We start from the raw sequence: 132,032 nt of genomic DNA, 5'->3' as shown, positions 1-132,032 counted from the left end.
GAATGCCAAGAGACATCAACAGGACTGTTAAAAAATATACAGTTTCATTTAAAAAAACAACGTTTCTTTTTATAAATCCTTCGCGCTTCTACTTATAAAAAAGCAAATGGTATCAGGATATTCCTCCCACGAAACCACGTAACTTTTATTCGAAACATTTTTTAATATCTCCACAAACAAGCGAGATACATCGAATTTTTGGCGAAAAGTTTCGATCGACCTCCTATCGTATCATGTTCTCCTAATACAAAGTCGCATTTTTGGACAAAAATTTTTCTTCGTTCCCAGCAATTTCGATATTCGTCTTTTTTGTTAAATATCTTCCTTACTATTAACAATATCGAAAAAAGTTTCGAATAAAAGTTATATGATTTCGAAAGGGCTATATACTGGTGCTCTCATTTTTTTCGTAGGTGGGCCCATAAAAAACTTCTCGAACAAAACGTAATTTTTTTAAATGGCACCATATACTTTCTAAGATATCAGTCGATGCAGGGTAGTATTTTCTATAAAAAAGTACTGGACCATTTATAGCAAAAAACCATTTTTTAAAAAGATATTCACATTTGTCTATTTTTTATCCTTTAACTTTGTTTATTTTTTAAACTGTTAGTTTTTTGCTATATATAGCTTAATACTTTTTTATAGAGAATGCCAAGAGACATCAACAGGACTGTTAAAAAATATACAGTTTCATTTAAAAAAACAACGTTTCTTTTTATAAATCCTTCGCGCTTCTACTTATAAAAAAGCAAATGGTATCAGGATATTCCTCCCACGAAACCACGTAACTTTTATTCGAAACATTTTTTAATATCTCCACAAACAAGCGAGATACATCGAATTTTTGGCGAAAAGTTTCGATCGACCTCCTATCGTATCATGTTCTCCTAATACAAAGTCGCATTTTTGGACAAAAATTTTTCTTCGTTCCCAGCAATTTCGATATTCGTCTTTTTTGTTAAATATCTTCCTTACTCTTAACAATATCGAAAAAAGTTTCGAATAAAAGTTATAAGGTTTCGAAAGGGCTATATACTGGTTCTCTCATTTTTTTCGTAGGTGGGCCCATAAAAAACTTCTCGAACAAAACGTAATTTTTTTAAATGGCACCATATACTTTCTAAGATATCAGTCGATGCAGGGTAGTATTTTCTATAAAAAAGTACTGGACCATTTATAGCAAAAAACCATTTTTTAAAAAGATATTCACATTTGTTTATTTTTTATCCTTTAACTTTGTTTATTTTTTAAACTGTTAGTTTTTTGCTATATATAGCTTAATACTTTTTTATAGAGAATGCCAAGAGACATCAACAGGACTGTTAAAAAATATACAGTTTCATTTAAAAAAACAACGTTTCTTTTTATAAATCCTTCGCGCTTCTACTTATAAAAAAGCAAATGGTATCAGGATATTCCTCCCACGAAACCACGTAACTTTTATTCGAAACATTTTTTAATATCTCCACAAACAAGCGAGATACATCGAATTTTTGGCGAAAAGTTTCGATCGACCTCCTATCGTATCATGTTCTCCTAATACAAAGTCGCATTTTCGGCCAAAAATTTCGTTCGACCGAGATTTTCGATAATTCCAGGAATTTGACGTCATTTCTTAGAATTTTAAAAATTCCAGGAATTTGACGTCATTTCCAAGAAATTTAGAAATTCCGTGAATTCGACGTCATTTCTTGGAAAAAGTTTTCGATCGACCTCCTATCGTATCATGTTCTCCTAATACAAAGTCCAATTTTCGGCCAAAAATTTCGTTCGACAGAGATTTTCGATAATTCCAGGAATTTGACGTCATTTCTTAGAATTTTAAAAATTCCAGGAATTTGACGTCATTTCCAAGAAATTTAGAAATTCCGAGAATTCGACGTCATTTCTTGGAAAAATTTTTCGATCGACCTCCTATCGTATCATGTTCTCCTAATACAAAGTCGCATTTTTGGACAAAAATTTTTCTTCGTTCCCAGCAATTTCGATATTCGTCTTTTTTGTTAAATATCTTCCTTACTATTAACAATATCGAAAAAAGTTTCGAATAAAAGTTATATGATTTCGAAAGGGCTATATACTGGTGCTCTCATTTTTTTCGTAGGTGGGCCCATAAAAAACTTCTCGAACAAAACGTAATTTTTTTAAATGGCACCATATACTTTCTAAGATATCAGTCGATGCAGGGTAGTATTTTCTATAAAAAAGTACTGGACCATTTATAGCAAAAAACCATTTTTTAAAAAGATATTCACATTTGTCTATTTTTTATCCTTTAACTTTGTTTATTTTTTAAACTGTTAGTTTTTTGCTATATATAGCTTAATACTTTTTTATAGAGAATGCCAAGAGACATCAACAGGACTGTTAAAAAATATACAGTTTCATTTAAAAAAACAACGTTTCTTTTTATAAATCCTTCGCGCTTCTACTTATAAAAAAGCAAATGGTATCAGGATATTCCTCCCACGAAACCACGTAACTTTTATTCGAAACATTTTTTAATATCTCCACAAACAAGCGAGATACATCGAATTTTTGGCGAAAAGTTTCGATCGACCTCCTATCGTATCATGTTCTCCTAATACAAAGTCGCATTTTTGGACAAAAATTTTTCTTCGTTCCCAGCAATTTCGATATTCGTCTTTTTTGTTAAATATCTTCCTTACTATTAACAATATCGAAAAAAGTTTCGAATAAAAGTTATATGGTTTCGAAAGGGCTATACACTGGTGCTCTCATTTTTTTCGTAGGTGGGCCCATAAAAAACTTCTCGAACAAAACGTAATTTTTTTAAATGGCACCATATACTTTCTAAGATATCAGTCGATGCAGGGTAGTATTTTCTATAAAAAAGTACTGGACCATTTATAGCAAAAAACCATTTTTTAAAAAGATATTCACATTTGTTTATTTTTTATCTTTTAACTTTGTTTATTTTTTAAACTGTTAGTTTTTTGCTATATATAGCTTAATACTTTTTTATAGAGAATGCCAAGAGACATCAACAGGACTGTTAAAAAATATACAGTTTCATTTAAAAAAACAACGTTTCTTTATATAAATCCTTCACGCTTCTACTTATAAAAAAGCAAATGGTATCAGGATATTCCTCCCACGAAACCACGTAACTTTTATTCGAAACATTTTTTAATATCTCCACAAACAAGCGAGATACATCGAATTTTTGGCGAAAAGTTTCGATCGACCTCCTATCGTATCATGTTCTCCTAATACAAAGTCGCATTTTCGGCCAAAAATTTCGTTCGACCGAGATTTTCGATAATTCCAGGAATTTGACGTCATTTCTTAGAATTTTAAAAATTCCAGGAATTTGACGTCATTTCCAAGAAATTTAGAAATTCCGTGAATTCGACGTCATTTCTTGGAAAAATTTTTCGATCGACCTCCTATCGTATCATGTTCTCCTAATACAAAGTCCAATTTTCGGCCAAAAATTTCGTTCGACAGAGATTTTCGATAATTCCAGGAATTTGACGTCATTTCTTAGAATTTTAAAAATTCCAGGAATTTGACGTCATTTCCAAGAAATTTAGAAATTCCGAGAATTCGACGTCATTTCTTGGAAAAATTTTTCGATCGACCTCCTATCGTATCATGTTCTCCTAATACAAAGTCGCATTTTTGGACAAAAATTTTTCTTCGTTCCCAGCAATTTCGATATTCGTCTTTTTTGTTAAATATCTTCCTTACTATTAACAATATCGAAAAAAGTTTCGAATAAAAGTTATATGATTTCGAAAGGGCTATATACTGGTGCTCTCATTTTTTTCGTAGGTGGGCCCATAAAAAACTTCTCGAACAAAACGTAATTTTTTTAAATGGCACCATATACTTTCTAAGATATCAGTCGATGCAGGGTAGTATTTTCTATAAAAAAGTACTGGACCATTTATAGCAAAAAACCATTTTTTAAAAAGATATTCACATTTGTCTATTTTTTATCCTTTAACTTTGTTTATTTTTTAAACTGTTAGTTTTTTGCTATATATAGCTTAATACTTTTTTATAGAGAATGCCAAGAGACATCAACAGGACTGTTAAAAAATATACAGTTTCATTTAAAAAAACAACGTTTCTTTTTATAAATCCTTCGCGCTTCTACTTATAAAAAAGCAAATGGTATCAGGATATTCCTCCCACGAAACCACGTAACTTTTATTCGAAACATTTTTTAATATCTCCACAAACAAGCGAGATACATCGAATTTTTGGCGAAAAGTTTCGATCGACCTCCTATCGTATCATGTTCTCCTAATACAAAGTCGCATTTTTGGACAAAAATTTTTCTTCGTTCCCAGCAATTTCGATATTCGTCTTTTTTGTTAAATATCTTCCTTACTCTTAACAATATCGAAAAAAGTTTCGAATAAAAGTTATATGATTTCGAAAGGGCTATATACTGGTGCTCTCATTTTTTTCGTAGGTGGGCCCATAAAAAACTTCTCGAACAAAACGTAATTTTTTTAAATGGCACCATATACTTTCTAAGATATCAGTCGATGCAGGGTAGTATTTTCTATAAAAAAGTACTGGACCATTTATAGCAAAAAACCATTTTTTAAAAAGATATTCACATTTGTCTATTTTTTATCCTTTAACTTTGTTTATTTTTTAAACTGTTAGTTTTTTGCTATATATAGCTTAATACTTTTTTATAGAGAATGCCAAGAGACATCAACAGGACTGTTAAAAAATATACAGTTTCATTTAAAAAAACAACGTTTCTTTTTATAAATCCTTCGCGCTTCTACTTATAAAAAAGCAAATGGTATCAGGATATTCCTCCCACGAAACCACGTAACTTTTATTCGAAACATTTTTTAATATCTCCACAAACAAGCGAGATACATCGAATTTTTGGCGAAAAGTTTCGATCGACCTCCTATCGTATCATGTTCTCCTAATACAAAGTCGCATTTTTGGACAAAAATTTTTCTTCGTTCCCAGCAATTTCGATATTCGTCTTTTTTGTTAAATATCTTCCTTACTCTTAACAATATCGAAAAAAGTTTCGAATAAAAGTTATATGATTTCGAAAGGGCTATATACTGGTGCTCTCATTTTTTTCGTAGGTGGGCCCATAAAAAACTTCTCGAACAAAACGTAATTTTTTTAAATGGCACCATATACTTTCTAAGATATCAGTCGATGCAGGGTAGTATTTTCTATAAAAAAGTACTGGACCATTTATAGCAAAAAACCATTTTTTAAAAAGATATTCACATTTGTCTATTTTTTATCCTTTAACTTTGTTTATTTTTTAAACTGTTAGTTTTTTGCTATATATAGCTTAATACTTTTTTATAGAGAATGCCAAGAGACATCAACAGGACTGTTAAAAAATATACAGTTTCATTTAAAAAAACAACGTTTCTTTTTATAAATCCTTCGCGCTTCTACTTATAAAAAAGCAAATGGTATCAGGATATTCCTCCCACGAAACCACGTAACTTTTATTCGAAACATTTTTTAATATCTCCACAAACAAGCGAGATACATCGAATTTTTGGCGAAAAGTTTCGATCGACCTCCTATCGTATCATGTTCTCCTAATACAAAGTCGCATTTTTGGACAAAAATTTTTCTTCGTTCCCAGCAATTTCGATATTCGTCTTTTTTGTTAAATATCTTCCTTACTCTTAACAATATCGAAAAAAGTTTCGAATAAAAGTTATATGATTTCGAAAGGGCTATATACTGGTGCTCTCATTTTTTTCGTAGGTGGGCCCATAAAAAACTTCTCGAACAAAACGTAATTTTTTTAAATGGCACCATATACTTTCTAAGATATCAGTCGATGCAGGGTAGTATTTTCTATAAAAAAGTACTGGACCATTTATAGCAAAAAACCATTTTTTAAAAAGATATTCACATTTGTCTATTTTTTATCCTTTAACTTTGTTTATTTTTTAAACTGTTAGTTTTTTGCTATATATAGCTTAATACTTTTTTATAGAGAATGCCAAGAGACATCAACAGGACTGTTAAAAAATACACAGTTTCATTTAAAAAAACAACGTTTCTTTTTATAAATCCTTCGCGCTTCTACTTATAAAAAAGCAAATGGTATCAGGATATTCCTCCCACGAAACCACGTAACTTTTATTCGAAACATTTTTTAATATCTCCACAAACAAGCGAGATACATCGAATTTTTGGCGAAAAGTTTCGATCGACCTCCTATCGTATCATGTTCTCCTAATACAAAGTCGCATTTTTGGACAAAAATTTTTCTTCGTTCCCAGCAATTTCGATATTCGTCTTTTTTGTTAAATATCTTCCTTACTCTTAACAATATCGAAAAAAGTTTCGAATAAAAGTTATATGATTTCGAAAGGGCTATATACTGGTGCTCTCATTTTTTTCGTAGGTGGGCCCATAAAAAACTTCTCGAACAAAACGTAATTTTTTTAAATGGCACCATATACTTTCTAAGATATCAGTCGATGCAGGGTAGTATTTTCTATAAAAAAGTACTGGACCATTTATAGCAAAAAACCATTTTTTAAAAAGATATTCACATTTGTCTATTTTTTATCCTTTAACTTTGTTTATTTTTTAAACTGTTAGTTTTTTGCTATATATAGCTTAATACTTTTTTATAGAGAATGCCAAGAGACATCAACAGGACTGTTAAAAAATATACAGTTTCATTTAAAAAAACAACGTTTCTTTTTATAAATCCTTCGCGCTTCTACTTATAAAAAAGCAAATGGTATCAGGATATTCCTCCCACGAAACCACGTAACTTTTATTCGAAACATTTTTTAATATCTCCACAAACAAGCGAGATACATCGAATTTTTGGCGAAAAGTTTCGATCGACCTCCTATCGTATCATGTTCTCCTAATACAAAGTCGCATTTTCGGCCAAAAATTTCGTTCGACCGAGATTTTCGATAATTCCAGGAATTTGACGTCATTTCTTAGAATTTTAAAAATTCCAGGAATTTGACGTCATTTCCAAGAAATTTAGAAATTCCGTGAATTCGACGTCATTTCTTGGAAAAATTTTTCGATCGACCTCCTATCGTATCATGTTCTCCTAATACAAAGTCCAATTTTCGGCCAAAAATTTCGTTCGACAGAGATTTTCGATAATTCCAGGAATTTGACGTCATTTCTTAGAATTTTAAAAATTCCAGGAATTTGACGTCATTTCCAAGAAATTTAGAAATTCCGAGAATTCGACGTCATTTCTTGGAAAAATTTTTCGATCGACCTCCTATCGTATCATGTTCTCCTAATACAAAGTCGCATTTTTGGACAAAAATTTTTCTTCGTTCCCAGCAATTTCGATATTCGTCTTTTTTGTTAAATATCTTCCTTACTATTAACAATATCGAAAAAAGTTTCGAATAAAAGTTATATGATTTCGAAAGGGCTATATACTGGTGCTCTCATTTTTTTCGTAGGTGGGCCCATAAAAAACTTCTCGAACAAAACGTAATTTTTTTAAATGGCACCATATACTTTCTAAGATATCAGTCGATGCAGGGTAGTATTTTCTATAAAAAAGTACTGGACCATTTATAGCAAAAAACCATTTTTTAAAAAGATATTCACATTTGTCTATTTTTTATCCTTTAACTTTGTTTATTTTTTAAACTGTTAGTTTTTTGCTATATATAGCTTAATACTTTTTTATAGAGAATGCCAAGAGACATCAACAGGACTGTTAAAAAATATACAGTTTCATTTAAAAAAACAACGTTTCTTTTTATAAATCCTTCGCGCTTCTACTTATAAAAAAGCAAATGGTATCAGGATATTCCTCCCACGAAACCACGTAACTTTTATTCGAAACATTTTTTAATATCTCCACAAACAAGCGAGATACATCGAATTTTTGGCGAAAAGTTTCGATCGACCTCCTATCGTATCATGTTCTCCTAATACAAAGTCGCATTTTTGGACAAAAATTTTTCTTCGTTCCCAGCAATTTCGATATTCGTCTTTTTTGTTAAATATCTTCCTTACTCTTAACAATATCGAAAAAAGTTTCGAATAAAAGTTATATGGTTTCGAAAGGGCTATACACTGGTGCTCTCATTTTTTTCGTAGGTGGGCCCATAAAAAACTTCTCGAACAAAACGTAATTTTTTTAAATGGCACCATATACTTTCTAAGATATCAGTCGATGCAGGGTAGTATTTTCTATAAAAAAGTACTGGACCATTTATAGCAAAAAACCATTTTTTAAAAAGATATTCACATTTGTCTATTTTTTATCCTTTAACTTTGTTTATTTTTTAAACTGTTAGTTTTTTGCTATATATAGCTTAATACTTTTTTATAGAGAATGCCAAGAGACATCAACAGGACTGTTAAAAAATATACAGTTTCATTTAAAAAAACAACGTTTCTTTTTATAAATCCTTCGCGCTTCTACTTATAAAAAAGCAAATGGTATCAGGATATTCCTCCCACGAAACCACGTAACTTTTATTCGAAACATTTTTTAATATCTCCACAAACAAGCGAGATACATCGAATTTTTGGCGAAAAGTTTCGATCGACCTCCTATCGTATCATGTTCTCCTAATACAAAGTCGCATTTTCGGCCAAAAATTTCGTTCGACCGAGATTTTCGATAATTCCAGGAATTTGACGTCATTTCTTAGAATTTTAAAAATTCCAGGAATTTGACGTCATTTCCAAGAAATTTAGAAATTCCGAGAATTCGACGTCATTTCTTGGAAAAATTTTTCGATCGACCTCCTATCGTATCATGTTCTCCTAATACAAAGTCCAATTTTCGGCCAAAAATTTCGTTCGACAGAGATTTTCGATAATTCCAGGAATTTGACGTCATTTCTTAGAATTTTAAAAATTCCAGGAATTTGACGTCATTTCCAAGAAATTTAGAAATTCCGAGAATTCGACGTCATTTCTTGGAAAAATTTTTCGATCGACCTCCTATCGTATCATGTTCTCCTAATACAAAGTCGCATTTTTGGACAAAAATTTTTCTTCGTTCCCAGCAATTTCGATATTCGTCTTTTTTGTTAAATATCTTCCTTACTATTAACAATATCGAAAAAAGTTTCGAATAAAAGTTATATGATTTCGAAAGGGCTATATACTGGTGCTCTCATTTTTTTCGTAGGTGGGCCCATAAAAAACTTCTCGAACAAAACGTAATTTTTTTAAATGGCACCATATACTTTCTAAGATATCAGTCGATGCAGGGTAGTATTTTCTATAAAAAAGTACTGGACCATTTATAGCAAAAAACCATTTTTTAAAAAGATATTCACATTTGTCTATTTTTTATCCTTTAACTTTGTTTATTTTTTAAACTGTTAGTTTTTTGCTATATATAGCTTAATACTTTTTTATAGAGAATGCCAAGAGACATCAACAGGACTGTTAAAAAATATACAGTTTCATTTAAAAAAACAACGTTTCTTTTTATAAATCCTTCGCGCTTCTACTTATAAAAAAGCAAATGGTATCAGGATATTCCTCCCACGAAACCACGTAACTTTTATTCGAAACATTTTTTAATATCTCCACAAACAAGCGAGATACATCGAATTTTTGGCGAAAAGTTTCGATCGACCTCCTATCGTATCATGTTCTCCTAATACAAAGTCGCATTTTTGGACAAAAATTTTTCTTCGTTCCCAGCAATTTCGATATTCGTCTTTTTTGTTAAATATCTTCCTTACTCTTAATAATATCGAAAAAAGTTTCGAATAAAAGTTATATGGTTTCGAAAGGGCTATATACTGGTGCTCTCATTTTTTTCGTAGGTGGCCCCATAAAAAACTTCTCGAACACAACGTAATTTTTTTAAATGGCACCATATACTTTCTAAGATATCAGTCGATGCAGGGTAGTATTTTCTATAAAAAAGTACTGGACCATTTATAGCAAAAAACCATTTTTTAAAAAGATATTCACATTTGTTTATTTTTTATCCTTTAACTTTGTTTATTTTTTAAACTGTTAGTTTTTTGCTATATATAGCTTAATACTTTTTTATAGAGAATGCCAAGAGACATCAACAGGACTGTTAAAAAATATACAGTTTCATTTAAAAAAACAACGTTTCTTTATATAAATCCTTCACGCTTCTACTTATAAAAAAGCAAATGGTATCAGGATATTCCTCCCACGAAACCACGTAACTTTTATTCGAAACATTTTTTAATATCTCCACAAACAAGCGAGATACATCGAATTTTTGGCGAAAAGTTTCGATCGACCTCCTATCGTATCATGTTCTCCTAATACAAAGTCCAATTTTCGGCCAAAAATTTCGTTCGACCGAGATTTTCGATAATTCCAGGAATTTGACGTCATTTCTTAGAATTTTAAAAATTCCAGGAATTTGACGTCATTTCTTAGAATTTTAAAAATTCCAGGATTTTGACGTCATTTCCAAGAAATTTAAAAATTCCGAGAATTCGACGTCATTTCTTGGAAAAATTTCTCGAACGACCTCCTATCAAGTTATATTCTCCTAATACAATGTCCAATTTTCGGCCAAAATTTCGTTTTCTCGATTCATTTGGAAATTTCCAAGAATTTGACGTCATTTCCAGGAATTTTAGAAATTCTAGGAATTTGACGTCACTTCCAAGAACTGTCGAAATTCCGGGAAAAATTTCTCGAGCGACCTTCTATCAACTTATGTTCCCCTAATACAAAGTCCAATTTTCGACCAAAAATTTTTGCTGATCGAAATTTTCACTTTGTATCAGGAGAATATAAGTTGAAAAGAGGTCGTTCGAGAAATTTTTCCAGGAATTCCAGTTCCGAGAATTTTTGACTTATTCCAAGAATTTTTTTCGAAATTTTAAAATTTTAAAATTTTCGATGCAATTTTTATAACTTTTAGGAGAATATAATGTAAGAGGACGTTAAATTTTTCTTGATTTCAACATACTTACCTTATTTTACTTACCTTTATACTTACCTCTATACTTACCTTTTTAATCTGCCACTTTTTCCGGAAATAAACATTTTTTCAACATTTTACTTAATTCTAACTTAATGCTAATATACTTACCTATTTTATACTTACCTTTTACATTCTTGCTCCTTTATATTCTTATATTTCAAAGAATTGTAGGATGGACGAGCTAAAAAATACAAAAATATACGTAAGAATATACATAAAACGTACAAAAAAATCTATAAAAAATGTATAGAATAAAAATGTAACATTACTCTATTAATAATGAATAAAATATACAATAAGAATAATATACCAAAGGTAGAACTGTCTTCTTATTGCTGCAAATCCCCTTCGATTCTGTGTCCAACGAGAGGATACATGGAACATTCTAAAAGAAAAAAAAAAAAAACTAATTAACGCTTATTGTAGATTCTAAAAGAGCTCGAAAAGAGCTCCTTATTTCAATCCACTATAGTATACTTGACCACATTTAACCGATTAATCTTAATCCATTTCTGCAACCCCTTTTTCTGTAAACTTTTACCGAAATACCATAACCGTGCATGGAAAATGCGCGCTCTCATAATTAATGAACTCGCCTCCCTGGCGTTTACCTGTTGTTGGGACACGATAAGAAATTATTAATCGGATCGATTGTGCGAGGGAGCAGTAAAAATGTTGCGACAGCTGCGGCTGCGACCTGCTCCGATCCGAGGAATAGCGAAATAAAAACGGGAAATAAATTCGCCTACCTTTAACAATATATACATATATATTTATCGGTCAGTCGATAACCGATGGACAGGCCAAAAACGTGAACAGCGCCAGCGACGCCATAGCCATTGATACGTCGACCTCTTTCACTGCAGAGTCTCCCCTACCAGAGGTCAGCAAGTTGCATCTCGCCCACTCGAGCTGAAACGATCCATCCGTGCCGATATTAATACACTTCTTCGATACGATAGAAACGCCGGACGAACGAATTCTTTCCTTTCCTTCCCCCCTCCTCCCTCCCGACGTTCCCTTTAAAAATCGTATCGCGCGAATTCGTTGACTCGTACTACTGGAAATCGCCAAAGGGGACGGCCCGCCTTTTTATAATCGGATCGAATCAATCCCGGGGCGTGAATTCTCGGCCCGAAATGGCAAGATGGCATGTGACGCGGTATAACGTTGATCCCAGAGGGGGTAGTACGACGAGGAGAACCGCGAGGGGGAGGGAAGGAAGGAAGGAAGGAAGGAAGGAAGGATTCCGTACGCGACGATCCTGTTCCAAAGGAATAGGTAGTAGCTGGCACGGTAGAGTTTCGAGTAACACGACGACGACGACGACGACGACGACGACATTGATGGAAACGTATTAAATGCCCGGAGGCGTTCTCACCGCGACGCGGAACGTCGTGGATAATTCGAGCGTCGCGTTTCTGCTCCCGAGGTTGGGGAGGGAATGGTGTAATTACGCAGCAAGCACGCTAGTCAAAACACGAGGCGCCGCGGTGGGGCGGGAAACGACGAAACGTGAAAAATGACGAAACGGCGGCGAAAGAGAAAAGCGGGCGCGATCAGATCGTGCATTACAGACGGCAATTTCCAATCATCCACGACATGCGTGGTATTAAACGATCGAACCTGTCGCGGATCTTGGCGAGTTCTCTGCTCCCAAGATTCGGACGTTCGAAGAAAAAACGATGGAAACGTTGTGAACGCTCTGTTCCGCGAATTATCGCTATAATATCGCGCGAGATAACAACGGGGGCAAAGTCTGGAAAACTGGCACGATGCGACGCGACGACAAAGGAATCGAACAAGAAAGGGAGGAGGCAAAGCGCGCGATCTACTTCTACTCTTTATATAACACCGTACAATAGGATTCTAAAATTAGAATCATCCACGGACGACCCACTTCGCCCCACGACGACTTTGATTCGGACCTAATTTGAAAGCAGTGCGAATAACGGGGAAAAGCGATCCCCAAGCGAGACGGAAACCTTGGAATTCGGGCAACGAAGGCGTCCGTCCTCCTTCGAGGGAGGACACGCGCTCGGCCATTCCAATCCTCCAATCCTCGATAACGAGGGGCGGGCGCGCGCGGCTACAAGTCGCGGCGAAAGAAGGCAAAGAACCGACCGACACTCGCCCCCTTATTATTATTATTCTGCGCGTATTTCGACATTCTCCCCTTTGGAAATAATGCACAAAAGTCGCGGCGAAAGGAGCCTCATCTCGGTGGGAAGCCGTTGGCATGGGAAGCTTCTTCTCCCGAACTCGGCCCATTCGCGTTATATTCTCTCGTTTGATCTCGATCCGAATGGAAGAATGGCGGGGGAGGGAAGAGGAGGGGTTCCGTAATGAGGATACATTGTGCGTGGCGAGATTCATCGGATTAAACGGATTGGACGAATCGAATAGCCGCCGTTCAATGGACACCGGATTCGAAAGTGTCCCCCGTTCACGAGCTCGTTTACCTCTCCCCTTCCCTCCCCCTCCCCCCTGTTCGGTAAATGAACGAATTGCTCGTAAACGATGGCGGTCGCGTGCTCTCTCTCGCTCCAACAAAAAGAATATTCCACTTGCTCTTGCCGTATTTTTACCGAGTACGAGAACAATCGAACTTTGACGCGTTTCCCCGATTGAACCGTGCTTTATATATATATATATATATATATAAGTTGTTTTTCGGTATTTGCTCGATAATCATGGACGTCGATTCTCGAATAGCTTTCCGATTGTGGAAATACAACAGCGCTTTGACTCGGAATCAATAGTTGCGGGCTATTCTCCGTCTCTTAAAAAGGAGCTCCTCCACTACCCCCTTACATACAATTCCTTAAAGCGACTACTACTATCCCCGAGGAGAAAGAAGGAGCCTTTTCTACCTTCTCTCCCCTGCCTGCCCCTCTAACGATTCCGCTTTTTCCTCGGACGCGGCCGGAATATTACTCGACGATGCGATCGAAAAAAGACGCTCGTTGAAAAAAGACGCGATGAAATAAATATATATATATTTTTGAAGGGAGAAATTATTAGCCGAGAATATCGTTGCGTCGAAGATCGCGCAATTTAAAACACGTATATTGCCCCCTTCTCTCCCCCCGTTCAGAGTGGCGAGAAGTACGGCTCTCTCTCGAAAAGTTTATTAAAACTACGGGTAGGATTTTCGACGGGAAGTTTCGACGGAAGTTCGAGACACGTAGTTGGATGGAAAGTTGGAAAGTGGCCGCTTTAAGAATTCTCTTTCAACGTGCGCCGCGCAGATTTACCCGTCGCGAAATTCATTACGCGTCAAAATTTCCCACGGACCCCTTGCCGCCGCACGTCGCTCGCAACTTTTTCGCCTTAATCGCCTTTCAAATATTCCGTCCACCTTCTTTTCTCACCGCGATTCTCGCTGCTCGGGCGAATGTTAAACAATGGAAGATCCTCTCCTCCCTATTTTCCGTAACCCTGTTTTATTCGCCTCGCCGATATTCCCTTCGAAACGACGTATTTTCCCCCCTCCCCCCTCCTCTTTTTTCCTTTTTTTTCTTTTCCGTATGCTAACGAGTTTCGATCGATCGAGTGGAAATTTCAACGAGTGCAAACGTCTGATTTCAGTGAGGGAGGTTACGTTGTCCGAGCTCAGGGACTCGATAGCGAGGTTACGGGAAAGAGTGAAGCTAGTATGCCGAACGAGGGGCTCTCCGCCCCCCAGGGTGCACTGGCTCAAAGACGGTATACCGCTGCACCCTCGCAGAGGCCTCAGGATTCAACACAAACGGTGAGTCTACTCTTACTTTGATTTTCCAATCCAGCCTGCGAAACCAGCCATCGTGTACGCCACGCGCCGTTCTTCTTCTTCTTTTTCTATCAGAGTTAAAAAGAAAGGAAAAAAGTAAAACAAAAATTCGAAAGAGCGAAAGAGACGGGTGATTTCGCGCGCATCCGAGAACAACGCCCGAACCCGGGAGGATAACCGTGGCGAAAACGAAACCCGCAAAGTTTCGCGAATTTTCGCGAATCGTTTATAAACCGTGTGCACGACAAACTTCCCCCTCGTTCTCGGGGCTTATAATTCGCGATTAACGAAATTGTGTTTCGTGTTTGGCACCGATTTAGACCTATGCACCTCCCCTCCCCCGATCCGAGCTCAACTTTCGCCGCTCGTTTTCTCGTCGTTCTTCATTCCAGGGGGCTGCCACACCTCCCCTCCTACTAAATATCCCTGCCAAGAATATTACCCGCCGTGTGACATCGATTTCTCCCGCGCCGCTCGCGTGCCTCTCCGCCCGCCGATCGATCGTAACGACATAATAATCGCCATTATTACGCTCGATTTCTTTTATTACCACTGTCGTGGCCCGGAATCCCGGCGAGGAAATAAAAGAAGAAGCCTTGCCCTTCTAATCGTTTCGCTTGAACCGGGTCCAAAATTTTTATTCGCCTCCACTCTCTTTCTTTCTTCGTTTCTTTTTTCAACGAACAGAAGGAAGGAAAGAACGGAAGAGAGGAATTCGTCGAATCGAAGGGAGGAATCTTTCTTCGAGAGATCGGTCAGTTTGTAAATATTATCGGTGGCACCGCGAGCCGTTACCACGTCCCTGGGGGCCGTAATAATTTCAGACGGCCTTTCGGCCGGATTTACTATCCACGGAGGAACGATTATAGCGAGAGAGCAGGCCGGCGGCCCTCTTCTCCTCTGATGACTCAACTGTTGGCAACACTCTCTCGTTTCGCCGTTCCTACTCTTTAAAGATGATGTATTCATGCGGGATGCGCACGCGTGCGCCTAAGACGTGGCCATATTGTAATCCAGACTTTCCTCCCTTTCTCCTTCTCGAAAGCCAAACGTCCACGGTTTCAAACTTTCCTCCATCCCTCTCTCTCTCTATATATATATAACATACATACACACATTTCTCTGCTTGTTTTTCAAAAGCTTTCTCTCGATAAATAACAATCGTAAACAACCATCCTCTTTCCACGACGATTACGCTTCTCGCCTCCCGGGGAGATTGTTAAACCCCGTTTGCCTTTGAGCTTTCGAAAAACGGCGGAGGCCCGCTTTTGAACGGCGTTCCTCGAAACGGGAAGAAAGCGAATCGCGACACACTTTTGCTTTCGCTCTCGAAAAACTGCTCTCGCCGCGAGTGGCGTTTAATGGCCGTTTGCAATTAGTCGCTTTCCCCGACGGATGGATGGATGGTGTGCAAGTGGCACTTGAACGTACGCCAGGATCGTCGTCCTTTCCGCGATTTTTAATGGATATCCCTGGGTGATTAGGCGTCGAAGGGTTGGATTTTTCACACGTCGACAGGAAGGAAGGAAGGAGGAGGCGTTCGACGAGTGAAACAGATAAAAAGAGGAGGAGGAAACTCTTGTTGCAGAATTTTTCATGTCCATTGTTTTCGTTCGTAATTAATTAATCGACGGCAACACGCGTGGAAGGGAGTAATCGGATTTCCGGCCCGAAAATTTGCGATGCGTCGGTTAACTCTTTCGCGAGTAATAGGATAATAGGTCCGAGGTAACTTTTGCGAGGATCGTAAATTAATTATCAGGATGGGATATCCAAACCGTTCGAAAGTCGAAAAAAAAAAATTTGGCTTCTTTTTTTCTCTCTTCTTCTTTTTGCCGTTCGACCGAAAAAAAAAAACCGGGCGAAGAATAATTGATCGCGTTGGCTCGAAAGAAGAATCTCGATCGTACGAAATTCACGAAGGAAACTCGTTTCCCCGGATGGAATTATTAGCAGCCGATCCATCCAATTTTATATCCCCGTCCATCGATATTTCGAGAGTTTTATTACCTGCCGCGAATTAATCAACAACAAACTCGTCGTCGTCGTCAAAGTTCTCTCGCTCCGATAGGGGAAGGAAGGGAGGGAGGGGAAAATGAGATTTCTATTCCACGATCATATAGAATTTCATTATCCGCGTATCGATAAATATCAAATGGACGGGTATAAACAAAATCATCCCGGTTGTATAAATAAACGATATGGTAAACGAATGAAGAGATGAAGATAAACATAAAAAAAAATAAAAAAAAAAAAAAAAAAGATAAAAGCAAACACGCCGGCTGAGTAGACAACAAACGTGATGGGAGAGAAGGGAAGGGAGAGAAAGGAAACAAAAAGAAAAGCGCGATGTAAAAACGCTTTTTAATCGCTTCGAAACTTTTCGTTCCTTCCTACACGCGCGATCGGTTATCGTTGTAAAATCACGAAAGAAAAATCTCACGACGACCCCTCCTCCTCCTTCTCTCGCGTCGAAACCGAGACACGTGTCCCATCGTAATTTTCAATTACTGTGATCCACGTGATATCGTGGTCGGAAGCCGCAGATACATTCCGTAGTCGTAAAATCGAACGTGTCCCCGCGCGTACGTGGGGCGAAATCGCCTCTAAAACCCACGTGAGATTTTTCGATCTCTGAGACTAGCTCCAAGATGCGAGCAATGTATACTCTAATACTCGATATTCTATAGAATCGAACGTAAGAGAGACGCGTACAGGTTGAGCTAAGAAGAATATCTCTATCGCCGATAATAGAATCTCTCTCATGCTGGAAGAGAAGAAATTTCGTACGAGATAGGTAAAGGAAGACATCTGGCTCGAAGGACCACAATCGTTTCGCCGAATTTAGTCGCGTGTCGGTGGGCGATGTCTCATTTGAGAGCTGTGTCCCAACTAGTTTTGTGCCAGGTCCGTGTCCGAGTTTGTTCGATTACAAAATGACAAGAGGTTATCGGTACTAAAGGAGACATTAATTTTTCCAGGCGTTCAATTAACTCGAAAGCGGTTCAAAATTCGATCGAATTCGCGTGAATCGATAAACAAGATTCCACGGTGTGCGTTCACCATCGAAAGACAGACGACCACCTATTTTCTTCTAATCTTTCCTCTCGACGAGGAAAAAGACGAAAAGGTTCGATTTCTCTTTCGAGGGAGGAAAGAGGCGCGACGACGGATCAATTCGGGATCGAGCCGCGGGATCGGCATCCGAGGAAACGGGATGCTGGCAGTTGTTCCTCCTGTTCAAGTTTGATCAATGGCGACGTTCGCTGCAATTATTCCGAAATTATCACGTTCGTGCGTTACCGTGTTCCCAGGCCGTTTATTATCCGGCCGCCACTAGTTATCTCGCTAATTTGTCATCATAAGTAGCGGAGGGTGAGCTGACAAAAGTGCACCGTCGCGCAAGGGCCCTTATCGAGAGTGCTTCCGCGCGACGTTCTTTGCGCTCCCTCGGCCCGTAAATTAAACGGGTAAATGTTATAATTACGGCGCGGCTTGCGTCCAACGCTCGAACAACTAAAATCGCGGAATCCCGGCAAACACCGCTCAACCCCGTGAATCTTCATTTATCTTCTTACCACCACCACCACCATCATCACCAGTACCACTGTCTGTCTTCGTGGGAGAGATTTTTCGTCGAAAGGTTTTTTCACGCGGTTAAAGAAAATTTTTACCGATTTAATTCATGTTTGACGGGGGGAGGAGAACACGGGTGGAAGAGTTTCGAGACTGTGCACCGGCCTCGGTGAAACTCGGAGGTCTTTCATTTGCCTCATCGTCGACAGGTGCATTGCTATCGAATTTCTATCGATCCGCTGGACTAGCGAGCGTTATCCGAACCCGGAGTGCGAGCTATTAGGTGATTGCAGGTTTGCAAAACGTGTCTCGAGACCCTTCGTGTATCGATCTAGGGCATCTATCCTTCGAGTGACGGCTTGCTTTGAAACGCACCCTATCCAAGCGTCCATGTCAAATTAATGGAATGGAAAAATTGATAAAAAGATCTCTCTCTTTCTCTTTCCCTGTGTATATATATATATATATTTCTTTCTCCTTTTGTCACGTACATTTTATATCCCTAGAAAGGAATCGAATATGAGGAACGAATCGTTACGAAGAATCGCTGAGAATCATGGAAAGTTTGACGATGGCGGCGTTAAAGGTACGTCGAGTCACGGTAATTGGGCGACCATACGACGAGCGAGCCAACCATAAAGGCCACCAGCCTTAAACGAGATTAGACCACGGAACGAGTCGTTCGCTTTACGATTCGTCCCGACTTATTATCGGCCCACGTCCTCGTCCCCGGTTTTCATTCACCGAACTTATCCACCCGGATACAAATCGCATTTATCGCCATCCTATTTATTTATCGTTATTCCAGTTGATTTACCGTAACCGGTGCTTATCGAATATAAAAACGAATCGATTCTTCTCTGAACAAACGAAATTTATTTATATACTTATATAATTCCAGAAACAGGTGGAGAAAGGAAAGAAACGAATCCGGCCAAATATTGTAGTCGCGGTTAAATGATGGTGTAACGGCCGCGCGTTTTCCTTTCGAGGGGGCGTGCACGCTTTTTCCACTCACAAATCTCCCGTTGAACGTGCCTCCACCAAACCACCACCACCACCACCACCCTCCCCCCAAAAGATCTTAACCGGGGCGCTTGGTTTACCGCTCGAAACCTTCCTTTCTTCCTTTCTTCCTACCTATACCGATATCTTCTACGCCTTTCCTACGTGCTATCCGACCAGGAAAGATTGCCAGCAATAAAATGTTAATAGGTTAAACGAGCGGATTCTCTCAGGGACTCTGCAAACGGACCGCGTTATTGTACTCTGCCCGGAACACACACACACACACACGCACACACACGTTCTCTCTCTCCGTCTTCCCCCCCAGTTAGCGCTGATTCATCTTCCTCCCTCGTAAATCGGTTGTTAATGAAGATTAATAAATCAGGGGAAACCGCGCACAATGAATCGCTGCTGGCTATGAAATTATACACCAAGAGAATCTGGCTAATTTACACCGCCTGTCTGTCCGCCGGGGTTTAAGAAAGGAGGCGCGTGTTTTGGAGAAGGCGGGATGATCGATCGCATCGACACGGTGTGTTGTTTCGTTCATATTTATCCGGTAACGAAGCGTGGGAACGACATAGGGGGTTGTACAAAGGGGGAGAGGTTTCGTGCCTCGATGAATTCATTTCACGTGGGCGGGAATGAACAACCGCGACGGGTTAATACTAATTAATTTCACGGCGTATCGATTATTCTTTTGTCGGGTGGGGAGTCCCCGCTCGGAGGGAAAAAGTGTTACGTGAAACATCTCTCTCTGTCTCGCGTGTTAATTACAAAAGGATGGAATTTCTCTGCTAGCGCCCTTTGTCGCCTACCGCCGTTCAAATTCGATTAAACGAAATCGAAAATACTCTTCAAACGGAGCCTGTTGTTTTTCAACGGTTAATTCTCGAAGGCGAAGCGAAACACACTTCCGTTTCGAAACGGAGAGACTCCGTATTTACGACGCGAGCAGAACAAGAAAAATGAAGGTATTCGTTCGTTTCTGGCACGAATCGTTACGTTAAAGAAACGTTTATCCGTTGGAATAAACGGAAAAAGAAAAGCAGCAGAGTTTCGACGAGGATAAAATATCCTAGGAAGATAAGCGTCCGACCAAGCGCGGATCTCCACCACTTCCTCGTTGCCGAGGGAGGAGAAGAAACGCGCGACTCGAGGAAAAGTCTATCGACTTCTCGATTCTTTTACCCGCCCGCGTTTTATTATTCCCCCGTAAAATAACGAGACCTTATATCTTTGCCGACTAATTCTCCGCGCATCGTTAAGAAGTTTCGCCCGAGTCGCCTCTCTCCTCTCTTCTTCACCTCTTCTAGAGGAGAGCGATAAATTCGGCTGAAAAAGGATCAAAAATTGGCCCAAGTGGCTGCCGGCGTCGCCTGTAAACAAAGCGGCAAAGTCAACAGGATTTTTAACAAGCAATTTAGAGTTGGCGCGGGTACCATTATACCCGAGTGGAGACGCGACGATCTTTATGCCCGTCGCGCTTCGTTACAAACACTTTTCAACTCGGGCCAGGAGGAAGATCCTCGAGAGCGTGGAGCAATCATAAACTTTGCACCCGTAAACCTGCACCGTCTCGATGGAAAGAAAAAAGGAAGAGAAAGAAAAGGTGGGGGGTGAGGGGAAACACGGTCTCCCACGTTTGCGTAAGTATCCGTCTCGCGCCTCGATAAATATTCCTTTTTTCCCGTCCATTCGAAGTTTAACGAAAGCAGATGAGCGGATGGGGAAAAAAAAAAAAAAAAGAAAAAAATAGTAGATTCTCGTATCTTGCGAATCTTCGTACGCATTTGGGATTTTCAATCTCGATTAAAGTCGTGTGAAATTGAACGATAGGATAGTACCTGGAAGTACCGTCAACCGTCGTTTAAGCTCGCCAACTTTTATATAATAATCGGGGATCCGTGCGCACAGTTTTCAATTTTACAGCGCGCGATCGCATCTCTCCCTCCCTCCTCCCCGCTCCCTTTCATTTCACAGGGGAGGAAGAATTCCGAGGATGGGATGGAGCCCGTTTCCAGCTTTCCAGGCTTAAAAGCTCGGCCGTTCGAGCTCGGCTTTTCAACCGGTATCTCAGCTTCACGGTCCACGATTCCAGAAATGCATACGAATGCGACGGCCCTGTGTGTATAATTTACCGGGCGAGGCCGGACCAGCTCTCTGTCCAAGGATGGACGGAATTATTCGGGTGTGCGCCACCGCTTGTTCCTCGCCTCCTCCAAGAGAGCTCCGCGTTGGGATTTCCATTGAAATGCCAACGTCACGAAATACCCGACCAGGCTGGATCAGTTTCAAGAAAACGGCCACTTTTTTCCACCGGCTCTTGTAATAATAATCGAATCGTTCCTCCGCGTAACTTGTCGCTGATTCTCGAAACCGTGCATCCGTTCTTGTTCGGAGGATGGAGAGAGAGAGAGAGAGAAAAAAAAAAAGAAAACTTCTGGGACGGGGAATATTCCCGCGATTTTCCTCTTCTCCCGTTATTTTTTAAGCGGCGGACAATAAAACAAACGTTTGGCCCGGCAACCGTTTACCAATGGTGAAGCGTTTATGGAGAAAACGAGGGAGTGGAAAAACGGGGGCGACCAAACGAATATCGCGATTCGTTGAACCGCGTGCTAGCGGTTACTTTTAAAACCGAAACCCTTGGACCGTGCAAAATTCTTGCACACATTCCATTAAAAAAGGCCACAAGCGGCGCGCACCTGCATCCATGGAGATCGTTCGAAAATTCGCCATTCTTCTCTCCGCTTCTTTCGTCCCTTCCATCCTCCCCGAAATTATTAACGACGATTCCACCGATGTTAACACGTTCGATATATATATATCATCTAACTGGAACGGTAATGGAACGCGCATACCTCGTTCTGGCATTATCGCCACATTCTTACTATTAACGCCGTTCCGGGCGACGTGCACATGCGAGCACACGTAATTAATACACCTAATACACACGTCGATTATCCTCCGTTCATCCTCTTCGTCGTGAGATCGCTTCGAACACGTATATATGTTTCTCCTGAATACATATTTGATGTAAGCGCGGATAGACACGGAGGGGAGAAGATTTCACTCCATATCTCCATATCGAGATGAATTCCCGCTGGTTTGCTCGAAAGAAGCGAGTCGATTTCGCGCGAGATAAAAGGGACTCTTTCTCTTTCCCTGTCTCTGCCTCGCCTCAAAGACTTGGATACGAAGTAAAAATATTGCCTCGCTTCCCGCGGAAAAGTGTTGGTAATGAGCGGGATGATTAATCTTCATTTTCATTTCGCTCGAAATCGAGGATGGCGGTGAATCAATCAAAGCGATATTTGATCGAAAGGGAATTTTTGGTGGAAATATTTTTCAACATCGCGGAACGAGACATTTTTGCAAATCGAGAAACGAAGAGCGAGACGATTGAAGTGCACTAGGCGCAGTAGGCGAGAAATCTTGGAAATTCCATAGATCCCCCGGTTGCTTATTAATTTAACAGCGGAGGGGCGCGCCTGGAAAGTTGAAATTCGCGATGAATACGAAAAGCACGGCGGAGCAGCTGTGGGCGGAGATTAATACATCTCGATCGCTTAAGTATTAACGGACTTGCCGCCGTTATTTCGGATTATTTGCGCGTGTAAATTCGCGAGGCTTCCCCCCTCCAACTCCTGCCGCTCCACTCGAGTATCTACTCGAGCAGAAACTCCGTTACATTGTTAACGGACAGTCGGTCGTCGACGAGTTTCCTCCTGATCCCGAGAAACTCGAACCCCAACTTTCCGCCGAATCCGCTTCGAGAATCTTCGGGCCAAGTGACCCGCGATCATCGCGATCGATCGCTCGTGAAATTCACTCTCCCTCTCCGTTCGACGAGCAATATGTATATACATATACATGCGAAGGGAACCGAGGCATAGTTTCATCCCCTTTGAAGTTGGAGAACGAGGGGTTGATTTAAGGAATTTGGCGGAAGCAGCCTAGCCAAGTTTCTTCTGAAATTTCGATTCGCGTTAGAAAAAAAATTCTTCTCCCCCCTTTCGGGGGAGAGGCACTTCAAGGGGTGGCGGGGTCACCCCCTTTCGGTCACCGACAGCGGCCAGACAGTAGGGGATTACCGCGGCTGAAAAAGCACGGAACAACGGCGCGTGCGGGAGAACGGGAAAAAAGAAGGAAAGAAGGGAAAAAGAGAAGAAATAATACCGCAACCGGTAAACCGAAGAAAAGGAAAAAAGAGGGAACCGAAATCCTCCCCCTCACCTGCACCGGTGCCAGAAGGAACGGAATTAACGACTAAACGAGTAACCAGCTCGCGCGCCGTATCCACCGGATGAAACAACACCGTACTTTCCTGGAGGGATAACTGTGACCGACCGACGAGCTTCTGGTAACTTTGCTCGTGTCCTGGACCGCTGCCAAATGCGATTAAGTCGCCGCTCTCTTCCTTCCAAGGGGGTGCAAGGGTAAAAAAAGAAGGAGGAGGTAGAGATGGTTGGGAAGAAAAGGGTTGAGAGATAGCCACGAGAGAGAGAGAGAGAGAGAGAGAGATACATCCGCAAGGTGTTTCGAGCCACCCCTCTTCTCCTCCTCCCTTTGCGCCCTTCCCTCCCCTTGTTACGATTGCGACGTTGGTTGGACGTTGTCCAATCACACCGGCATATCGCCGGCCAGTTCACGAAATCCTCCCACGTGGAAAACGAGGTTCGACCGGGAACGCGACGAGGGTAAAAGCCGAAGGATCGAAGGGATGGAGGAGGGGGAGGGGGGAGGAGGAGGCAAAATCAACTGGCGATTTTCCACGGTTGATCCGCAACGGGAGAGGGGTTAACTTACTGCGGTACCATCCGGGGAAAGAATCAAATATTTATAGATTCCTTCGAGGGGAAAAAATGTATCGTTCGAGGCGAAAACGCGCGGCAATTAAATCCTCTTCGCGTCCTCGGAATATTTACGAAAGGAAACGTCTTGAAACTTTCCTCTCCCCTAGAACACAGACTTACGATTTTTCTTCCAGTTTTTGCTCCGCGAAACCATCGAATCTTCTCCCACTCGAGAAGAGGAGAACTTTGAAATTTACCCCATGAAAACCAGCCAATCGTCCTCTCAACGGTATTAGCAGTTCACGAGAAAGTAACGAGGCGGAAACAAAAGCGGACGTGAGAGAGAGAGAGAGAGAGAGAGACGAGAGAAACTGGTACGATCTCATTACTAGAGAAGGAATATACAATCCGCTCTTTGGCAATTAGTAACGATTAATTAAGAATGTTCGTGCCGTTCCGCTCGCGCGGCTTGTTTCCTTTAAAGATCCCCGCCGTTCATAATGGAACCTGTGCGAAATTTCGGTGATAGGGGGAAGGGCGTGGGAGCGTCGAGGATTGCTCGCGGGGCGGAAAGAGGGAGGGACCTCTCTGCGACTAGAGAGGGTCGGCGAACAGGTCGGCGCCTTTGTGCACGCCAAATTAATAATTAATTAAAATTGATGGGCATCCCGAAGTGGTGGCTCGAAACACACGACCACCTACCGATCCTTCCGCGAAAACATCTCGCCAACGTTCGTTTCTTGACCCGCGCTTCCTCGTCCCGTGTCGATCGACCGTTCCGTTACGCGGAAGAAGAATCGATCAATCGATAATATTCTCGTTCGTCTCCTCGAATGAGAGAAAGAAAAGAAATAATCGTGATTTTAGCGCGTGGAAAAATCGATCGTTGTGGAGCGACGGTCGAGAAAATCGGGGCAGACGAGAGTCGCGAATCGAATTACCGTGCCGACTGCGACGCGTTAGTTTATAATTTAACAATTTTAACGGGAGCGGAGAACGATCACCGATGAGCGTGGACCATGATTACGAGCGTACTTCGTTATATCCCAACCGCTTTCATCCCCGTTCGACGCTCGCCTTTCGTCACCCACCCTCAACTTGTAATTTTCATATCCCTCCAACGAATTCCCATCCGTGATTCGGAATTCGTATCGACGAATAATCTGGCAACGATTAGGGACAACTTGTTTTATCTGGGAGAGAGCGTTAATATCATTGTACTCGTGTCAGACATCTGAGGTGAGGCAGAAGAAGTTAGATATTTCGGGAAGCAAGAATTTACGGAATACGAAAATTTTAATTTTAATACGTTTATTTGAAGAACGCGAATAGAAATCCCTTGTATGCTTGCATCCCGTTTATCAAACTTTGATCTATTATTTTCTCTTAGATAAAAATCCAGAATCTAGCATTTTTCTTAGCGAAGCAAAGGGAAAACTCGCCGAAACACAACGAGTTTCTATTCTAATCCTCGAGAAGATTCTAATCTGGCGAAAGGAGAAATTTTGTATCCATTAAAGGGAGAAGGAAAGAAAGGATCGGAAAAGGCGGGCGGGTGAAAGATATAAATTTACCACGGCCTAATGTTCTTACTCACGCATTTCTAAGCGATGTCTCGGTAACCGGCCGCACCCCTTGCCCTCAACCCGATCCTCCTCTGCCTCGTTTTTCGCGCGCGTGTCCGTATTTATTTAGATTCGCGACAAGGTCCAGCATCCCGGTCCTCCGTCGATGACTCACGCTCGGCTATGTTGGACGGAGAACGGCGAGGCGGAGACGCGGAGGGGAGGAAAACTGCGAGACACCGAGAAGAAATTCTGATCCGTGGAGAGAGAGAGAGAGAGAGAGAGAGAAGAGAGATCGCCGATTCCCCGCGTTTGCCAAAACGCTCTGCTTAGATTTAAATCGGTCCTCTTCGAACCTGTCCCTCTCTCTCTCTCGATCCTCCAGAAATATCCCGACGGATAAACTCTCGACGGGGAAAACTCTCCCTGCTTTGAAAACTTTTCGAAACTATTAAAAGATGCCGTAAAAAAAGAAAAGAAAAGAAAGAGAGGTTCCTTTTCGATAAGTTTTCCTCCAGGATCGAGAGTATTTTCCAAGGCGTTAAATAAACGGGCGAGGGAAATTCGTTTTCCTAAAATTATCCCGGGGAAAGGGTGTGCAAGGAGGTCGAGAGGACTCTTACCGTTTTCAAAAGGCGACCCTTTTGAAGAGATCGATCGAGAGAAGATCCGAGCCTCCTCCATTCAAACTGTCTTTTGTCTCTCTCTCTCTCTCTCTCTCTCTCTCTCTCTCTCTCTCTCGGCAATTTTCGAGGCAGAATCCTTCGGTTTGCGTCGATAATAATAACGGAATTTCGATGGAGATTAACGCGCGACGAAGAAGACACGCATCGTTCTTCAAACCCTCTGCCTGAGGATTGACGCGGCCGACAAAAGAGCAATCTCTGGTAAAAGCGGAAATCACGGCTAAAGGTCGCGAAACTTAGTTTCGCGATGAAAGGTGGTAGCAGTGGTGGTGGGTAGTATTCGAGGGAACTCCAACCACACACCTCCCCTCCTCTTGCACCCCAGTGGCCGAGCAAAGAAAACCGTTGGCCGCCGTTGGAGAGCGAGTTTGCGAAGTGGAAAGGTGGACGGGAGGGAGAAGTTGAAGCCGGGAAGAAGACGCGGGCAAAGATGAAGAGCAACGTGAGGGTGGCTCTTGACGAATCGGGGCGTAACCCGCGATATATAGAGTTTTGCAGAGGAAGCGGCTCGATGGTTAGGCGAGATTAGGGGCGGATACCGGTGAAAAGCCCTCCAGAGGACCCGACCGTAGGCCACTTCATCCTTGCTAAGAACTGTACCGGATTCTTCGCTCTCTTCTTTTCTTCCCGGCCTCCTCTCCAAAACAGCCAGCCGCCGGACTTTCGAGCCAAGACTTTTGTCCCGATATCTTTCTCTCTCTTCGAAATCGTTTGACCTTTTTCCAAGACGCGTCCGCCAAGACACCTCGATCGATCGAATCGATCTCTAGAGAGACAGAGAGAGGATTTTTCACGATTCGAACAACAAATGGGGAATAATTCTCGAACGAGAGATCGTGTATAAATACGTATCATGGAGCGATGATGATTGATCAACGCGAGAACAGAAGGTAGAATAACATAGCGGTTTATTTGCCGGTCGGACGGAAGAGGAAGAAAACGAGAGGCAGAGAATCCGTTGGCAGGACGAGAGGATAATGCGAATACGGGTGAAAATAAGGGTGAAAAGTTAATGGGCGGGCATAAAACTCGTGTTTCCGCAGGATGGAAATCCCTCCCCTCGAGAGAGAGCGTTGGAAGAGGAGGATAGGAGCGGACGGAAAACGGAATCGAGTATTAAAGGGAATATAAACTCGCGTTGAGCAACGAAGAAACGACACATGATCGAAAGTAACGAGAGGAAAATATCGAGTGGCGAGGAAAGCGGGCGAGCGAGCGAGCGAGCGAGCGAGCGAGCGCGAAAGCGAGCCTGGCCAGGGGATGAGATTAAAATAAAACGAGCCCACGTCTTTGCACCGCGCCGCCTTTATTTCTACGGTTTGTTTAACGCGCCGGATAAATCAGCGACCGCGACACCAGACTAAACTGTTTTTACATAAACGACACCGCTCTATTCGTCTCTCGGTCGCAATTTATTACGTCGTCCAAGGGGAGAGGGGAGAGATTATTATTTTCGATGTCCGATCTCTCTCTCTCTCTTTCTCGAAAGAGAAAGAAAAATGTCCATCCACGCTCGAGAAATAAGCGTTCGATGGCGTTCGAGACGAAAAACTCGCGGACGGAGGACGAGGGTGAGAAAAAGAGGGAAGGAAGGAAAAAGGTTTTTTCTCTATAAAGCTCTGTCTCTCTCTAGCCACGTTGTCCGCCCGATTCCCGGCTTCCTCGCTCCTTTCTGAATGGTGGCAGCAGTGGCATTGATGGGTCACGCAGTATTTATAACCGGGCGAGCGTGCGAACGGCGCAGCTTTTGACTTAAGCGGAAGCACCGACGCTCTGACATTTCGCCCGGGTCACGGGGACTTGCGCTTTCAACCGCGGACGGAAAAATGGCGGACGCCGTCGTAAATCCGTATCCCATCTTCGTTCAAAAGCGGTGTTCGACTCGCATCGCCTCGGTCGACCTTCCATAAATTTCCCTCCGCCGAGAGAGGGAACGAGAGTTGGTCGAAATCCAGTTGTTTGGATTCGTTTCGATCGAGCAACTGCGATGAATGAATGTATTTCTCGGGAGGAGATGCGAAGTTGATCGGAGACCTAGGTCGAGTTTTCCTCCACCGTTCATCGGAGGATTCTTCCTCCGGATCGTAGCTACGCTCCTCCTCGAAACTACGTCGGAATTACGGGATCGTTAACGCGCGCCGCTCGTTTCCCCGTTAATGTTCCCCGCTGGATTAAAATTACAACTAACGATAGCAGGTTGAGCGGGGAATCGAGTCGGCTCGAGTTACTTTTACGAGTTTCTGCTCGTTCTGGTGTTGCACGAGACCACCCCCCTTGTCGCCAGTGTTGTACAACGTCGATCTCCCTCCTTTCGGCGGAGCAAAGGAGTAAACACTTTTTTCACGGCACAATTTTTATAACCTGCCCGATTTCGATTCGAGAAAGATTCGAGATATATCGCGAGTTCAATCGTTCGATCGAGGGATAGAAATGGCCATTTAATTTCCTACGATATTGGAATATTATCGTTTCGCGCTCGAAACGGCAACACGTCCGCCTCGTTCGACGATCGAAACGGGAAAGATTCGCGGTTACTCGCGATATAATAACAACAACAAAGGCTCGGGGACGAGTCGAACTGGATTATCGCGTATCGCGTAACGAAACACGAGACTCGACTCGAATAATAATAATACACTGTTGGAGGGAATGGAAAACGGGGAGGTTTTCTTCCCTGAAAAGCTGGGTCGACGAGCGAAGCGTGAAAAGTCGAGCGCTACGGCACTGAGCTGTCCCGGCTAAAATTAGAAAGCACGGTTCGAAGTCTGGACGGGGACTAGCGTGAAGCGTCGCGTTGTCTGGCCATCGTTATTCGTATCTCGGTAACGTAACCGATTCGTTAAATCAACCCGCGCGGTCACTTCCAACGCGGCACGTAATTCGATACCTCGGGTCGGTCCTCGTTCGAACAAAATCGTAATTCGACCGACCATCGACCACAAACGTCATACCGCCGAACGATCGAAAGGAATTTGCATCGAGCATAAGTCAGACGCGCGCTTCCCTCCGCCACGCTTCGATAAGACCGCCAAGACCGAAACGCAAACCAATTTTGCCGCTTCCTCTTTTCGCTTATCTACGATCGAAACCACGGATCTTGGCGCAAAAAGTTTTCCGCCTCCTTTTCGAATCTTAGCTCAGACGAAATCTACCCATCCTCGAAATCGAAGCAGGGAAGGGAAGAGATGAAAAAAAGAGGGACGAGCCGATAATAGAAATAGGAGAGCCGTCTTATCGATCGTCCTTGAAACGTTGCTCGTGTCGACGTCCACGATACAATCGTTTCTCGTGGACGTGGAATTTCGGTGGAGAGAAGAGAGGGATGGGGGGAGGGGAGGGGATGACGCGCGTGATCGAATAAAGAAAAAGCGACGGAGAAGAAGAGGGAACGAGCAGAGAAGAGAGCAGGCCGAATGGCCTCGAAACGAAGCGGCGGCGAGCCACCCGCCTCCCAAAAGAAAACCATTAACCGGGATGGAAGAAAAACAGAGGGTGCGGGAATAGCGAAGAAACCACCCTGCTTTCCCTCCCCCTCCCCGCGTGTATCTCCTTTTCACGACACGCCGTTTCCATTACGAGTAGCTGGTAGAACTGGGTCCTCTCGCTCGCAGCGACGTCCGCCATTAGAGAGCCTGCATTCTGCAACGTTGGTCAATCGGATCAGGCGGCCGTCTCCGTGCACAGGGATCGAACGTTTCTTCGCGTCGAATCGTGTCGCAGAGCCGAGAATCGAGAGAATTATAAGCTCGTCGTCCCTTTTGAATATATATCTCGGGAATATATCGTTCGTTTTTCCCCTTCTCCCGTTTTGAAAAATCCCCTCTTTTCTTACGAACCGCTCTTTTCTCGAACGATCGAGAAGGGAACGAGGAGAGGTAAGAAGGGAAGAAAGGGAGGGAGAAAAAAGTGGAGAGCGTGTGTAAAAATCCCAGGGTACGCGCCATTCTTATTCGCGGGAATGGCCAGGTGAGCAGGATTTTTACTCCTCGCAAATTTTTCTCGCTCTCCCTTTCCTTCTCTCCCCAACCAGATATCGCGTTTCTGCTCGCCCCCTCGGGGGCCACGAACACGAGGAGTGGACGCAGAAGGAAGAAGAAGAAGAAGAAGAAGAAACGAAAAGAAAGGAGAGGAAAGGAAGACGGAAGGGGGAAAATCGGAGGGGACGAATTAATCCGTGTATACGTAACACGAGTAACGTAGTAGTAGCTGCCTCGAGAGGCGAGAACTCGTCAAAGATTATTCGAGAATTAATCCGAAATATGAGGGGGGAGGGAGGGGAGGGTACGCACTCTGGTCCCTTTTGGGAAATATCATACGTGCTAATTGACTTTAAAACGCTTTTGAAACTATCAGTTTCCGCTTCCGGGTAATTAAACCACCGGCTCCCCGCCACGCTTCTCGTTTTCAATTGTGCGATCCCGGCGAAATTCTACGGGAGCCGAAATTAAAAGCCCAACTACGGGCGTCGCGCAATAATTATCTGTGACAGTGGGCACGAAATAAGCTTGCAGCTCGTGTAATTCGTATTAATCGCGGGATAGGACGATTTAAATCCCGGGATATTAATAAAACGAAAGTCGGTCGGCACCGATGGTCGGCAGGAACGGATCTCTCCGTGGATCCAGATGTTAATAATCGCGATGTTGAAGACGCGCTCCTTCCTCCCCGATTTCCAGTCCCGAATCACCTGAAACTCGCCGTGAATTTTCCAAGCACGGATGAAATTCACCTTGGACGATGAAAAAAGAAGAAAAAAAAAAGAAAAAAAAAAATAGAGCGAAGCGATTCTCCCGGACGTGGCTCTCGTCTCGAACACGAAGGTAACGAAGATCGGAGGCGTGTACGTGGTGGGTCGAACCGAATGATCGGACGAGCGTTATTGCGTTGAGAAAGATTTATGGAGCGAGGGACGGTGAATCGGATCTCGGTCGTTGCGCGGTCAAAATATGATGGGGGAAAAGCGTGAAGCCAGGCTTCGTAGCGCGCGGTTGATACCTCGCAAAGTAGAGGAAGCACACACCGATACAGCGATTATTGTGGGTCGGCAAGTCCGCGCGTTATTGAAACGCGTTAAGGGAAAGTTACGGGCGAGATTCGATCGTGAAACCCGGTTCTTGAGCAACCGAGTTGTACTAATCTACGGAATACCCTCCGAAAGATCCTCCTCGCATGCTTCTTCCCTCAAATCCTCTTCATTTCGAATAGGAATGGACGTGTTAGCAAAAGCGAGAGTCGGATACCTTTCTCGAACGAAGCAACTTATCCATCTCTCTTTGACTCTGAAACTGTTCTAAAAAAGTGTTCGATTTCTTAAAACTGGAAAATGGTAGCGCGAAGTGGGAAAGAAACGACTGGATCCGCGACGAATCGATCGATTGAAAGAAAAAGGGAAAAAGTCGCGGCGGATCGTTTCCACGATTCTTGGTGAAAAGGTTCTCGCGGAGGGCTGCGTGGCAGGGAGGAGGAGGGGAGGGAGGGCTAACCGGCCGCAAAAACGTAACGAGATGAAAGGAGAGCGCGAAAGACGGGCCGGAGTCATGAACGAGGTGGAATACATAAATAGAAATCTCGGTTTATCTCTCTCCGGCTCTCTTTCATCCGTCCGACCCCTCTCCTCTCCTCTATATATTTCTCGCTCCTTCGCTCTCCTTCCTCCTCCCCCTCGGTCGGGCTTCCAACACTCCTGGAACCTTCTTCTTCTTCTTCTCTCTCTCTCTCTCTCTCTCTCTCTCTCTCTCTCTCTCTCTCTCTCTCTCTGTTTCGCGGAGAGGCCTGGCATATATACGCGCCTACTAAACCGGAGAGTGGCGGTAGTCTAGACGGAGTGTCGATTTTTGCCGCGGCACCAAATTAGAAACCCTTCCCTGCTGGATCCATCGCGCCTCTCTGCGCCTCTCCTCTCTCTTTTTCCCTCTTTTTCCTCCGTCCTATCCGTCTCTTTCTCCCAACGCTTCCAACGCTCTTTCTCTCGGTGTATCTCTCTCTCTCTCTCTCTGTATCTCGCGCGCATGTGAAATCGCTTAAAGGGGATGAACAGACGACACGCAAGCCGTGGGGGCTCTTAGCTCTCGACTCGCGCAAATATTTTCGCCGCTTCCTCCCTCTCGCTGCTGTTGCACGGCGACTCCGTCTGTCGGACACTTTTCAGTGGCGGGAGAGAGAGAGAGAGAGAGGAGGTCGACACCTCTAAAGCCACTGAAAATCTCGTCTCCCGGGATTCTTTCTCGAAACGAAATAGCGGACGACGCGAAATGGATGTTTCGCGAAACGATTCCAATCTCGAGTCGAACGAAAGATCTCGATCGGAAGGAAGACGATTTCATCTTTTCCATCGTGCGTGCGCGATTTCGAGGAAAGAGCTTCGAATTCTCGGCACTCCTCTTGAAACAATCGCGTCGAGCGGGGATATCGGCCTCTTCCTGCATGCGTTTACGCGTAAACACGGCGATGAGATGGAGGGGGGGGGGGCGGGAAGCGAAGGTCGAAGTTGAAGAAGAATTGTGCTTCTCCGTGCCGTTCCGTTCCGAGTCGAGAGGGCAATTATCTCTCTCTCTTCCGATCCATCCTCCCTTCGATTCTTTCCTTCGACCAAGTCAAAACAAAAAGTCCGCTTCCGTTCCTCTTCCTCCTCCTTCGAAAATGTCGCACGAGTAGGGGAACGCGATACAGGAGAAGGAAGGGAAGGGGCGTTCTCGGTGAAATTTAACGAGGCGAGGCTAAGCCTCGAGGATCGGTCGGCGGCAACGTTACGGGGACACAACGTTGGGAAATTAATAACAGAGCGGGCAGACGAAACAAGGGCAGAGAAAACATCGATCTAGGTTGCGATTAAGGGATTATTCTCACTGGAGGGGGGATATTCACGGCGCGGCGGGCACCGAAATTGCGATCCGATCGCGATTCGCACGCGCGTTTCGTTAATCATCGGCCGCGCGGTTGAAACGGCGGAATTAGTCGAAAGTGTGGCGCTATCCGTTTTATCCTATCTCGGTTTCAAAATTGCGCCGGCCAAGCTTCGAAAACCGATTCGAAATGACAGCTCCTCTAAGCCGTGTCGCGGCTTTCGATCGACCAAGGATTACGGCCGCGCGTCAATTAACCGGCAAAAAGCTCGAGCCGGCGTGTCACCGTTGTCACCATCCATCCATCCATGTCCCACGCATTCAGTGAGAGAAGAATCTCGTAGAGAGAGAGAGAGAGAAACATGGAGCGATCTCGGCAGTCAAAGTCCAAGGTCCAAGATCCCTCGGGAGGAGGGAGGATTGGAACCGAGCGTGGATTTACGATCGAGTTTCCCTTCTCTGCGCTCCGTTAACCCCCGAAGGTCTCGCTACGTGGACTCGGCGGATTGCGGCGTAATACAAGGCCATCGAGAAACTCTCCCCGACAAGTGGCAAGGGAAGGGGTCATCTTAAAGCCGGTTGAATCGGTTCCAATTTGCGGAGAATTCCGTAGCTCCCGGAAGCGAGCTCACGTTTTACCTCGTCGTCCAAAGTGCCGTGCTTCGTTGACAAATTCGACCTTGCCCCCTCCTCCTCCTCCTCCTCCTCCTCCTCCTCCCTTATTGTGCCATATTTTTTTCCACTTACTGTGCTGGTACTTCGCAACACCACACTGCCCTACTCGCTCCGAAATTGTATATCTCGCTCGAACATTCGAGCGGAACGCTTCTTTCTCCTCGTCGATTTTTCTTTTCTTTTCCTTCTTCGAAAGGGAATAAAGAGCGGTAAATATTGTAAAAAAAAATATTGTAACTCGATCCGAGAGGAGCGGCACGATTCGGGGGTGCATAAAGTTTCGAGAAGTTTCCCCAAAGGAGTTTGATACGCGTCGGGAAAATATGGTGGGTAAAATAAAGGGAGGGCGGCCCTCCGTATCGATCGTTATCGATATGTTTGCGTTACGGGGGAATTCCGGCGGCAATAATCCGCGGGCTTTCGAAAAGTTATTAAATTTGCCGGCGTCTCGGGGGCAAGTTCGAGAGGGGGGGGGGGGTTCGCGGAGCGCGAGAAGTTTCCGCTTCTTCATACGGAAAAACGAGTTTTCTCCTGGATAGAGAGAGAAATTTCCCCGGCTCTAAACCCCCGCGCGGAAGCTTACCAGCCAAGAGTATTCGAATCCTCGTGAGCAAAACTTCCTGTTTGCCCTAACTTTGCGGAATCTTCTCCCGGGACTCGGGTGGAAAAGGCTGAATCCCTTTTCGTCCGCCCCGTGACTCGTCATTCCCCCCGAACTGGTCCGCCCTTCCCCCTCCAATTTTTTTTGCAGATATTGTCGCGCGCGTGATAAAAATCGCGACCTGTCATCCACAACCCTGTGCCACCATGTGTACATACCCAACTTTTCAAACTGTACTGTTGTTGTGCAATAATGGACAGAATCATTATGAATCGTTATCTGTTGTGCAGGCGGAGATCGAAAGTGGTGATATCCTCCGCGAAGCCTGAGGACAGCGGCAGATACGAGTGCGTAGCTGAGAGTACTTCCGGTCATCGGGCCTCACTCGCGGCCCAGCTTCTAGTCGCTCACGATACGAGAATTCCGGAAACCAGTGAGTATCCTCCCTCTCTTCTTTCTTTCTTTCTTTCTTTCTTTTCTTTTCTTTTTTTTTTTTTTTTGACCGATCTCGTGTATCGCGTTTCGTCTCTTCGGAGTATCTGAACAAAGAGAGAAAAAGAGAGACACATTTATTATTTATCCCGCGGTATATATATATATATGTAGAGAGAGAGAGAGAGAGAGTGAGGAGAGACTTTCTCTCTTTCCGCGCGACGACCTCATTAATAAAAAAAATATAGGAGGAACACGGTGTAACGGCGGCCTTAAAAACGCGGCAGCGTTCGTTAGCCGGGCGTCGATCGTCGATACAAAAAGCTGGGTGGAGGAAACAAAGGGTGCGGAAACGCGGTGTTTTTGTTCGAGCCCGATTCCCGCCGATCGTATCGATCCGATCGATACCACGGTGAAACACCTGCCGATACACGCATGCATGCATGCACGTTTCAGTTTTCACTCGTTGTCGTTATAACTCCGATGGTGCGTGCGCCCACTGTGGAATCGCCGTTGAATCCGTGGAAAAAAATAGCGCCGCTATACGCGACTTCACGATACACCAACCTGCGACATCTCGATGACCCCATTGTCGTCTATGAAAATCATTTTTCTCCTCTCTCTTTTTTATCTCTGCCTCTCTCTCTCTCTCTCCCCGAAAGGGAGAATATCACGCCATAAAAGGTTATGGAAAATCCTTTGATCCCTTTGCCAGGCTGCGCGAATAATCGAATAATAATCGAAATCGAAAACAATTAAATCGGATACCGAATTTACGATATTAATTTTCCACGCTCCTCGTTCGGGAGAATGGATGAATGGAGAGAAAAAAGAAAAAGGAAAGAAGGAGTGAGTACATAACTCGGGAATCGGAGAATCGATCCTCCTCCTCCTCCGTTTCGAAGATATCTGGTTCACCGACTCGTGTAATTTTTACACGTTGGAAAGACGCGGTCGCGATGCGCATAAACGTCTGAAACACGTTCGCGCGTTTATCGATCGATCGACCGACATCGAGGAAGTCCCGCGTCGTGCGGAACGTTGGTTTATGGGTTTTCATAACACGGCAGCAACATTTGGCGGACGCTTTTCGCCACCCTATTTATGCCGGTGGACCCAGCATCCGCTTCGTGGAAAAGCGGCAAGACAGCTTGGTGGAAGTGGAAGGGAGGAAAAAGAAAGAAAAGAAAAAAAGAAAAAAGTGATGGAATTGTGAAGTCTTGCAAAGCGGAACGATTGGGTAAAAAATATATACCCAAGAGCGAGGAAGAAATATGGAAGGAAGGTTTATTCTCCCTTGCGAGAGGAAAAGAGATAATAATAATAATGATAATAACAATAATATCGGGAACAAATAGGGAAGAGCGGTGTGGGAAATGTGGGGCAGGCGGGCGATAAAGCAAGGATCAAGCAGCTGATGCGATAATGCTCGCGCAGGGTAGCGGTTCCAGCGAGGTCGGGAAAGCTTGCGGTTCACCGCCACCGGTGGGGGGGCCACCGAGCTCGTATGACGGACAAAGGACGACAATTACAACCCTGCCCGCGTCAGGCTTTCATACTCCGAACTGCTGATGGCGGCGGGTCAGCTGCCTATTTTCGCGTACGCGCGCCAAACGAAACGTCGAAATTCCGATCCAATTTTCGATCGAGGGAAAGGATATCGTTTTTTTTCGTAAAAAAAAAGAAAAGAGAAAAGAAAAAAGGTCAAGGGAAGAGAAGGTTTTCGCCACTCGCGCCTCCTCTTACCGGTTTCTAGCTGCTCGATTGCGGCAACAGATTGTGGTAATGTTTATAAGGCTAGAGTTGCTCGAAGAAGGAAGGGAATCGCGCCGCTCTCCAGCCAGACTGCAATAACATTTGCCACAAACTTTTACTACGAACTCGAGCGCGCTCGGCGGAGTGGCCGAGTGTGCGCTATGTTTTAACAATTGCACCTCCACTCGCAATGGCGCGCTTTACCCGCGCAACTTGCACTTGTAACTCGATACAATAACCCGTCGTTCCGACTTACACCGACCTAGGCGGCCATAAGGTTTCACCACCGCCGAGGGAGATCGGGATGAAATTATACGAAATCCCAAGATTCTCTCCTCAAAATCCCATTCCAGAAAATTCAATCGTTAGACTTCCTCCTCCTCCTCCTCCTCCCCTTCTTCTTCTTCTTCTTCCGTTCCGATACATCGCCGCTTCCTTCCTGTTTCAACAACCGTTTCACCACTCGTCGCGCGTCTCTGGCGTTAACGCCGAGGTTTCGTGCTCAAGTTCCGCGAGAGAGAGAGAGAAATCCTCGAGCGGTCAAACACCCGGGTTGGTGCAGGCGAAAGAAAAAAGAGAAGAAAGAGTTCTTTTGTACGAACGCACGCGCGTCTCTGGCGATAGAAGGAAATCGTGAAATTGTAAAAGAACCGCACCTCGCTCAATTTAGATCCAGATCGACAACGAGGAGGAACAAGGCGTGCTCTGAACGCACGAGCATCCATCTCCTCCATCCATCCCCTCCCCCTTTGATACCCTTCTCAAAGCGCGACAAAACAAACAACGCCCTCCCTCCGTGTGTATCGATCGCGTTCCCGAGCAGAGACGAGGCTTGCAATGCTGGATGATCGAAAGAGAGAGAGAGAGAGAGAGAGGAGGCTAATGATTCCTCGCCTTAAATACTGATACGGTGGATAACGTGGCGGAGAAGAGGTAGGCGGAGAAAGGATCTCGATGGAGAGAGAGAGAGAGACTTAAGTCCGTTTAATGCTCTCGAAGGTGAAGAGACGAGAAACGGAGGCAATTAGGAGGCGGAGCAGGGGGCGACGAAACGTCGGAATAGAAACAATTACGAGCGGAAGGTAAACCTCCCTTATTCGTGGAGGTACGCGGATGCTGGGGACGATAGCCGTCCCACGGCGCCGTGTTGTCTTTCCGCCCATTGTTTCTCCTCTGTCGCGGATATACACAACAGCTCATCGTTCTTACGGAATTAATTAAAAGCGGACCAATCGACTCGCCCCCTCGCCTTCCTTCTACTACTACTACTACTTTTTACTACTACTGTTACTACTGCTGCTACTTTTAGCGTAGAGAAACGAATATCGAGATGCTAGTCGAGGCAAATTTCTCCGGTGCGTGAAATTTTACGAAATTTCGAGAGGCGTGAGGGATGAAAGCAAAGGAGAATATATATATATATATATATATATATGTGTGTGCATAACGTGTTGAAGGGTGATTACGCGCATCGTGGCATTGTCTTAGCTGGTGGAAGATGCTCACGAAACTCGAAAACTCGTCGCGCGATTTCCCCTCCAAGCCTGTCGTCGCGACGACGAATAAACAAACAGCGTCCTCGGCGGGCTGCATACGCCGTCTGACTACGCGTCGCTCATACTATTTACTCCTACTACTTGCGCCTACCTGCTCCTCCCGGTTTTGCATTATGCAAAGCTTGCCGTGGAACCAAGTTGGCCACGGGAAAGAAAGGAACGGATACGAAAGATCATCCCACGGCTCGCTTGGGATTCTCCCGTCAACGATACTCTCTCTCTCTCTCTCTCTGTCTAGGACGAGTTCTCGTCTCGCATCCTGTTTCGAGGAGCGTTGGGAAAACCGGTAGGTAGGACGGATAAATCGAATGGAAAGGAGGGGAGTTTGGAAAATTTTTAAAAATTCTTATCGAATCTCTCGAGGATTAAGGATTTTAAAGTTAAAGATTAAAGTTTCGCTCGCTAAATTTGCCCGTTTCCCTATTTGGATAAATTTAGTTTTAGGTGGGCGGTACGTTTGGTTGCCGCACAAAGACGGCAATAATATTACTGCGATAACAGCGCTAGGAAATCTGTTTAGCGTCTGGTTCGATGAGAATGCCGCTTGCAACATCGGGGAAACTCGGTCGTCAGAGAGAAACACGCTTCCCACCGCGACAGTTCGCCTCTACGAGCCCTCCGCGGCCCTTCCCCCCTAACCAACCCGCATCTGGACGTGCATCCTTGCGATACAAACTTTGTCGAACTTGCCCTCACGAAACAGTTACTCTCTCACGAGGAATAATTGTTGAACCGTTTACGGGCCGTGCATCAAATGAATCCACGCCTCGTTTCACTTCTCTTCTTCTTGCTTTTGTTTTTACAGGGAGAGGGGAAAAATAAAAAAGGGGGGGAGAAAGGAAGAAAAATCAAACGAACCAAGTTATTATTCCTCCTCGTTTTAGAGGATAAAGAGGAACGTGTTCCGCGGAAATGAACACGCGGATGATGATGACGACGATGATGAAAGGGGCGACAACGACGTTAACTAGGAATATCAATCGTTCCGCTCATGGATTGCTCAATTTCGGGGGTGCAAATGCGATGCAGATGCGGCAATTCCGCGCGGGCATACGTGTTTCACCACGTCGTTGTTACTTCGGGGCGCGAAATTTCGTGCAACCCTCTCTGCAACGGGTGAACAGACGGGGAGGAGTGTGTTCGCTGCACGCAGACAGCATCCGACAGTCATCAACAACAACAACAACAACAGTCGCGAGCAGTTTCTGTTTCCCTTTCGATAAAAGATTTGGATTGCGATTATCACCAAGGAGGAAACGAATCCGTCCGAAAGAGCAGAAGCAGAAGGAACGAGGAGCGTCTCCCGTTTCGAGAAATATCCTCCAACGGAATTATCGGAATATTCTTCGAAGGTGGCGCTTCTTTACGCCCGATCCCATTTCCACGCGCGTCGCTAATTAGCTAATAGACGCGAAACATCGGTTTAATTATCCCTCCCTCGTTTCCAACGAGCAGCTACAACGAAAGAAAGGAACAATGGTTCGTCGTTTATTTGTCCGACCGATCGTGCGTCGAGGCGCTCCATTTAGCTTTTTTTTCTATCCGTTCTCTTAAAGAAAAGACGCTTGATTGGACACGTGACATCTCGAGATCGAGATCGGTGGATGAAAGAAGAGAAAAGAAAAGAAGGAAGAAACGCGAGGGAATCCTATTCACGGATCGACTCACGGCGAGGAGAGCCGCGAATCACTCGGTCGGCAATCGAATCCCGGGATCAAAAGGTTGATTCGACGAAAGCCGGTTGATTTTCCACCGCGCGTTGCTGGCCAACGTTGTTGGGAAGAGAAGGGGGCGGTACGTGCACGAGCTTTGAGCGGGCGGTAAAAGCATTAACTCGTCTCCCCGGGTTCGACGGCTTTCATTTTTCCATTTTTTCTGCCCGCGCGATAACCGACCACGACACGCGTACCGTCACCGCGACGAGAGGCCCCGCGCGCTTCTATAAACGTATGGAATTTTATATGAGCCGAGCGGATCGTGTTTCGCCTACCACGGTAAGATACCACCGGTTTTTCAGCACCGGTTTGACGCGATTCCATCCAATCGAGTTGAGACGCGTGAATGAAAAGCGGTGGAGGCGGCGGCGCGTCGATACCGATCCATCCATCCATCCGTCCGCCTCTCCGCCATTTCCCGGGATGGAAGAGATAGCTTTTATAGTCCTGCCAATATATACAACCCGCCCGGTTCAACGTGATTCCAACGTGGCGACGAAATCCGTCGAGTATTTTTCGTATATATAATCGTCGCGTTTAGCGAGCAATTTATACGGAAAGTTATCGATTAAGAGAGGGCGGGGGGGGGGGAGGGAGGGAATCATCCGCAAATCCGCCCGAATGAAATGATCGACTCGCTCGATCGAGTGATAGAGATATATATATATATTTTTCTTTTCTTTCCTTTTCTTTTTCTCTTATTCCAAGCGATTATTTACACGCGAAATACATTTTCCGCTTTCATCGAGTAACGATCGTTGGAAAGCTCGTTATCTTTCGTTCGTCCCAGTTCCTACAAGTTTCGAGATGTGTTGGTTAATGAAGAAGCGCGGGCATCGTTAATTTGCCATCCGAGGCGAGCAGGGAAAAAGTTGGTAAGGTAGAAATGATCCTTTCGTAGGAGCGTGGTTGGAATCCGTGGCTGACAAACATTCCCACAGGCGGGATGTATTTTTATTCGAGCGAGAAAAAAGGAAGAAAAAGCGAAGGAAAAAGAGCGAAAAAGCTTGTACACCATTTCCGCGTACCGATCGTTAATTTGCCCAGTGATAAATTTAGAGCGAAGCGGCAGTTGCTCGACCAAGTTGCTGCTCGACCAATCGCTTCCTTAGGAAAACTAATTATCGGCGTGTTTATGCGAAAACCTCCGTCGAATCACCATCCCCTCTCCCCTCTCCTCCCCCCCCCACTTCCCTCCCTCCCAAGATATTTAATATTCCTGGCGTCGAATCGAAACCCGGGCCGGAATTCTCGCGCGTAATAATAATTACGGGGAGGGATGGGCCGCGAAAAATGCGGCCGCGAATATCGATGGCGAGCGTTTATTGCCGTCGAATTTCTTGCTCGCCGCTGTGCAACGTCGCATCCGCCATTACCGCCGGTGCTACGCTAGCGGGCTTCGATTGCCCGTGAAAATTTTAACTCTCTCAGCCTGTGTACCGGCTGTGTGAAATAAATAATTATTCGTTCAACGCGTCCGATATCGATCGATATCCCCCTCCCTCCGCAAGAGTACAGAGAGTGGACGATTATCGAGCTACGATTCGAGGGGGAACTTGTTGTTCGAATAAATTCTTTTCCGCTCCGCTCTTTCATCCTGGGATGAAGCCACCACGATATTTATCTCCGCCCGATAAGGGTTCGAGTTGGCGACCCTATTAGGCGATCAGGAACAACGATCGTTTGACCCAGAATTGGAAGAGAGAGAGAGAGAGAGGAGGAGGAAAGGGAGGATGCGTTTCTTTTCATCCACGTCGAATCGAGGGGATAACGATAGATAGCCCGGATAAACCGGGATAATGATAACGAAATTAAACGCGCGTACGCTTGCGGTGCGGGCTTTGTCCGTTCGAAGCGATTCAAAATAAATTATACGGTGCGAAATCAAAGTGTACGAGAGGTGTGTTGGGTATGGGTTTGATCGATCGGTGGGTATTTTTCTCTGCTTTTCGCTTCTTCACCGTGCAAAACCGTTAACGAACCGTTCCATCTATCGAACTTTAGCGAGATACGAAAAAAAGAAGTGCATACAGCCAAATGTGGAAGGCGAAACTTAGCGGTGACGATCGAAAATTGAGACGAAATTAATACGATACGCCTACACACGCGCGCGCGAAAATGGAGAAAACTCGAAACGCGCGTCTAGAATCGCGCACAACTCGCATTACCTTACGGAGTTGAATCTAGACTCTGCGTTGTGCAACGATAAGATAGGGTAGATTCGGGTTACTCGCACAGCAGGACTGGAATATATACAGAGAGAAGATCTAGATTCTGTGCCGGAACTTAAATTAGCTTGAAAACTACCCTCCGCGAGGATACCTACGTCCTTTGAAATTAAAGAATCCTCCCCCTCGCCCTACACCTAGTTACGCTTGGTTGATTCTAAATTACACCCGGACGAGGACGCACGGGCGACGTTTTATCATCTCGAGAATAAAACGTGACCGTCTCGCTCGGCTTGTCCGAGTTGTGTGTACACCGCTGAGAAGATATCGGGAGGGAAGGAACGCTATCTTCTTTCTATCGCGAAAAATAGACGTACGATTCTCTCGATCGATCATCGGGAATTGCACGCGAATGTAATCGTGGTAGGTGAGACACTTGGACGACGAGCCGGAAATTTAATAATTACGAAGTTACGAATAAAGTTACTCGGATAATTTATCGTTCGACGATAATAATAATGGAAAACGGGCGAACTTTGTTCGAACGAAAAGCGGGTATACCTGCTGTAATTATTCGAGCAATTTCAACGTAGCATCGAATGATTGTTTTAAAAGTGGCATTATCCTAGAAATTTTCAATTTACTTACATACGTATTTCTCTTCGAGAAATTTCGAGAAGCATCCATGAAAAGTCATCCTTTCGGGCTGGAGCAGCATCCGGGTGCGACAAAGTGACAAGCGCCTCCTTGTAAAAACCTCGTGGAAAGACATTCGCGGATCTTTGATCGCGAAACGTTCGCGTAGGAGGGGCGAGGCACGGCTGAGTACCTGGTTAGATGCAGAAAAGTGCATTTCCCTCCCGCGATAACCCCGGGGACGGCACCTGAGGGTGCAATCTTCTCTTTTGCCTTTCGCACCGTCGTCTGCTGCCTCTAACGTCGAGGCAATCCGCGCGAAAAGATAGAAACACGCGTCACGCCGCCTCTCAATCGTTGTCTGTAGTCGTACGAGCCCTCCTTCTCCACGGGAATTACCGGTGGGGCATTCCAACCCCCTGCGAACACTCGATTTTCGCCGACGAAAACTTCTCTCTTCTCGGTTCGGAACACGCATCCATGCTTTTATCGTGGCTCGACGATCATTGATTCCACGCGATTTTTTGCACGCCCGTTCCGTGAATTTCATTATTAGCTAACTTGAAATGATCACAAATTGTAACGTATCATAACGTTTATATTTTAACGTTTTACGTGTAAAGAGAGAAAATTTGAATATTCCAAGTTTGTATTGTTGTTTCTTCGCCGACGAAAATTTCTCTCTTTCGGCTCGCGAACGGAACATCCATGCTTTTATTCGTGGCTCGACGATCATTGATTCCACGCGATTTTTTGCACGCCCGTTCCGTGAATTTCATTAGCTAACTTGAAATGATCACAAAATATAAATAACGTGTCAAACTTTTACATCTTAATATTTTATAATGTAAAGAGAGAAAATTTGTATTTGAACATTCTACGTTGTGCTCAAATGGTGAGTCTCGTGACAATTCGAACGGCGACAATATTTATTTATGTTTGATTTTTTTCAAAATATCGCTTCATCAATAGATTCCTAAGCTCTTTAAATGTAAACTCATTTTTTTATTTAAAATTATACCGTGCGATCGAACAGTCGTGGTGATAGAAATATTATTTTCAAACTTTCTGAGTTTTGTGGAACATGAAATGAACTGTAATGAAATTAATTCAAGTGGAGATGAGTTTGATTTCTCGTTAATAAATAACGAAATGATTTCTATTCGTTAAGAAATTGACGATAGAGGGAAGGAAAATAAGAATAACAGACAATAAATGAGAGTTGTCGGGATTGTAAGTTTATATTTTATTGCGATACTTGCCTTGACAAATCGAGAATACATCTTGGCATCTTACTTTATTATTAAAATATCACACGACGTAGATTTTTAATATTCAACGATTTAATATTCAATAACTTATTCTTCCTTTACACGTCAAGATGGATAAAATATTAAAATATAAAAAGTTTTATACGTCAATTTGTGTGTGAAATCATTTTAAGTTAGCTTCACCGAACAGGTACGGGAAATCGTTTGGAGTTGTTAGTTCGCAAAAGGTTAATAATAAAGTGATCATCAAGATGCACTCTCGATTTTCATCTCCATTTTCCTTCTCTCCAATCTCATTACCGCATTCCATGCTTGAAACAAAACTCGAAAACTTTGTAATGCAGTTCGATCTGCATTTCAGATCAGAAAAAAAAGTCTAACCACTCGCATGATATCATTCCGCACTTTACAAGAGCTTACGAATTTTACTATCCACGAAGCGATTCGATTTTAAAAAGGATCAAACGTAAATAAATATCGTCTCATCGACGCGATATAATCGATTTCTCGAAGATGTTCCCAGTGGAACGGGTCCACGTATCGCGCGCCAATTATTTCCCATCCCGGCGGAAAGTAGAGGCTCGAAGCGGCGATGAAAGATTTTCTGGGGCGGTCGAAATGAAATCGGATCGATCGCGGAGGATCAATTTTAATCACTTCCGCGTATCCACCAGATGACAGAGTTACACATTCTAATGCGTTCCCTATTAATTTGAGAGTAGCCATTAGTTGCTCGTAGCGGCGTATCGCGGCGGCTATCTATCACCCCCGCCCCGCCAATATTGTCAGAATTCAATAAAGCAAACGAGCTGTTGATCCAATACTCGGCCGGCCATTGTCGGCGGGAAAGCGGTGGATTGGATCCACTCGATCACGATGTTCAAACTTCCGAAACGTGGAGTTTCGGCTCTCGCCGTGTCCGGTGAAATAACGATATAAATAGCGATTATTATCATTAACTCGAAAAAATTCCTTCGACTTGATCGACGGAAGGAAAGGAAGGAAGGAAGGAAGAATATTCATCGCTCGTATAAAGAGAGGGAGATGCGTTAAGGAAAGGCCGACCTCTGGAATTCCTTGGATTAATAAGTTTGCTGAAGGAAAAGGAAAAAGAGGGGAGGAAATACGCGGAGGACAAAGAGAGGAGCAAATAGAAAATGGAAAGCGAGCAAATAGAAAGGAAAAACGAGGATGACTGAAACAAAGGAGATGTTGTTCGACCGTAACGTAAATCAAATTCCATTCTCTGCCTCGTCGGCAGGGTATAACGTGGCAAAGTAATGGCTCCAGTTTAACGTCAGATTGAATTTACAACGAACGGTTGCGCGCCGTAACCGTGGGCCAAATGTACAGACAAATTTCTGGCGGTGAATCTATAAAATTCGCGCCCGGCCGAGGAATGAATTTCATGCAAGTGATCGATCCGACACAGAGACAATCTCCTCCTCCTCCTCCTCCTCCTCCAAACTCGTTGCTTCCCCACTCTTTGCGTTCGTCTGTGTCTCGAGAGTTTGGAATTGGAATAAAATAAAAGTAAAAAGAAAACGCGTGTGCAGGTGAAAATGAGAGTTTTAGCAGTGATCCAATAGTCGAGAGAAAAAAGAAAAAAAAAAAAAATGGAGAATCGGAGAGAGAAGGTAGTTTGCGGAAAAAACAAGGGCGGAAGCAGCGGGTCGTCCTTAAGCGCACAATCGCGTGCATCTCCCCCGCCCCTCCCCCTCTAGCCGAGCGCATTCATCGACGGAACGTCGTTTCTCATCGCGTCGTTACATCGTTGAATGAATTCGCGAAAGAATTCGTACGGCACGGCAGCCAGCCCATTGTTCCCCGTTTCCCTTTGAATCCCGTTTCCCTACCTCTACGATTTTCGTCCCGTTTCTTACTCGTCCCTCCGCCTCTCCTCCCGCTTCCGTCTTTGACCGTATTTTCCGCGTCGCGAGCGCTGCCAGCCTCGTCTACGCGTATAAAAAGAAATTCGTCCAACGTCACAACACTTGGTTCCACTTCTTTGCGTGGAATAGCCTTTTCCTTTGTGAATAACTGGGGATGAAAAGGGCTCTTACTTGTCCGGAACGATCGGCCAAATTTTTTTTCTCTCCTCGGCAGAGAAGTGCAGAGAGCGAGACGTTTCTCTCGACGTACGTTGGCGCGAGCGTGTCGCCAAAACGAATTAACGAGGGCGCATTATCTTTGTCCAGAAGGGTTGAAGTTAATGGAAGACAAACAACCGTGCCGTCCTGAACAAGCTTCGCGCGCTTTGTTTGCGCGCGAAGCAGGAGAAAAAGGGAGAAGGAGGAGGAGGAGGGATTCTGCGGGCCGACGAAATATCCTGTCCGCTGTTCGCCTCGATGCTCGCGGGATATATCGTACGTATCCAGCCCGCATCTTGCGCGCCATTTTTTTTTCTCCAAATTTCGAAAAATCCTCGAATCGAAGCGCGACGAAATATCTTTTTTCCTTCGCTCAACCTTTGGATAAATTGGAAACGCGATACGGGAGGAGGAGGAGGAGGAGGAGGGAAACAAAGCGAGAAAACGATTGAAAACGCGATTCGAGAACTGCTGGGAATACCGTTGAACGACGAGAGTACAACCGAGAGAAGGGAGTAAATAAGAATTTATCGAGGGGAAGTGGAAGAAATACGGTTTTTTCGAGCGTGGTAAAAACGATTTCGCAATTCCAAACAGATCCTCCTACCTCTTTTAATCTCGTTCGCCCGCCCTTTTGTTCACTTTTGTACACGCTGAAAGCGTGAGGCCAGCGAGAAGAAGAAAGGAAAGGAAGAAAGGATTAAAAATCACGCGAAGGTGAATACGAAATTCCGGGCGGGATCGAGAGCTACGTCAGCAATAACGCGGCCTTATTGAATCGTGGCAAGCCCTCCGATACGGGTGAATACGCGCGAACGATGTCGGAAGAATAATCTAAACCGGATCGGTTGGTCGATCCGCGACCTCGGTCGATACACGAATTTCATATCGGGTAGACTCGATTCGTTTTTATATGCCCTCCCTCCTCTTCCCTTTCTCTTATGCCTGCCGTTCTTATGGGATTCTTATAAACCAAAAGCGTCTGTGAAAATTTCATTCGAACGATATTTGACCCGGTGGAACGGGACGTGGGATCGGGAGACATCGCCCGGGATTCAAAAATCACACCATTTGGCTGACGGATCAAAATAATGTATATAGAATCCAGAGAGAGAGAGAGAGTGGAGAAATACCGAGAAAGATTATAGCGCAAAAGAAGAAGAGGAGGAGGATAATTAAACGGTGAATAAAATTTGAGAAGCCGAGGTGCTTATGAAGCGCGAGATCAAAAAGCGATGGCATCGAGAAAAAGAAGAAAAGAAAAGGAGAGGAACAAGAAAAAGGAAGAAAGAAAGAAAAGAAAAGGAGAGAGAGCAGGGTTGGCCGGTTGTTTCCGTTGATGGAAGATTTTTCTCCCGTCTGAAATTCTTACCCGGCGTTTCTCTTTGTGGGGAAAATTCTCTTTGGAAGGATACACTCGTTCCCCCGTTGAAGAGACGCCGTTAAAAAAGACTCGCGAACGGTGGCTCGGTCGAGCGATGGTCTTATCCGCAAGTTCGCTTCGCGAACGCGCGATACATCTTCCATAAAAGTTTAACGAGGATGATGTAAGGTGCTCCCTCGCTCGCTTCGGAAATTGCACTCCTCCGCTTATGAGCGAGGCAACCTTCTTCGTGAGATATCTTCCTCCTGACGGGTGAGGAGGAGAAAAAAAAGAAGGATTAAAAATATCGTTTCTCCCGACGAACGTTTACACACGCACTAACCGATTATCTTTCGATTTTACGAACTGTTCCTCAGTCGTTGTTCGCGAGTTGGAGAGCAAATCGAAGGAAATCAGAGATGGAAACAGAGAGAGAGAGAGAGAGAGAGGAGTTCGTTTCTTTTTTCTCACGAAGTTAAATCGAGACGACGTCTCGTAAAAGTGAGAGGAACAACAGGAGGAACGAGCCACTCTCGGATTCCCTCGACGTGCGCGCGAGAATCTTGTCGTCCCCCACCTCCGCGAATCTTCCTTTTCCACAGTTTGCCAGATCTATTCAATTTACTTTTTCTAGCGGCAGGAAGGAATCCACCACCCCGACAAAGGAGGAAAACCGGTGGACAGGAACGGAGTAAGAAGGCCTAGGGAAGGGAGGGAGAGGGAAAGCACACGTGGTGCTTAAAGCTCGGAGGATCCTTTGAAACTTCGCAATTTCATTCTTCCTCGAACGTGGACGAGCGCGAAAATTCTCTCGTCCACGGATTTTTCCTCTCGAAAACTCGGCCACTCTCCTCTCTCTCTCTCTCTCTCAAAGGAGATCGGCGTAGTCACGTAACCCGATTCGTTTTACAACTGCCCTCCACCCGCGCGAAACGCCGACTTGAATCCATTCACGCGAGGCGAAAATATTGGGCGAGCGCTGCTCTCGAATACGGAATACATCGGGAGAAACGTAGGAGCCCGACACGGCAACGAAAGTCGAGGCGAGAGGCGATCGCGCGTTTGAAACACGATATTTGGAAACGCAAATGGACCGACTCCGCCAACGATCGCGCGCGTGCGCGGCCGGAGAGAGCCGCAGACGCCCTCGCGAACAGATATATTAGGCCAATTATATCCGACTTAATTACACCCCACCGCCCCGCGCCTATTTTCCAACGCTGTCGATGCGAATTAACGCCGGTTGGAACCGTTTCCGCCAATTCCGCCGTTCGTACGAAGAACGCTTATCGCTCGTTTGTTGGAACTCGTTCGTGAAGAAGATGAAATAGAAGAAGAAAAAAAAAAGGGGGGAAGAGCAAGGATAAATCGGTCGGGTTGGGAAACAAGATTGGATAAATTTGATAAATCCGCAACGCGTGTAGAGAACGGATGACGAAATGGTCGCGTTCCATTCCATCTGTCTGTCTCACGCGTTATATTTTGTTGTTATTATTATTGGGTGGGAAACAGTGACAAAAATGAAGGATGGGGGATCGAGGCGAAATGGAGTAATTTCACCGGCTCCCAATTAAAGCGTCAATTATAAACAAACAGAAATTCCTTTGATTGGGAGGTTACGTCAATACGCTTAATAAAGTCATCCATTTCACTTTATCTCGTCCATCGTCCGATTCGCGTAATACACAACACACGAAACAACGAAAATTCTGTGAATTATCCCCGTCGTCTTCTTGGCAAAACAACTCCGCCCTACATTCATTTCATTTATAAATGAATCGTGGATCGATTAAGGATATCGAGCGAAGACAAGATGTTCGGTTGGGAAATAATCCTCGCGACGAAATTTAAAATTTATTCCGATCAATTTTCCCTCGTCGTTTCGTGTACGTATTCGAGGAAGAAAAGAAGGAAGGAAGAGGAAAAATTTATATTTTTCTCGTTTCGAGGAAGGAGGAGATCGATGTACTTGCATCCCTCCGTATAATTGGAACAATGTTTCCAGAACGTAATTCGGCCTCCCGAAAATTTTCCTTCCTCCCCCGGTTCCGACAGGCAGATTAAAAGTTTCGTCGTTTGGCCGGCTTCCGCGCGAGTTTTCGCCCGCCCAATTTTCGGCTCGCCCACGCTCCAAGAACGAACAACTCGTATTTCATACTTCAAAAACGAGGAAAAAGGAAAGGAGGGGGCGGAATAGAGGCAGAAGAAGAGGAGTCCAACGCGTTAACCTTAATTAGCACGCGCAGTTGTTGCGGCCAGTTAGCGTGAACTAATACCGTAACACATTTTTAAACTAATTCCAGCGGTGCGCGTGCCACCGTTCGAGGAAGCGAGAACGCAGTCGAGTTTCTGGCCCGCGATAAAAAGGACGTCGTTTTTTTTTTTTTTTTTTCCGTTTCAAACGCGCGAGTGAAAAAAATTCTGTCGAAATTGTCGAGGAGGCGCGATTAAAAAAAGGGAGAAAAAAGGGTGAGGAGGAGGGGAACAGTCGGTTCGGTGTATCGATGTGCAAAAAATTCGAGCGCGGGGCCCGTAAACACGTCGAAAAGTGACGTATCAACGCGGGTGAGAGATCGTGTCCGACGTGGAACAGCTGGCCTATCTAAATGCACCCGCGATCGATGTTACATCGACGGAGATAATGGTATCCAAACAACGTTGCTCGCGTCAAAAGCAACGGCCGAAACCTGCCGCTCGAAACCGTTTCGTCGCGCAACTTTTGTTACATCCACGAGAAAAATTCTTCCTCCCACGTCCAAGTACAAATATTCCCTTGCGTGGAATTTATTTATTAGACGAATCGTAGCGGCAAGTCGATCGAGAAATTCGAGTATCGTTCGAGTACGTGATCTCAGTTTCGTGAGAAGGAGACGTAATCCTAGTAATCCGTTATCACGATTATTCGTTTACAGTCGTTGAAATTTATTCCCATTCCTGTTTCATTCCCCTCGACGGCGATTTCAATTTGAGGAAGGAAAGGAAAAAGGAAGAGACGGAGCGACACCTCTTCTCCGTCAGGGTTTCGCGAGAGATCGAGGAGGGTTTTTCCTCGCGGTCCAAGATCGACAACCGGATAGACAACCGGTCCGTCGATTTTTTAGCCGGAGAAACCGAAGGCTTTTTGAAATTCCGCTCGCGCGCGATCCCCGAGATAACTCCCCTCGTCCGCTTCGGAACAGATATCCTCGAAGCCGATATTGGAATCGAAAGAGACAAGTGGCGCGAAATTTCTGAATACGAGCCGAAGAATCGAAGCCCGGTTCGCGGTATTCACGGGTTGATAAGCTTTCCCTATTTTTCGCGGGGAGGAGAAGTTTCGGTATTTTTCATCGAACGCATCACAAAGTCGGCGAGGAGTAGAAAGAGAAAGAGAGAGGCGAATTGAAACGCGGGCCGTTGTCGAATCGATATAGCCTCGATTCAAACTCGATTCCCGTCTAAACTTCCCCTCTCTTCCCCCTCGTTGTTAACCCTGTTTCGCGCGACCCAACTTTCGCATCCCGCAAGATTGCTACACGATGTTTCGTGAAGAGAAAGAAACTGGAATCGGGATCAAAGTAAAGTTTCTCGACGCCACCTTCGAAAAACGGGGAGAAGGGAGAGAAGGAGGAGAGGGAACGGGGAGGATGGTCTTCAATTAACTCGAGATTTCCTTCCTATTTTCGGTAATACCCTGCTCTTAAAATACCTTAAGCGATTCCGGGTACGAATTTTCTTGTTGGATTAAAAACCTGGATTATTAAGGGGATGGAGGAGGAGGAGGAGGAGGAACTCGAGTCACTTCGCCTCTTTGTGAAATAACGGGTTTCTCCGCTGCAATTTGATCCGGGAGAAGAGTTGGAAGAGGAGAAGAAGGGTCGGGAGAAAGTTGGGAGCGGGGCGGGACAAGATTAAAATTTCAACGCGATTCCGTTCGCCTCGATAAGGGGGGGAGGGGGGGAGGGGGGGAGAGGAGAAACGATAGAGGATGGTCTGGCCGCGAAATGTCTTCAGCTTGTTAGGGACTTAACGAGAAGAAATGCGGCGGATGAGCGGGACGCGGCGGTGGTGGTGGTGGTGAAAAAGCGGGGTGGGATAAAGGCCAGACCTGGTACAACCTGCTCGAGAGCTTTTCGAAGTTGAAGCTGCGCCTGGTAATACCGGGACCGAACCGAATGGTCGAGTACTAATCCGAGTGTAATAATGGTGTACGCGCTCGCAGCCTCGTCGGAGAAGCGCGCATCTCTCTGGCCGCCTCGTCTGCCCGCTTTCAAACTCGTTATACGATTTTTAATACATCGCACCACCGGCCCGCTCTAACGGCTCTCTTTCTCTCTGTTGCTCAAACTGCTCTTTCAAACTCATCTCTCTGCGTCGTCCCTGTCATTTTGGACGAATCGAAAATTCAAAGCTTTGAGAGCGGGGAAAAGGATTGCAACGCGTTTGCTTCCTCATTCGAGAATTTACAAAGTCGAAGAATTATCGCTTCTCTCCTTTTTCTTTTTTTTTTTTTTTTCTTACTATATCGTTCGAAAAGTCGTAAATACTTTGCGTTGTCGGGACAGTTTCCCTACTAGATGCGCGTCGAGAAATGATTAATCGGTGTTTACGAGGCGCGAGATAGCGGCCGGATTCATTATGCATTACAGTTTGAACAACGGCAAACGACAGTGAGGAATTGCAGCCGGCTGCGATATTACGCGCTTACGCTGAGAAATTTATAGGATACTCCCGATGGATTCCTCCCTCTGCGATGAAGAATCGGGGCAAGGGGGATAAAGGGCCGTTTCGAATATGGCGAATGGAGAATTGTCCGCCGCTCGATTTCTCCAAGTCGAGGATGGAAAACGCGTCGAAAACGCGTTTAAAAGCGGCGAAAGGAACGCGTTTCGTAAATCCAACTGTTTCCCGGGGGCGTCCTCCTCCTTCCCGCCACCCTGCATTGCATTTGAATACCAAAGACACTAATCCGCGCGCGGACCGATTGAAATGAAAATGCACGTCCACGAATCCACGGCGTGGAATATTCGCTCGAATATCATTTTCATTCGAGGCGTGCAACAACAAAGCTTTAACACCGGTCGATTTATAGGCGCGTGCATAAACGCGAGGAGGAAGGGGGTGAATCTCAGGGGTGAAAGTCGAACGATGCGACGTGGAGAATCGACGAATGGAACGAAATAAGGAGGGAGAGAGGGAGAGAGAGAGGGAACTGGAAAGTTCTTTTACAGATCGGGCGTAATATTTACGCGCATTCGAACGTTGATGAATATTGTTTTTTTCTCCGATTTTGTTGCAGCGACGGCGGCCTGGCCGAGGCAGGAGCAGCCGTGCCCGATAGCTGGAGACTTTTGCATGAACGGTGGTACCTGCCTGTTTTTCGAGACCGTCGGTGAACCAGCGTGCAGGTGAGCCAACATCCATCGATTTTTCTTTCCCGCGAGAATTAAATCCCTGACGGACCTCACTCGTCCTCATCCAATCCTATCCCCGTATACGACGTATTCCGATCATCGTTGTTCCTATGAATCATCATTACAAATCGAACAATCATCGGATATACGATTTATCGAGTCGATGAAAGGGAATCGTGGGGGGGAGGGAGGGGGGAGGCCGATAAAGTGTGTCGCGTCTCGACTTGGTTGGCCGTGTTTCTCTCCGTGTGTCTGTGGAGAACGGATACAGATTGAAAAATATTGAAACAAACGACTGCGAAACGCTTTTCCCTCGCCTTCGCGGAAGACGGAGAGATCGGGAAGAGCCGGGTCGAAATTGAGTTTCGCTTCTTGTTCGCCTCTTTTCCACCAACACCTATCCGCCCGCTCGCAGCGGATGAGATTGGGAAGGGAGAAGGGGGAGGTTTTTCGCGGCGATGTTTGTTGCCGATTTCGTGCAGCTCGCCAGACACGTCGAGTCTACCTACCGCCGACCATCCTCTCGTCTCTCTCTCTCTCTCTCCTTTCTCCGTTCCAATCGCAATTCTACTCTTTCTCTTTTTCCGTCAACCCATCCCTTACAACCTCTGACCCATCCATTAAAGAAGGCCATCTCTCTCTCTCTCTCTCTCTCGTTTCTCTTATATTCCATTCTCCGCCTCCTTTTCCTTCCTCCCCCCTTCCTATTCTTTATTTATCGACTTTTCCCTGTTCCCTGGAAAAGGAAGAAGCTGTCTCTCGAGCCGACTTTCGGCTAATCGAACTGTTTATCCTCCGCGGTCAATTTCAGTGGGCAATTTCAATTATTTACCGCTTAGACCCGTCGATCGAAGAAGATCGGGAGGAAGAGAACGAAACGCTGAGTCCTCGAAGAGAGAGAGAGAGAGAGATTAAAGGAACGCGAGTCGTTCGTTTTCGAATGAAAAATTCGTTTCCACCAGGTTTCCACGTTCATCTCCGTGGAATTCGTATCCAGGCCGAATTTTCCCTCCACCACCTTGGCGCGATTTCATCGGTTCTTTCGAAAATTAAATTTCCCAAGTGGCACGCCCCGCACCCCACGGGAGCCGTCCATCCCCTCCCGCGGCATAGGTTTAATTAAAAAAGTTCCCGATGATCGGCGCGGATACCTCCGCGGAATTAGCCGGCCGATCAATCGCGAAGGAACACGTTGTTTCCCACGCAATTCCCCCCCCAGTTCTTTCTCCCCTTTCTCGTCGAGTTACTTCCGAGTTCGGTGTTAAAAATCACAGAGAGAGAAAGAGAAGAGAGAGAGAGAGAGAGAGGAAGAGAATGGAACCGGTGGAAAAAGTTGGCCAATATCAAAGCAAACACTCATCCGGCCAACATTTCCCTCGATTCTGGCAAACACTCGACTCGGTAATTTCAACGAAACGAGGGAGGAGAGACCGCTTCCCTATCGCTATTATTCCAACGACGCGGCTCCAACTTTCCGCCGTTTCCTCGTACGCGTAACGAGAAGCTGGAAGCTTCCTGAGACGAGAGGAGACAGAAGAAAATCGGGGCGGACGACGACAATGGCCTTTTTGTCGGTGCGCTTTGACGTTGATTAGCCGCTCGTTAAATAAATTCGGAGGACGGAGCTGATACGCGAATAAAAGCGAGCCGGCGGAGAAAGGCGGGAAAAAGGGCGAGCGGCGGTGGAGAGAGAGAGAGAGAGAGGTGGAGCAAAGGGAAACACTGTGGTCTATGGACGGGTCCCAATGCGAACACCGCACTGCCATCGGTTGACGAGGGTTTATTGGCTTTATCGAGGAATCAGGTCGTCCCCAGGAGGAACACCAGGGTCGAGGGAGGGGAAAAAAAAAAAGGAAAAAAAAAAAAAGGAACGACCGTCGGAAAGAATGGACAATGGACAAATGAGCGTACACCGAGCATTGTCTACTCGCATGCGACCAACTGGGGCGCAAACAGATTCGTACGTGTACGTATTCTATTATTCGTGGAAAATGAGTTGGCCCCGCGCGCGCGGCATGGAAAATATTCCGTAAACACGAATATTTCGTATATACTGGGTCGCGCGAATGATGAAAGGGCGTGGACCTCGATAGAAAAGTATTAGCGCTTCCGCTGCTAATAAATCGAATTTCTTCCCGACTCGAGCCGAGCCGTGACGACTCGTGTTCCTTTCCCCTCCTCTCGATAATAAATCACGACTCGTATCTCGGCAATCCCCGATTTATAGATTTCCAATGAGTCGTCTTCTTTCCTTCGAATAAATTGTCTCCGCGGATAAACTCGGAAAAAAGTGGCGTTAAATGGCCGACGATCGAGAGAGGCTTGACCAGGTTCGAAAGAAGAATCGTCCGGATCGAGAGAGAGAGAGAGGGGGGGGGGGGGAAGTTGGGGGATAGGTCGATGACCCAGTTTAAAGTATCGCGTGAATCCACCCTTTCCAATCATCACCGATCCCTTTCGCGGCGGCACTTCACCAAAATACACACACACACAGTTGATGCAAAGCTTTCGCGCTCACCCCGGGATGGATGAGCGCGTAAATCTCGCCAGGAGACTCTTCATCCCGCGCGATCCATTCAATTCCGTACGACCTCTGATTCCGCAAACTCCTCCGCTCCTTTCTCCTCGAAACGACAAGGCAAAGAAGATAAGAAGATAAAGAAAAGATCAGTTAATTGAGAGATGAATCGAGCGATAAACGAGAAAGAGATATATCCTATCATCGAATATATCGAGAAAATATTTGAAATATTTGTGCCGGGATACGCAATGAGACAGGGGTTGGATAATTCGACGCGAGGTGAAAAGTTGGGCTCGCGCGACGATGGCAGCGCCGTTCGCGGCAGACAAGGTTGGGTAAAAACGGGGACGTTAAAGGACGACGGAACGATCAGGTACGCAACGCCCTGTCTGCCAGGAGGTGGCAGTAGCCCGGACGGGAAGGAGAGAGGAGAGAGAGAAGAAAAAAAATGGAAGAATAAAGCACCCTCTAATATCCAGTGCTTCGCCGACCTCTCACGCCTTTTTCTTTTTTCTTTTTTTTTTCCCTTTTTCTCTCTCCTTCCGTTTCCGTATAACCCTGGCCCATTTTCACCAGCGAGCCTCGACGCTCGAACCTCGGCCCGCATACGCACAAAAGCTGTCGCACAAAGCGGCGTGCCGTCCACGCGAGCTCTCACCACCAATCCCTCTCATCTCCGGATACGAATTCCTACTTTTCAGACGCTCGTTATTTTAACGGAAAGGTGCAAAGCTTTTATATGAAAATGTACTCCAGTTTCGTGCAAGGTCGCCGCCCCTATCTCCGCCAGAATTTTCGATTCGCGAGGCCGCGCGATATTCTCGAGTTGATTTTTCGACCCAGCGAAATACAACGAAGTCGACGTTTTGTTGTAACGGTGACGTGACTCTATCCTCTTCGATCTTTCTTTTTTTTTTTTCTTAAAAAAAATGATTCTTCAAGCCCATGATTTTTTTCCCTCCTTGATTCTACCCCACGTTTCTTCTTCTCTCGTCTTCCAATATAACGTCAAGCGTGTTGTAAGTTTCTTAATAAGTAGAAGGACAACGAGATTGAGATTTCATCAAAAATCAACGCGTTTATCCTCTCGAGATTTTTTTCTTCCTTTTTTTTTTTTTTTTTTTCATCTTTCATATCGCCATATCGAGAGAGAGAGAGAGAGAGGGATGACGTTTCACGATTCGCAGATTTTGAAGCGAGGGGAAAAAAAAAAAAAAAAAAAAAAGAATAAAGATTGATGCGACTGATTTGTCTTGCGCTATGGCGCATCGTACGGGGCGAAAGTATACAGGAGGAGGAGGAGGGGGGGGGGGTTAAAAGCAGGGACTGGAAGGTTAAAATAATGGATGGACGGTAGCGGTGGTAGGCGCAGCGTAAAGAGCGCGTTCCCAGAGTTTTACTTAGCCGGCATTTTTCACGCGTCCCAAGGAGAAAAAAAACGGGGAGGAGGGGGAGGGGGAGGGGGACAGTGACTGAGCGTTGTCACATCTAATACGACGCTGTTAGTTTGCATCACGTTAACGCAACGGTATTGTAATAACGTTGCAAGCCCCCTCACCCGGAGGAGATGCGCAAGATTTTGGACGGGCGTTTTGAATGGAGAGTCGCCCCCCCCCCCAAAAAAAAATGAGGGAGAAAGGGAAAAAAAATAAGGGAATAAAGAATGAAAATCAAGGGGGGAGAGTGGAAAGGGTAGGCTATTGCCTTTTGCGCGTGCCCTCGGACGTCTTAATAGAACTCGAAATCCCGCTTAACGTTGAAAGAAAAATAGCATGCCTATACATTTAAATTGAAGTTTTCGTTTGAATTTCATGTAGGCGTTAAATTAAAACCGATGGAAACCGGCACCGCCGCGGCTTCCAGCCCCGGCTCCTCCCCCGGCTTTTCGTTTCCCTTTACCACGGATCCCGTTCGCGCTCCCGTTGAAAAGGTTCGTTAATAAAGACGATGAAAATTACGGGTTAGGTGGATCTTTTTAAAAGGGGAAATAACCACGGAGGAAGATTACGTCGAATGCGGGAAAAGGGATGTCGAGGGATCGATTCAGGTATGAAAATTCCATCGGCGATACCTTATCTTTAAATTTCTAAACGATATAAAATATTATCGCAATTTATCTTTTATGCGTCGCGGTTAAAGGATCAGAGGATGCGTTTGAAAAAATTCGATCGAATCTTCCTTCTTTTCCAAAATATTCCACTATTCGATCGATCTCGCAAATAACGCGAAGGGTTGAAACGAAACCCGGCCAAGAAATCGTAGCGCAGGGTTTACCCGTGGTGGAACGCGGCTCGAGAGTTTGCAATGAACGAGGAGAAGCCAGACACCGAATTCCTTGACGACCGCAAGACATAACGCGGCTCGACGTTCGGCCAACGACATTTAACATTCGGACCACGAGCCGAGAACCGTTCGAGACCGATCGCCGATTAGTTTGGCATAGTTCGAACTCCGTTGGAATCCGTCCGTTCGTGACTTTTCGAAAAACCTCGACTTTTTTAATCTCCTCCTCCAGGATATCCAAATAATATCCTGTAAATCGAGCACGACTCTCGCTCGAGAAAAGAGACCGAGAGAAGGAGGAGGAGGAGACTAACGGTCCAGTTTCTCCCGCGGTATTTAACCGGCAAATAGTTGGTCCACCGCGATCACCTAAAGCAGCGAAAATACGAGGCCCCAATTTTCCACGACCACCGCTCCACGAAACCGCTAGCTTATCGTCTATTCCGAGTGCCGACTAAATTCACCGTGTCACCGGCAGACACGTTTACTGGCGGAGGAACGATCAGAGATACCCGTCGCTCCTCTGAGACGCGGCGAAGGAACGCGCATTTCCGGGGAACCGCGGAACGCGTCTCTCCGTCCGAGTTAATGCGCCAACACCATCCGTTCGTAATCGAATAGTCGGGAGAATGGTCTCTCTGAGGGAAGTGGAGGAAGAGAGAGAGAGGTTCGGTGTTTTCAACCCCTATCCACGATGGTCTTTGTTATTTAATTTAAAGGATGACCGATACGACGCGATAACGCTGCTCTGCCTCGTCTTGCGCCCTCCATTGTTGCTCTACGACGTTTGCATACAAGTTTCGGCGACTTTTATGGGGATTTACTTAATACACTTGGAACCGAAGTTACGCGAACACGGTTTTCGATTACGAAACCGTTTGTCGGCGATTTAATTTAAATTCTTATAAATATGGGCTATGATTTTGAATAAATTAGAAAATAACCACGATGATAACCGCGAGATTATCGTTGCAAAACGAAATTACGAAAATTTTCAACCCGTCCAACGTGCCTACGCACCACTTGATCCCCGTTATCGTCCACCCCCGTGTATCTACACCTCGTGTAAATATCGTTCACGCGACACCCCTCAAAAGGGGAAACGCGCTTGTCTGAAAAATCAACCGCCTTTCGTGCTTCCGTGGTCCGCATAAATTTCCTTCCGCGTCTCGGATATAAAAAATATTGCCGCAGGAAAGAAAGTTGTTTTATCGTGGCGGCAGCACGGATTTGCGAAGCCATAGAAATTCCGACTTAGTTTGCGAAACGTTTCCACCGCAATCCATTCGCGAGATAAGTTTGCATTCTCTTTCGACCGACGGACCTTTCAACTTTTAAAGAGATCTTTTTTTTTTATTTTCTCTTCTGCAACACTCGATCGACGAGCGAAAAGTGGTTTCCGTAAGCTGATTCGACGGCAGGTTACACCACGCGACAGTGGAAAGTGCAGAAAGCATCTCGGTTTAAGCCGATCTCGGGATCTCGAAAAACCCTTGATCTCGAAAAAAAACCAAGGAAGGGAGGGCAAGATCGCTTGACCACGTTTAAACGACGCGTTTCCTTTTCACCTCCTCGAGAGGGGGCGGTGAATCGTGGCGTCCGTCCTCGTGAAAAGTTAAATGACCGCTCAATGCTTCGCCTGATAATTCATCCCCAAGGATTACTTTTTTTTCGCGTCTTAAGGATAGCGTTCTTCCACTCCTCTTCCATTCCCCATCGAACAATGTTCCAATTTCCCTGCCAAAGCGAATATTTGGAGAAGAATCGTCCAATCTCCCCGTTGTTGTCGAGTTTCGTTACGCTTAGAACGCTGATTCGGAAATGTAACAACGCGTCGAAAAACGGCGTCGAGATCGAAAAGAAGAAGAAGAGGAAGAAGAAGGGTTTTGAATCTGTCGTTGAATCGTGTTCGTAGCACGGCAGGTCTTTTCAATCTTTACACCGTACACCGTGGTTCGACGAGAGGCAAGGTTTTGCGGGTCCAAAGGGGTGGCTTATGAATGGGCAATTAATCCACGAAAACCACCGGCGCGTCGTCCTCGGTGCTCGCGTGCTCCGTTACACCGCTAAGCCACCTAAAATCCAGCCGTCCACCCGCCATAGCACACTGTATTATTCAAAGAGTGCCTTTCTCTCCCCTTTCTCTCTTTCCATCTCTCTAACTCTTTCCTCCTCCTCTGATAATGATTTATTTAGCCGAGCAGCATACGCAAATAGAGGGGAGGAGGAGGAGGAGGAGGAGAGGAGCAACTAACATTAGCTGCAACTAAGCCGGCAGCTGTACATATTCCTTTCAAAGGGATTATCTTTGCGACTCTTAATGACGTTACGCGATACCTTTACTCGGTCGAAGCTTCGGCAACACCCGTCCAACGCGCCTCCTGCAATATTCAATTTTCTCTTTGCGTCATTCTCTTCGTAACCATCGCGAAATTTACCGGCATTTTCACCCCCAGCGTCCACGACCGCGATACGTTCCAATGTTCATCCAACGTGCATCTCGTCAACCGTCCAACGGGGATGAAATTAATAAAAGCGCGACGCGCATAAGCGTCCAAATAGCGGGGATCCCTTTACGCCCCAAACAGCCGAACAACACGCCAACTCGTGACATATAATTAAACTATCATCTCCATATTCATGCCAGCCAAAGCAAACTTCCATACTCATCCATATACATTGCTAAACAGTTGTCGGTCACCTATTTGCATTTAGGTTACAGTCTTCATTAACCGGGCCGGTGCTCGCGCGTTAAAACGCAGAAATTTTTGTAATTCCTCCTTTTTTTCGTCCCCCCCCCCCTCCTCCTTCCTTCCTTCTTTCTCTTCCTTTACCCGCGCATTCTCTTTCATCGTCGCAGCTTACACGTTTGCTCCGTCTCGTTGTTGACTTTTAAAAAATTCTCGCCAACCGACCGATCCCTTTCAATCTATATCGACTATATTCAACCAACCCATTTCGCCCGCAAAGAAATCCATCCACCCATTCATTCGCCACCGTTACACCGTTATTACCGCCGCCATTGTATACCGGTCTTGTATACCGAGGCGGAGGAGAGAAACGGGGGGAGGGGAGGGGGCGGAGGAAGAGAAAGCAAATCGAAACGTCAGCGGCGGTGAATGGCGTTTCGGTAACCCACTCGATGCCAGCCCCGATGGTAACCGGATCCACTTAGCCGATCCTAGGCGGCTCGCGGGAAAAATTCTTCGACGACGCGTGTCGCCGACACTCTCGCCGGGTTGAATGTTGGCGGCGGAATGTTGTGTATGGAAAATGGGGCGAGAAGGGCGTGAGAAAGCGGCTGCAACCAATACGATAACGCGTTTTGACACGTGAAACTCTGGCAAATCGGTATCCCTCGTTCGTTTCCACGTCACCGACGAAAATATACGGCGGGGCGACGAACAGGGAGGGGGGGGGTGACGCGTTACGCCCCTGTCTGTGCGCTGTGTCTCCGCGCCAAGACGAAATAAGGCTTTCGTCTCGCCTCTCTCGTTCCCCACTCCTCTTCTCGGCTCCTAGGCCAGTCGTTCCATTGTCGAAAATCTCTCTCTCTCTCTCTCTCTCTCTCTTCACGCGCGATACGATAAAAAGTAAGATCCTGCCCTCGATATTCGTTAGAGAAAAAAAGAATCGATATTTATTTTTTCGATTTATATGATTTTCCTCGTGAAAGGAAAAATCGAGAAATTCGAAAAGGATGGATAATTGAATCGTCGACGGAAGAGGAGGAGGAGGGGGAAAGTTGGAGGAGAACTTTTTCCCACCGCAGCGGAGATGGGTGGAAATTTTATTGCGTCGTGGAAAAACGTCGGCCGGCATTACAGCCCGTATCGATCTCCCCGCGAGACAGAAAAATAAATAACATAAGCGGGGCAGGGCGAAATTAAAGCACCGCAGAGAGAGAGAGAGAGAGAGGAGTCTCGCGTCGATGATCCCGGCCCGGCCCGATTTACGCGAGGAAAAACGCGATTCTCGAGGCGCAAAGCCGAAGGTGTCCCCGTCTCTCGCTACGATCCTGGTCGCTTGTGCGCGAGAGGAGAAAATAAAATTTGGATCTCTCTCTCTCTCTCTCTCTCTGCCGTTCTTGGGTCGCGCGGAAGCTCGGCATCAAGCTTTTTTTCTCGCGGCGCGGTAGCACGGCAGACAAGACGGTACCGTGGCCACGGCTAGCCAAAACATTCAGAGACTTGATCACGAGCCAAAAATCTCATCGTGGCACCGCCAAAAAGATACACCTGGCCCAGTGGCGGGGGGAAAAGGAGGGAAACGATTCTATTTTTCTTCGACTTCCTCCTCCCTCTCCCTCCCTCCCCCTTCCTGCTTTCGTCGCGAACGCCCCGTCTGACGCGTCGTCGTCGTCGTCGTGGTCGTCGACACCTCACCTATTCTCGAGTCTCGGTGAATTTTCGCCCCGCGATTCAATCCCATAATGAACGTTGGCCCCCTCTGCCTTTTCAACGAGCAGACGACGACAGTAATTATCGGAATGTCGCCCTCGGGAAACCGTTCGTAAAAACCCGTAAAACGGAAAAAAGAAAAAAAATAGCATCGATCGCGAGCGATCCATTACTCGAGAAAGAAATATTTACAAAACCTGTTTTCCTCTGTTCCTGTTTGCTTCGAGCGCGACTTCATCCATCTATCGGTGATATTATTATTGTCATTATTATCATTATTATTATTATTATCATCGTCATCATCGCGATCGCGACGCTCCGCATAACGACGCGGACGCGTCACACTGTTCCGCTTGGATTTTAATAAATTCAAAGCAGCCGCGGCGCTGTTAACGCACGCTCGAACCCTTTGTCGCGTTATTTTCCTCATCGCTCGATATTCCATATTGTGTATAAATGCGCCACTGGCGGCGGCGATCATCTCCGCGCTGCGATGTCTCCATTTCCTTGCTCCCGCGAACAGTTTGATCGTTACACCCGTCTCCTCGCGACGAACGAGATGGATGGAAATTGTTCGGGCGAGAAATTATATACATTTCTTTTTCGGTCGAGATGTCTAAGGGAAAAAATGATCGGTTCAAAAAAAAGTAGTGTAATTGGTTCGTTAGGAAAAGGAAAGAGAGAGAGAGAAAAAAGCTTTCGCTTATTTTTTTATCTTTCCATCTTGCTGATTTGATTTCAACGTGTTGCAATTCAATTAAGAATTACGGGAGATGGGGGGGAAAAGGAACTTCGTGTGTAACGCGTAGGATACACGCGTCGTATTTTTTCCAACGGGGATCCGCGAAAAAAAATAAAAAAAAAAAAGAAAATGGAGCAAAAGGGTGAGCTCTTTCTCCCGCGTTTTTCTTTTCTCAATGGATGGAAATTACGGCTACCGACCGAACCGTTACCGAATCCATCGAATTCTCGTTCAATGATCGTTTTCTTCGCGGTTGGTTATACCACTCGACTTTAATTCGACATTCGACCTGGCTGGCTTGTCCCTTCGGCTGAATTATATCGATGCCGAATTACGCGACGTACGTCACTACCTACATTTCTTCCAGGAGCCATTCCAGGAACCGATGAGAGATAATTAAGGTAATTTCTCGAGGAATAAAGAATAAAAGAGTAGAGAAATCCGCACGAAACATTGACCACAACGCGATGTGGTCTTCGATCCTTTTCTTTTCTTTTCTTCTCCTTTTTTTTTTTTTGAACGGCTGAAAATAATAGGAAAAACAGAGGACGGATAAAGAAGAATCGATACGCGGCACAACGATCGAGCGTAGAAACTTTTTTTCCTTTCGACGAACGACCGGGAAAACAGAAGCGACGAGCAATCGGTGAGAGGAGGGAATAAATTTTTCCGCGAGACAATGAGAGAGTAGAAGAGGGCGAGAAGGGGGAAAAAAACGAGAAAAAGGGACGGGTCGACCTCGGCCGATCGAAAAATGAGAGAAAGAGAATCTTTGGAAAATTTATCGTCGAATTATAATCGTCTGTCCGAGCGATCATAGTTAGGTACACAAAGGCGAAACAAATCTGTTGGCGCTATAATAAAAAACGGAAATGAAGATGATCCGAACGTTGTATCGATTGATCCTCCCCTCAGCCAATCGGATTCGCTGCGTTTTTCCTTCTCGATCGTTTCGAAACGTCGAGACAAAATCTGATAAAGCCGGGCGAGCGTTTCCAGTACGTAGATTCCGTGTAGCGTGAATCGTCACACGCGATCATATTATTTCTTTTCTTTTTTCGTTTTTTAAAATTCAATTTTTTCGAACGAAGTCGAAGATCGTAAATCGTCAAATCGAGAAGGGATCCGCCGTAACCGCATTCGATCCGCCTCTAAAAACGATTCCAGCCTCTAAAAACAACGTTGGTTCGTCTCCGAAAAAAAAAAAAAAAAAAAAAAAAGGATAGATTCGAGAGTCGCATCGAGAGAGATCGCGGCCGAGCACGATGTTTATTTATCTCGACCGTGTCAACCGGATGAGAATTTATTAACGTACGGGGAGGGATATGCGTATCTCGTCGCTAAAAATTAAAAACAATTCCGTCGTAAATTTCCGCGCGATCATCGCGCAATTAAATCCGCCTTAAGCGCGAATTAACAGGGAAGCCGAGGATTTATTTATTCGCATTCGCGAGCATCGCGTATTCTCCGGCAGGGATGTGCAAATTTTCAACGATCGGGGCTAAGAATAGAAAGGTTCAGCTTCGATAACTTATTCCAATAATTTATTATTCAAAGCGAATTCGAATAACCGTAGTTAACATCGAACAGTCGAGATTAAACGAGGAGCGGATCGATTATAGTAGCTACGAATAAACGTCGCTTTAAATAAAGTTATTACCTGAAATTTTAATTTCGACTCGAGCTAACTTCCGTGTTCCGTAAGAGAGAAAAAAAAAAAAAAAAAAAGAAAGAAAAAAAAAAGAAAGAAAATTCGATCGAAGAATTCGAAAAAGGAGGCGCAAAACACTGAGAAAACGTGCGTTCGCAAAGGCAGCAAAGGGCGAAACACGGGCGAGGCGAATCAATGACAGAAGAGGATACTGCCACAAACTTAATTAATTAAGGTGAATCGGGCCGGATCGTCGTTCCCCGTTTTATACTCTAAAACTGATGACTAATGGCTCCTCTGATTAATACGTACTGCAGATGTTGCGTACCGAGATCTAAGCATTAAGAGTACTACGCCCGACTCGAACGATTGAATTATCACGGACAAACTGGCGAAGTATTAAATCGGCATCCGGATTGGCTTTGAATAACAAGTCCCTCCCCGCGATCCGCGTTATGAATTATGCATACGCGTTGCAAATCTAAAATAGATTGAAAAGAGATTCCCCCCCTCCCCTCCCCTCCCCCTCGAATCGATATCGAAACTTCGCCATCGAAGAAAACAATCGAGGGATTAGCTTTTAAATGGTAATATCCGGAGAACCAAAGACTTTGAAAAGTGTATATACCTTCCCTCCCTATGTATCTCTCTCTTCGTGCTACAATTTCTACGATAATTTATTTCCTATTTATCCTACTCGTAGATCGTGCCAATCTGCAATTTGACCGGAACACGTAGGGAACGTAACTTTTACAACGTTAGATTGCCCAATTTATCGATCGATTTATTCTCCCCTTGTTCCCTTGATAATATACATATATTTCCGTTATTACTATTCCAACTACAACCACCGTTACGTTCCCTCATCATCGTGGCCGAAACGCGCTTGTAAATTATGTTAAAAGCGAACGCCTTGCCATCCATACGGGAGCGTGTAATTAGCGAAAGCGTCTAGTTTACGAGGAGGAAGGTAAACAGAAGCGTCCACGATTTTATCAATATCTCTGAGTGGGGTGAGGGGGAGAAGATATAGAACTCGAGGGCGGGGTGGAAATGTTGACCCAGCGATCGGTCGCGCGATTCTCTCCAGGGGCGAAATGTGTTAAGGAAGGTTATGGTAGGTAGGAGAGAGCGGGTTGGAAAAGTTAGTTTCGGTGACATATGCGACCAACACGTGTTGAGAGGCGGAAGTTGAGAGGCGGGAGGATAGGAGCGGGTCGAGCTGCGGGCCGCGCGACATTTCCACCCCGTCGACTACCTCGAACCGTCGTTTAAGGAAATAGAGCTGTCCAAAGCAAAGCGCGGGCGACCTCTTTCCTTCTCGAAACCGGTGCCAATAAACGCGGTAATCGCGGCCGAAAAAATATATAATCGCTCTATCCATCTATCCATTAAAAAGCAAAACAACAATTCCTCATTTAGAGGAGATCCCGCATACACATTATTTCACGATTATTCCCGCATTTGATCATTTAAATTTAAATTCGAATATTTTGATTTGAATTTTAATATTTTAATTTGAATTTCAAATTGGTTTTATATTATAGATATATAGAGAGAGAGAGAGAGAGATAATGGAAGAGAGTTCATTCGTTCCATTAAACGCGCGATCCTAAAATTAACAATCGCGAAAAGTAAGGATATATTATATATTGTTTGTGGGAATAATCGGTTTGTAACGCGAAAAGACGAAATGTAATTCGTGTTGCTAAATTAACCGGAATCGGTATTCAACATTCCCTCTGCAACGCGTCCGATGCACAAGTCGACCGCTGATCGGGTGAAATGAATAATAATGAGAGGGAGGGTGTCGTCCACGGCGGAGGGAGGATAATAAACGGAAACTTAATCGAACGACTCGACGCAGCCAGGCCAATCCGATTCGAGTGCTTTCCTGTGTAACCGCGCGCCGATTTTTCTCAACTGGCTGGATTTCCGCCGGATCACTCGCGACCCCCCCATTCGAAGTAATTAATCGATTTCCTGATCCTCCCTCCCCTCCAATATAAATATTACCGCGAACGACCGACCGTGACCGCAAATCAGTAACGGCGCCCGTGAAACAGCGGGGATGTAACGCGTCATCGAATGCCTTCGATTAAATAATTATTAATAATGACGGGTGTTCGGATGGAACGAACGAACAGGCGGTGATCGATTTGACCCACCGTTTTATTTCGCCCGAGAAATTTTCGTCACGAGGCGACGCGAGGGGCGGAAACTCGCGTGGAAACTCGCGCAAATTAATTTCGGCGGAACCGAAAACCGGAGATATAGATCCGGCCGGGGCTAATTACGTTGCTCGCGTTCTTAAAGGTTTACCGTCGGCTCGCTAGAGAAATTCGACCGTTTCGCTTAATTAAACGCTTCCCTGATTAATTAGAGGAAGATCGAGAGCGGCTCGGAGGTTCGGCAGACACACGGGGAGAGGGGGGGAGAGAGGGACAGTTGGCCGGATCGTAAGTCGACGATCGTAAAATTTTCGCCTCCCCCCTTTATACTCCCCCGCTCAACCTTATTTCCTTTGCCGAATTGCTTTTATTCGCGAGAGCACATTCGCAATTTTTCCCTCCCTCCGTTCGTTTTATCGAACGTACACCGGCCAAGTTGAACGAAACTTTCTACGCTATACACTTTCCAACTGGTGGAAAAGTGCATCCTCTCGACGCGGAGCCAATCCTGACCGAAGTTGAAAAATGTTTACAGCTGCCTGAACTGTTTTCGTTGCGCGTAATCGATCCATTCTCTTTCAAAAATCCTTTCCAAAAATATCGTCTTCAAAACAGCAACTGGTGAAGAGACTGGAGAATTAGAATCTTATCTTCTCGAGAGAATTTGCCGAGAGAATTACAATTCCAACGAATTCGAGGTCTTACTCCAACACGGATAACGTGTTACGCGTCGATCGCAGAGAGCGAGCATTCGAGCATTTTCCCCGCTGCTAACAGGCAACGACGCAACGGACGGAAAATGATCGAGGGTCGAGCTCTAGCCACCGTCCCAATTTCCCAGACAGTAACCTGTCCCGCCAGCTGGCACCCTTCGGGACATCAGGCTTTTCGCTCCTGACCCACCACCAGTCATCCCTCCCCCTCCATCCCTCTCAACCCATTCCATCCACTTATCCTTCCCATATACCACGTCCGAAGGTTATGGTTCGGCATAAATCTACTTATAACGGCCGGCAACTATTCGTCGGTACGGTAGACCATTTCACGTGACCCCCCTCACGTGATGTATAAATCGTGCTTCTTTTGGGGTTGGCTACCACCACTTACGAGGGTCGCTGCTAACTTCCTATCTCGAAACGTATCTCTTGCTCCTCGTTTTCTCTTTCCGCCGCTTTTACGCCCTTTCTCCCCCATCGATCGGCCCGCTCGACACACGTTGGACAAAGTTTATCGATGAAACGACCACGACCACGAGGAGGAACGATCGGTTTTCGTTAACGCGATTGTGATCCAACAAGATATTACGAATGCGCCCATCCTTTGACCGCAAATTTCGTGGAGGCAGCTGTCGAGCAGGGAGGAAGTTTGCGCTAATTACTCGGGCAACCCCGTAATCGCCGTATATCATCGAGAGAGAAGGGTCGCGCGTTGAAAGACCCACCAAGGATTAAGGGATAACGAATCCCTTATCCCACCCCTTCCATCGTTCTTCGTTTATTTATCAAATCGAGAAACGATACGAGATCGATTTCGATCCTCGCTTCGATCCAATCCTCTTCGAACAGAATTACCTCGAAGGAATTTCTTCTCGAAACGAATCTCTCGAGAAATCATCGTGCGTGCGTGCGCGCGCGTATATATATATATATATGCATACAATCTAATCGTCCAGGTTAAATAACTACTTAACTTACGCGTATCGCGATAATACCGTTATATTTATACGCGTCGTAACCGGACGCCTGAACCGTCCGAAGGCGGTTGAATAGCGGTGTGCGCGGCCAAGTTGAAGGAAGGGGAAAGGCGAAGGTTGAGATACGTGGGTTCGACTCGGCACAGGTGGCAAGAGCGCGCAGGGTGCACAACGCTCGGCGGGTGGCTAGAACCGAGACCTAACCCAGTTTCGCTCGCGGCAAGCTATCCACGGGGGGTTGGTGAGCGCGGGGCAACGAGCGTGGAAGAGGAGGAGGAGGAGGAGGAGGAAAGCCCCTGCCGCGTGGCTGCTCGAGACTGTTTCGAAATAAAGTACGCCACGTTATAACCGTGCCTCTGTACACACGTTCGGAGACACGAATAGCGAGGATAGGCCGCGCATGCGTTCCACGCACGCTCGAATAATTTCGAAGAGGAACAGCAGACAGACGCGCAGAGGCGAGAAACAGGAGGAGGGAGGGGAAAGGAAGGTGATAAAAAAGGTGATGGAAGGAGGAGGAGGGAAGAAAAGAACGCGGTGCAAGCGTGCAAAGAAAGGAAGGGTGGGGGAGGTTGGAACGCGAGGGAGTGTAGTGCTCTCCCCCCCCGCCCATTTAAAGCGTTATCTTTGAAATTGCGTACCGCGGCAGCGTTATTAAATTAAGTAAACCGCAAAAAAGTTTCTTTTGACCGTAGTACCCCGCCGACCAGTGGTATACACACTGGCTTGCTACACCGGTTTCCGGTGCAGTTACGGGCCGAGGCTCGCTCGCGGCATATATGGGAATTAATACAGGAGGAAAACCACCACCCTCTTTCATCCCTTCCTATTTCGGGCCGCCGCACAGGCATCGAGTTTCTAAAACCTGGCTCTGTTTCGCATCCCTGGCTCCGGCCACCCCTATATAAAAAGCTACTTTTAATTTTTGCGATCGTGATACATACGTACACCCACCCCCTCACCAACTGCGACCGGATGGCTGACCCGTGGCTAAGACCCGTGTTGGTTGCCGCTTTCCGTGTTGGTTTACGGTTTATCGTCAACAGTAAAACGACTCGAGAAATCGTTAATTTCTAAATAACTCGGTGGATTAAGAAATCCGGTTTCGACGAATAGGATAATAAAAATCTCGAGGCTCGTTAATAAGAGGCAAAATAATTTCACGATTTCTTCGACGCGTTCCTGATTCGCTAATTATCCTATAGGAGGAGGAGGAGGAGGAGGAGGGGGAGGGGGAGGAGAAGGGAAGAAAGGAGGGAGAGGAAAAAGAATTCCTCCATGAATTTATTTTTATTCCCCCCATTTTCCTTCCCGAAAACAAAAGTTTCTCCTGTTTTCGGCAAAGGTGAGGAGAGAAGAAGGAAAGAGCCAGAGAAACTTTACGAGCGATTTTTCCCCCTATAATAAAGGATTCGTTCTTGAAGCGATCGACTCGCAGCAAAGTATCCGCTTCGACGTTCCGCCTCTCTAATTTCTTATTCCTTCGAAGTTTGACAGTTTTGGTAGGAGTGGAAGGAGGAGGTTTCGTTGTCCACCATAAAAAAAAAGAGAGGAAAAAAAGAGGAGAATTAATTAAGGGGAATCTGACACCCTACCCCCGTTATCAGAGAACGATAGGCGAGAAGAGAAATTCTCTCCTCGAAAAGGGTTATTTTTCGCGTAAAAGAATCGATTCGAAAGCGGGATCACGCGTGGTGTGGTATTATTATGATCCAATTTTTGTTTCTGTTTTCGTAAAAGAAAGGAAAAAAAAAAAAGAAAAGAAAGAAAGAAAAAAAGAAGAAAAAGGAAAAGAAAAGGGAGAAAAAATTATATAGTCTCTAATTAAGAAATTTAGAAATAGAAATTACGAGAAGAAAATATAGATACATGGATACGTGACTTCGAAGTCACACGACGACGTTGTAGAAGCTTAATTTGCAAGATTGCGTTTTACGGTATTTCATAGTTACCTACTCATGGCCGCTATTACTTCCACGATTATTCTTCTTTAAATCGCAACTACCTAGGATAATCGATAAATGGTAATTACCAAAGATCAAACGACAAGCATAGGCGAACAATCGGTTCCCCGTAAGAGCAACTTTTACGACGTCCACGTAACGAGGAACTTTAATTTACCATTACGTTTTTTACGACGCGGCGTAGAGAAGCGCGTATAAATATTGCAGCACGCACTTGTAACGTACTCGTCGCGGAAGTGTTATCGAGCCTGGGATACACCGCGCTATCGCGAGTTTTACGCTCAACCGAGAAATCGCGTCCCCATAAAATCCGTCATTCAGAAAAATCAGATTTTAACGACCGCTGTCGGTCGTACGTCGTCGCGCTTAACGTTTTTCGTTTCCACCTGTATCCCTCCCCGCCGCCGTCTGATATCCGCCGTCACCGACGCTCGAAAATTATTAATTAACTCGCGCGCGCGCGCCACCCCTCCCCCGAATTATTCCGTTTATTTTAACCCGTTTCGAATCGGACGGCGTTTTCGAATCGGACACACCCTCGTTATTTCAACGAAACTTGCACGCGCGTTAATCTCGATGGAAAATTATTCGGCACACACACACACACACACACACACACACACACACACACGCACGCACACAGAGAGAAAGCGCGCGTCGAGAAAAGAAGCGTCGAGGAGGGAGAGGAGGGGCACCCTCCTCTCCGAAATCGTCAACGAACACGCGGAGAACAGAGGCCCCCGTTTCTACGGGGGTAAAATTTCCCAACAAGGGTGGGAGGGTGTAGGGAAGGGGGGGATCCATTGTGCGCTTTTCCGCCCCGGCAAAGTCGCGACCACCGGATTCGCGACGAGTTTATTCGCAAACGTTGTACTCGTGTAAAAGAGCGCTACTACTACCCCTGCCCACCCCCCCCCCGGTCCCGGTAAACACGCATGATTACGATAAATCTCAATGGAAAGCCAATTACGTGTTCGTACGAAGTTACCTCGGCGAGCGTTAATGGGTTCAAGTGAATGGTACAGTAAATTGCACTATCTCCGCTGCTGTTTCTGGTTTGTCCAACGGTAAATCTGCCGCCAAGTATATTTAGTGCGTGGTCCTCGTAAATTCGCGAGCGAGGGTGCCGCTCGAACGGAATAAAAAAAAAAAAAAAAAAAAAAAGGGAGGAGAAGAAGAAGAAGGAGAGGAAAAGGGAGGAGGTGGGGGGAGGGGAGGGGACGGGGAGTCGGAAAAGGGAAAAGGAGGGAGGGGAGACGGAAGGAATGCCGTTTCACCGCGAGATTGTCACGGATAGCCGTCGTTAAAATCGCGAGAATCGTTTGGCAAAGTTTATTACAAAATCTCGGTGCACGGATCGTTCCTCGGCCGAATATGCAAACAAGTCGTTCTGTTTCGCCAATATTTATCGCGTTAACGGCATGTAGCATGTGTCCCCTGTCAGTTTTTTAATACACCTTTAAACGCGTACCCAGACGCGCGACAAATTTTCACGGTAGACAGACATATACCGACCGCTGTGAGAAACGTTTTTATTTCTTTTCTTTCTTTCCCTACTCCCGTAGTTCTTCTTTATCTCTCTCTCTCTCTCTCTTTTCTCTCCCTCTCTTTTTCCGTTCGAGTCGAAATCGAACGATTCTACGGTAGAAGGAAAATCTAGATTTTTATCTATGCGCGCGAAATAGAAATAGGATTTAGACGTAGGAAATTTGTCGTGGACGAAAATATGCTTTATCGCACGCTCGGGTCGCGGGTTAGAGATGCTTCCCCTTTGATTTCCCCCAGGATCGTATCAATGGGACAATCTACGATTCTTGGACCCGACTCTGTTCTCTCGCATGTACCATTTCCCCGTGTTGAAATTCCATTGTGGATAGAATTCCCCCTGCCCCCGTTCCAAACAGAATAATATTCGTGGAAACGTGGCTGTAATCGGGAGATGTTCGACCGTTCGCGGATGGGAAAAATCTTTGTATTTCTTCAAATGAAATTCCCGCGTTTGAGGGAAAGGTATGCAATTACGAAGAAACACGCGTAAAATCGTTTAGCAGCCGGGCGGACGTTTCTGATTCTACGTTCTGATGACCCTCCGCTTCTGGCTTGCGAACACGCGAGTGCCGCAAACGACACGTCTACCAGCGTTCGTGCCGCGTCTCGCCGCGGTTAGTTAACCGTGCTATAAATACGACGACGTCGGCATAACATTATTTTTCCAAAGAAACGTCTTGGGCGCATCGAGCTGTCTCTGCCTCGAATCTTCCCTCTCCCCTCCCCCCCCCTCGTCTGGCCCGCGCCACCAAAATTTGCCGAATAAATAGCGGGAATTTTTCCTCTTCCTCTCTTCTCTCCTGCTTCTCCTCCTTCTTCTCCTCCTCTTGCTCTCCTCGATCGAATCATCGAGACAAAAAATCGAGAAATCAAAAAAATTGATTTGATTGAACTCTTATTATTTTTTTTTTTTCTCTTCTTTTTCCTAATTACAGATGCGCGGAAGGCTTCACGGGTCTGCGGTGCGAGACGAAGGACGTCATCAGCACCGGAAGTGTGTACAACCGGCGTAGGGCGCCGTTTTCCTGCAAGCTGGGACTATCGACCTCGTACTACTGCTAGCGATAATCGCGCGGGGCCCTTCCATTCTGAGTAGACCCTTTTCTAAAAAAGAAAGAAAGAAAAAAAAAAAAAAAAAAAAAACTCCAACTCGGTTTACTCGGTTTAGATTAGAACCGGTCGAAAAGAACAGTCCACGAGAAGAATGCCAGCGTGAGAGGGCCAACGCGCGACCAAATAACGAAACGAGCAGGCGATTATTATTATTATTATTATTATTATTATTATTATTATTATCATTATTATTATTATTATTATTATTATTATTATTATTATTATTATTATTATTATTATTATTATTATTATTATTACTATTATTATTACTATTATTATTATTACTATTACTATTATTATTATTAATTATAAACGCGATCGATCTCGGGGATGCACAATTGCGAGATCAAACAATTGCGAAACGAATTACGCAGCGAAATTCACGCGACGAGAACTTTTGAGCAGGGGAAAACGAGAAAAAAAAAACAAAAAAAAAAAAGGAAAGGAAAGGAAAGGAAAGGAGAGAGCGAATCTATGCGTTGATATATATATATATATTTTTTTTTTTTTCGGTGAACCGTTGTTGTCGGGCATTAGAACGAGTCCTCTGTATTGTAGGAAACAGGTTGCAAGAAAAAAAAAATCGATTTTTTTTTTTTTCTTTTGGTAACCGGGCATTCGTACCTTCTTCTTTCTCTTCTTCCGTTTCTACATTCATACCTCGACGAGTTTCTTCTCTACACGATTTTTTTTTTGCTCTATTTCCTCCCTCGATTCTTCCTCTTCTACTTTTATCGTCGTCGTCACTGCTGTTATTTCTCCATTAGAAAAAAAAAAAAAAAAAAAAAAAAAAGAAAAGAAAAGAAAAGAAAAGAAGAAATGTCGCGTTACGACACGTGCCTTGTGTCTCTATAGAAATTTTATCCGCGAGAGAGACAGAGAGAGAGAGAGAGAGAGAGAAAGGGGGAGAAGATGAAAAGGAGAGAGAGAAAAAGAGAGAGAAAGAGAGAGAGCATGTGCGTTTGTATGCAAGTATTTCCGTGTATCGAAACCCGCGTGTGAAAGGAAAACGGAGAGATAGAGGTGAACGCACGAGAGTGTGCAAGGGAAAGAGTTATGGCGGATTCTTGCCTGTCCCGAACCCCTTCAGTTTCATATCGGGAAGGCAGAAGAAGCGTTCGAGTGACGCTCGTGATTCAGAAGTGGTGCTTGACCTCGAAAGATCGTGAACCACCGATGGAGAACGAGAGAGAGAAAGAGAGAGAGAGAGAGAGAGAGAGAGAGAAGAGAGAAGAGAAAAGAAAAACCGGAGAAGAAGCAGTGAGAAGAGCATTCGAAGGTCGCACTTTTCGGAGTCTCTCTCTATGGGAGAACAATACCAAAGAGCCCAGGGTCTCGATAAAGGACGTCGCGTGAAGGGTTGAAACACTCGGGAATCTTCCAGATCGATACCTCTATGTAAACGTATGCAAAAAGAGGGAAAAGAAGAGAAAAGAAGGAAACGCGTGAAGGAAAGGGGTTAAACGTCGAAGCGAGAAGAGTACATTTGGAAACAACGCAATCTCGAAACGCGTCTGAATATTTCCTACAACCCTCGCGTCCCTTCGTGGAGAGCGAAACATGTATTCCGGAATTTTTCTCTCAAAGGAAACATTCGAAAACGATGGAGACGCGATTCGAGATTTCGTGATCGATCGATCGATCGATCGATCGATTCGCCGAGAAATTTCGATGCATCGCACGCTTAACGCCCGAACATCGTTACCCGTCCTCGCTGACTTTTCTTTTTCTTTCGGCGACGACGAAAAGGGAAAACACCCGTCGTCGTCGTCGTCGTCGTTGTTGTTGTTATTCGGATGGAGGGCCGGGATCTTTTGTCAGACGTTGGTGGAAAATACGGGGCACACCACACCGTGGTGGAACGCAAAGTTGCGAGCGAAAACAGGTCTAACGACGCTAGAAACGAGAACGCTCGCAACGGACGATATATATATTAGTCTGGTCGAAAATTTCCTCGTATTTTTACGTGTCCACCGGGACAATTCGAGAACGATCGATTGTGTCGCACGACCGGAATAAATATCGTAATTCACTCGCCGGCGGAGGAATTATCATCGATCCGTGAGGTGACCGGTCATCGTCGTCGTCGTCGTCGTCTCGATTCTCTCCCACCCTCTCGACACACTGTTCTTCCATTACTTCGTCGAGGCAGCTGCGTTCCTCCCTCCCCCCGCCCCGGAATTTTCCATCAACGATTGATAAGGGCCGTAACCTCCTTACGTATATGTAAAAATATCACCGAGGGGTATATATTGGCTCGAGGAGCCAATCGGTGGAGAAAAGCGAGGGGGAATAAAGAGACCACTAGGCAAAAAAAAAACGATTTTATGTAAAATATGATAATGTAATACGCGTTAGACTAGTTAAAGCAGAGACTTAAGATAGTTAATGAAAATAGAGAGTACGAGAGAAAAATGAGGGTAGAGAGGAGGAGAGAAAGGGAGGGAGTGAAAGAGAGAGAGAGAGAGAGAGAGAGAGAGAGAAAGAACGGGAGTGTGAGAGGGGGAGAGAGAGAGAGAGAATGAGACAGAACGAATAAAAATATCGCGACGATTAGGAAATGGGCACGTTGGGTCGAGAATTTTCCGAACGAGACGATTGGATGCATTTAATTATTCGAGGCATGCATTCGAAATTTCGAAATTTCGAATTGTCGAATTTTCATTAAAATGTTATTTCTTTTTTTTTTTTTTTTTTTTTAATAATTTCGACAATTTTTATCTGTTGCTTCGTATCATTGCTTCCACGGTGGTGTTTCTCTCTCTCTCTCTCTCTCTCTCTCTCTCTCTCTCTCTCTCTCTCTCTCTCTCTCTCTCTCTCTCTCTCTCTCTCTCTCTCTGTCGTATTCTTCCCCGTGAAACACGCGTTTTTCACGACAGCCACCAAAAGAGAAAGTGGAACGATGATATTTTGAGCGGACACGATGGCGAATCGATCTCTTCCGGAATTCTCGACGTTACGGCTTCGCGCGAGGAGAAAAAGATCGCAAAGAAAGCGCAACGGAGAGGGCGCGTCGAAATACGCGCTTCGCTCCACCAGTCTCGGGACTCTATTTATGTTTTATATTATATTATATATATATATATATTATATATATAAATATGTATATAAACATTTTTAATTTATTTATTTAATTCATTAATTTTATTGATTTAACGATTAAACGTCATCTCCATCTCGGCAACCATCTTTGTTTTTTTAATCTTACGTTGACCTTTTCGTTACTTTTTTTTTTTTTTTTTTTTTTACTTTCTTCCTTCATTTTTTTCCAAGTGTCGAACGGGTTAAGAAAGGAACGGGGTCAAGTTTTTGTTTTTCGATATTTTTTTTTTTTCTCTTTCTTTTTTTTCTCTCTTGCGTTTCTGGTAACGCCGACAGGTAGGTGTGACGAAATTTCCTTTTGTTACCATCGATCCCTCGATCGTCTCGTACGCGCAGCGCGATAAACGCAACGATAAATGCAACGACGATCGCACCGTCCCAAGATCTCCAAGTTTGCGAGAATCTGCGTTGAATCTCGTCGCGAGATTCAAAGGGAAGGTAAATGCGCGAGGTTGATACGCGAAACGACCGATTCGAAACAAAAGATTCTTCCCTTGGGAGGGAAAGTTCATAGACGGATTCCCCGGCACACGAGGGGGTAAGGTCGTCGTCGAAAGGAGTCGCGACGAAAGAACCCTCGAAGAAAGCCAATAGAAATTTTCATAGCTGGCGAAGAGTTCCTTCCTTCTCGTCTACAGCCTTCGCTCTCTTATTGCATTCCAGCGAGTCGTTTCGAGGCAAGTCACTTCTCTCTCCTCTCCGTGAAAATAGCTTTCCGCCAGTTTCCGGCCGGCTCCGAGGATGAGAAGCGATAAACAACGGCCGATTGCTAGGTTGGAACGCGACGTCGCGTTTTCATTCTCGAAATCGAGCCAAAGGACCCCTTCCCCCCCCCTCCCTCTCCCTCCCCCTCCTCCCCAACGCTGTCACAATCAGAAGGACCGATCCAATGCACGAGGACAACGCGCGGCCGAAAAAAAAAAGAGAGAGAAAAAGAGAAAGAGAAAGAAGAAAGAAGGGAAGAAAGAGGGGAAAATAAAGAGGAAACGAAACAATTCGCTGGAAAGCGAGTCCCATCACGCGCGCGCGTGTGTGTGTGTGCGCGCGCACACGCCTCGAAACGTACGTATATTCCGCGAGCGGCTCTAACGTAAAAAGGGGGGAGGGGGGAAGAGGAAACTCCATAAAAACCGAGCTATACGACCGCATCGATCCTCGTAACCGCCCCTCTTCGATCCAACTTCTTGAACGAACTTCCTTTCGATTCGGATTCGAGGTCGCTGACCATAAAGATGGATGGAAAACTTATCGAGCGTGAAGGATCGCGAAAATGGTTGGTTTCGTTCGAACGTTTTTTCGTTTCCACGTGCAGATTTTTCCCTTGCTGAAGGACGAAAAAGTTTTTCGCGCCCTCGTGTCGAGTTAAACGAGGAGGCGCGCGGGATGGGGGTCCAACCTCCGCCAACCTGTTACTCTGGAAAAATTCGTTGGAAAAAGCGCGATAATTCATGAATAAGTCGGGCCGGTAACAACGGGCGATAAATAAATGCGCGGCATCGTGCTGGCAACCGTTCTAAAATAGAAACGATTTACCGGGGTTACCCTTCGTGAATTATAATCGAGACCACCTCGCGGCGGCAACTGTGGTCCCGCTTTAAATTTAATACGAGTCCAACGCTCCGTACGCTTTAAGCAGTGTATAATCGCGTTCCGATTCGAACGATTTTAATCGCCGATTTAAATTTCGACTCGTTCGAAAAAAGTTCGCGAAAGACGAAAAAAAAATAGAATCGTTCGAGAGAAATTCATTGAACGATCCCTCTCTCCCCTCTCTCGTATTGGGATACAAGAGATGGAAAAGATGCGATGAGTCTTCCCCGTCCAACGAATTCCTTTTTTCCAAATTAAATCGGCCGTGGTCGCCTTCTATTTATTTTCGCGCGCGCGCGATTTTATTTGCCCGAACTTTATTTCTGGCCAGCCTTATTTTTCTCTCGTTTCCTTCGACGACGCCCCACCCCGTCCGATGTCGATTTTTCGTCGAGAAACGAGAACCACGCTCGGCCCGAGCCGGATAAAAACCGTATGAATATCTTACCGGCCGAGCTGTATTAAAACCTGTCTTATGCATGTACCTCCGAAGAGAAATTGCTTCTTATGGGATCCCCGGTGATTGTGGTGGTCTCGACCGAGGAAAATCCTCGCTCACGGATTTTCTGGCCCATGCTTTTGTTTTTTTCTTCTTTCTTTCTTTCTTTTTTTTTTTTTTTCGCCAACGAAGACCAACCAAGAACGCGACAAGTGTTGTTCTCCCACTTGGGAAACAGGCGGCCAGCCGTTGCTCGTCGATCGAGGGGAGAGGGGGTAAAAATTCCTAGCGACGACCAACTTTCTCGAATAGCGGCGTGCTGGACAACGAGGTGATTAATCGCGGTGCTAATTATCGAGAAGGGATCCATCACGGTGGATGCGGTGGAAAAATAATGAATGAACCGGTAAACTCGAGAGATAAAAAGAGAGAGAGAAAGAGAGAAACAAGAGGAGCTATTCGAGGAAAAATAGAAGGAAAAGGCCGGGTCGTTAATTATCCCATCGATGCAACGCGATAGGAGGAATAGAAAGGAGGGGTGACGATACAAAACGCGGATGGGATTAATTTCATTCGCGAGAGGCAAAATTCATGCGTCAACGTCCGCATCCCGAGGGATATGCTCTCGTGTTGACGAGAATCCCATGCCATCAGGAGCCGAGTCGTACGTGATTTCGAGACCAACGTGTCCAGAGATCTCGCGATCTCGAGGCACGGACATCGTTGCATTTGATCCACTCGCGCGTTTAATTGGAATCTAATCTAATTATTATATCGAGGAAGGATAAATAGAAGGAAAAAAAGAAGAAAAAGATTATAAGATAAACGTAAGAGAAAGAAGCGGGCTCATCAGAGAGAGAGGGGAAAGAAAACCATCTCCATGGTGGTTCTCTCGAAACGTTTACCGATCTCTCTACCGATAAAAGAGGATTTCCCGAACAATTTGTAAAAAAAAGATCTTATCCCCGGTTGGGGATAGTAGAACACTAGAACGGCATGAGAGGGAACCAAGTAAAAATTGATCCAACGCGTAGCCTCGACCATGAAATTGTCGAGATAAGCGGTATCGATTTGTCGCGTTGAAGAAATCACGGTTGAAAAATCCTTCCCTGTGGAACAAGGGTCGGTCAGATAGATACGAGCGACTACGTGGAAAAGGGAAGAAAATCGCGGATTGAATCGAGGATGGTACAATAGCAAGCAACCAATGGAAAGATCGTGAGAAGCTGCTCCAACTCGGCAAAAGAGAAGCGGGTTCGGCTTTATTGGAGAAACAACGGGAAGATTCTCCTCGCGATACAGGCAACTTCTCTTTAAATTGGATTCCAAATATTCTTCCAAATATTTTTATCTTATCTCTCTTTCCCGGAATACGCTCGAAACAATTTTTCGTCGCTTTCTGAACCTCCAATTCTTCGACTCTCACGGATTAATAGAAAACGAAAGAGAAAAGAAATGAAAAAGGAAGAGATAACAAGAGGAATCGCGTGAAAATTACATTCCACTCCGAATGGAGATGCCTCCTCCTGTCGAGGAACCGACGGTAATTCCGCTTAATTCCTCGGGACGCGACCAGCAAGAGCGGACGGATGGAACGAGAATCGAAGATTGTTCGACATCGTCGATGGTCACGAGCGACTAATCCAAACAGATTCGCGTCGCGTTTGCGCGTACATTAGCCTGTCGGTAATGCAAACTGAAATCACGAACGGTAACGACTAGGTGGCCTGCATAAATACTGGCCTGCTAATCAATTGCGCCGAATCACAGAGAATTTTCAATGCGCGCGGCAGGGGGGGGGGGCCCGTTGTCATGTATTCCGCGAACGGATCCACGTATAAAGGGGACGATGGCTTCGCTGTGTGAATTCGGATCCGCCCTCGGATCCATCCTCGAAATCATCGATACGAAATCTGGAGAAAGGATTAAAGAAAAAAAATTTGTGCACCACATCTTGTGTAAAATTGCCCGCGTAGTAATACGAATATCCGCGAGATCCAAGGTCGAAGGGGGATTAAATTGTGTCGCGATTACGATTCACTCGTCCCTGGAAATTTGGTGGTGGGAAAACAAAGCTCCCTATGATTCAATTAACGGGCAATCCTTTGGCGCACAATGGCCGGACGCGCACACAGCCCCGCATCGTTCGTAGGATCAATTCTCGATCGGCCATCCTTCCCTCTCTCGGGACGCTCGTCGAGAGAGTAAAATCGCCAAGGGTTGGGGGAGAGAGATCGAAAGAGGAGAGCGATCGAACCTCTCTCTCTCTCTCTCCCCGAGGCTCTTCATTAACGCCTTAATTAGAGGTGAATTATTGGAACGGTGGTATATCTCCGAAACGAGAGGCGGCGGAGAGATACACATCCCCGAGTCTCGATGCGTCCCACTCATTAGTCCCGTTGTATTAACCGATGCGACACGCTTCTACAATCTGTCACGCCCGCGCCGCTCTCCACACCCTCGTCCCCTGTCAAATTAAGGTCCGGGCGTGATTCTGTCGCGGATCGAAAATCCGACGAATTGCCGGGAAAAAGAACAGTTGTTACAACTCGCTGGATTACGCACCGCTATTACACGTAACGACGATTACCAAGAGTTAATTCCGCGTCGGAGGAATCCGCGTTGCAAACCGTTTCAAAACTCGAGCCTCGCCCACGAAGTTTGTTCCCCAACTGTAACATTGCACCTTGTTATTCGTAGTGCCGGCTGTATTTGCATTAACACGGTAGACGTATGGGGCGCGTGAGAACCAACAGCGTTACTCCCCCGTGCTTGCCAAGAGACCACTAGACTAACGATGCTTTGATAGTAAACGTTCGAGAGGGAGGATCAGCGAAAAATAAGGGTGAAACTTGTCTTTTTCCCCTCCCTCCCCCTCTCTTTCTCTCGCTCCGTCCACCAGGGTTTAACCTAAAAACTCGAAACACCAACTATCCCCTCTGTTCAAGATCTTCGATTCGTTTGTCGGGCGACGTACTGTATCGGGTGACACGTGATCCTGTGGAGTAACGTGGTGGAAAAAATCTGTTGGACAATCGAAGCTCGGGCACCGTCGTCCACCGTCCGATCGATATACGCGGGATAGAGAGAGAGAGAGAGAGAGAGAGAGAGAGAGAGAGAGAGAGAGGGGAAAAAAGGAAGTGAGAATGAGTTAAAAGCGGCGCTTGGAAAAGTAGTTCGCAACGGTATCGGGTTTTCCGGTGAATCGAAACTATCCGGTCGCGCTTTTAGGACGAGCGAGACCCGCCGCTATAAAAATTCTCCGTGGAAATTCTCCGGAAAAGTCGTATCGAGTTATATTTGCTTTTACGAGGCCGTAAGAGAACGAGTGTGTACAGTGGAATTTGAAGAAAAAAAAAATTTCACCGATAGAAATTTCGGGCCACCATGAATCTCGCATCATCTCCTTACGCGTAACCCGTTTTTCCCGAGTTGATGCAACTTGCCGCTGTTACAAATAATTCATCCAGGTGACGATCGATAGATTCGAAACGAATGTTCCGCGCGATCGTTTGAAAAAAATTGGAGAGAGAGAGAGAGAGAGAGAGAGAGAGAGAGAGAGAGAGAGAGAAACAACGAAAACAAGAAATACGTCGATTTTTAATACAAATTTCGAAAATCCGCTGGAAGGTCGATTAAATATTTTTTTTTTTTTTTTTTTTTACAATTGAACAAATAACAAACCTCCGGGAACGATGTTTTTATAATTGAAAACGCCGGTCCCTCCCATTTTTTTTCCCACCGTATTCGAAACAACCATCTTTCGATCTCCGTTCGAATTTTTCCTCCGTTCGATCGGTATTCGAAAAATACTGTCCACTGTTTTTTCTCGATAATTCCCTGACCGCGAACGAAAACGCGCGATTATCCCGAGGAACGTTTCGCGGGTTGACATTTCGATTTCAGCTATTTTTCAAGATCGGATCGATTTTTCAGAAGGGAGAAATAACAACGGTCGGTGTAGTAGTGTCCTCGTGCGAGAAACAGGTGCGATTCGGTCGCAAAAAAACGATCCTCGCGGATGAGGGAAAGAACGAGACAAAGAGAAAGAGAGAGAGAGAGGATAAAACGATTGTTTTAAAGATAGAAAAACCTTGAAGGGGCCGTGAACGATTCTTAATTCCAATCTGTCGCGCGTGTTATTGGGAGGAGGACCCTATTAATAGCGGGAAGGTTGTCCAACCGAAGGAGAACGGTTCGATGACTCTGATCCGGCGTCGAGCGGAGGATCGTAACGCGCGATATGAATAATTTGGCGCGAACGAGGAGGCGAAAGAAGAGAGATTCTCGATCGATATAAACCGGTGGCGGTGGTGGTTTTGTAATCGATTAAAGCGATAGCCGTTGAAACAGCGTTGAACAAACGAGGAGGATGGTGGGCAAATAACGCGTACGAGTTGTTCGAGGATCGGTAAACACAAGCGCGGGAAATATATGGAATGAAAATTTGAGAACTCGGCCGGTTTTGAAACCGTGATTGGAAAGGAGGGATGTCCGATGCCTGCCGGTCGTTACACGCGCGTTTATTAACGCATGAGGATACAAGTCGGAGGGATTAAATTGAAAAAGCGCGTTTCCGATTGGATTTCGGGGAAGGCTTCCGTCCACGTTTCCAACGATTATTTCTACGCGTCGAAACTGATCGATACGAGATCCCTTGACTATTCCTCTCGATGTTGTTGTTGGTCGACGTGGTGAAAAATAGCGCGCGATTCGATGTTTGCCCCGCGCGGAAGAGAAAGGAAAGGGAAGAGAGAGAGAGAGAGAGAGAGGGAATGGGAATGACAGGTTGTGTATTTTCGCGCCGCAGCGCCAAGGCATCGCGTGCGATCCGTGAAATTATGCCGCGCGATGCACGTCGGCCGTGACGACACACGGACGTTCGCATAATCGAACGAGGAGAGGGTCCGTTGGAACGTGATAGAGATGGTCACCGCGGCGTAAAGCGATCCGGCCAGCACCAGTTCGGATGCAAATCTTGCCACGTTTCGCATCCCGTGTCGTTCGGGAGGGGCGATCGTGGAAAGGGTACCACCACTCCCCCTCTGCCCCCTTCCACCGGCAAATATCGACAAGACAGGAAAGAGAGAGAGAGAGTTCTCGCGGAAAGGAAGAAGAACGAAGAACTCGCGCGAAACCAGCGCGAGGGAGGCGACGAGAAAGGAAGAGAGAGAAAAAAAGAGGAAGAAAAATAGGAAAAGAGGGGAAAATACCGACAAAAGACCGTTAAAGCGCAATTACGCGGGCAGAACGAAAAAAGGAGCAACAAGTAGGAAAAAAAATATCGCCGCGCGACGTGCAGTTGCGAAAAACGCGAGGTCGCCGGAGGGAAGCGGCCGGTAATTGCGAGCGCAGCCGCGAGAGGAGGGGAGCGCGACCAGCCCCGAAACGAAATAATTCTCGGGACGGGAAAACAAAAGGGGTGGTCGGGAGAAAATCCGAAATACGAGTAGGAAGTAGCGTTAACCCCCGGACAATCGCGGGGCAAATGGGATGTAAATCTTGGTTCGCGTTATGTGTCATTCACACAGGCGCAGAGGTGTCGTAAAGCGCGGGTGGGAGAAGCGTGGATTATGCGAGAGAAACGGCGCCGGGGCTTTTACGAGCGACGTCCTCCGCGTGAAAATCCGGCGGGCCGGTTATGCGAGCATTCGGATCATTCGCCCGGCTTCACATCGCGATGGACATGCGATTTCTGTCCCGTGTCCTTCCGGGACAACGCTCCTCCTATTTACCCGTTGATAAATATCAAACGCGTCCTCCATAACGGAGGAAGGGAGGGGAAGTTAGAGACCGAGAGAGAGAGAGAGAGAGAGGATTATTCCTTTCGACGATAATTCCCTCCAACGCGAGGAATCGAAGCAAGCGTTTATCGTTGACTCGGCGATTTATCGACGTCGGAATAAAGATGTATCTCTCCAGAGTGATTCGTTCCATCCCGGTCTCGATATTTCCAAGCCGTGAACCGCCTCGATTCGATTCGATTCTTCCAACGTTCGATCCCGGCGAGGAGACGAATATGGCGCAACGAATTGTTTTCATCCGCGATTTTTCTTCGTCCCTCTCGATATCTATTCGATGTTCAGCCGAAGAAGAATATATTTTATATTGATCGTCGAGCGGTATATAATTGTTCCCCTCGCGTTCGATCCCAGAAATGGTCGCAATTTAAGCGAAGAGAGAAAGAGAGAGAGAGAGACGTAATTCGAATTAGAACGAAAGAATTAACGGCGACTCGCCGAGTCGAAACACGAAACCGTTCTCACGAACAGCTAAACAACTCCACGGATTAAACGTTAAACGATTCGCACGGCCTTAATGAGTCGGGCATTAATGCGCGCCGTGAAAAATCCCAACGACCCAATGTCGTAATGGCGAACGTAAATACAGAGGTGCAGGTACAGAGACGTATCGCGTTGCGGTAGCGGGAATTCGAATAAATTGTTCCCGGTGCACTTCACTTAGCACAAAACCGTCGAAGGGGGCGGTTAACAACAATGCACGCGCAGATATAAAAGGGTGGGGGAAGGATGATGGATCCGGACGCGAAACAAAAGAAACGAATTAAAGTGCGCGTACGATGAAAGGTCAGTAAATTAAAATGTATGAAGAGGGGGATATGTATCGACAGCGTGAACGATGGAACAATGGTGATTGCGGCGAAGCGGGACGTGGCGCGCATTACCGGCTGTGATCAAACGTAACGATTAAATCGAAATTAATACGCGTGTTCGAGGACGGTGCTCGATTGCCCGTAAAAGTATTCTCGTGCCCGATTGAGAGACAGAGAGAGAGAGAGAGGGGAGGAATTTCATTCATCGCGACGTTTTCAGCTTGCCGTTGGGAAAAAAACGCGACGAGAATTCTTATCCAACCCGATTTCCATTCTTCGTTTTCGTCCTCGATCGATCCTTCCCGTTCAAAAAAATTCGTTACGAAAATTCCATCCTGCGAGCGCGTCGTATTCATCGAATCGAAAAAAAGAAAGAAAAAGATAGAATAAAAAAAAAATAAAATAAAATAAAAAGGAAAAAAGAAAGGGGGAAAAAAAAAAAAAAAAAACGTTGAACGACTCGCCGTAAATCGAAAGATTTAAACGCGACATTTTTCCAGTTTTCACGGCTCGTTTTCGATTTACCCCCGTCGTGCCAGCGGCTTTTGAAATTCGAAAAACTGTCACCCGCAATGCGCTCGCCGGCCAACGAGATTCGACTAAACGCGCCCTCGACCTCGCGCGACCTCGGCCAGGTAACCCGCGGATACCTTCGATCGAGAGGGAGGGGGGGGGGGACGATACCATTCCCGTTAATCGAGAGGATGCGAGCTTAGCGGGCCGCGAAGCTGTACTACCAACTGTAACGAAGAAGCGAGGGAAGAGCGAGGGTGAGGACGATTCACGGTCACCGGCTCGTCGCCTCGGATTGTTAATCGGCGACCCTCTGAGCGAGGGTCGATGGTACGACCTTCGGTGCTCGTAGCCACGAACCACACATTCCATCCCGGTATATAGTAACCGGGTATAGCGCCGCAACCACGATCCGGAGAGCGCTTTATGGCTTTCATTAAAGCTCACGGAGCCGGTATAAGGACATATGTCCCCCGGGGGGGAATGGGTTGGTATAAGGAGGTTGTGGCTTACGGGAGAATTCATAGATACGCGGCCCCACGATTTTCTCGGCCGTCGCAGTTCAGCGCGTGATACGCGAATGTTTACAAGGGCGAACGAGCCATCTCGTGTTACGACGTTGCCCGACCCATTAAACTGTAACGACTGCACAGAACATTCGGCGACCTCGTCCAGACGCGGCTGGACGTCCGACCGCGTCGTCTACCCGTCGCGTCCTATGCACTCGTTCGTTCCATCCACGACGAGACTCGATATCCGTCTCTGGAGAGGAGAGTATCGAGACGTGGCGCTCGTATCGAGAGGAAGAAGCGAAAGAAAAAGAGGGGGATCGAAGGAGGGCGAAAAGGGAGGAGGGGGCGCGTACGTGCCGCGAAATACAATTTGAAAATTGATCCTTGCAGCCGGCCTTGATCGAGCCATTGACGAATTCACCCCGGGAGAACCTCGTGGTGGTGGTAGCGGTAGCAGGCTTGCCGGTTACTCGGGTCAACGGTAACGCGATAGAGTTACGGTATATGCCTTGGCCACCCCATTATACCGGTCTGGAACCCTTTGGGAAATTGTCTATGGCGCCAGGCTGGGCCTCGATCAACCGTGAAATGTAGTCTGATACGCATTAGCCGTGGCGAGGCTGCCATCGTTCCGTTATGCGCCACGGATGCCACACGGATACCGATCCGATCCGATACACACCCGTTCCGATCGCAGAACGACAGACAGTCCCTACGAACCCAAAGAGATCTCGATCTTGGGACGGGTTGGGAGGGGGGAGGGGTGGGGGATTCCGAGCCAGCCGCGCGATTCACCGCGTAACCGAGACCCGTGTAATTTTTGCGTTAATCGAAATCGTGGCCTGAGCCGCGCGCTCGAATACCCGGCGCTGCGCGCCTGCCTGGTACCGCTTGATTTTCAACGAGCACGCGGCTAATTGATTGTTGCATCGGGATTTGCGGGATTGAAATTACTTTTCGCCGAGTAGCGGCGTTTACCGAGGGAGGGGGAGGGGGGGGGAGGAGAGGAAGAAGAGAGATCCACACGTTGGATCGACGTTGGATGCAACGTGGGGCCGTTGTGCACTTTGTCGATCGGACCGAAGCTCGACGCTGTTAAGTTTTAACGCGGACTTTGACATCGGTACGCGTCGTTAAAGCGATTCCCGAGAGTTGTAGCAACTTTACCGTGAAGAAATTTATTGCTTTATGAGTCTGGCAATGGGGCGTTTACCAGCAATTCTCGTTGGTCAAATTCCCGTCGTTACGACTACTGACCAGGGGGAGGGACAGGGGGCAGAGGGTGTCGCTTCCCGAATACGGGATCGAAAATCTCTCGAAATATCGCGCTTCTTCCACGCGTCGAGAAAAAAAAGAAAGAAAGAAAGAAGGAAGGAAAAGAAAGGCCACGCGTTTTTCCTCTCCTCGCGAAAAACGCGGCTTCTCCTCGAAAGCGGCCTCGCCTCCTCGGAAATCATGCTCGAGAAAGGTTTATCAGGAATCAGCGGCGGACTTTCATCGGAGCGGCGTTATAAGCGGCATTAAGAGAGATAGGTGAAGCGAGAATGATTCACGAGAGACGGAAATAGAACTATGACCGTTTCTCGACCCCGTGTGCTAGCTCCTCTCGTGCTCGCTCATCTCGAGGGGTCGACCGAAAGCCCTGTGAAGAGCCCGTAAGACGACCGCCGGTGTAGTACGAGGCCGGACCACTCCCGCTTTCAAAAATGCACTCGAATTCCCCACACGAATCCCTCGCGCGCACACGCACACATATACACACGCGCACACACACGCGCACACACACACACACACACACGTTATATACCGGCTTCTCCAATTCCTTCGTTCGATTCACAATCCTTATTTTAAATAAATTGAATTTCGTACGATCGATAATTTCCCCTTCCCGACGGTCGGGCATGATTCTGAATCGAAGGAACGACGAATCGGCGAAGTCTCGCCCGTTAACCATTTACACGAGAGAAATTAATGGAGAATCGTGTTTCTTTCCCGCTCGCTAACTCAAGATATGGATAAATTCTCTTCGTTCGCCGAGGACGTGACGCTCGCCCGCTTCTAGCGCATCTAGCGGCACTGTCAAGGTAAATTAACGATTAACAGTCTCACTTGTATGCTAACGCTTAACGATCTTCGCTAACCGTATAAGGAAGAAAACAATTATTGGCCGGTGTACAGTCGTTTCGCCGATCTTTCATAACTCTACTAATCTCTCGTCCAATAATAATACCATCGAATCATCTGGATAGAGCGGCGAAACGCGCGGGGGCGCTTCCGGTGGCGGAAGAACCGGTATTCGGAATATTAAACGTCGCCGTGGCAAATTTATCGGGGACGGGGGCGTTATCGAATCCATCTATCCAGGTAATTCGCGGGTGATCGCCACTTCGACAAAGACTAACCATCGATCTTCCTGACATTGTTGTGCTTGCAGCTTGCACATCGGGACATTCATCGTGTTTTGTTTTGTTGTAGCCTCACCCACACCCCATCCCGATATCCATTCAGGTTCCTACATACGCGTCCTCGTCTTCTCCATTCTCCTCGGGCTCTCCACGTTTCCGCGCGACGTCTCCATTCCCCGACCAAGACCCGACCAAACGTCTCCTCGAGCTTCCGCCACCTTCTTCTTCTTCTTCTTCTTCTTCTTCTTCTTCTTCTTCTTCTTCTTCTTCTTCCTCTTCCTCTTCCTCTTCTTCTTCGTCTCGCCTCGCCGTTCCGACGTTTCCCACCTTCCCGCTTCGTTTCCTTCGTCTTTCCAATCCCCCTCCTCCCCCTCCTCCTCCTTCCCCAGTTCGTCGTTGCCTCGTTTCGAGACTGGAACGAGCATCTGGCCACGCCGTCGATTCACAGAGGTAAGTTCGTAACGCCGCGTCCTCGGTTGTTCACTGGTATTTAGAGAAATTATGCAAGACTATCGGTACTTGGGTTCTAAAGGATGTCACGTTTACGATGTTTATACACGTTCCGGATTTACTCGCCCATTGTTCACGCCTCCTTTCATTTCGCTGAGAAATCTTGAATTATATATCTGCATTTCGTATCCGTTTCCTCGCGTTTTTCTTTTTTTTTTTTTTAGTTTCTTTCTTCGTTCGGTTCAGCCTCCGCTTCACTTTTTGAAAAACGCGTCGATATCGTTATAATTATAGGGAGAATTAATACCGAAATACATCTTTTGGAATTGGATCCACCGGTGGATATCACGGATATTTTTTTTATATTTAACGATATATATAATAACACGAAAGCTAATACGAACACGTGTGATATATCGTCTAGGGAAATCGATTTTATTTTATTTTGCTAAAAACTGCCTCTCGACACGCGCAAAAGAGAACCAAACCGAGTGCATACTCGACGAATTAAAAGAGGGGCGAAATATGAATTGAATTCGACGATCGATAATAATTTAAGTAAAATTATTAATAAATTCGGCTCTACCACGTCAAATATTCAACTTGGCGCGCGGAAATGATGAAATTTCGATGGTTGGAAAAGGGTGCAATTTCCAATTTTGCACAATCTCTCTCGGATCCCCCTCCCTTTCCAGTCCCAAAAATTAATTACTATATCAAAAGGGCGCGCACGAAATATAGATATCGTATTGTATTTTTTTTCTTTTTTTTTTTTTTTTTTTTTCAATCCACGCTAATCGATCGCTAATTCCGCTGTGTACCACGAGAACGGGTTAAAGCGGGATTATACCGATCCTCCAACGTTTCGATCCGATTATTTTTTTTTTTTTTTTTTTTTTTTCTTTCCCCTCTCCTCCATATCATCGATTATTCGTTTCTGCAACTTCGAAAAAGTAATTCGTGGATTAATAAACGCGGGAGCCAATGTAATATGCAGCCAAGTTTCCCTCGAGTCCTTAGATAGCGCGAGTAATAGAAAGAGAGAAAGGGAGAGAGAGAGAGAGAGAGAGAGAGAGAGAGAGAGAGAGAGAGAGCGCGCGCAGAGGAATGGTCGTTTTGCGAGAAGGAAACGCCTGCGAAAAAGGGGGAGAGGGGAGGAGAAACGCAGCGAAAAGAGTGCCCAGGGATATGAGCTCCGCGATATCTCCGCCAGAGCTCTTTGCTAACTCGCGGCAACCTTTACATCGAGGGAAAAAGCTGGTACGAAAAAAAAGAAAAAAAAAAAAAAAAAAGAAGAAGAAAAAAAAGAACGCGAGCTCTCGAAACGCGGCGAGCTCGAACGCTTCGCGAAAAAAGGGAGGGAGAGAGGAAATGAAAGGAAATAAAGAAAAATAGGGAGAACGAGAAAGAGAGAGAGAGAGAGAGAGATTTGCAACGATCGTCCGTCCAAAGAAATCGCTGTTAAATTTTCTCCATGTTTAAAAATGAGCTCGAAAAGGTTTACTTTGCGCATTTATTCAATCAGAATAATTTAATCCGTTAAAATCGTAGCGGAACTCACTTAGCCCGGAAATTGTATTTCGCTTGTAAGATAAAAGAGAATCGAAAATGCACGGGATGAACGAGATGATAAGGATAATCGCGGGGATGGCTTCGCGAACGAAGCTTTTCTAGTAAACCAATGCGCCGGATACGCAAAATATCGAAAGTTCGTGATCGAGATTTACGTGGAGAGAGAGGACATTACGTGTGCAAGGACTTGGCGTCCTCCATAATGGACTTGCAAACTATTCGACGCGGCCAACCGTTTCAAAAGCGATTCTCCCTCCCCCCTCGAGCGTAGAGGCAACATACTTTCGAATCGCGAGATAAGCGCGCGTATCATCTTGCAGAGCAAGATGTTTCTCGCGGAGAGACTCGTTAATCGCGGAACTTTCGCTCAAGAGAATAAGGGAAGAATAAATAACGTTTAAATAACGGGCAAAGAGATCGGCGACAATTAAAATTGGTCGGCGCGGAGAGAGGGGGAGGGGGGGGGGGATAGAAAGAGAGAGACTTTGCCGGGGAAATTTGTTAATGGTGGATAAAGGCACGTTTCACGCCTCGGCCATTCTGTGTGACGATCGAAATCAATTACGGGAACAAATTGTAACGAGCGTCCTTCGTAGCGAACGCGAGATAAAAATTAAATTTCCCATTTTCATTTGGTGGCCGCGAGCACGTTGGCGAACGCGAGCGGCAATTATTTTTTAATCGCCGCCCGGGTGTAATCGCGTATTAATACGCGAACGCGGACCCCTCCCGATAATTGCGCGGGAACACAACGGGTAAACCGTTGAAATGGTTTCGTTGGAAACCGGCGGCAAGAACGAAAACGTGGCCGACTTTAACGCGCGTAGATAAATCTAATGGTCCATGGTAATTAGAAACAAAGACCATTATCGGCCCTCCCCAGGCAGGCAAAAACAAATTTGCCGGTCGTATCTATTACCGATTCCGCTTGTAACGTGGACCACTGTTAACGCGAATCCTCCCCCACGTAATAACCGAATATGTATACACTCGATCGAAATCTAGCCATATCTATCCCTATTAGTCCGCCTATGTATCCATTAAACTCTATCTCTCGTTTCACTTCACTTATACACACGTGTATATATATATATATATCTTGGGGGAAAGGGAGAATTGGAAAAGGATCCAAGCGACGGTCAAAGTCTTTACGATATGCATTGTAGAGAATCCTTGGAAACCTTGGAAGTAGTAATTGTTACTCAACTCTAAAGATTGAACGGAAGCTCGGGATCCAGCCATACCGGTTGTTCCGGCTTAATCATTCGCTTACTTAGAGTCCAGAGTTATCTTCCTCCCAACTTTCCATCGTTAGACGTTAGTTCCCCGAGCAAGTTAGCGACCCTTGATGCCCCTAGATAAACTTAATAGAGGCGGACTAATTAGGCCGGAAAGTAGAGGCGGGCGAGATGGAATCAGAATCACCATCGGCCCGCTTCTCGCGGGTAACACCAATAATTTCTACGCCCAATTCCTGCCGCAGGAGAGCCCCAGAAGATGAAGCGATTCGCCGACCAACGTCATCCACGCGCATCCCGCATCCTGGATCGTCGTCGATACCGCCTCGACACCGTCGACTAGCCTGCTCGAATTCACCGCGGGGAGCGTACTTTTCCGGTTGACCGTCCCGGAAGTCCTTCCGACACTTGAACGAAGCTACGTCCTCTCGAGCGACCGCCAGCGTCGATATCCTCCTCTTGATCGTACCGAACGGGGTAAGAATCCTTCTTTTCTCTCTCTCTCTCTCTCTATCTTCTTCCTTGTAACCGATCGAAGCCTCTCGATGGTAATCGGTTTAACAGAGAGGAGAATTAGACTTTCGTTGGATCGATTCCATTAGGTACTTTAAGCTGCTTGTTTGTCGAGGAGAAATAGAGAGAGAGAGAGAGAGAGAGAGAGAGAGAGAGGGTTGTTATATCGAACATCCACGAGAGATGAACAGTGTCGAGATAAAGATGAATCTACGCGGGGAGAGGGATACGAAATAGGGTGGACGAAGGGAGAAGGACCGTTCTTTCATAAGCACAAAGGGGAAAGGTGAGAGAATAACAATCGTGTCGCGAGAAGAGAAGAAAATTTCGAATGCAAGAACAAGAGGATGACTTCCGTTTCGTTCGGAGGGTTTGCGGGAGGATGAATGAATCCGTTGATTCACGTAGTTTCGTTTTAACCGTTGAATATTTGATTGACCCGCAGACGTGGCAAGATCACCTTAACCCTTTCTCCGCCGCGCCAAAAATGTGCACGGTGCTCGAAAAAGATCGCCAGCGTTTACTCCTCACTAAAGTAATCCAAATTGCTTTGGCGGTATTTATTGAAAAAAACAAAATCTTTCTCTGCGTTTCGAGAAAAAGATACTCGATGCGCAAATAACTCCAATCGCTCGTCATATGTGCTATATGCGCTATTTTATGCAGAGCAATTTATAGTCGTAATATGCCCGTAGAATACCTCAGTGACATCTTGTGCAGAGCGATTGTAGTTGCCCGTAGAGTATCTCAGTGACATCTTGTGCAGAGCGATTGTAGTTGCCCATAATATCTCAATGGCATCTTGTGCAGAGCGATTATAATTACCCATAATATCTCAATGGCTTTTTGTGCAGAGCGACTATAATCACCCGTAGAGCACCTCAGTGACATCTTGTGCAGAGCGATTGTAGTTGTCCATAGAGTATCTCAATAGCATAGTCGCATAATATCTCAGTGCCTTCTTATGCAGAGCAGCTATAGTCGCCCGTGGTATTTCAGTGGCATCTTGTTCAAAGCGACTTTATAGTCACCGATAATAGCGAAAAGGTTAAAACCGCTAACACAGCTTAATTTCTTTCTAACCTTCGGTTTACTCTCTCGGTGGAAAACCTCTCTTCAAATCGAAACCGGAGAATATCGCCAACTTCTCTCGTCTCGCGACTCCTCGCCCTCTCATCCCTCCCCCTCCGACCTTTTAATCGATCGAAACTTCTTTTTTCTCGTTTCAGAACATCGTCGAGTGGCTCGACATCGTACGAGAGCAAACGCGAAGAACGAAAGGAGGGATCTCGGAAGAGAGTGACCATGGAATGGAAACATCATTTGTTCACGGGTGGAAAAAAAAGAAAAGAAAAAAAGGAATCGCAGTTGGATTCGACGTTCGGGGGAAAAAAAAAAAAAAAAAAACAACAACGATGAGATAGAAATCTCTGGCCGTCTCTTTTCCTCCTCCAACCCCTCTCTTTCGCAATCCCGAAAACGCGAGAAACGTGATAAACGTTGGCCGCGCGAACTAGCGCCACCGACAAAACTATCGTGGCCAAATCAAATTTAAGTCCCATGAGTGTAAACTGCATTTACGGAGATATGTTTTTTCAGGCAGTGCTCGCGCGGTCTGTTCCAACAAGTTTAATTTTCTCTCCCGGGATCCCCCATCCCGCTCGTCAATCATTTACGCGTATCGAAAATTAAAACTTGAAATTCGCAACGCGGAAATCGCAAAAGTATCGATTTTTCCTCTCGCGTCCGTTTCCATTCCCATCGAAGAGGGGAGGGGGAGGGGGCGTCGTCTTCCGACGTTTTTACGCGTCAGAAGCATCTTTCTTGAAAGCGAATCCATAATTTTCCTTTCCTTTTCTCGTCGTCGTCGGTGGGGAGATTTATATACCGCGAGGTAAAAAGGTGGAGAGTGAGAGAGAGAATTGGGGAGGGGAGGAGGAGAGCAGGGAAGGCGTCGTAAACCTTATCCGCGAGCACGTGCGAGCATCGTTAGAACACCACGTGGACGCGACGATTTCGTTTTACGGGATTGCAGGGAGAAGGGCAGGACACGGCCGATCCCACGGATTTCCGGGATCAACGAGTCTTTCCACGAGGCGACTAACAGTCTTCGAGGCAGGGGCGTAATTGACGCGGTTAAGTTCAAGAAATTTCGAAAAACTTTAACTCCTCGTCGGATTTGTTTGTTCAACGTACAGAAATCTGTCTAGAAATTTTCTTCCAACATCTCTGCAAGATTAAATCGATAATGAAGCTCGTCGCGAGGCGATTAATTGTTTAACGGCGGGAACAACTGCCTCGAGGAACGACCAACGTGTTCCAAATCAATCGTGAAAAAGACGCTCCTCGATTTTCGAGCGACAGTTCGTCGAAAATCGCGTACGTTCAGACGCGTCCAGGACGCCCTTGTACAAAGTATTCCTTCTATTCCCTTCGAGCAGCGTGTGTGTGTGTGTGTGTGTATGCGCGCGTCCAAGTGCGGCGCCGATCGATCGAGACGTCGAACTCCAGATCCATACGTTCTGTTCTATATATACGTAGACGGGGTTTTTTAAGGAAAAATCGTGGGTGGGAAATTGGTGGGAGGGAGTCGTTTGCGGCTCCACTTTCGGTCTCTCCGCGACGAGGGTGGTGGTTGCGTTATTACCGGGCCAAGGCTGAAGAAATCAGGCGGCAGTTTAATTAACGGAGCGTTCGCGGCAAGCATCGCCTTAAGAATTGTTACGGCCTCGACATCGAGGCGAGTAATTGCATTTTCGGTGCACCGTCGTCGAATCGTAATATCGGCCTCGATTGGCCTCGGGAATGGGCAACGAGGGTGGAGAACACCCTCGCGCGTTGATAATAAAGGCGAACGGGACGACAACGATGGCCGAGTTACTCGTTAAGAAGAAGAAGAAGAAGAGCAAGAAGTAGAAGAAGGGGGCCAAAACGGGGCTGTAAAACGTTTCTCCAGACTGTTTCTGCAATAAAAAAACATTTATGTTAAAATTGGCCGAAAACTCGGACTTAAATTATCTTTCGCGTCTCTATCGATCGGGGAACACACGCACGCTTAATTTTTACATTTTTTAGAACTATTAAAGGATTACGTATAAATAGTTGTCGAACGAACGAGCGAACAGTGTTCCAGCGTTCTTCCGCGAGAGAAGAGGAAACTACTTTTGCCATTTCTAGCAATATATCAAAAAAGAAAAAAAAAGAAAAAAAAAAAAAACTTTGCGAAGAGAAGAAAATCGTGGCAGCGTATGATGTCCGTGCAAGCTTACTAGTGCCGCCGTGCTTTTTCGTTACAAATTCATTTCGTCGCTCGTACCTATCGAACGATTTATATGAAAGTCATCGTAAGTCATCGATGGCGCGCCGTTCCGTTCTCTAATGCCATCCCCAAACTAATTATTCCTTATTTCGAATATTTTAACCACGATGTATGGTGTATACTATGATTGAAAAATCCTAATTTCTTTTCGATCGATCGTTATACTAAAATAGAGAGGAAAAAAAAAAAAATAAAAGAGAATAAACGTAACGTAATATTAAAGTTACTCGGCGTAATCGACATTGGAACGGAACGACGGGTCTAATCATAGCGAACACAAAAGAAAAATGTATTTTATGATATTTTACGCATAAAACGATCGTAAATTGAAATATAGCGATTAGTCCAAGAAAATAAATAACTTAAGTAGAGGTGTATAAAAAAGAAGGCGAGATGTGCATAGCGTCGCGCAATATTCACTGAGGGCTGAGAAGTGAACGCGTCGATTTTGTCGAGCGAATGAAACAGGGCCGCGGAACGGTGATCGCGTGCGAACGATTGTACCAATCACGTTCATAGTTAATTATCTATAGAGGATCGTCGATCATTAACGTCAGCCCCGTAACGAGATCATCCTGTGCCAGGATCGCATCATCGAACTATGGAAAATGCGACCAATCTATTTCCGGAAAGTTTGATTTTTCCCTTTTATACGAAGTCGAAGGAAAATCGGCTTAACGATCCGCGGGAATCAACCCTCTCACTCAGATAACATTAAGCGCTACTGTAAAATATTGTATATTGTTTCACGTTATTTATTTTTCAATGTTTTTTCTAGGAGACGCGTTTTTACGATACTCAAGAGAAATTATCGCGTAATGTTACATAGAAACATGAAACTCGTTCTGATCCGCGGTGCTGTGCCTACTTTTTCGTCACGAAACGGACCTGTCAGTTTCCCAGTATCTTCTAGTATTTACGAGACGAGCGTTATAAATTATAGAAAGGGCAAATTACGATTTAGAAGATGATAAAAGAATTTTTGATCATTGTTCAGATTTTTACAGTCACAGCGGATCAGCCGGATTAGAGTAATGAAATTTATAAAATTTCAACGTATTTCCAGCAGCTTTTGCAATGTGTTAAAACTAACCAGAGAAACCGAAGCAAATCTAGTCTAGGCGAGATTTAAGAGAGTAAGAGCTTGCGCGTTAAAGATTATTACGAACGTGCCGTCCGCCCTCAAAATGATCGGACGTGATCATAAGTGTGAAGCGCGCGAACGCAAGCTTGCCTTGTTCTCGAAAGTTAAGTAATGTTAGTTTTTTGAAAATGGGGGCCGATCAAACGATTCGTTTCGTTCGTCGACTCGTGACAGGAAACGATTACGTTCCGCTATTGTCTAATAGCGAGCGAAGTGCACTATGGATCGTATGGCTAATTCTAGCAGCACGAAATACTAACGAGTTAATAGCAAAATTGTTGTAAGGGAAAAACGAACGCTGCAGATATTAACGAAGCATAAGCCGCTGTTGATGTTTCCTAACATGATCTTCGATTTCGATCGAAGAGATCGGTTACAATAGGTACCGAGAATGTTATGACCAAATACCAATTATTTGACATCGCGAAATAAAATTAAAAAAAAAAAACCCGAGAAGAAAAAATTTACTTAAGACACGAGATTTATATTGAATTTCATTTAAAGACAAAATGATTCAAATCCGCCGCAATTATACCTAACGAGATATGCCTAGTCAACGTGTACGTGCTCCTAAGGTATTTTCATTCCGCATTTATCCATTTCGAGATTTTGTTCCGATATTCGTGTAACATTATTTAATGATAAATTACGATATTAAAAAAAAAAAAAGAAAAAAAAAGAAAAAAAGAAAAAAAAAACAGAATGAATTCGATAAATTTGGAGCATTCGTACACTTAAAAATATTTATGTAATGCTAACGATGTTACTTGCGATTTGGTATATGACGAACGTCAAACACGAAAAATATTTTATTCTAGTCGTATCTTTCATGCTTTGCCAAGTAAAATAATATAATTCCTGTGTTAAGTGTAATAGTCAATTATGTTTTAATAAAATCTGCCAAGATTCTTGTCAATACTTTTCTTTCCCTAATCACGTAAGTAAATTATTAAATGAATAAATATAAATAATATAATCATAAAAGTATATGACTAGGAAATTAGGATTCTCTGAGGAGAATTGGAAAATCCTACAAATCCAAGTGAACGTGCTTATAAAATTATCACAATTATGTCAAAATATATATTCGTATAAAAAAACTCTTCGTAGATAATATTGATACATATGCATGTTCGAACAAATATTCAAATTCTTAAAAAGGACATGATTGCTTATAAGTTATAATTATTTGTATAAAATAAGAAATTTAAATAACAGTCTTAATATTAGTTATAGCTAAAAAGATAAAATGAACATATGCTTCATATATACATATCAATTATCAAGAAAAAATATATAATACCTAAACATTCTTATAGCTAACTATGGTATCCATTTTGTGGAGAGAAGTTGAAAATGATCTTAACTGTACTTCTTGACTGTTCGCGATAAATACTGGTTGTGTTTCATCCCATTCTTTAGGAATACCACAGTCAGGTACGGTATAAGTCAAAATATCAAATGAGCATAAACAATCTAATAATGGAAGAAAACTTACAGTACCTGAAATACGAAAGAACCAACAAGACGGATTGTAATATTTTATTAATGTAGAAACGTTTTAATAAAAAATCTTAAATTTGAATTGAATGCGATAAATTACCTGTGATCTGACGTATGACTTCACGAATCTCCTTTTGTATAGTTTTTACATCCTTTGTACCCACTTCCGGAAAACTATTGTTCGTATTGTCATTACTACCATTAGAAGTCTGACCTTCGTAATCTACTTTGAAATCCCATTTCTCTAAAACTTCTTTGGTATTTACATTTGTTATAACAAGTGTTATCTTTTGTACTTTTCGTTGAATAAGCCATTCTTGAATCTGACCAAGAACAGTATTTAAAAATCCTTTGATCTTTTCATCCGTCGACATCAAAACGAACAAACCAAAATGTTCAGCATGTTCAAACGTTTCTGGCGGATAAATACCTCTTTGGTATAAAATGCTGTTTACTCCATAAACTGCAACAAAAAAACATATATAAAAAATATAATATAGTATAATAATGATGCATTCAATAAAATTCTAGGTAGTGTTCGACAAAAATATTTTAAAAGAATATACGATATAAAAAATACGATCAACTTACGAAGATATTCTTTAACCAACTCTGCTGAACCTTTCAACGTAATACACTTTGTTTTTTGCTGAGTTTCTGTCATAATTTTTAGAAAGATCTAACACAAAATACAATGAAATAACCTAAATTTCTGTTCAAAATGTAACAGTTTTACAGATTACGAGAAAGGCGGTTTATCATTTGAAAATATCCAATGCACTACCTACTGACCGATATTTCACCAATCACAAAATAGAGGAACGTTCATAAAATAAACCATGATTTGACGCACAATTTTAAAAACAATATCGATTACAGAAAAAATGTAACATAATTAAAGGAAATCAATTCAATTCACTTTCGAAATATAGATAATTGTAAATAAATTATAAATATTTAACTATTTTAATTAATGTACCAAAATTAAATTAAACTTATCACCAATCGAGAATTACGTCATATCATATGTGTTCCACAACTAACATGTTACCATACAGGAATAACGCCATCTTCGATCAACGTAATTCGCGTTCGATTGTAGCGCCATACATATAAGAATGGAGAACGTGTGTGATTATCGTGCATCCAATTGCGGTTAACTTTCAAGCTCTTTTCACGCGTCCATCATGGCATCCACTGAAGAACTGAGTGTCTCTGCTCTTGTATACGATTATTTATTGAAAAAAGACGCGTCACTGGCAAAGGTTTTTCAAAAGAAAACGAAAGCGGTAAGGTTATAAGAAACTTTTATATATATATATACAGTAGTTGATCGATTTTCAAGATGTTAATATCCATGCGGTACCAGAAGTACCGCCATTTAGCCGTACCACGTGGGCAGTTATATTCGTTATTTTATATTTCAAATTTATATTAAAATAAAATTGTCTATATATTCTCTTTATCTTCTAGATAAATGCTATTTAATACTTTTAAACATATGTTCCTTATGCGAAATATCATGGATAATAATTAATTTAATTGTAAAAGTAATACGACCTTCATTCACGATCATTTATTTTCTTTTTAGCCCACATTGCCAAAAGGTGCACCAACAATTCTAGATGTATACCAACATTATCAAAAAACATCTCAGAAAAAATTAAATGTAAAAGCACAAGCTAAAGACAGCAGTTCAGATACAAGTTCAGAAAGTGAGGAAGAAACACCAAAAAAAATTTCTCAAATAAATGGTAAAACTACAGTTAATGCTGTAATAAATAATAAAAAAAATGAGTCTTCTTCAGAAGATACCTCCAGCGAAAGTGAAAAAGCACTTAAAGTAGTTACAAAAGCTAAAACTGCTGTTAAAACATCTAAAGCATCACCTGTAAAGAAAAAAGAAAGTTCAGATGAAAGTTCTTCAGAAGAGGAAGAAGAGACACCAAAAACACAACCTAAAGCAATATCAACACCTAAAGTATCTAAAGAGCAAAAATCTTCAGATGATTCTGATTCAGAAAGTGAAGAAGAATCTAAAACAAACATAACCGCAAAAACAAATACAATTGTAACATCTAAGGCAAAGGTTGGAACCGATAAAAAGGAATCTTCAACTGAAGATAGTAGTGAAAGTGAAGATGAAAGTCCAGTTAAGCCAGTATTAAAGAAAGCAACAACGCCTATTCCATCAACAAAAACAAACACAGCAAAAAAAGAAGAATCTTCCAGTGATGATTCTGATGATTCGTCAGAAGAAGAAAATGCTAAACCACAGTTACCAATCAAAGCTAAACCAATTATAAAATCTGCCAATATTACTAAACCACAGGAATCGTCAAGTGATGATACTGATGATTCATCAGAGGAAACAACTGTAGTAAAGACATCAGGTACTATTTCTAAATCTAATCAAGAAAAGAAAAAACAAGAAAAAAATGTTCAGCAAAAGAAAGAAGCAGTAAAAGTTGGAAAACAAAATAAAGGTTTAACTACTAAATCAACAGTAACAGTGACTAAAGAAGAATCATCATCTAGTGAAGAAAGTAGTGAAGAGGAAGCTAAAAAAACTAACATTCTTCAACCAACATCAGTTGCCACTAAAAAGATTCCATCTAAAAAAGAAGAGTCTTCTAGTGAAGATAGTAGTGAAGAAGAACCACAAGTTAAAAAGGTCCAACCAGTAGCACCATTTTCATTCATCACAAAAAATGTTCCAGTTAAGAAGGAAGAGTCTTCTAGTGAAGATAGCAGTGAAGAAGAACCACCAGCCAAAAAAGTTGCTGCTTCAGTAGCACCGGTAACACCAAAAAAAGTGCCTGTTAAGAATGAAGAATCTTCTTCTAGTGAAGATAGCAGTGAAGAAGAAGAACCATCAACCAAAAAACCTGTTTCTGCCAAAGTAACATCAGCTAATACCGTAGTTAAGAAAACAGAATCTTCTAGTGAAGATTCTGACGATTCTGATGAAAATGAAAAATCAATTACAAAATCAGTAGGAAAGAAAGATGAGTCTAGTTCTGAAGATTCATCTGAATCTGAAGATGAAAAACCAGTCAAAACACCAGTACCTACAAAAACAGTTACAAAAACTGATACTAAAAAGGAATCATCCAGTGAAGATTCCGATTCAGATTCATCAGAAGAAGAAAAACCAAAAACAATGCCTATTATTTCGAAATCAAAAACAACAGAAATTAAACAAGATACAGGAGAAAAATCACAAAAAACACCTAAAGCTGAGAAAAGGAAACATAAAGAAATAGAACAAGAGAAAGATGATGAGGATGCAGGAAAACCTCCAGCAAAAGCTCAGAAAAATAATTATAGTAATTTTGTAAAGGCAAACAATAGTTTTAATAATGATAAGGTAATTATATCATATTTAATATATTTGTTTAAAAAAAAATTTTTTTTTATTTATGAAATTGTATGTTTAGCAACCAAAAAATACTCCATTTCGTCGTGTAAAGGATGATGAGGTAGAATTGGATCCCAAATTGGCTAACAATTCTTTTGAGGCAAAGGTAAATGCTTGGAAACATCTGAAAAGCACAGATCACTCGCCGTTTTATATAAAGCTTGAGACCATGTTTCCGTGCATTCACCAACTCCTTTTTTAATTTTCCTATTTTTTCTTTTTTTTTTTTCATAGAAATTTTAAAAAGAAAGAGATAAAAATAATTGAAAAAATGTTTATGAATATGTATAGAAAACGGCGATTGACCTGAGTTTCTCTTTTGTTTTAGGAGGACAATCAGGAAGAGGGTGGTTTTAAGAAACATGGTGGAAGGGGTGGATTTGGTGGAGGCAGAGGCGGTTTCGGTCGTGGTGGATTTAAGGGAGGTCGTGGCGGTGATAAGGACAGGGGTGGGCGCGGTGATAGGGGAGGTAGAGGTGGTTTTAAAGGTGGTCGAGGAAATTTTAAAGGTGGTTTCGATAACAGAAGATCATGGGGTGGGAATGATAGGGGGAATGATAACGAAGGAGGCAAGTCCGACGGATTTAGAAAATCATGGGGTAATAATGAAAGAGGTGGTCGCGGTGGATTTAGAGGGGGTAAAGGCAATTTTGACAGAAAAAGATCATTCGATAGTACACCGGTACAAAATAAAAAAATAACGTTTGACGATTGATGATGATAAAGATATATATAAAGGTGAGGGGTAGTTAGCTCAGACTAATCAAGTATCGAAGTAAATGTTATTATAATAAATAAAAATATAATTTTTTTCTTTTTTTCAACAGAAAGGTGCTCGTGGTTCTTGGGGAGAAAAAGCGAATCAAGACCTCAAATACACGAGAGGAAAGTCATTTCGTCATGAAAAGACGAAGAAAAAACGTGGTAGCTACCGCGGCGGTCAAATAGATACTAGCGTCAATTCTATTAAGTTTGACGATTGAATAAACATTATATTGTAAAATATAAATGAAATGTTTTAACAGTAGTAACTCGTATATTTAGTTAAGTGAACAGATAGAAGAATATTAGGACTGTTTTAAGTTTTCCTTAATAAGACACTTTGTTAATATCTTTGAGAGCACACATTAACGCTATGTTACAATCATAGAATATAAATTTTATTCATTTTATTATTACATAAGTTATTTTCACGTAGTTCTTTTTTAATAATTAGTATCTATAAGACTGCAAATTAAATATATTTGACGAAAATCTCTACCACTTATTTTAATATGAGGAGTATAATTTATGAAAGATACTTCGATACTGACTTTTGAATTAAAAATTAATGAATTAATGTTGTCTATTGCAATATGTAACATATTTCATAAATTATCCTTCCTAGAATTTATAGGAAATTTGATAGATATCATTTAATAATTTACCAATTAAAACTTGTAAAAGATGTTGCTTAAAAGAATCCTAGCTTTACTTATCGTCAAGTGTATCGGGGGAGAAAATTTTCTGAAGATACATTCTTAACGGTGTTCAGTTTTCAATAGAAATGTGTTTTGACATTGCTTTTTTATAATTAATAATAAGAACTTACGATAATGTCAAATTGTTCACAATCACAATGAATTCTGGTCAAAAATTCAAATTATAAAATACAATTTGCAAACTAATGTTTATATGTGTAACAGTTAATATTCAAAGAAATTTTATAATTAATTTATACGCAAACAATTCGATCTAATTGGCAATCAGATTAAATAAAAAAAACAGTATCAACACAATTTTGGGTATTTGTTGAATTCTTATCATTGTTCGTTTAAAAACACGTATACCTTGTCATACATTATCACGAAATAATTATAAAAACAATTCATCATTGTTATATTATTATTTTAATCTTGATATCTCCGTAAATATTATGTTAATATTTCTTATAATTCATAAATGATTATAATCTTTTTATATAAAAAATAATAATTCCGATGAAGATGCAAACATTAGATAGAAACTTTTTGATGAAATATAAAAGAAAAAGAGGGGCGTTCTTAGTTACCCTTTTTCTCTTCAAACTTTTTCTTCAATAAAAGAAAAAAAAGTTTCGAGGTAGAATAGGGGCCGATATTCCTCGTCTCATCCCCTCTTTTTCCTTGGCTCTACCAGAGCACAGAGAATGGTTACTTACGATTCTACAGTCAACCTCTGGACATCCACCTGTGAGGACGGAGGTGTTCGACCCCACGACATCCGGTGCGGTGACATGAACAGTGTTTAAGGAAACTCGTGTGCCCTCGTTTTAATTCAATTCCTTCTTCCACCAGAATATTGCGATCAATTCATGTAACGCGTATAACTAATTGTATTGTCAAACAGACCGAGAAAACGATTCAAGTTCACAGTGTTAAAAATGGTCTTCCTCATGGTGAGTGACATCCTGTAGACTGTAACAGACATTAATTAAACATTTTCATGACTGAATCGTTGAACGTAACATCACAAAATGGTACGTACAAATTTTAATGACTTGAAAGCTTATCGGTTCATAATGTTCTCCAATGATTCATTTAAGTTAGACATTAATTCTGATCTAAATCGAATATCAAAATAAAGTAATTACATTCTGGAATCGCAAATTGAATTTCAATTTTTATTTTATGGTCTTTAATTTAGAGCTCCTACATTTTTACAATTAAAATTTTAATACAAACAGAATGGAGTAGTAAGAAAAATTATAATTTAAACTTTTCAAGATAACATATGAATTGATACAACGAAAACACGTTGATATTTCAAAAAAAGATTCTTTTATAAAAAAAAAAAAAATAACGAGATATTTTAAAAGGATAAATGAATAACAATTTTAATTCCTTCCTAGATAACTTCTGATTATAAAATTCTAATCCTTTACAATCTTTTACCCTTACCCTCTTCATTTACTCTATTTAATATTTAGCCTGTTTTATATCATAACACATAAAAGTGATAATTAGCTATTGATTAGAAAATCATCACGGTGCGGAGGCTGGAAGAGGAGGAATTCCAATACGTAACAAGTCCATGACAGTTATAATAATATATTCATGTAACGAAGAACCAAAATGACTGTACCGTTAACAGAGACCAAGAATGAGTAAATGTATACTCGATAAAAGAACGAGCGAAGAGAAAAGAGCGTTTTGGACGATTCATCTTTACCGTTAGAACCAACCGCATGACACGCTCATGGTCCACGAGGAATCTTCTCCTGACTACCGGAAGCATAATTTTTCCTTAACTTTTTTCTTCGTTATGTCTCATCAATTCTGTTTTATCTATCAATTATTACGTATAATTATTTTATCTTGCTCGAAGCAATTTCACAATTCCAGTTAGGTAAACCTCGTTTCAATTCGACCGATTCGAATGTTTCCACGATCAGAGATATCCAATTAATTAATCCTGTTTTAATATATTAACAGTACTTTCCCGATGACTTACTGGGAAAAATTTCTAAATAATAAAGTGAAAAGTTACAGCACAAATAATTGTTTCTGTCGATGATGAATGGAAACCCATGAAAGACCTCGATCTTCCAAGTTCAAATGATTCTCACGTCTTTCTTAACTCGGTCTTCTCTTTTTCTTCAAGATCGCCGTTATATAATTCATCGAAGCTTGACCAAGATAGTTATTCGATAGCCTTTATCGTGCGATCAATATCACGCGAAGATCACGATATTTAATCCATAAAAAAAAAATTAGGAAAGGCTACAAAAAAACAAATGTACGTTAATTCCATTTTTTTAAATGCTTGTGACGAGATATATTTAAATTCTTAAAATCAAAAAATATTCCCATATTTGCGTCTGATTCGATCGAAGATAGTCCTGCATCCTTTACGATATTATCGCTGAACTATATACAATTTAGTTGTTTCTTGTGATACAGGAAGAATACTGGACAACACATCCTGAAGAAATAGATGCGCGATACCAGTCACGGCCAATGACCAGCCTTGGGTGCTATCCAATAATGATTTTCTTCCTTTCCTTTCCCACGCGCAATTTATCACTTGGGCAAACATGAAACCGCAATTTTATACCGCGTTGACTATACTATTCAATTTCAATTCGTCAAATAATAATTGAATTAAGTTAAAAAAAAAACTAGATCAAACGTTTCTCGAAATAAAAGTATTCGAAATTGAACAGCTGCATGCTATCGCGTTGCTTTCACTCGTATTTGATCGACAACGAGAAATACATAGCGGAAGTTATGTGAACCTGGCAACCTACAAACCCCAAACTCCATACATGAATTCATATTGGTTACGCGCGTTCGTTAATTATTATTCTCGAATGCATACTTGTTCTCTCGATTTTCATCGTTCGTGAGGCTCGAAAGCGAAAAAGCTCGAGACCAGCCCGTGAAACGGAACCTCTGTCCAAGAACAGAAGCAGAGAATAATGATAGACTTAAAGGCGATTATTAAATGAAATAAAAGCGTACGAATCTTGATCCCACGCATGTATCGGTAATGAGAGCGTGCCAGAATGATTCGAAATGAATTTTTTCGGCCACGATGCATCACCGATCCAAAGCCATTTGTGTGCCATTTACTTTTGCTCTTGACCTCGTGCGAACCCGAGTTCCAAGTCTGTTCTCACTCGCATAGTGGGTCCTTGTAATCCGAGTCCAATGCCAGTTGTGATTGTTTTATTCATGAGATGTTGCTCGTCGGTTTAATTAGTTTTCATTAATGTACGTGTCTTTTAAAACGGCTCTTGATACGTGAAACTATCTATTCGTTTCCACGCTTTCGTTTTATAGAAACACACGATTATTATTATTATTTATTATTATTATTATTATTATTATTATTATTATTATATCGTAATTCACCAACCTAGTTTTTAGGAATTCTGTTCTCGAATCGATAAGCAATCCAATTCAACCGGAACAAGCGTGTTGTTGTTATTATTACAGCTTTTGATGTAATTTCAGATGTCCAGGTACCTCGGTCTGATTCTGCTCGTTATTACAACATGCGCCCACGGAGCCAAAAAATGCGAGGGAAATGGGTTGGGCCTGAAATATGTATGGGGCGACGCGCTCACGGATCCAGCTGATTGCATAGGTCCAAATAACGTGCAGTATCCGTCGTAAGTGTCCTCTCCCCACAAAGCTCCCCAGCTAGAATTTGAATGAATCATTTTTACTCGAGATTTCGTTATCGACTGAACGAATGACTGTCACAGAGCCGCAATATCGAGAAATTACAAGAATCTTTGGACGAACAGCCGAATTGCGAGATCCCACCAGGCACGAACGATCGATCCTGAATTAACGAGGCAGGCGCTATTGCACAATTACAAAGTTACTCATGGAGATTACTCGATGGCCGAATCCTCTCGAAACGGTGAGTTGGCAGAGTTAACAGATTGTTGCTTATCTATCTTTCAGAAAGCAGGTGTTTCAGAAAGATTCATTCCTTTGGAGAAGTTCACGATCAAATTCGTGAACGTGTTTTGGAAATGACGTTTCCTATTCGGTCGAAAAACAATTTAACGGATTTAACGATCGAATCGAGAACGTGGCTTGGTTGAAAACACGCGGAAGACGAACTTGTCTCTCTTCGTACGAAGCGCAACAGTAGTCGAGCCGGTTACCTGAATCACGAATAATTACGCACAGCTATAACCTACATCCGCGTCGAACATAAGTGATGTATTTATCCTGCAATTGCTACTCTCTTTGTCCAAATATATAAGTATATATACTGTTCATTTGCATACTAGCTGCGCTCGTATACACACGTGCAGTAACCCTCAACAGACATTACGCTGGTGCTTAACTTATAATTATTGCAGTTACTCCTTCGGGATATTACCATACGCTTTACGAGGTTATTGTACTCTGGTCCGGTAATATGCAAACATTGTATTCTCGTGTGCTAGCATTTCCACGATCAACGTGTTCTCGGTAATTCGCTATGGAATATGCTTTTTTCTTAAAAAAAAAAAAAAAAAAAAAAAAAAAAGCGTTTTCCTTATATTCGCTGAATACTTCTTTATGATATCGTTGCATCTATGATAAGAACGATCCTTGAAAAGCGTACCCTTGTTCCAAAAAAAAAACTGTAGTATTATTCTGTAAAGATTATGCAGTCCCACGAATGCTTCCGAAGAATCCTCAAAGTCGCCTTTAATATTGGAAGCATATTGGAAAACGTGTAAAAATCGGAACAACCGGTTGCGCGATATATCGCCACTTTGCAGCCTTGAATTATGCAGTTGTTCTTATGACACGAAAACCCGATTCCGATTGAGCTCAACACCCGCTGCACGCGTTTATCCGATGAATTCTTTTCCTTTCTTGAAATTCATTCGTGGCTTGTCACTTCACGATTTAACGTCTATACGCGCGAAAAAAAAAAAAATGCATCAGCTCAAGCGTTATCGTTCACCAAGCGGATTATTCGTCCTTTAAATAATGACTCGCTGGTGCAGGAGGACGGTAATAAGGCACCGTGTTATCCGGCCAATACAGTTATCGCTCGTTCTGCTCATAACGGGACACTGGCGACCCACTCGTTTCGAACACACGAACCGACAGAATTCCGAAGAAAGGGCGTGAATCTCGTAAACAAGTTTAAGAGAAACCTCCTTCTCTTTCTGATCGTTATCCAGATTTTCTAAAATTTTTTTTATTTTTTATTTTTAAATAATTCCTGCGTGATTTTTTCCCAAGAGTTTTTTGGAAAGGAAGTTGTATATTTTTTTTTCTCGAATACGATGAAACGTATTTTGAAAAATTATAATAAATATCGAGAAATCTTTATCTTTTTTATGTGGATCGACGTGCTTTTTCTTTTAGGCAGAGGATTTTCCTCGAGGGAAACATGCGGTTCACCAGCTAGATTATGCAAAACGAGATACAACACTACGGCACCTATGTACGGAGTCAGTTTAACCAGCGGCCAACCTGTGACAATCGTGCAAAAATTCCCTGATCTCTTGCAGCAAGTTGTATTCGAAGTTTGCGAGTGAGTATTTACTTTATCTTTTAAAATTCGTTTCGTTGGTGCAAATCAAAAAAAAACGAGGTACGATCATTACTTTCCTAGCACGTTCGATCGTGATCTGTGAATATATGCGACGTGTTTCCAATTTAAATTCGTCGAGACCTACCGGTAAGTACATTAATTCGAATCTGGCACAGTGGGCCGAACAACTCTGACCAGGACAAAGCCTACTTTTGAAACGTTTTGGACCAGTATTTCCGTGTGATTATCGAAGCACTGCGTGTCGATAGATCAGTCATAGCAAACTGCCAAGAATTATCAATCTTGACACCTTTTTCTTCCCTCGTCATCGGTTTCATACATTTCCTGTTAAATAATGCATAGTATAGAAACGTTAACGCATTGTTCCAGATCGAAGGAGTGCGATGTAGTCCACGGTGAGTGCACGCAGACATACGTGCCATACCTGTTCCTGGTGATTCCACTTGGACCGGTGACCTTGACCGGTCAAGATTACGTTCTGGTCGAGAGTGGTTGCGTGTGCAAGCCGAGAAATTCGGCGAGCGCCATGTCTGAGCCTCCGGCTGTTCCAAGCTTTTAAACGTTCGTCGAACTCTAGCGATCGACATCGAGCGCACTTTTACACCTTCTGCGCTGGAGGACATACAGCTCGAGATCCGTGTCGAATGTGACGAATCGGTGGAAGGTGACCCGAAGCTCGAACAACCTCGCCGAGGAACCTAGTAACCTCTTTGACGAAGCTAGCAAAGGATGCTGAAACCAGTATTGAAGTCGCTAGAGAATTGATTTCTCGAGAGAAATCTGGAATATGAACAATTTTCCCTGCGTATGCGGTACATCTTTCTTCCACGACGGGGTACTAACTTTTACCGTGGACCAGCTTCTCTAGTTTGTCCGAGGTGTCACGTCACAATTTCCACGAGGAACAGCTTTCTATTAAAGCTGAAGATTCCTTTCGTTCCGATCTCGATTATTTCGTGAAATTCACCGTATTAGATAATTTAGACGTCAAAATAAAGACTCTTCTATCATGAACCATTTATAGCAGGGATTCAGTCGGTAGACAACTCGATCATAAAATTCACCTATTCATAAATCATCTATTTTGTATTTTTGTCGGTTTCTTTATAGAAGAAGAAATAATTTCAAAGAAACAACAGTAATAAGAAGTAGTTCGAATAGTGACGCGACCCCTTTATCATCGTTTTTCCTGAAGTCAAAAAAAAAAAAAAAAAAAAAGAAGAAGAAGAAGAAAAAGAAGGAAGGAAATAAGTTAGAAGAAGTTATTTCAACGTGAAAAAACAAATCGGAGCAGTGGCGGTCGTTTCGCGGAATCCGGTCTCGGAATCCGATCGAGTTCACTAGACCTGCCCACGAGCCGGTTTCAAGCAGGTGTATAGAACAGCTTGTAACAGTGCTCCGCAAGAAGTATCAGCGAGAAATTCTTTCGAAACGTATCACAAAGTTATATCATTTACGTCAATTGCATATTAATGCTGGAAACTTTGTTAATGTGTTTTTCAATTTATCATCGAATCCTTAATATCACCGTTAAATATCCGTTCTTTTTGTTAATCATAAAATAAATTCATTTTCTTCGTGTATTCATTTTCTTGATGTATCATATACGAGACAACAAGATTGATTGATTAAAATGGTTATAAAGTGGCCGAAAGATCTACTTTTCATTTTCTTTCTCAATATAATAATTAAAGAAAAAAAATCTCTTTGTCATTGCACAAAACGTATAAAATAATTTTTCGTGAAGATAAAATGCTAAAAAATAAAAAGAATCGTTCTTATTACATATTGGAATCAGTTAAATCTTTGCTGAAACACGCCACTGGCCTGTTTATGTTTCTTAGAACCGGACTTTGAAAGCTCGCGTTAGAATCGTACCGACAAACAGGATAGACGTGCAGTCGCAATACGAATGGACCGTACCATGAATTCCGATGAGTATAAAGTACCGTTATCCGCTTTGCGGGACCCTTCACCTCGATTTACTTCACTTGGTTATTTCATAGGCAAGATTCATACGGCGCCTACAAGTAGCTAACTTGTTGTGTCGTTCATTCATGGCGCGCCACTTAATCATCAATAGCTCTCTTATCTTGCTTTGAATCAGGTATTTGTGTTCTACGGTGCTTGTGATTTTCCTATGCAATTATAAATAGCATCGTAATTGTAAAATTCAAATATTTAAGTCAAAAAATGATAATTGAACAAAATGTCTTCCGATTTTGTACATTTCATCGTAAAAAAAATTAAATATCGATTGTTCGTTAGACATAATACAAGATGGAGCGCATCAAACGTTATAAGTTTTTCCCGAAACTACTACTACATGATATTGACATGTTTTTTTTTTAATGTCTGTATTTTATATTATTTGCTTATCAACGATTTAATGTAAAAAGAAAAAAAACAAACATATAAATATCTATAGTAGTTTAGAAGAAAATTATTTATAACTTTTTATGTGATTCATTTTATATAAGTGGGAATTAAATGCAAGTACGAATTCGCATGTCGATGTCTGTGTCAGTGCCGTACGGAAAAAGTGATACATAGAAAAATGTTATAGCGAACAATTTTTTTCATATCGCATGTCATCTTTTGTATCTATAGTTGTATCTATAGTATCTATATGTGTATCTATAGTAATATGCAAGTATACATTTATAATTTATTATTAGATTATAATGTATTATATAAATGAATTTTCAACAAATTTCAACTTCTTTATATCCTTTTTTATTCCTTGCTTAGAACTATCGAAACGAAATTTCGTTTCGACATATGATTAATTTAAAATAATCAGAAATGAATAAATACATACCTTGAAATTTATTTTTAGTATCTAACGGTACCAAAAAAGGATGCACAACTAACGCCAATAACCGGAAAAAATAAATACGTACGTACTATGAAATACTCGTATAATCTTTTCAAAGCAACTACTAGAATCATTTTCTTTCCATATATTTGAAACGAAAAATATATACAAAATCATATTTTAATTAGTTAAACTATTTGTTAATTTCTTGCTATTTAATATAAAAATATTATCGATAAAATATAATCTATTTTTTTTTTGCATTACACTATAAATTATGTAAATTATTAAATATTATTAAATAAAATATTATTGCTAAACTTAAATTCTTTTCAAGAAGAAGTTTTATGAAAAAAGGAAGTTGGTAACACTTACCAGTAGGTAGCACTGTTTATTGCCAAGCAACTTCAATTTCCTGTTTCAACGACACGGTCGCCATGTTGGCGGAATGATCTATTGTGCGCCCGCGTTGATATGTACTCCATTTTAACGTTCGATATTTATATGTACAAGATTATACAAAGTTTCGTAAATAAGAAGAAATACAGTATCTAATAACATTTACTTTTGATTTACTTTTTTTCATTCGTCGTTGAAGAAAAAAATTGGAACATCGCCAATTCTCAACGAATATCGTGCAATTTTTGGTTTTTGCACATTGCCAAAATGATGTACACGGTAAATTTATTATATTTATCGTTAAAAATTATACTTTGTGCTGTTCAAATCCTATTGAGCTTAATTATATTGCTTTTAATTCTTCGTGTTTTAAATTTTAATTATTAAATTATAGGGGACTACCGCGTCACAGGACACGAGGTTCAGCGATAAGGAGAAAAAGCTTCTCAAACAAATGAAATTTGGGGATTCTCTTACTCAGAAAGTAATTATTTAAAATATAAATAATATAGATACTTCAACTATACTATTAAATTTCAATTGATTCTATTCATTTGACTTTAATCAATCTTAACTTTCATATTCATTGTAAATTATTATATTTTAGGTGGATATGAGCAAAGTTAAACTGGATGTTATTAAACCATGGATAACTACAAAGATTACACAGATTTTAGGCATGGAGGATGATGTAGTGGTAGAATTTGTATATAATCAACTGGAAGAAAAGGTAAGAAATTTATTGTATATATTATTAGTGTGATTGTAATTAGGCCTAAGAGATTTTAAATTAATAATATGATATATAAAATGCGTTCACTTGGCTTTTTCCCCTCATCATAGGAAATCGATAAATACACATTATTTCAGCACAATGTTTTGTACGAGTACCAATGTTGTTACGAATGCTATCATCCAAAATCTGCACAATGTGCTGACTTTGGAAATGAAAAGCAAGGAGGCAGAAACCATATTAGTCATATGTGCCTCATTGTTTTTTTTTTCTTTTTTTTTTCTTTTTTTTTTTTTTATATATAATTTTAATAATACATCATCGAACCTCTATATCCTGTGTATCCTATTTTTATTAATCTTAAATATCCATTCCAAGCTATATCCTATATCAACGAAAAACTGATGTAGCTGATCCTGCAATACTGTAACATGTAAAATCAATGTTTTATCACGTATGTTTGAATTCCCCGTTAGTATAAGTAGAGACCGTTGGTGGGGCTCAACCCTATTGTCCAAATGGCATTCGGATGTGCTCCTCTCTGCATCCGATTGGCCGCCTTTCTATCAGCCGTCAACGCTAGCTGATGCCAGCTGGTATGTCAACGTCATCTTAGAACACTGCTGAAACTTCAGCCTCAGCAGTTCATCCACCTTCGATTCATCGTCACTGGAGAAATGGCGTATTCGCAATAATCTCGTCGCATCATCCTGTTCCTGTGGCACTGCCCGCCCGTGGCCTTCTACCATTCTGCAGATGTCTTCGTTGCTGTAACGGCGTCTACTAGCTGTGCTGATCATCGTCTTCGCCAGTCCATGACTGCCTCATTCGAGGTGGTTATGCTTCAAAATTGCAACTACGAACCACTGCGTTGCGGCTTTCGATCATTGGACATCCAGTGACAATCGGCACTTCCAATTGGAGGCAAGACGAAATCATCGTATTATCAACCCAGATGCTGCGATCATCCCACAAGGACATCAACGGGGTGTATTCTTCCGAGATGCAGGTTGCAACATTTTCCGTGCCTCTCAACAACATCCTGACGAATCAAGGATCATTACATCATGCAGGTCTGTTCTCCAGTTAATGATTCTCAAGATATACAATCAATCCCAGATGCGATTGACTCATGGACGATGCCGGAGGTATCTCTACTCGGTTTGACACTCTTTGTCAACGTCACAGGTTGGTGGAACGGTGTTCCTTCTATTCCAAATTAATCCTTTCATTTTCAGCTAACACTTTCAACACATATTTCTAAGTCCTATTTCAGCATCTTTACTTTAGCAGTATTATTAAATTAAAAAGGTATAAATGTATCTGTGCTACTTGTGCGTTTATCGATGAGTATATATTTTTTTTTCTTAGCATATTCTTAGTACAGACGTGAAACGAGCAGTTTTCTGTTAACGGTAAGGTATATTAGAAATATAAAAAATATATCTGCTTTTTCGAGGGGGAAAAGCAGTTAGTATCGACGTAGGGAGAAGGAATTTATAATGTTTATTCTTTCATAAAAAAAAATTATATAGAACACTACTAATGTTCGTTCATGTTAGTAGCTCGTGATAATAAAAAGGGTACTGTATATTTTACAGTTTCCTGACCCCCGAAAAATGCAGATCAACCTCACAGGATTCTTGAATGGAAGGAATGCCCGATCTTTCATGGGTGAATTATGGGACCTTTTGGTCTCTGCTCAGGAAAGTGTTACGGGCATTCCAGAGGCTTTCTTACAACAAAAAAAAGATCAAATTAAGAAACGTTTGGTAATTATTAAATTTTCACATTGTTATTCATTAATATTATTCCATGAACTAATCTACTAATAATAAAACAATTGAATAACTAGATTTTGACATTCAATAAAATGTTCAATTCAATCAATTTTTTTGATACATACAATTCAATTTAGATCTTTTATGTTTATTTACAAATAAGTAATTTATGAAATCAGGAAGAGCAAGAGAAACTCCAAGCTTCTTTGGCGGAGAAAGAAAAGGAGAAGGAAAGAGAAAAGGAAAAAGATGAAGCAGAAAACAAGATAAAGAAAGAAGAAAAAGAACGAGGTTCATCGAAAGAACGTCGGAGAGATCGAAGTAGAGATCGTGATAGGGACAGGTATTTCTTTAAACTAATAAATATTAGATATTTTTATATAATTTTATATACATTTTAAATATATATCATTATTTGTAGAAAAAGAAGTCGATCGAGAGATCGACACAGAGATCGTGACAGATCGAATCGCAAACGACGATCCTCTTCGAGATCACCTAGTAAAAATTCGCTTAAAGACAACGGGAAAGATATGTCTGAAATTAAAGTGGAACGAGAAGATTCACCACAACCCGAAAATGCTATACCGCTCATGCCTGTTAAAACAAAACCGTAAGTTTTTATATTTCATTATTTAAGATAAACTCTTAAAGATTATTTATGAAGGTGTTTCAACAGAGAAGCTGCTGTCGCAATTTCTCGATTGCAAGCAAAATTAATGAGCATCGCTGATGGAAAAAAGAAAAATAATCGTACTCCTTCTCCCGAGTCACTAGAAAAAGCGAAAAAATCTAGATCTAGATCAAAATCACCAATGAATCGCTCCAAAAAATCTAGATCTAAATCCCCAAGTCGAGATTCAAAGACACGTCGTTCTCGATCACCTGCATCTAGATCAAGACGATCTCGATCTAAATCAAGATCAAGGCGATCCAGATCTAGATCAAAATCTAGAAGATCCAAATCCAGGTCGCAAGATCGTTCAAAATCAAGACGTACCAAATCTAAATCGCCAAGATCGCATTCGAGATCTCGTTCACGATCTAAAAAGTCACGATCAAAAAGTAATGATAGAAGTAAATCTAGAAAGTCAAGATCGGACTCGAGCGATTCAAGATCATCAAAATCTCGTTCAAAATCACCTGATAAGAGAAAGGATAATCTCGATTCTAACAGAAAACGAGATGCAAGTTCAAGCAGTAGTTCCGAATCGGAAGAAGATAAAGGAGCAAAAGATAAAAACGATTTCGAAATTAGAAAGAAAAAAGATGGAGTACAGGCAAAGAGATCATATAGAAAAACGAATAAAGATGACAGTGGCAGTGACAGTGATTCAAGTCGAGAAAGGAAATCTGTACCTAAACGAAGGAGTCCAACGCCACGAAAAGATAGAGGTCGATCTAAGGATAGAGATAGATCGCGAGATAGATCACGTGATAGGTCTCGAGATAGATCTCGGGATAGATCTCGAGATAGGAATAGAAGGTAAATAAAATATAAATATTTTATTATTATAGATTGTTGAAAAATTTATTAATCTTAATTTTTTAATTAATTTTAGGAGATCCATAGATAGAGAACGTGAAAGAAGAAGAGAGCGAGAGCGAGAAAGAGAGCGAGAAAGATTGGATAGATATAGCGGCAGTCGTAGTATGCGACCTCCATCTGTGCGTAGAGCACCTAGTAGACGGAGGTAAGATAAATTTCATTAACAATCAAAATTTATCATAAATAAATCATATTTTATATAAATAAATATTACTAATATTAATAATCTATAATTATAATTTTTAATTTTAATTTAGAATTATAATTTTTTAATTTAGAAGCCCTCATCGTAGAAGCCCGGTAAGATATCGCCGTAGATCGCCCAGTCCTGGGGATAGGCGCCGAAGAAGATCCCTTGATCGAAGACGAAGATCATCAGAAAGAAGAGACAGACGTCGATCTCCAGATCGTCGTGACAGCAGACGTCGTTCTCCAGACGGCCGGGATCGATCCCTCAGGTACGATAGATCTTCCTCTCGTGACAGATCGAGTAGACGGGACCGTTCCAGAGACAGGGACAGAAGGGATAGAGATAGAAGATCTAGATCTAGAGATCGTAGATCCAGATCGAAAGATCAAAGGTCATCGGTGGATCGTTCGAGAGATGGAAAACGATCTCCCGATCGCTTAAGAGAAACTAAGGAGAAGATAAAGGACAAGAAGGTGGATGAAAAAATTAAAAGATCAACTGATACGGGATCGCGAAAAGAATTACGAAACGGAAGGTCTAAGTCAAGTAGCTCGGAAAGTAGCGAAAGTAGTTCCTCTAGCAATGAGGATGAAGTGACCAGGTTAGTAAACAAATTACCTCATACTTTTACATTTTGTTACAGACCTTACGGTTGTTGTTGGAGCGTAAAGCAGCTATGTTGTGTTTCCTGCTTAGCAGTGAACAAATATTCTTATGTTCTCTAATAATATTTTTCGCTATCTATGTGCAGAAAATCTCTTGAACGGAAATCATCTCAGGAAAAACGAGAACGTGAGAGGGAGCGAGAACATGTAGATGACAAACGTAAAGAAAAGGAAAAACCTGCCAAGGAAGAATCTATCAAACGACCTGAAAAGGACATCAAGAAAGCTGAACCTGTAAACATCAAGAAACCAGATCCTAGCGTTTCTCCTAAAAAACTTCAATCTGCTACACTTCCTGTAACTAGGCATAGAGTAAGTCGTATTATATTGTTTATGTATCAAATATTTTTATACAGATTTTATAACAATTATCATATTTATATTATTTAGTTTTCAAAGAGTTTATCACGAACACCATCTCCATTTAAAAAGACTGAAGACATTATAGCTGCAGTTAAAGTTAAACAATCGAAGTAAGTTTAAATATATGTTTTAAATATTTTTCAAAATAGAAAAAAATCTTTTAATTTAAGCGTATATTATTTGTTTTTTTCTTTCTTTCTTTCTTTTTTTTTTTTTTTTTTTTTTTGTTATTATTTATAGAGAAGATAACAAGGAAGGATCACCAAAAGAAGAAACGAATTTTTCATCCGCAGATACTTTTCCGTTAAAAAAAGATGACAAATCGGTCAAATCACTTAAAGTGGCATCTGAGGATAAAAAGTCAGGTCAAAAATCTTCTGAACCAATACTCTTAAAAAAACCAGCAGAAGTTGTGAAGAAATCAAAGAAAGAAAAACGCGATGGTTCTACAGATTCTAATGACAGTGAAAGTGAAGGTAAAAAAATATTAGAAGTATGTTTTTTCAATATATTATTTTCAATAATATTATTTTTTTTTTTTTTTTTTTTATTGTAGGAAAGAAAAGACCAAGAAAATTAGAGAAATCTAGGAAATCCAGAAAAGCTTCTACAGATGAAGAGAAATCAGAAAAATGTGGTTCTAGCTCAGATTCTGAAGAGGAAAGAAAACATACAGAAAAAAATAAAAAACTTAAAGACACAAATCGAGGAGGTAAATTTTAATTATATCAATTTAATAATACTCATTATATTTTATAATTTATAATTTTTATTATTTTGATAATGTTCACAGATTCATTAGATGAACGTGCAAAAGACAGGAAAGATAGTAGAAAACGGGAAATCAATGAAAACGAATCTCGCAAACGATCAAAAAAAGAATTAGAAGAAGAAACAAAAAAATCAAAAAGATCAAGAAAAGATTCTTCTTCAGGAGATGAAGATCAAAAGATAAAAAGAAACAAAACTGAAGATGATAGGTCCAGATTACGAAAATCTAAGAAAGATTCAAGTTCAGATGATGAACCGAAAAAAACACGAAAACGAAGAGATAGTTCTTCGGAGGACGAAAAATCAAGAACAAGAAAATCAAGAAAAGATTCTACAAGTGAAGATGAAGGAAAAGTGCGATTGAAGAAATCTAAACGAGATTCAAGTACAGATGATGAAGAAATAGGAGAAAAAGATGCAAAGAAAAAGAGAAAAGCTGATGATAGTTCAGATGAAGAAAAAGTGAAGAAAAAACGTAAAAAGAAAACTAAAACAAGTACCAGTGAATCAGAGGTAATTATTTAATTTATTTCATCAATTTGATTTATGCAAATTATAAATTTCTATTTTTTATTTGTAATTTGTATCCAGGAAAGTGAGGTAGAAGAAAAGAAAAAGAAAAAGGATAAGAAACACAAAAAACATAAGAAACATAAAAAGCATAGGAAACATAAAAAGAAGAAGGTAGCAGATTCTGACGAATCTGATGTAAGTGAAGGTAATACAGAAGAACTTGAAAAAAAACTTCGTGAAAAAGCATTAAAATCTATGAAAAAAGGACATAGTATAGAAGGAAGTGATTGAGAGTTTAAAAATTAACGAGGGTGTGTAATGTGTGTACCTCTGTATTACAATGCACTTGCTCTAATTATATCACGAATATGTTTCTGTTTATTATTATCGATAAATAGGATTTTATCGTATCACAGTTTTTTTGTGTAAAACAAGTCTGATGTTATAAAACAGATTCAACTTTTAGACGAAGAAATCTAATTTTTATGACTCTAAATATTAAGATTACGAAGTTAAATACAATAGTTGGTTTTTTTTTTATTTTTTTTTATTTTTTTTTTTTTTTTTTTTATTTTTAATTAACAGAAAAAAGTAGTGTATGTTGCTACCATAGGAACAGTAATTTTTTGTGCCACTTGTATGATTTTTACATTTTTCAAAGTTGATACAATGAGCAAAAGTATAGTATCCTTTTATAGTTTATAAGTTAACTAATTAATATTTTTTTATAGCATGATAAAAGTAACTTGTAAATTTAATTTGTGTAAAAATAATTTTTCATTGAATTATCTTATAATTATATCAAAAGAATGAATTGCAGCTTAAAGATAAATACGTATCTCGTAACAAATCACTACACCCTCTTGTTGCGATATTCATTCACATAAATTATATAATGAACTTTAATCTACATTGCTGTAAATTTATTTAGATCTACAAATTACTACTGGATTTATACGTGATGTGACTTTCACGTATGCTGTAGTATCAAAAAAATACATGATTTTCAAAAAAAAGCGTATTTTGTATTTTACATAATATATAAATAATCATCACATATTCTTATGTGTTCTACATAATAAAGAACATTTAATAAATCTGTTCATATTATAAACGTATTTATAATTTGGCCAACATTGATTCCCAATCAGGAGAACATATAAGCGTACTATTTACTGGTCCTAAATTAATTAAATCGCCGTTTAAATTTTCGGTATCCACTTTTGTTGCAATGAGATCCTGTAATATAAGTTAATAATATAAATAATATCGTTTCATATATTTTCGATGAATTTTAAATACTTACTTGTCGAAAACTAAGATGCGATCCGACATCGACGATTAAATTATTTTCTCCCAATAATAAACGTGCTTTACCCGATTTTAAGATTTGTAATTTACCTAAAATACCAGGTTTTAAACTATTTAAAGTACAAAATTCCGTTTCCGATTTATTTTCATCCTCCTTTTCGTAATTTGAACGATTTGGTTTAGTATCTTCTGCACTGCTTACTAAACCTGGCAAACAGTCTGGAAACTGTTCTATGGCTGTAGTTTATCTCTTAGTCTATTATCAGATATAAAATTAAATGTACATTATATAAATCTTTAATATAAATTCTTACCTGCATTAAGATGTATGAATGTATTTTATTATTAATAATTTTAGGAATGCTATCTAAAAATTGATCTTTTATTTCTTTCTCAGATTTGGGTATTTTATATTTTGATTCTTTCTTTGGTGATAATACTGAAAATAACAATAATTATTAGAAAATATTTATAAAGATAAAAAAAAAAAATACTTACCCTCTCCATTTTCTAAAATAATCGGTTTTCTATCTATTTCTTCTTCTAATACTTCTTTTTTAATTTTTATTTCTGCTTTACACGATTTTACTGTAAAAAATAAAAATCAATGAAATATACTTTTTGAAATTAAATATTAATATTTCAATGAATAATAAAAACCTTCTTTTATCATTGGTAATACAACGGGAGCATTACTAAGGTTTATAGGCTCTCCATCATCAATAAAATCGTCTCTCAGTAATAACTTTATCTTTTCTTCTTCCTCAGCTTTATTAAAGCTACGATTCAAATCTAATTTTGGTTTTTCAAGATATACTTGAGAACTTCTATCACTATCTCTAGATCCACTACTATAACGTTTGCCTGCTGTACTTGTTATTCCAGTAGACCAGATACCACTAGACTATAACATATTATAAAATTTATAATAACATATTATAACATATATAAAATTTTGTAAAATAATGTTTTGTAAAATATTTCTTAGGAGAATGTTTTTAATATACTTGAATTAAATTATTTCCTTTTCCACGTCCTCTATCAGATCCTCTATCAATATTTCCTCTACCTCGTCCTTTAATATAATCTCTACCTCTACTTGATTTTGGAGCATCGTTTTGTACTGCATCTCTGTAAAAATAAATGTCATTTTATTAATTTACAAACTAAATCATTATCAATATTCACATCATTATATCCTTATTAAGTTAACTTACTCCTTTTTCTTTGTTCTCTGAACATTCAAATTTGGTGTATATACTTTCTTGGGTTTTTCAGTCTTAATATTACCTCCCAAAGTTAAATCTCTTGGTAAACGAAAAGAAGTTAATCTAGTTGTACTTGATAAACCAGGTTCCGTTTTAATATTTTTTATAGGTACAGGCATTGATGTTCCAGGTTCTACCTTTATTTTAACATTTAATGGAAGTGAATTACTTGTATTTCCAGATTTATCAGAAGCCATTCTTAATTGTTATGATTCAATTGACAATTAATACTTTTGTTATCTACAAAAAAGTAATTTTAACATTTTAACATATTTTTAACAAATCCACGCGTTATAATATATATCATGTTATATATAAATCGATTAATTTTGGCGTGTAAAACAAAAATATAAATTTATTCTATTAAAACCAGTTTTTATTGAAAAAAAAAAAAAATAATGGAAAAATTGTAGATTAATTTTCGTTTTCTATGGATTAAAATCATATGTAACACATTATATTTCATGAAACATAGTTGTTTCTAGGAATATATCGTAATTTAAATACATACATTCTCACTGCGTCCATAGAGGGTTTTACTATAACAATATTTTAGCACAGTACATCACATAACCTCTAAAATACACAATAGTTACAAATTCTTGAATAATAAAATGGTATTTATCAAGATATATATATATCAATAAAGAAATTTAGCATTATATAACAAAAAATTTCATTATCAATATCAAACATATTTTACAACATAGTTCATAATTTTTTTGAATGTACGAAAAGTAAATACGTTATACTACATACTGCAAATGCATCACACGTGTTTTGCTATACTACTCCATTTTGATTTGTTTATAATGTTTAAAATATATAATATTTCTGTATGTAATTTTAGTTGAATGAATATGATTATAAGGTAGAAAAATAAAAATATATTAATACAATTAAAAACAAAATTAATTTATTATGAATCCGTCATATTGTTATCTACAATTATGTACATTATGCTCTGCTTGTTATACTTTTATTGCTTGAAAGTTAAATTTTTCTTTATAAAAATAACATAATAACGCAGATAGAACAATTTTGTGTTAAATAAAATTTTATTTCTATATTTTGTACATCTTTTTATATTATTTGAAAACTAAAATTTTGATATATTTGTATTTCATTTCAATGAATCGTGGAGTGCAAGTGCCTCAGAAAAGGCGGGCATTTTTAAAATCATTATAAGACATTTGAAAGTAAGCGCGATTTAATTCTGGCATCTTAGAATCACATCAGGATATTTCAGATAAGCGATAACGCGAACAGTAACCTCCTGGAAACGATGGAGGTTACGATGTTTTTAGGATGACTAGTACTAGTGACATGAACAGACTCCGTGTGATGAGGTCATCGTATGGTTTTTTAGCCGCGCCGGCAGTCGCAACGCGGAGCGCCCGAACGCCGGCTGCTACGTATAATCCTGCGGTAGGGATATGCTTGCCATGTGCCTATTCACAACATATCGTTTCTCCGATTGCGAGTGCAACGTGTCCTCCTTCATCCTCGGTGTCACGAAACTGTCGTTCGAACGCGAACACATTTACTTTCCTCTTAATTCGTCCGCTTCGACTTACTTACTCTATTGATTGATTACTTTTCAGTGAGTTTCGAGTTCATACAAATTTATGATTATGAGTGCCTGATTTCAAATATATAATTTCTATCGGCTAGACAGATGACCGATTTAAAAAGCTACCAGTCAGCTACGGTTCTTAAACCTGTTTCTCTTTCCCTTAGACATGGTACATGTCGAGTTTTCGAGTAGTCTGCTTTCATGATACCTATTTATGATACCACCTTTTCGATCAAAATTCTTTCTAGTATTTGATCAGATAAAAATTTATCCACTAGATAATACATATATTTATCTTAACATAGAATCAAATGCTATACGATCAAAACATGTTTATATATAAACTTTTAAAACTTGAGATTATTTTCAATTGACATTCTATATGAATACGTCTCACAAATTTGAACACTTTTTACTTTTATCTTTCATAAATATTCAAAACTTTTTGTGTACCGCGAGAAAATGAAGAGGGCGGTGCTTCGAAGGATACCACGTGTTGTAGGGTATGCGACGAACAAAATATTGCGGCGCAGGCGCGAACCACGGTACTGAAGTCGGCGAGTTTCAAATGTCTTATCGCAGATTGCAAAGCGTGGTTCTCCATGAAACGGTGCGCGTTATATCCACGAAAGCGTTAATATTAATTCTCGCGTATTGTTGGCGGAATGCTACACAGAGTGTCAAATTCAAGATTGTTCACGAGAATCGATAACCATTATATCGATTAGATCGTACACTCGATATAAGTATGAAATGAGATTTTAATATCGATAAATCGAATAAAGCGAATATTTTTGTTGTTATTTTGTGACATTTATCCACATATTATTTCGTTTCAATTTCATTGTGTTTAAATGCTTATTTAAAATTATAAATAATCAGTTGTTTTTAAAAACAGCCTGTGTTGCATTTCGCAAGCGATGTTTCCTTCGTTGGCATATCATTAACACGATTGATTCCTCGATTGTCGTTAATCGCGTCATTTTTCGTTGTCCTTCGCCGCTCGAACTGCAAAAACAGTGCGCGTACCCTCACTCGAATTTGCGTGTTTCGAAAGACGCTCAAATGTCTTTCAGTTATCGCGCGCACATGTACGAGGATGCGTCGAGGCGACTCCTAGTTCCTTCGAGTTTAAATTTTTAACTCGCTTTCGCGCGTGCCGCTGTGCCAACGCTGTGAACTTTTGTCGCGGCGAAAACTGGTGTTTTATCGAGTGTTGTTCTGAGTATTCCGACTATCAAGAACTATCGTGAGATCGTCGACAACGAGAGGAAGTGGCTCGGACCGGAAAACCGACCGTGTCTGCAGAAAATGAACGGCGTGCAACGAATGCCCAGCGACGCGTTCGACGCCAAGGTGAGTTTATTTATTTATTCAAACGTCTGGCGGATTAGCATTTTTCAAACATTGTCCGTGTAGTAGATTTATGCAAATGTCCATTTAACACTCTGCAACATTCCTCAATAATTAAATATTGTTACAAATCAATTTGAGTAATGTTGTACTATGTCATACAGTATGAATATAGCCAGTTTTGCGTGGAGAAACACGCGACGATCTGTGACCGAAATATTTTACGAAAAAACAAAATGCAAAAATTACGACGCGATCTGCTCCAAATGCGTCTCGATTTACGAGGTTATCGTCGGTCGATGGAACAAACCAAAGCGGCGAAGGTTATTTAAAAAGCATCGTTTAACATGTGTATACGTAATCGAGTCGACCTTGGCCCGCGTAACCCAGTATATACGATGCCCTTGTATGGGGTCGTTACATCTCGCAACAGCGAATCATACCCAATTTCTATGGTTGTTTAGACATTGTTTCCGCCTGTTTCTCATCTCGCGTTGAATACATTTTTTTCCCTCCATTTTTCCGCAATGACTTGTCCTTGACAAGCATTCTTTTTTTTTTTTCAACGTAAATCAATATCAATTAAAATCATCCAACCGCACATCGATCGCCAATTTTCGATTTTAACATCCTACTTTCATAATTCGTTTTTTTTCTTTCTTTCTTTCTTTCTTTTTTTTTTTTTTTACGTGGCACAGAAGATAAGAAATTGATCGTCGTCAAACACTCTTGGTCCCATTCGAGGAAACGGAATGTCCTCGGTTACTAAGAGGACATCGATCGCGTCTAGATTTATACCGTGCAACCTCGCGTGTAATTTTTTTCTCACGGAATAGTTGGTGGAAACGCAATGTTTCCCCAACGGGCATATTGCAAAATATCGCGTTTTCGAATATTTTTATCGAAATTATTTGGGAAAAAAGAAAAGGAAAAAAAAAAAAAAAAAGAATCAAATATGGATATATATTTGTCGTCGTAAATAATTCGTTATCAGGGACAGAGGACACAGACAACAGAAACGAAGATAGATAGATGGATAGATCGGTGGTGAAAAATTCGATGGGTTAGAGAAAGAGAGGAAAAAAAAAAAAAAATTGAAAGTAGGAGAGACGACAAAGGAAATGCGTATAGGTTGGTCTCTCCTCGCCACAAATACGAGCAGGGTTCACCCACTTTCCTGTCTGCCAAGGTGGCCACCGAGAGAGCATTACCATTCGGTAAGGGGCACGGTAGTATGCGTATACGTGCGCGTCGAACATAACGTGCAATTAGGTGTCTTAACGCCGAGGCCGGTGTACCGAGGTAACGCGATACCTATACCCGGCCTATGGCAACGCGACTCCATCGAGTCTGATTCGAGCTGGCCGACACGCTAGCGTCGATTTCAACCCTCCAGGCTTGTGTCTCGTTGTATTTAGAATATTCTCTTTTTTTTCTTTTTTTTTTTTTCTTTTTAGACCCTTGGATTTTCACGCTCGAAAGGTTTCACGGTCGTTTTACGTACGGATTTGAATGGATTTTCGTTTGCCGTGCAACGGATTTAAATTCAACGCTATCTATGTTCGCGATTCTTGAGAATAGATATTTCTTTTAGCAAAGTAAGAACGATTCCTCCGTACACGAGACGAGTTTGCAACGAGAAGAAGAAAAAAAAAAAAGAAATAGTGTCACGAAGAGAGCACGTTTGCTTCGGAGAGAGATCTCCGAAATGTTGTTTACGCAGGCCAGTTGGACGATAACGTTACCCCTAGAGAGGAAGTTGGTGTAACCGATATAAATAGCGTTGACGAATGCCGTGCAATCTCGTAACGCGATCGCCTCGCGATTTCTTGCGCTTTTTGCTCCTCCGTTTCGCCGGCCGAATAATAAGCGGCTCTCGATCGAGCCGCTCGATCTATTAGATCGGTTCGGCCAGAAGTTCGATAGATCCGTCCCATCTCTCACTACGTTCAAAATCAATACGGACGTGTCGGCGTTGCGCAACCAAGCTTTATCTACGGGGACGGGAATCGGTTGAAAAAAGTTGACTCATTCGTTAAAAACCCTCGAATCACGCGTTCCTTCGACGAGTTCTTCTTGGAAGACGAAGCTAACATTTTTGCCACGAATTGTTTCGAAGGATTCGAAAATACAGGCATTTCGAGATTGCAAACCGGTGTTTCGGGGAAAATTTGATTCTTCTCGTAAGTCGAAATTGAAACGGATGATGTACACGGTGTTCGCGTGGTTTGCTCGTCGGTCGATTTCGCAACGGTTTATTCGTTTTCCCGTCACGACATTTCGCCCGATGCTCGTTCACCGTGGCGACCGAGCCACGTCTAATTAAACGGGTACACACGGAACGATTCCGTTTCGATATTTCGCGTAGACATCTCTTACCGCAAGGTCTCGCGTTATTAAGATGCAATAAACCAGTCGCGCGTGCTGCGGTGCCACGCTCGAAGGCTGCTCTATGCTCGAAAGCCCGAGTGAAAGCAATTCCCCATTCGCTTCTACTCCTACTTTTTTTTTTTTTTCCTTTCTTTCTTTCTTTTTCCCCGTTCGCGGGCAAAATTTTTCCCATTCGAACTTTGAGTTTCGCGTTACCCACGAGACTTTCACGTGGCCGCGCCGAACGAAAATCATTTACGTGACCGAAATCGAAAATCACAGGTTCGATAATCTCGAGTATTCGTCGCGTTTCCGTGTTTAGCTTGACCGCCGTCAAGAAGAAAAAGAAAGAAAAAAAGAAAAGGGAAGGAGAGAAATAGGAGAGAAAACTATCTATCATTGTTGCCTTACGAAATTGAAGCGATAAAACTCACGATCGATCATCGGTTTCCCTCTCGGGACAGGCCTCTATTAATCTTATTTCGCAAACGGCAGCCGCAAATCGCGAGATATACGGCGTATTTAAGCGAACGGCTCATTTGCCGCAATTAGGTCAATTATTATCATTTGGTGGAACGAGTCGTAAACCGAGGCGCGAGTTTCTCGCTACGCGCGGGTAGACAACATTAGGAAACACGAGGTACGATTTGCGCCGTTTCTCCTCCTCTCTTCTCTCTCTCTTTTCTTTTTCTTTTTTTTTTTTTTTACGATTCATCGTGCTCCCGATTATGCTCTCCGACGCGCTCTTAATCCGCGCGTCTCAACTCGCGGCACGAAAAGAAATCGGCGTACCGCGAACGATGCATCGCGACCAAGTTCCGCGGTATTGCGACCTCATAACTTCCGCTGCGCGCGCCAGCGAAAGTAGGATAACTCGCGAGCGTGAACCGCCGCGTCACGTGTAATTTCCCCCTCCCCCCTCGTTCTCAGTGCTCTTTGCGTGGTATAAAAAGAAGAAGAGGAAGAAGAAGAAGACGAAGAAGAAGAAGAAAAGAAAAGGAACAGGGTAAGAGGAACGCCCTTAGAATTAGTATCGTCCGGATAATTCTCCCGACTGTATGACTGTAATTCAACCGGTCGAACGAGAAAGAGAGTGGTATATGCCTCGTGGCCTCGAGCATCCAGATTATCCAAAAGCGACTGAATGGCTGGCAAACAAGTTGTCTAACGAAAGAGGGAGCAAGGTTTACGATCTACTACGTCCCCATTCTTGGGAAACGAATTTCTGATTGAACGCGTCGCGCGTGAATCTGATTCAGTTTCGAAAGATGCGATCTCTTCTGCGGATGGAAGGCGAGGGAGGGGGGGAGTAAAACGAACGTCTTGGACGGAGAATCGTGCCAATGTTGCGCGTCGTGTTTTCATTTACGGTTAAACGAGTTCTCGAACGACGAACATGGTTACCGCCATGTTGGCCATAGAATCATCGGCTACGAAACGAGCCGATCAACGCTATACACGGGGGACACGCGATCCCATTGCCTTTCGAAACGGTGCCTCGTCGATTATTTCACGTCGACAGGAATCTGCCAGCCCCGGTTTCGATATCAATTATCAGTTACACGCGTGACACGCGTAATTTGCTCGAACGCGTCTCTCCTTCTTCTCTTTCTTTTCTCTCTCTCTCTCTCTCTCTTTCTCTCTCTTTCTTTCTTTCTTCCACGATTTATGTCTTCATCCGTTCGATGGCAACGCTTCATCATCGACGCGATCGCATTTGTACGACAAATAGGACGAGAGAGATACAGAGGAGCGTTTCGCAAGTAGATCGATCGCGTGTCTATCTTTCTTTCTTTTCTTCTTCTTCTTCTTCTTGCAAATTAGCACCTCGAGCGAACCGCAGACCCGCCACGTTTGTCGTCACCCGTCCATCGAACGATCGGTTGGGCATTCGCTTCTAGAATTCTAGAAGAGATGGTCGAGTTAATAGAACGTAGCCAAGAACGTGTTGCTGCGTATAATTTATTGGAAGGAAAATCGGTTGAGACAGAAAAGGCAGAGATCGACTTCTGTTGGATTTCAGTTAGATGATTACACGTGTACCTGTTATCGAACAGATTTCAATTAACGAAGACCGACGATCGAGGCAAGTAATTGCCAGTAATAAAACAAACCTCGGCTCTTCTGTCTTCAAATAGGTGGTGTCGATCTTTTTATCCCGGCTGAAACGAGCGTAGTTTCACGGCGAGTTAAATGGTTTCGCTTGTTAATTTTCCATAAACGTTGAACGAGTGTCGCCGCCGCGATGAAATTTGCAGGGTGAAGATGAAAGAAAACCGTTTACGAACCGTTTATCAGTGTGGAACGGTGTCGAGGCAAGGAGAAAAATATTTTCCCTCTCCCTCTTTCGTTTTTCCTTTCCTCTTTCCTTGTCGAGGGAAATCCACAAATATCGCGCAAAGTGGAATGCTTCGAGACAACGTTCGCGTGTTTGTCGGCAGTGTCGAGCTCCTCTGGGAATCGCGTGACTCCCGTGGGATGCTTACCTAATACTCAAGAAGGATTCATAATGTAACGTGGCCAATGTTGGCTAAGTATATGTATATATATATATATAATATAAAATCCCACGAGACGTGTTAACCGAACGAGATGGATGGAACTATTGTGATTCAGGAGTGGCCGATTAATTCATTCGAATCATGATATCGTTAAAGGTATGCAGATGTAGATGTGTAACACGTTTATATATTAGTTATTCATATTTATTACGATGGTGGATATATTTATTTATTTTTCGTCGTATTTAATCATAATTAACGCCTAATTCGAAATTAATTCCGGAAAATAAATGCCTACTATACGTATGTTGCGTATATTTGTGTAAATTGTATCGTGATCGAGCAAATTTATCGATGATCGATGATGTATTAATAAATGCGTATCGACAACGTGATCTCACGTGTTCGTTATCTGATCTCTGGAACAAGTGATAATGGCGTTACTTTTCAATTTCTGTATTTTTTTTATTTTTTTTTATTTATTTTTTTTTTTTTTTTAATCTCAGATTCACGATGAGTCGTTTGATCGGTGATTATCGGTATTCTAATTCTGGCGAATAAAGCAAACTCGCGCGCGAATCGTTTCCCCCTCCCCGTTTCATCATAATTTCGACGAGTTCGACGAGTTACTCCACCTTCTCTTCGATTTGCCTTCGAAAATTTTATTCCTTCGACACCTAAGTATTTTCACGCGATTTCGCGTTCTCTCAAAACTCGTGGTGATTCAATGGAGATTAAACGAACGCGACATCCTGGTTTCGTTTTCGATCAGATAATTTGGTCAGAGACTTGGGGAGATATCTCGAAATAAGTTGTTTATGGGATTATTGCGAGGCTGCAATTTAGAAAATGGAGGGATATCCGAAACGTTTTCTAACAAAATATAGCGGGTTTCAGGAGCGATTGATTGGATCGAAAGTTTCGAGATAACGTCGACTGTGAAAAGGTGAAACGCATCGTTCGCGTTATATATACGGCAAAGTATAATCAACCACGCCCTTTCAGACCTTATCTAGGCTGCACCCTCCGATCTTTTTCATCCCCTCTCGTCCCCGAAAGGTTAGCCTAGCTTTGCCTCGTCCCGCGGGAGTAAATCGACTCGTTGACACGGAGAAAGAAAAGAAAATTGGAATAATCGTCGCACACAGTGGACGTTGGAAATTTCTTTATTCGTTGCCGATACGTTTCATCTTTGGGACTCGATGACGCATCATTGAGAAAAAAGAGCTTCCCCCCTTTTTCTTTTTTTTCGCTTTTTGCTTTTTTGCAAAAGATCGGCGCGAGTCGAATTCAAATTTGCATCCTACCTCGAAAAGGAAGTGGGCGAAAGGAAGGATTTAAATCCGAGCTCGAAGAATTTTTACAATTCGGCGAGGCGTATCCTCGAGAAATTGGCGATGTTGTGATATATCGATAAAATATTCCCTCTGAATATTCGTTAAACCCGATGGAATAATGCCCGAATCCATGGACGGACGCGGATCCAAGGTCTTCGCGATTTCGCGAAATTAATTTTCTACTTTAATTTCATCTCGAGCATCAAAGATCGCCCTTGCCTCTTTGATATCCGAAAATGTTACGAAACGTGGCGTGCTTCTTGCCGCTTTTATATTCCAAGAAAATTTGTTTTCGGTTTACGATCGAGTAAGTAGCTCCATAAGTGCTGGTTTGTTCAAGGAGATTGATAAGCAATCATCGTCGCTCGAGGAATCACGTCATTGCGTACAATCGGCACATCGTAACCGTATTTAAGAGTCGTCCATGACTTCAACTAGATTTCACGTAATAGTTAATTTACAGAATTGCGCAACGTCGAATGAGATACGTATATATATATATATATACATACTCCAGGGCCAAGTTCAGGATAACGCAACAACCGTCGATTCCCCGTACAATTTCCGATCAAGGCTGATAATTTGGAGGACGCGAAGAAATTCGAGTGTAAATCGGTGGCCAAGCCAAATATGCAACACTTGTCCTTCGCCGCGATATTTAGCCGGGACGCCGATAATAGAGAAATCGGGGTCGGTGTGTTACGTATGGAACAATACTCGGGAGATCTGTCGGTGTGGAGCGGTGTTTCGTGACCAGATTGGTGCACGTGCCATAGCTAACGGCCATTCGGCCTGATTTACATCCCGACTACTAGGTTTCCCTTTTTGGTGATCATCGGCCAGGGATTCTGCATCTGGGGACAGAGAAGAATGAGCCTTTGGTGGGCGCCTTTGCGCCTCGCGGAACGAATGTGGACCGTGAACGCGAGAGGCTGTTCGAAAGAAAAAGCCAAAAGCCGTTGGCGAAAAGAACAGAAGCCCCTTTTCATTCGTAATCGTTTCGCCCCTCCCCCCATCTTTCGAATAATGTTTCCACGACGACGCGAAAATTGTACACCTTCTAAGAATGGTTAGACACGGATAGAAACGGCTACCGTTCCACGGGACACCTCTTGCTCTTAGAATACGCGCACAGAACGAGGCGAGAACTTTTTAAACGTATAATCTTTGTATAATATCCGATTATCGGGTTTAGGGAAAACTTTTCCTTCTATTATCTCGTGGAATTATTGGTGGTGGAATTCGAAATTTCGCGGCGTGGTGGAATGCTAAGGATAAATTTAGGTCCCACCGTTTCCCTGTTAGCTTTCAATTACGCATTCTTTTCGAAGGTGTGACACAACGCGATAAGCTCGACCCACACGCGCATTGTTCCCGGCCGAGGAATTTTTACGCGAGCCCATTAGGGGGAATTTTTCCAAGTTTCTTCCCTCGCTCACCGGGGTGATTAGCGGGCCGATATCCGAGTTCATCTACGAGTCGACGGATTCGTGCACCGTCATCAAGGATTATTATTAATCATCACGAGGAAGTGCGTTGTTAAATTACATTAGCGTGCATAAGATTGACCGTGGTTCCTCAGCTGTGTCAGGGTCGTATCACTTTATTTAATGAGGGTTAATTGCCCAACCATGTTAGTGTACACCATTGTATATAATTTATGAATTACGAGCGGTCCTTCTCTTGAGTTACACGCACCGCCCTCCTACCTAAACGTGTTCTGTCACGTATCTTAATCCCCCACCCGTTTGTTTCGTAAATCTTGCCGAGTATGTATGTATTCCCAACTCTTGTGAAACATGAAACGCTTCTTCCTACTTTTGCGTTCTTTTTACCTCCCAACGGTGGCTCGTTTGTTTCGAGATTTTTCTAGTTTCCACCGATTCATTCAGCGATTTCAACGATCGCCTATCTTTAGGGATTTCAATAACGCATTTCTAGGGGAAAAAGTTGGGGAGCACTTGAGAAATACGGAAGTGGGCCGAGATAGAAAGAAGTCGGATCGAAATCGCATCGCGGATAGTCCCACTCTCGGCATTCCTCGCGTAATAGTTGCTCCCGTTCCATCGAGGGGAAAAAAGGGGAAAAAAGCGAATGGTCGACCAGAGATATGTGGAGTAGCGTGTCGGACACGTGAGAGCGAGCACAGGTGACAGTGACCCGACGAAGCAGCGAGCAGAGAGCGTGGCAGAGAGTTGGACGAAAATGCATCGAGAGCTTATAAACACGCGTGA

General features: G+C 42.9%; 6 protein-coding genes and 2 long non-coding RNA genes across 16 annotated transcripts; 4 read left to right on the top strand and 4 right to left on the bottom strand.

Moving 5' to 3' along the window:
• Positions 1-14,530: 14,530 nt before the first annotated feature.
• Positions 14,531-72,958, top strand: LOC100865749 (protein vein; the record flags this gene model as incomplete). The annotated part of the gene is made up of 4 exons (XM_003697306.4): positions 14,531-14,693; positions 34,754-34,896; positions 52,728-52,836; positions 72,751-72,958. Coding segments are annotated over 4 exons (542 nt in total), but the record flags the coding sequence as incomplete, so codon positions are not given.
• Positions 72,959-94,518: 21,560 nt separating this feature from the next.
• Positions 94,519-98,953, bottom strand: mad2 (mitotic arrest deficient 2). 3 transcript variants are annotated; one of them, XM_086916285.1, is made up of 3 exons: positions 98,433-98,953; positions 97,942-98,304; positions 94,519-94,838 (listed from the first exon to the last, which is right to left on the bottom strand). In XM_086916285.1, exons 1-3 carry the CDS (start codon positions 98,503-98,505, stop codon positions 94,753-94,755), a joined length of 522 nt encoding a protein of 173 aa, XP_086772411.1. In that variant the 5' UTR covers positions 98,506-98,953; the 3' UTR covers positions 94,519-94,752. The 3 variants fall into 3 exon arrangements, with proteins under 3 accessions (XP_086772411.1, XP_003697314.1, XP_086772410.1); XM_003697266.4 differs by lacking the exon at positions 94,519-94,838 and adding an exon at positions 97,408-97,841; XM_086916284.1 differs by lacking the exon at positions 94,519-94,838 and adding an exon at positions 97,408-97,754.
• Positions 98,952-103,254, top strand: Nopp140 (nucleolar and coiled-body phosphoprotein 1). 4 transcript variants are annotated; one of them, XM_003697264.4, is made up of 5 exons: positions 98,957-99,130; positions 99,433-101,211; positions 101,282-101,368; positions 101,591-102,000; positions 102,090-103,254. In XM_003697264.4, the coding sequence occupies exons 1-4, from the start codon at positions 99,029-99,031 to the stop codon at positions 101,975-101,977; spliced, it is 2,355 nt and encodes a 784-aa protein (XP_003697312.1). In that variant the 5' UTR covers positions 98,957-99,028; the 3' UTR covers positions 101,978-102,000; positions 102,090-103,254. The 4 variants fall into 4 exon arrangements, with proteins under 4 accessions (XP_012347003.1, XP_012347004.1, XP_003697312.1 ...); XM_086916282.1 differs by having other exon boundaries at positions 98,984-99,130; positions 101,282-101,323; XM_012491549.3 differs by lacking the exon at positions 101,282-101,368 and having other exon boundaries at positions 98,952-99,130.
• A 154-nt stretch (positions 103,255-103,408) lies between these two features.
• On the top strand, positions 103,409-109,949 carry LOC100871160 (uncharacterized). Of its 2 annotated transcripts, none has more exons than XM_012491588.3 (5): positions 103,409-103,678; positions 106,239-106,396; positions 106,493-106,653; positions 108,111-108,279; positions 108,670-109,949. In XM_012491588.3, the coding sequence occupies exons 1-5, from the start codon at positions 103,664-103,666 to the stop codon at positions 108,857-108,859; spliced, it is 693 nt and encodes a 230-aa protein (XP_012347042.1). In that variant the 5' UTR covers positions 103,409-103,663; the 3' UTR covers positions 108,860-109,949. The 2 variants fall into 2 exon arrangements, with proteins under 2 accessions (XP_012347042.1, XP_086772409.1); XM_086916283.1 differs by having other exon boundaries at positions 103,448-103,759.
• LOC147656208 (uncharacterized) lies at positions 106,316-109,032 on the bottom strand. The gene is made up of 3 exons (XR_015294847.1): positions 108,725-109,032; positions 108,425-108,624; positions 106,316-106,427 (listed from the first exon to the last, which is right to left on the bottom strand). It is a non-coding gene; the product is annotated as an uncharacterized LOC147656208 (long non-coding RNA).
• Positions 109,950-110,006: 57 nt separating the features above from the next.
• Positions 110,007-111,205, bottom strand: LOC147656207 (uncharacterized). Its single transcript, XR_015294846.1, has 2 exons — positions 111,122-111,205; positions 110,007-110,438 (listed from the first exon to the last, which is right to left on the bottom strand). It is a non-coding gene; the product is annotated as an uncharacterized LOC147656207 (long non-coding RNA).
• Positions 111,206-111,522: 317 nt separating this feature from the next.
• Srrm1 (Serine-arginine repetitive matrix 1) lies at positions 111,523-119,196 on the top strand. 3 transcript variants are annotated; one of them, XM_086916281.1, is made up of 15 exons: positions 111,523-111,796; positions 111,912-112,001; positions 112,125-112,247; positions 113,852-114,022; positions 114,211-114,374; positions 114,453-114,644; positions 114,711-115,517; positions 115,594-115,725; positions 115,859-116,038; positions 116,522-116,747; positions 116,826-116,908; positions 117,039-117,274; positions 117,355-117,510; positions 117,592-118,082; positions 118,161-119,196. In XM_086916281.1, the coding sequence occupies exons 1-15, from the start codon at positions 111,785-111,787 to the stop codon at positions 118,371-118,373; spliced, it is 3,276 nt and encodes a 1,091-aa protein (XP_086772407.1). In that variant the 5' UTR covers positions 111,523-111,784; the 3' UTR covers positions 118,374-119,196. The 3 variants fall into 3 exon arrangements, with proteins under 3 accessions (XP_086772407.1, XP_012346995.1, XP_086772406.1); XM_012491541.3 differs by having other exon boundaries at positions 115,859-116,371; XM_086916280.1 differs by lacking the exons at positions 111,523-111,796; positions 111,912-112,001; positions 112,125-112,247 and adding an exon at positions 112,731-113,438 and having other exon boundaries at positions 115,859-116,371.
• On the bottom strand, positions 119,086-123,593 carry RpIIIC53 (RNA polymerase III subunit C53). Its single transcript, XM_012491578.3, has 8 exons — positions 121,173-123,593; positions 120,611-120,901; positions 120,401-120,524; positions 120,054-120,297; positions 119,892-119,981; positions 119,708-119,832; positions 119,389-119,619; positions 119,086-119,321 (listed from the first exon to the last, which is right to left on the bottom strand). Exons 2-8 carry the CDS (start codon positions 120,856-120,858, stop codon positions 119,202-119,204), a joined length of 1,182 nt encoding a protein of 393 aa, XP_012347032.1. The 5' UTR covers positions 120,859-120,901; positions 121,173-123,593; the 3' UTR covers positions 119,086-119,201.
• Positions 123,594-132,032: the final 8,439 nt, after the last annotated feature.

This window comes from Apis florea, unplaced genomic scaffold, assembly GCF_048593485.1.
Source record: "Apis florea isolate Af1SG1 unplaced genomic scaffold, ASM4859348v1 contig_3802_pilon, whole genome shotgun sequence".
NCBI classification, from domain to species: Eukaryota; Metazoa; Arthropoda; class Insecta; order Hymenoptera; family Apidae; genus Apis; species Apis florea.
The sequence above is the reverse complement of the archived record's forward strand: the minus strand, read 5'-3'. Positions and strand labels throughout refer to the sequence as shown.

Coding starts and splice junctions, on each gene's coding strand:
- Nopp140 (XM_003697264.4), top strand. CDS start 99,029: ATGGCATCCACTGAAGAACTGAGTGTCTCTGCTCTTGTATACGATTAT. Junction 99,131..99,432: donor TTCAAAAGAAAACGAAAGCG/GTAAGGTTATAA, acceptor TTTTCTTTTTAG/CCCACATTGCCAAAAGGTGC. Junction 101,369..101,590: donor ACAATTCTTTTGAGGCAAAG/GTAAATGCTTGG, acceptor CTTTTGTTTTAG/GAGGACAATCAGGAAGAGGG.
- mad2 (XM_003697266.4), bottom strand. CDS start 98,505: ATGACAGAAACTCAGCAAAAAACAAAGTGTATTACGTTGAAAGGTTCA. Junction 98,305..98,432: donor GTTGGTTAAAGAATATCTTC/GTAAGTTGATCG, acceptor TTTTTGTTGCAG/TTTATGGAGTAAACAGCATT. Junction 97,842..97,941: donor AGTCATACGTCAGATCACAG/GTAATTTATCGC, acceptor TTCGTATTTCAG/GTACTGTAAGTTTTCTTCCA.
- LOC100871160 (XM_012491588.3), top strand. Junction 106,397..106,492: donor AATAACGTGCAGTATCCGTC/GTAAGTGTCCTC, acceptor TGACTGTCACAG/AGCCGCAATATCGAGAAATT. Junction 108,280..108,669: donor GTTGTATTCGAAGTTTGCGA/GTGAGTATTTAC, acceptor GCATTGTTCCAG/ATCGAAGGAGTGCGATGTAG.
- RpIIIC53 (XM_012491578.3), bottom strand. CDS start 120,858: ATGGCTTCTGATAAATCTGGAAATACAAGTAATTCACTTCCATTAAAT. Junction 119,620..119,707: donor ATTCATACATCTTAATGCAG/GTAAGAATTTAT, acceptor GCCATAGAACAG/TTTCCAGACTGTTTGCCAGG. Junction 119,322..119,388: donor CGCATCTTAGTTTTCGACAA/GTAAGTATTTAA, acceptor CTTATATTACAG/GATCTCATTGCAACAAAAGT.
- Srrm1 (XM_012491541.3), top strand. Junction 115,726..115,858: donor AGAGCACCTAGTAGACGGAG/GTAAGATAAATT, acceptor TTTTTAATTTAG/AAGCCCTCATCGTAGAAGCC. Junction 116,372..116,521: donor AATGAGGATGAAGTGACCAG/GTTAGTAAACAA, acceptor ATCTATGTGCAG/AAAATCTCTTGAACGGAAAT.